The 144179-nt window shown below is 43.3% G+C and overlaps 2 protein-coding genes and 1 long non-coding RNA gene across 6 annotated transcripts in view; 1 reads left to right on the top strand and 2 right to left on the bottom strand.

Annotated features, from left to right (window-relative positions):
* Positions 1-12423: 12423 nt before the first annotated feature.
* Positions 12424-19073, bottom strand: LOC135982592 (myb/SANT-like DNA-binding domain-containing protein 2). The gene is made up of 3 exons (XM_065589965.1): positions 18164-19073; positions 17086-17344; positions 12424-12574 (listed from the first exon to the last, which is right to left on the bottom strand). Exons 1-3 carry the CDS (start codon positions 18699-18701, stop codon positions 12424-12426), a joined length of 948 nt encoding a protein of 315 aa, XP_065446037.1. The 5' UTR covers positions 18702-19073.
* A 39470-nt stretch (positions 19074-58543) lies between these two features.
* On the top strand, positions 58544-119660 carry MAP3K7 (mitogen-activated protein kinase kinase kinase 7). 4 transcript variants are annotated; one of them, XM_005299734.5, is made up of 17 exons: positions 58544-58807; positions 70919-71029; positions 72981-73046; positions 74223-74268; positions 74852-74990; positions 75867-75991; positions 79412-79540; positions 80843-80973; positions 82474-82555; positions 83897-84048; positions 89426-89582; positions 93400-93480; positions 101694-101761; positions 111480-111594; positions 113636-113697; positions 114296-114411; positions 116523-119660. In XM_005299734.5, exons 1-17 carry the CDS (start codon positions 58718-58720, stop codon positions 116701-116703), a joined length of 1851 nt encoding a protein of 616 aa, XP_005299791.1. In that variant the 5' UTR covers positions 58544-58717; the 3' UTR covers positions 116704-119660. The 4 variants fall into 4 exon arrangements, with proteins under 4 accessions (XP_005299791.1, XP_005299792.1, XP_008163766.1 ...); XM_005299735.5 differs by having other exon boundaries at positions 58567-58807; positions 101697-101761; XM_008165544.4 differs by lacking the exon at positions 93400-93480 and having other exon boundaries at positions 58567-58807; positions 101697-101761.
* A 20442-nt stretch (positions 119661-140102) lies between these two features.
* Positions 140103-144179, bottom strand: part of LOC101931131 (uncharacterized) — a 9576-nt gene continuing 5499 nt past the window's right edge. Inside the window, exons 3-4 of the long non-coding RNA XR_256196.3 lie at positions 142730-142938; positions 140103-141421 (exon numbers count right to left, since the gene is read on the bottom strand). This is a non-coding gene — a long non-coding RNA (uncharacterized LOC101931131). The remainder of the gene's footprint in view (positions 141422-142729; positions 142939-144179) is intronic.

The following is a 144179-nucleotide window of genomic DNA, read 5'->3' as shown; positions in this document are numbered from 1 at the left end:
CTGCCTCAGGTGCAAGGCTAAAATAAAGTGGAACGGGCAGAGCACAGCTCTGGTCCCTCTGTTAAAGGCAAAAGGGAGCTTGCCCTCCTCTTCTGGGCTCAGTTAAATAGTGTTCTCTCCCCTTCCTCCTTGGCTGGTGTGTTCTCTCCCCCCCCCCCTCCCTCCTGTTTCAATTGACATTAACCACAGCTCAGGTGTGTATGTACAGTTACAAAGATGCTGGAGTAACGTGCTCTGAACAAAATGGCTACTGCATACCAGAGTTTCGGCTCTAGAATGACATGTAAGGTGATCCACACATGGACAGTACACTGTCTTGCCACACCTTGCCCTCTTTCCCTCATATCATGCTATAGTGCACTTGCGGTGCATAGGGAGCAGAGCAAGTATGTGCATGCCATACAGGAGGCAGACAGACATTTCCACACCTGCAGTGACTCCAGATGTGATGTGCAAAACACCTTATGCTACTGCTTCTATTCCATGTAGGGCGATGCAGGGTCTACAGAAATTATTCTATGTTGTGTTTCTTTAACTTTTTTCAAAACTGACAAAATTATTTAAAGAGACAAGACAGGTGAGGTAATATCTTTTATTGGACCAACTTCTGTTGGAACAAGAGAGACACTTTCAACTTACACAGAGCTCTTCTTCAGGTCTGGTCCAATAAAAGATATTACCCCACCCACCTTGTCTCTCCAATATCCTGGGACCAACATGGCTACAACAACCGTGCATACAAAAAATGTTAAGACATACATAAATGTACACAAATATTGGACTGTGACAATATTCTTCTACTTTTCCTCAGGGCCTCTATATCTCAGAGTTCAGATCTGGTAATGTATAACACAATGCAGGTCTTGTGTTTCTTATGAAATACCAAAAAGAATAAACAAGTACATGTTACCCCTTTGTAACTCAATGACATGAGAATTATTGCTGTGTCTGGGGTGTTACAACATATTCTCTCTCTTTGCAGATAACATTTCAAAGCATTTAGAGCTAGAAATGCTTCCCCTTTTTGCTGTTTAAGTACTCTATTATCTGCAAGTAAGAAGCCAAGAATTAGCCACTTTGGAGTATAAGGGATGGAGAGTAATGAAATTGCAACAGTTTCACACAATAAACTGCATTCCATAGCCTGATGAAACTAAAATTCCCCCACAATAAGAAGATCATTGTGATATGAATTTATTCTTTGAAGATGGGGCTAATTTAAGACTTTTCCAGTAGAATTTGTAGAGTAAAATGGATTTCCTGGCATCTTGTTAAACTTAAATATGAATACTATTCATATCTAATCAGCCTAAATCATAATTAATGCAATTCAGTCTTTGATTACTCTAAGAGTGTGTACACATCTCATATTTTCATCCTAAATAGAAGCTTATCACGTTTACTATTGTTTGCTGCTAGGAGACAAAGATATGACTGAAACACAAAAATAAAGCAGCAGCTTTCAGTGATAAAACCAATATTACAGTCAATATTTCACCCTCTGTCAAAAATGTTGATTGATTATAGAAAGATATCTTATCAGAGTGGAAAGCATAGGCATCTTGAACTACAGTGCCACAGGAGACAAACCAGTGCCAAAGCCATTCCTGGTGTAACTTCAGTTAACTTCAGTGGCGTTACACCAGGGCTGAGATTACAGCCCACTGACTGTAGACTTAAATATGAATCACACTATAATAGCTTGGTTGTTCAAATGATCTTTTAAAATAAAGTCCCTGCAGAGAAGAAGAAATTGTGCAAGCAATAGTCATAGAAAAATAATTGTTACATTTATGATTCTTTCAATTATGGGGACTATTGCTCAGCAACCTCTTCCCTTTCAAGAAGCATGATATGTTTTATAATAGGCTTTTGGATAAAACAACCATTATCAATAGTGCCAGCAATTTAATTGGATACCTTTGAAACTAAGGGGGCACTTTTATTTTGCTACCTTTGATTCACAGCTGTAGTTATGGAAAATAAGCCTTCTATTTGTCCAGATTGTTTAATCCTCATTTACATTGCAGGGTTCAGTGGACCTGAAAGAAAAGCTTCTGCTAACACTGGTCTTTTCTATTTACACTCCTTCATTACAGTATTATTAAAAAGGGGGAAATCTTTTTAAAAGATGCTTAGCTTTTAACAAAAAAGGAAAACAGATTGTATATGTTCTGTACAGGCCAAACTACATTCACTGTAAGAGCTGGGGTGGGCTTTAAGCCATTTTTGCAGCACCCCAAAGCTGGAGCCAATGAGTACTGACCCAGTCTCAAATGCAAACTATCTTACACTGGCTTGCCAAGACAACCAAGGAGCCATTCCAGCAGCCAGGGAACACTGAGGAGCAGGATCTTAACACCAGATCTCACCTTCTTCTCCTAGGGTACAGAGAGGTCTTGCTTGCAGTGAAAGTGCTGGTCTTTGCTGTGTAGGAAGAGCAATATTTTGGACTTCTTCATAGGCATTTCATAAACTTTGCATGAAGTGGAGTTCTGAACTGCAGCGGCTAGGGAAATGCTACCTAAATGGAGCTACTATCAGGTGGGTGCATAACTAGTTGGAAAACCGTTCCCAGAGAGTAGTTATCAGTGGTTCACAGTCATGCTGGAAGGGCATAACAAGTGGGGTCCCACAGGGATCAGTTCTGGGTCCAGTTCTGTTCAATATCTTCACCAATTATTTAGATAATGGTGAAGATATTTCACCATTCACTTATAGAGAGTTCACTTATAAAGTTTGCGGATGATACCAATCTGGGAGTCCTTGCAAGCGCTTTGGAGAATAGGATTAAAATTCAAAATGATCTGGACAAACCAGAGAAATGGTCTGAAGTAAATATGATGAAATTCAACAAGGACAAATGCAAAGTACTCCACTTAGGAAGGAACAATCAGTTGCACACATACAAAATGGGAAATGACTGCTGAGGAAGGAGTACTGCGGAAAGGGATCTCCACAAGCTAAATATGAGTCAACAGTGTAACACGGTTGCAAAAAAAAGCAAACATCATTCTGGGATGTATTAACAGGAGTATTGTAAGCAAGACACAAGAAGTAATTCTTCCGCTGTACTCCGAGCTGATTAGGCCTCAACTGGAGTATTGTGTCCAGTTCTGGGCACCACATGTCAAGAAAGCTGTGAACAAATTGAAGAGAGTCCAGAGAAGAGCAACAAAAGAGATTAAAGGTCTAGAAAACATGACCTATGAGGGAAGATTGAAAAAATTGGGTTTGTTTAGTCTGGAAAAGAAAAGAATGAGAGGGGCCATGATAACAGTTTTCAAGTACATAAAAGGTTGTTACAAGGAGGAAGGAGAAAATTTGTTCTTTTTAACCTCTGAGGATAGGACAAGAAGCAATGGGCTTAAATTGCAGCAAGGGAAGTTTAGGTTGGACATTAGGAAAAACTTCTTGTCAGGGTGGTTAAGCACTGGAATAAATTGCCTAGGGAGGTTGTAGAATCTCCATCATTGGAGACTTTTAAGAGCAGATTAGACAAACATCTGTCAGAAATGGTCTAGATAATACTTGGTCCTGCCATGAGTGCAGAGGACTGGACTAGATGACCTCTCGAGGTCCCTTCCAGTCCTATGATTCTATGATAATAAAACAAATAATCAAACCCACAAGAAAATAAGAAACCCATAAGAAAGATATGTAGGCAAGAAGCAGGCTAGCCCTATAGGCTACAGAACTGTTCAGAAAGCTGCAAGCAGGGACATTCTTTCCCAACCACCAGATTACCATAGGTGATGTTGAAATGCCAATAGAGACTCTGGGGTACCCAGCCTATCCCTTGCTCCCCTGGCTCATGAAATCATACATTGGCCACCCTGACACTACCAAGGAAAGCTTCATCTACCAGTTAAGCAGGTGCAGAATGACAGCTGAATGTGCTTTTGGTAGATTGAAGGGACGCCAGGGCTCTCTTAGAGTTGCTGGAGCCCGGGTCAAAGCCCAAGCCTGAGGGCTTCAGCCCTGGGCAGCAGGACTCAGGTTACAGGCCCCCTGCTTGAGGATGAAGCTCTTGGGCTTCAGCTTTGGACCCCCGGCCTGGGGAGGTGGGGCTTGAGTGGGCTCAGGCTAGGGTTGCCAACTTTATACTCACACAAAACTGAACACCCTTGATTTGCCTCTGCCCCGCCCCTACTCTGAGGCCCTGCCCCTCCTCCAAGGCCCCGCCCCCCGCTCACTCCATCCCTCATCTCTCTGTTCCTTGCTCTCCCCACCCTCATTCACTTGCTCATTTTCACCAGGCTGGCTCACGGGGTTGGGATGTGAGAGGGGGTGCGGGCTCCAGGGTGGGGACGGGGATGAGGGGTTTGGGGTGTAGGAGTGTGCTCTGGGCTGGGACTCAGGGGTTCGGAGTGCAGGAGGGGGATCAGGGCTGGGGCAGAGGGTTGGGGCATGGGAGAGGATGCAGTCTCCAGGCAGTGCTTACCTCAAGCAGCTCCCGGAAGCAGCGGCAATGGGATCTGCGGAGCTGGTGCTTGGGGTGGGGGCAGCGTACAGAGCCCTTAGCTGCCCCTATGCATAGGAGCCAGAGGGGGGACATGCCGCTGTTTCTGGGAGCCTCATGGACCCAAGGCAGGCAAGGAGCCTGCCTTAGCCCCACTGCACCACTGACTGTACTTTTAATGGCCTGGTCAGCAGTGCTGATTGGAGCCGCCAGGGTCCCTTTTCGACGGGGCGTTCCGGTCAAAAAACGGACACCTGGCAACCCTAACTCAGGCTTCGGTCCCTCCTCCTGAGGTCCTGTAGTAATTTTTGTTGTCAGAAGGGGGTCACTGTGCAATGAAGTTTGAGAACCCGTGGTCTAGATAATATTTAGTCCTGCCATGAGTGCAGGGGATTGGACTAGAAGACCTCTCAAGGTCCCTTCCAGTCCTATGATTCTATGAATTACACAGTGTGCCAGTGTCCCCCTACCCAGCTTTGTAAATTGTGCAGTCTGTTAGCACAATCTTAAAGGCTGGGTTCAGGACAGCTAAAAAATTGAGCCACAATGTACAGCCTACCCAGATGAAGTTACACATTGATTCATAGATTTTAAGGCCTCAAAGATATGATCATCAAGTCTGACCTTTTTCATAACAGGCTATAGAATTTCACAAAGTGATTCCTGCATCAAGCTCATGACTTCTGATAGTTATTTTATGTATATTTTAAAAAGATATACAGTCTTTATTTATAGACTTCAAGGGATAGAGAAGCTACCACATGCCTAGGTAAATTGTTCCAATGGTAAATTAGTCTCAGTATTAAGAATTTGCTCCTTACTTCTAGTCTAGATTTTGTCTAGCTTCAGCTTCCAACCATTGGCTCTAGTTATGCATTTTTCTGCTAGATTAAAGAGCTGTCTACCATCAAAAATTTCCTCCCCATGTAGGTACATGTAGACCATGATCAAGTCACCTCTTAAAGTTTTCTTGGATAAATGAAATAAATTGAGCTTAAGTCTCTCACTATAAGGCATGATTTTAAGGCCTAAAATCATTCTAGGAGCTCTTTTCTGTATTCTTTCCAATTTTTCAATATCCTTTTTGAACTATGAACACCAGAAATGAACACAATATTCCAGTAATGATCTGACACCATATTCAGAGATAATACCACCTACTTGATATTCCTTTGCTAAAACACCCAGGATTGCATTAGCCCTCTGACCTACAGCATGACACTGGGAACTCATGTTCAATTGCTTATCTCCTGTAACCCCTAAATCTTTTTCAGTATTACTGCATTGCAATATACCATCTTCCATCATAATGATCACTACTGGCTCAATTTTGTGACCCTTGTTCATACTGAGCAACCCATTGGTGCACAAAAAGTTCTATAATACAGTACTACAGAATGAGAGAGGCAGTGTTTCTAAATGGATAGAGCAACAGACAGGGACATAGAAGACCTGAGTTCTGTTCCCAGCTCTGGCCTGCTAGGTGACCTTAGGCAAGTCACTTCACCCCTCTGTGCCTCAGTTTCTCCATCTGTAAAATGGAGATAATGGTACTGACCTCCTTTGTAAAGCACTTTGAGATCTAGTGATGAAAAGTGTTATATAAGAGCTAGGTATTACTATTCAATGGGGCAGATTATCAGCTGGTGTAAATGGGCATATCTCTGTTCAAATTAATGGAGCTACACCAGTTTACACAAGCTGAGAATCTGGCCCAGTGTGAGGGAGGGTGGCAAAAATAGGCCTTTTATACCCCTATGTAAAAATAATGTTCTTGATTCTCCTCTTCCTACGTCATCCTGCTGTCACATAACACAATCCTTTCTATCAGACAATGGAGAAGGGTGGGCAAGGGTACAAGGGGATGTCTTGAAACCATACTAGAAATGTAAGTGTAGGTGGGAGTTCCCATCCTATAGTTAAATTATGCCCTGTATGTGTAGATAAAGGGAAAGGAGAGAGAAATGGGAGCCTATTCCCCACAGTGTACTCAAGTTGTAGCAGAGCAGGATACTCAGCACTGCTCAAGACAGCAGTAAGCAGGACCTACCTACTAAGCTGTCCCTGTGGGATTTAGTCTGCCAGTTCAAAGGTGCAACCAGCTGCTGAGATAAGTAGCACATATTACACAGATATGATGTGGTGTGCAAACCCCACCTGGCAAGGGAAGGGTTAATGCACTTCTGTGGGTTCAATCAGTGTAATATGGAATTCAAACCAGTGAGAGGCTGGGTCACTGTTTGTCCATAACCCCGGGTGCCTTAAAATGCTCTGCTGCTGTAGCTCCCTGTCTGGACGCTCCGACCCAGTAAACCATAGCCACACTCTGGTCTCCACCAACCTTGGTTACTACTAACCAAGTGACCCCAACACACTTCCAGTCCCGAATTTCCCCAAAACCATTTGCACTGAAATGCCCAGCTCTCTCCTGGAAAGAGGAGTAATACGGTTTGTTGCTCTTTTAAAGAGACAAAAGCATAGCCTGTTACTTTAACTGGAGTTAACAAACACTTCAATTCACACATCATGCTGGGTTAGTTTAGATTAAAAGTAAAATAAGTTTATTAACAAAAAGAGAGGTTTTAAGTGAGTTCAAGTACAAGGGATAAGGTCAGAAATGGTTACCGACAAATAAAAGTGAAAAGCACTAAAACTTAACAAAACTACAGTCTTGGTTCCAGGTAAGATTATCACACCTCCTTCCAGCAAAATGGCTGATCACCCTCTTGGTTAGGATCTCCCACAAAGTACAAAGTGCTTGGTTCCTTTGTTGCCTTATATGAACGATAACTTGGGGTTCTCTGTCCCTCTGTTTTATAATCAGTGAACTTGTAAAATGTATCTTTGCCAAAGTTCAGTGCCCCCTGCTGTGGGGAAAGGTGCTATGGAGGCTGTGGGGAAAGGTTCCATGCTGGTTTCTTCCCCACTGGTGCTTTCTACAATGCTAATTGATCTGTCCGTTGACTGTTATTGACAATTGTCTGTGATTGCACCTGGACGAAGATGTCGACCTTTCCTTTGTCTGCAAAAAAACTGTTTACCAAATACTCAGGTTTATCTGGTTCAAACACATTTTAGTAACATCATCCAGAGAGAATTCATAAAGTCACATATAACTTTAGTATGAGTGTAAAATGCAATAATAATAACCAGCATTTTATTAGATTTCATATGATGATACCTCAAGGTATATTTTGTACAAATATTATTGCAGTAGTCTGTAGGGTGTGAATACAGGGGTGACTAGAGTCCTGCTCTGCTTCACCTGCAAGAGCTGTCAGACTTGGAAGGGTCAGTTAACAGGAGAGAGCCAGACAGCTCAGTTGAAAAGAGACTTGGAGGGACGGCAGATCTCTTGTGCTAGCTCCCTGAAGGAAGGCCTGGTTGAGGCCAGAACCAACCCAGAAACTGCTAGATGCCAGAGCCTCCCTCAGGGAAGGTAGGTTTGACATGTTACTGTTAGGTTAATTTTGTTACCCAAGACTATTTTGATCGGGGGATTGTGTTTCCTGTTCTACCCAGGGCCTATTTATGGTCTGATTGGGATAACAGCAGTTGATGTCCCCACTCCTCCCACCCCACCCAGAGGGGATGACTGCCTTAATAAATCTCTGGTGGTTTTCCCCTCCTGGGGCCCATGCAGTGATATGACATGAGCTCCGAAGTAACACAGTCTCAAGAAGGGATGCTTTTTTGTGGAGTAGCAGTAGGGTTCATTCCACCAAATGCTCTTTTCCCACCATCATGGCAGCAGTGCTCAAAAATAATTATCTACCTTATAAAATACATTTTATAATTTACATTTTCATGTAGCTCAGCTGAACACACTGCTTTTGTGCCTCCTTGTAGTTTCCTTGAGTTCCTACAAAGAAACATTTTTGTAAAGCTAACTTTTAACTGTTACTTTATAATCTGAGGTGGTTATCTGCTCTCAGTTCTTGTGCTTAATCGGGGTCATTAGCAGAATAAGGAGCAACTAAGAGGTGGTTTGATGCAAAACCAGAGACATCCCTGAAAAGCAGGGACACCTGAGAGGTCTGCCAGTGCCAAGCCATAGAAAATAATGGACTCACCTTTAAAAGTTATGGTCCTTTTAAAGCATGAAGATATTGCACTGAAGGCGTTAAAATAGCTAATTAAACACGCAGCTCTACTCCTGAAAAAATACGGGGCATTTATGTGGAAAAATTACTATCGACAAGAATGTGCCATAACTACTAGAAATCAAAATAAATAAATACCTTTAATTGGAAAAGGAATACTTCAGACCACAGTGCACAGTTTTGTGGGCAACATGAAACCATTAGCCAATCTTTTAGTAAGCCTACATTGTGCTGAATTCAGTGTAGCTTTGCTGTGAGCATGGACATACCTATTAAGAATTTAATATGCTTCTGGCAGAGCCAGAATGCTGTAAAGAAAATATAAGCAAAGACAAAACCAAAAAAAAATGTTTTATTTTTGCAGCTAGGTTGCAAATTAATGGAAAAAACCTCTATCACCACCATGCTAAGTCTGAAAACATCAAACACAGAGAATTCAAGCCAGGTTCCCAGAGCAATGCTAACTTTGCTATACTGCACAACACATCTGACATGTTTCATTTTGGATTATTCTTGATGTTAAAGACACATATGCAGCCTGGTTAAATGCATTGCAACTTCAGAATTTTTTTACTTTTGTGCATCTACTTTAAATTTTTTTATAATGATGTTAAAAAAATAAAAGGAAAGAGGTTGGTACAATTATTTAAGCGATTGAATGTTGTGAGTATGTGGGCTATTGGTCGCATGTGATAGATCATCATTGAAGCTGGGGTGGAGGGAGATCTTTGCATTGTCTAGTCCATCCCTGTGTCAATGCAGGTGATAGTCTCCAATTAGTCCAGATTTTCCACTAAGTGTAGGCTATGGATTCCAGGGTACTTAGGATAGAACTTTCTATGGATTCCATGGTACGTAGGGTAAAACTTTCAAAAGTGCCTACATGACTTAGGAGCACAAGTGCCATTTTCAAAAGTTACTTTTACACACAAAAAGAACAGGAGTACTTGTGGCACCTTAGAGACTAACAAATGTATTACAGCATAAGCTTTCGTGGACTACAGCCCACTTCTTCGGATGCATATAGAGTGGAATAAATATTGAGGAGATATATATACACACATACAGAGAGCATAAACAGGTGGGAGTTGTCTTACCAACTCTGAGAGGCCAATTAAGTAAGAGAAAAAAAACTTTTTTACTGAGTTAGGCTTCCCCATGTCTGGCCTTTATTGACAATGACCGTGATGTGGTAAAGGGGATCATAGCATATTTGCTCCCTATGAACCTAGCCCTAAGGTACTTAGTTTGATTTTACTCAGTGATACAATGAGAGTTTGCCTGAGTAAATAACTGAGTAAGAAGCTTGATTATTTACTTTTATTCTTATTCATAGCATGATAGTGCCCACAGAGCTCTATCCAGTTCTGCTATAAAAATACCTTATTAAGAGACAGTGCATGGCCCCAAAGAGTTTACAGTCTAGGTAAATAATGTAAAATGTGCCCAATTACTCCAGTAATGAACTCTATATAAATTTATATCATAATAATAAATAGTAAAAATTGCAAGTGCTTTGCCAGACATATAAACCACACTCCCCTCTTCAGTTTCTCTCTCATTTAATTATGTGTTGATAGTTTCCCTGATTTCAGATGCTTTTAATACAAGACTGGCTATTGGAATTTGGAATTTGGAATGTCTTATTGCCTCGCTCTCTTTTTCCTTCCCTCAAGATCCCCTAAAATCACCTCGTTTTCTTTTCCCCCCTCCTCTGTTTTTCAGCCTAAGATTAGAGACAGCTAGTAGAGATCCAGTGTGCTCAGATGGCAGTAGACTTTGCAGTTCTACATTACATTTGACACACTTGTCCAAAATTGTAAGTTTTGTAGATACCAATAGACAGCTCTGGACATAGGCAGAGCTCCACCTCTGGTAGAGGCAGTGCTTACTGGAGGGATTTGGGGATCACCGCTGAGGTTGTTCTTGGAGTTAATCCCATTCTGTCAGCTCTCATTCTATCCCTTCCACAAATCTCCCAAGCCTCCTCTCCATGTATGTGCAACAAACAGAGGAATGCCACCAAATAGGCTTCACCAGGTGAGAACAGGGCCGGCTCCAGGCACCAGCGCAGCAAGCAGGTGCTTGGGGTGGCCAACGGAAAGAGGCGGCACATCCGGCTCTTCGGCGGCAATTCGGCAGCGAGTCCCTCAGTCCCTCTCGGAGGGAAGGACCTGCCTCTGAACAGGGCCACCCAGAGGATTCAGGGGGTCTGGGGCAAAGCAATTTCGGGAGCCCCTTCCATAAAAAGAAGTTGCAATACTATAGAATACTATATTCTCGTGGGGGCCCCCATAGGGCCCGGGGCCTGGGGCAAATTGCCCCACTTGCCCCCCCGGGCGGCCCTGCCGCTGAATAGCCGCCGAAGAACAAAGCGGCGCGGTGGAGCTGCCGCCATAGAGCCGCCTATCGCTTTACCACATTATATCCAAATTCGTGTTATATTGGGTCACGTTATATCAAGGTAGCGGTGTAGTAGATATTTATCTTATGGTAGTACCAAAGGCTCCATTATTCTATATACATGTAGAAAAGAGATGATCCCGACTGTGACACTTTATTCCTCAGGGAGCGCCTTTTAACCTCCACATTCCTCATTTATATATAATTGTGATCTTGCATATAAAGCATGCCATGTAAGGTATCAGGGGAAAGGTGAAAGTCACTGTTCTATCTCAATATGTATATCATCAGTGCATATGAAGTTATGAGATTGTGTTGTATGCATGTCAGTAAAACATGCTGTAAGTTGGGGAATTGGCCAGATATTAGCTCCCCACAGACAACAACAAGGAAAGTAACCAATGCAGGGCAGGTGTCAAACAACCTATCAATAGCCATTGTCCAGCAAGGGAGCTAAAATCCAATGACTCATCTGCACAAGGCCACACCAGCGGAATTGCTCAACCTTGCCTGTGGACTCAGCAATGCCCACCAGATACGCCTGGACTTGTGGTCTCCCAAGCACATGGACTAAGCATATGAAACAGAACACAGGGGCCCCATACTTGGCCTTTTCTCCTTCCCCACCTATGCTGCAAGAAACAAAGACACTCAGAAGACTGAAGACTCCAACAGAGGAGACTGGACCAGGTTTCAAGGGTGAAACCTGTGTACTATGAACTGCAATATCCAGTGGGGTGAGAAAATCTGCTTAATCTAGATGTTGCCCTGTCTAATAGGGAGCTGAGAGTTTAGACTGTGTGCTTGTATTTTATTTCATTTTGGTAACCACTCTGACTTTTTGCCTAACACTTATAATCACTTAAAATCTATCTTTTGTAGTCAATAAACTTGTTTTATTATTTATCTTTACCAGTGAGTTTGCCTGGAGTGTTTGGCAAATCTGCTCAAAGTTTTACAAAGGCTGGTGTAGATCCACTTTCCATTGATGAAGTGGGTAACCAATTAATAAACTTGCACTGCTCATCTTGAGCAGTTTGGTTAATGCCTTTCTCTGTGGGATTCATGAGTGGATCTGGGAGCATTATTGCAATGTAGCTGCATGTGGGGCTCCACATGTGGTTGTGCTGAGTGATAACAGCACCTGGAGGGGGTTGCAGTTTGTCACTAGCAAAGCACTGTGAGAGACAGCCCAGGCTGGGGAGTTAAGGGGCACAGCAATCCCACAGTCCCAGGCTGCACCCTGGGGATCCTATCACACTGATCTTAAAGCATTTCAAACCCTAGCCCTGTTTGGGCCTCAAACCCACACCCTATGAACACCTCCCTCAGTCAGCTCTACCTCTGATACAACCAGTACACTCAGTATTAATATTTGAGTCCTGTGACTTACTCCACCAAGTTTCTCTAATGTCAACGTGTCATCTATGTTTTACTCCCCCCGGTGCTATCACATCATAATCCTCTTATTTGTTTCTCATGAACATTTGTATATGGAGTAAGATGTTTGAATCCTTCTCTGATAGCATAATGTTCCTTCTTTTGCTGCTCTTCATTCTTTACTTTTATATTTTGGACCAGCACAATCTTTACCCAATTTGTCTGCCTGAAATTTGATGGTCTGATTATTAAAAGCAATTAAAATCTTTTCTTCCTCACACATCTAGCCTAGTTTAAATAGCCATGTCCCTCCATAAAATGAAAACAAAAGTCGTAAAAGCAGCTCTTCCCCAATCTTTGCCACTCACCATATTAGATAAAAGCAATAACTCCAATCTAAACAATAAAAAGCTTTCATTGTTTTTTAAAGACACATATATGATGCTCCAGTCCCTGGGACGGAGGCGGGAGGGGAGGGGTGCAGGGATGGACGGGCTAGCACTATCAGGGTCTAGTCAAGCTTAGAACACAACATGCTTTCCACAAACAGAAGGAGAAAGACAGTAAAACACATTTCTGTCAAGTGTCTCTAAACAACTTTGGCCAGATATTGTCATTTTTAACAATGGCTGGTACTGGAGAGGATGCAGAGGTTGTGGGCTGCAGTGAGAAGTAACCAGGAGAATATCTGGCTACTGGGATCCCCAAGAAGCACATGATACAGCAGCAGCTCTGCCATCCCTTCAATGGATGCACTGCATGCTCCCCTCTACACCATGACACTTTTCTCACTGTCCCGCCCTGCCTTCTTTCAGGTCACTGGCATCTGTGGGAGCACAAGCATGGAGTAAAGTCTGCACTCCACAGTATATTGTGACTTGAGCCTGTTCAGGGATGCAAAGAGTATAAAAGACTCCATGCACCCTCTCCATCACCCTTTGAGCAATTTATTAGTAGTAATATTTTATTATTATTTGTATTATGACAGTGCCTAGCAGCCCCAGTTGTAGACCAGGACCCCTGTGCTGTGCACAGAACAAAAGGATGGCCCCTGTCCCAAAGAATCTACAATCTAATGGGTTGTCTACAAAGCTAATTAGTTAATGGCAAGCTGGGGGGTGAATGTACAATATACTAGCCTGCTGTGCACGAACTGGCCATGTAGACCCTGCTGCCATGCACTGAAAGTTCCATGATGCACTTTGACCTACTGCTGTTTGAAATGGAAATAGGTCAAAGCACACTACAGAACTTTTAGTGCATGGTAGCAAGGTCCACACAACCTGCAAGCAGACTAGTGCATTGTACATTCATACCCCAACTTGCCACACACTAATAGATCTTGTCTATATGGCCAAAGTATCAAGAGACAACAGATGGGTACAGCTAGGCTGACAAAGGGTGCAAAAAACAATGAGCCATTATTGGTCAGCATGAGAGGCAACCTAACCATTGCCAAGGTGCACTGACGCAGCACCACCCAAAATACAGCATTTAGGATTGGAATTACCCCAGCTGTGCTATGTGAGATAAGTGCCCTCAGCATCTCATTATGGCCTGCCTTGATTAGGCACATTTCACTGCTGAGAAGAAGCAGGTAGGTTTGGAGGAAGTTTTTGGACATGGGAGATAAAAGGAAGTTGTAAGTCTTGTTTCACTTTCACTGCTGTAAATTGTGACTTTCTCCATTGCAAGTCCATTGCGCTACACTGATGTAAAACTGGTATAAGTGAGGGTATGTCTACACTACGAAATTAGGTCGAATTAATAGAAGCCGGTTTTATAGAAATCGGTTGTATACAGCTGATTGTGTGTGTCCCCACATAAAATGCTCTAAGTGCTCTAGTCGGCGGACCGCATCCACAGTACCGAGGCTAGCGTCGACTTCCGGAGCATTGCACTATGAGTAGCTATCCCACAGTTCCCGCAGTCTCCGCCGCCCATTGGAATTCTGGGTTGAGATCCCAATGCCCGAATGATGCGAAACAGTGTCGCGGGAGGTTCTGGGCCATGTCGTCAGGCTCCTCCCCCTCCGTCAGAGCAACGGCAGACAATAGATTCGCGCCTTTTTACCTGGGTTACCTGTGCAGACAACATACCACGGCAAGCATGGAGCCCGCTCAGCTCAGCTCACCGTCACCATATGTCATCTGGGTGCCAGCAGACGTGGTACTGCATTGCTACACAGCAGCAGCAGCTAACTGCCTTTTGGCGGTAGATGGTGCAGCATGACTGGTAGCCTTCATCGGCGATCTGGGTGCTGGCAGCTGTGGGGCTGGCAACCGTAGGGCTGCATTGCACCAGTCCCTTGCCTTTTGCCTTTTGGCAATAGATGGTGTATTACGACTGGTAACTGTCCTATTACAAGTTGGATCATCGCACATTAGCAAAGTCTTCCCTGAGCAGCAGATCGTGCAATAGGCCTGAAGGCCATCGTCATCATACAGGAAAAATGTGGCTATCAGTCTTAGTACACTAACTGCCAAGCGCCCAGTATTTGCTGCCAAGCACGCAGAAGATGCCGAGGGCTATCAGTCATGCTGCACCGTCGTCTTAAGATGTAAAAAATAGATTTGTTCTGTATTCATTTACTTCCCCCTCCCTCCGTCAAATCAACGGCCTGCTAAACCCAGGGTTTTCAGTTTAATCTTTGTGGGGACCATTCTGTGTGACAGTTGTTTGTGTTTCTCCCTGATGCACAGCCACCTTTCTTGATTTTAATTCCCTGTACCTGTACGTCATGTCGTCACTCGGCCCACCCTCCCTCCTGCCCCTGGTCCGTCAGATACTAGTTTCGCACCTTTTTTCAGACCAGGCGCCATAGCTAGCACTGGGATCATGGAGCCCGCTCAGATCACAGCGGCAATTATGAGCACTATGAACACCACGCGCATTGTCCTGGAGTATATGCAGAGCCAGGACATGCCAAGGCGAAACCCGGACCAGCCGAGGAGGCGATTGCAGCGCGGTGAAGAGAGTGATGAGGAAATTGACATGGACATAGACCTCTCACAAGGCACAGGCCCCAGCAATGTGCAAATCATGGTGTTACTGGGGCAGGTTCATGCCGTGGAACGCCGATTCTGGGCCCGGGAAACAAGCACAGACTGGTGGGACCGCATCGTGCTGCAGGTGTGGGACGATTCCCAGTGGCTGCGAAACTTTCGCATGCGTAAGGGCACTTTCATGGAACTTTGTGACTTGCTTTCCCCTGCCCTGGAGCGCCAGAATACCAGGATGAGAGCAGCCCTCACAGTTGAGAAGCGAGTGGCGATAGCCCTGTGGAAGCTTGCAACGCCAGACAGCTACCAGTCAGTCGGGAATCAATTTGGAGTGGGCAAATCTACTGTGGGGGCTGCTGTGATCCAAGTTGCCAGGCCAATGAAAGACCTGGTGATATCAAGGGTAGTGACTCTGGGCAACATGCAGGCAATAGTGGATGGTTTTGCTGAAATGGGATTCCCAAACTGTGGTGGGGCCATAGACGGAACCCATATCCCTATCTTGGCACCGGAGCACCAAGCCACCGAGTACATAAACCGCAAGAGGTACTTTTCAATGCTGCTGCAAGCCCTGGTGGATCACAAGGGACGTTTCACCAACATCAACGTGAGATGGCCAGGAAAGGTACATGATGCTCGCGTCTTCAGGCACTCTGCTCTGTTTCGAAAGCTGGAGGAAGGGACTTTCTTCCCGGACCAGAAAGTAACCGTTGGGGATGTTGAAATGCCTATCGTGATCCTTGGGGACCCAGCCTGCCCCTTAATGCCATGGCTCATGAAGCTGTACACAGGCAGCCTGGACAGGAGTCAGGACCTGTTCAACTATAGGCTGAGCAAGTGCCAAATGGTGGTGGAATGTGCATTTGGACATTTAAAAGCGCGCTGGCGCAGCTTACTGACTCGCTCAGACCTCAGCGAAAAGAATATCCCCATTGTTATTGCTGCTTGCTGTGCGCTCCACAATATCTGTGAGAGTAAGGGGGAGACATTTATGGCGGGATGGGAGGTTGAGGCAACTCGCCTGGCCGCTGATTACGTGCAGCCAGACACCAGGGCGGTTAGAGGAGCACAGCAGGGCGCGGTGCGCATCAGAGAAGCTTTGAAAACGAGTTTTGTGACTGGCCAGGCTACAGTGTGAAACTTCTGTTTGTTTCTCCTTGATGAACCCTCCCCCCCACCCCCGGTTCACTCTACTTCCCTGTAAACCAACCACCCCACCCTCCCCTCCCCACTTCGAGCACCGCTTGCAGAGGCAATAAAGTCATTGTTATTTCACATTCATGCATTCTTTAGTATCAGAGGGGTAGCCGTGTTAGTCTGAATCTGTAAAAAGCAACAGAGGGTCCTGTGGCACCTTTGAGACTAACAGGACCCTCTGTTGCTTTATGCATTCTTTATTAATTCCTCACACAAGTAGGGGGATAATTGCCAAGGTGGCCTGGGATGGGTGGGGGAGGAGGGATGGAAAAGGACACACTGCATTTTAAAACTTTAACTTTTATTGAAGGCCAGCCTTCTGATGCTTGGGCAATCATCTGGGGTGGAGTGACTGGGTGGCCGGAGGCCCCCCCACCGTGTTCTTGGACGTCTGGGTGAGGAGGCTATGGAACTTGGGGAGGAGGGCTGTTGGTTACACAGGGGCTGTAGAGGCGGTCTCTGCTCCTGCTGCCTTTCCTGCAGCTCAACCATACGCTGGAGCATATCAGTTTGATGCTCCAGCAGACGGAGCATTGACTCTTGCCTTCTGTCTGCAAGCTGACACCACCTATCATCTTCAGCCCGCCACTTGCTCTTTTCATCCCGCGATTCAGCCCGCCACCTCTCCTCTCGTTCATATTGTGCTTTTCTCGTGTCTGACATTGACTGCCTCCACGCATTCTGCTGTGCTCTATCAGCGTGGGAGGACATCTGGAGCTCCGTGAACATATCGTCCCGCGTCCTCCGTTTTCTCTTTCTAATGTTCACTAGCCTCTGTGAAGGAGAAACATTTGCAGCTGGTGGAGGAGAAGGGAGAGGTGGTTAAAAAAGACACATTTTAGAGAACAATGGGTACACTCTTTCGTTACAAGGTCGCATTTTTCCTCTTATAGTGAGGGCCTGCCGGTTTGGTATGAGAGATCACTCACGCAGTGCCAGGCAACAGATTTCGGCTTGCAGGCAGCCATGGTAAGCCACAGTCTTTTGGCTTTTTTAACCTTCTTAACATGTGGGAATGGTTTCAAACAGCAGCGCCCTCATTTCCCATATCAAGGATGAATTGGGTTGGCCATTTAAAATGGGTTTTCAATGTAAAAGGAGGGGCTGCGGTTTCCGGGTTAACATGCAGCACAAACCCAACTAAACCACCCCCCCACACACACCCAATTCTCTGGGATGATCACTTCACCCCTCCCCCCACCACGTGGCTAACAGCGGGGAACATTTCTGTTCAGAAGAGCAGGAACGGGCGGGCACCTCTGAATGTCCCCTTAATAAAATCACCCCATTTCAACCAGGTGACCATGAATGATATCACTCTCCTGAGGATAACAAAGAGATTCCAGACTACGTGCTACTGGCCTGGCGTGGTAAAGTGTCCTATCATGGCGGACGGGATAAGGCAGCCCTCCCCAGAAACCTTTTGCAAAGGCTTTGGGAGTACATCAAGGAGAGCTTTCTGGAGATGTCCCTGGAGGATTTCCGCTCCATCCCCATACACGTTAACAGACTTTTCCAGTAGCTGTACTGGCCGCGATTGCCAGGGCAAATTAATCATTAATCATTAAACACGCTTGCTTTTAAACCATGTGTAATATTTACAAAAGTACACTCACCAGAGGTCCCCTGTGTGCCCTCAGGGTCTTGGGTGAGTTCGGGGGTTACTGGTTCCAGGTCCAGGGTCACAAACATATCCTGGCTGTTGGGGAAACCGGTTTCTCCGCTTCCTTGCTGCTGTGAGCTACCTACATTACCTCCATCCTCATCTTCCTCGTTCCCCGAACCCTCTTCCCTGTGTGTTTCTCCAGTGAGGGAGTCATAGCACACGGTTGGGGTAGTGGTGGCTGCACCCCCTAGAATGGCATGCAGCTCCGCGTAGAAGCGGCAAGTTTGCGGCTCTGCCCCGGACCTTCCATTTGCTTCTCTGGCTTTGTGGTAGGCTTGCCGTAGCTCCTTAATTTTCACGCGGCACTGCTGTGGGTCCCTGTTATGGCCTCGGTCCTTCATGGCCTTGGAGACCTTTTCTAATACTTTGCCATTTCTTTTACTGCTACGGAGTTCAGCTAGCACTGATTCATCTCCCCATATGGCGAGCAGATCCCGTACCTCCCGTTCGGTCCATGCTGGAGCTCTTTTGCGATCCTGGGACTCCATCACGGTTACCTGTGCTGATGAGCTCTGCGTGGTTACCTGTGCTCTCCACGCTGGGCAAACAGGAAATGAAATTCAAACGTTCGCGGGTCTTTTCCTGTCTACCTGGTCAGTGCATCTGAGTTGAGAGTGCTGTCCAGAGCGGTCACAATGAAGCACTGTGGGATAGCTCCCGGAGGCCAATAACGTCGAATTCCGTCCACACTACCCCAATTCCGACCCGCATAGGCCGATTTTATCGCTAATCCCCTCGTCGAAGGTGGTTTAAAGAAACCGGTTTAAAGGGCCCTTTAAGTCGAAAGAAAGGGCTTCGTCGTGTGAATGTGTCCAGGCTTAATTCGATTTAACACTGCTAAAGTCGACCTAAACTCGTAGTGTAGACCAGGCCTGAGAAGACCTTGGAGAAATAAGGGGCCAGGGGACAGTTATCTTGTTTGGAGATTACTATTTGTCTACACTAGGGGCTAAGTGGTGTTAGTTAACACATTTTAAAGCACCATTCATTTTCCTAATGTACAGAAACCCTAAAGGTATTGGCACTTGAAGTATAGGGACTGAGAACTAAAGAATGAGGTTGGAGATATTTGTCTGTGGTTTTGTCAGTGTCAATGCCATCACTGTTACTCCTTTTGTGCAGGGATTCATGAGCATGAGCATGATCAAGAACAAATGGTACCAAAGCAACCCTTTTCTGAGAGGTTTACAGAGGGAAATTAGGTTGCTTTGGTATGATTTGAGAGGGTTACTAAGTGAGGTGTGGTGGCTGAGTGTTAAGCACCCCTGAAGATCAGAGGCTAGAGACTTGCTTGGTCTCATGCTGAAAGGCTGCTACAAAATGGGTATTTGTCTCTGGGTACGTCTTCAATCGATTTATCCGGGATCGATATATCGCGTCTCGTTAAGACGCGATATATCGATCCCCGAACACGCTCACCGTCGACTCCAGAACTCCACCAGAGCGAGCGGTGGTAGCGCAATCGATGGGAGAGCTGCGGCCATCAATCCCGCGCTGTCTGGACCCCAGGTAATTCGATCCAAGATACTTCGACTTCAGCTACGCTATTCGCATAGCTGAAGTTGCGTATCTTGGATCGATCCCCCCTCAGTGTAGACCAGCCCTCTGTCTCTTGCTCGCTCACTTTTTCAGCTGAGAAGAGAAAGGAACCAGCCTTTAAACTTTGGGAGGGATTCTGACTTGAGAATTTGGTTTGCCCTGTTGCTGAGAACATGGGATAAGGATTTTACCTTGAACCAAGTCTAGTTTGTTAAGTTTTAGTTTACTGGAAAGTGTTTTAGCTTTATTTCTCTTGTAACCATTTCTGACTTTAGTGCCTTAGATGTGTACTCACTTAAAACATATCTCTTAGTAGTTAAATAAACTTGTTTTATTCTTTAATCAAAACTAATCCAGTGCAGCCTTTTAACTGAATTGTTTGGTAATTCCAATTAAAGTAGCAAACAGGAGAGGACTGGACAGTGCAGAACACATGGTTTTGGGGGGCAAATTGGAACTGGGGGTGTGTTGGGGTCACCCTGGAAGAGGTAAGCCAGGCTGGAGGAAGCCAGAGAGTGACTGATGCGTGGCTGGTGGGCTGAAGCTATACACAGACAGTCAGGGTGTTACCTGAATGCTGGAGGGCTGTTTGTGAGTGTCCCAAGTAGGACTTACAGCAGCAAAACATTGTGAGGCACCCAAGGTTGCAGGGCAGGTGGTGACACAATCCCTCACTAGTCTGGATGGCAACCTGGAATGTCATAGTGGGTGCACAACTGGTTGAAAGACCATAATCAAAAAGTAGTTATCAATGATTTGCTGTCAAACTGGGAGGCTGTATCCAGTGAGGTCCCACAGGGGTCTGTACTACATCCGGTACTATTTTCATGAAATGACTTTGTAACAGGGTTCACGACCCATCCCTCTTCCTGGAGCCCACTTGCTCTCCCCAATAAGGCTCAGAGAGGCTTCAGGGTTGTGCAACACCCGTGTGTTTATTTACTTAAGGTTGTTCCACCACCAGTGTCCATCTATATACAAGCTTTACAGGCAGAGTCAGCCTTCAGCTAGGAGGCCTCCGGCTCCCTCCCTGACTGACTTCTTCCCTGCTGCCTTCTGGGTCCCTCCCAGCCTTTATAGCCCTTGGCTTGTCAGGCCAGCAGGTGTTGCCAATCCTCAGGCCAGCATCAGGCCTTTTCCATCAGCTCCAATCTGCTTCCCTTGATTGGAGCTGACCAGGCAGGGGCTAATTAGGTGCTTTTGCACCAGCACCCTGCTACAGACTTGGATCATGGAGTGGACAGTATGCTTATAAATTTGCAGATGACACCAAGCTGGGAATGGTGCGAGCACTTTGAAGGACAGGATTAGAATTCTTGATAAATTGGAGAATTGGTCTGAAAGCAACAAGATGAAATTCAGTAAAGATCAGTGGAAAGTACTACACTTAGGAAGGAAAAATCAAATGTACAAATACAAAATGGGGAATAACTGGCTAGGAGGTAGTACTGCTGAAAAAGATCAGGGGTTACAGTGGATCACAACTGAATATGCACCAACAATGTGATGCAGTTGCAAAAAAGACAAATAGCATTCTGGCGAATAGCATTAACAGGAGTGTCATAGTAAGGAGTAAGTCACAGGAGGTAATTGTCCCACTCTACTTGGCACTGATGAGGCCCCAGCTGGAGTACTGTGTCCAGTTTTGGCCACCACTAGTTCTAGACAAATTAGAGATAGTCCAAGGAATGGCTACAAAAATGATAAATGGTTTAGAAAACCTGGCATATGGGGAAAGATTAAAAAAACTGGACGTATTTAGTCTTAAGAAAAGAAAACTGAAGGGAGACTTGATAACAGTCTTCAAATATATTAAGAGATGTTCCAAAGAGGTCAGTGATCAATTGTTCTCCGTATCCACTGAAAATAAGACAAACCCTAAGTAATCTGCTTAATCTGCAGCAAGTGAGATTTAGGTTTGATATTAGGAAAAAATGTCTAACTATAATGATACTTAAGAACTGGAATAGGCCTGCAAGGGAGGTTGGGGAATCCCCATCACTGGAGATTTTTAAGGACAGGTTGGACAAACACCTGTCAGGGATGGTCTAGGCATGTTTGGTCCTGCCTCAGCAAGAGGGAGCTGTACTAGATGACCTCCCAAATTCTCTTTCAGCCCTATGTTTCTGTGATAATATCATTGTCAGAGCTGGTGGATGTAGACTCAAAAGCTGACTACCACAGAATTTATTTTTTAATTTCAGAAAGAAAATTGAACTAATCTCACTGTCTTGATAAAAGGACTATTTCATTTATAGACAGTGGTCCAAATGATCTTCTCAAGATAACATGTTTCTTTCCCTCTAGCAAATGCTTTGAGAGAAATCACATTAGATTGCGTTTCCCTCCTTCCTGAATTACTGATCCTGATAATTATTAACAGCAGATACAAATGATGTACATATACTAGCAATATTGGTACCAAATATCCAGCAATGGTGTTAGCTCAAGTGTTGCCTGGATACCGACATTTTTACCACCATGTCATCAGTTTAAAAGAGATATAAATCCTCCTGTAGAATTTGCTGCTATAGAAATCTAGTGAATGATTTAAAACCTATAGAAAGCCTATTATTAAATTCTATAGGGGTTTTTAATAATTTCTATTAAGTTCTGTTATATTTTTATAGAACCTGCTTGGGTTATTCATAGATCTTTATATTTTAAGGCCATAAGGAACCATTAGATCATCTATTCCAGGGGTTCACAACAAATTTTTGGGTGGCCTAAGAGTGCGGCCACCAACTCTTGCTGGTGGCCACTCTGACTATTTTTCCTAAAATAATTAATTAATTTTAGGAAAAACAAAAAAATATGCACATAAATATGTCCAGATCACTGTAATTTATTTATGTAGGTTCTTTATTGCATACTCAGTAATAAAAATAATGTACAGTTGTCTCTATTCTTTACTGGACTTGAACAGAATAGAAACACAAATAAGGTGCTTTGCATGTTTTGCTTTTTTGGTTGCTTTTTTTTTTTTTTTTTTAGACTTGCTAACTAGTAAGACTGCTACTGTGAAAGTGATATTTGTATATTTATTAATATCACATTTCACAGCAGACTTGCTAGCTAGCTGGGAGGCTGTGGAAAGTGATATTAACAAACATACAAATATCATTTTTTCATAGCAGAATTACTCAGCCCCAGCAACCTGGGGGGCAAATTAAGCCCTGGATGAGGAGGAAGGTAGGGAGGCCGAGGGAGCAGGGGCAATGGGGAGATAAATAGGGGGCTAAAGGAGGCAGCAGGGGACAGGGTGATGGGGGGGGGATGAGACCGGGGCTGGAGCCTGGAGTCCTGCTGCACAGCTGGGGACTGGATGAGGCAGTGGGGGCCAGGGATAATGTGCGGGGGGTGAGCCCAGGGCCAGACCCCTGGGACCAGAAACCAAAGCCCTGTGGCTGGGGGACAGAGCCTGCCACCATATGGCCAGAACCTGCCATGCATTACCGCAGGGTTGAAGCCTGAAGCTTGAACCCCACTGCCCCCGGGAAGGTGGGGAACTCACACTGGCTGCCTGCTTCTACAGTGTTCGTGGCTTCAGAAGGGGGTAGGGATCAGCCCCTACTGGGGGCCCCAGGGGATACGTCTGGTTTTTCCTGGACATGTCCGGCTTTTCGGCAATCAAACCCCCGTCCGGGGGAAATTGCCAAAAAGCCGAACATGTCCGGGAAAATGCCGGCCGGGCACTTCCCCTCCTGCGGCGGCTCTGCTCCTCCCCGGACTCTTCGGCTCTGTTTAAGAGCCGAGCTGCCCGAGCGCTATGGGCTTCAGGCAGCCCCCTTGCCTCCGGACCCCAGCCGCCGGCCGGGCACTTCCCCTCCCGGGCTCCGGCGGCGCAGGGTCCGGAGGCATGGGGGCTGCCCAAAGCCGGTAGCGCTCGGGCAGCTCGGCTCTTAAACAGAGCCGAAGAGTCAGGGGAGGAGCAGAGCCTCCGGCCGCGGCGGCTCTGCTCCTCCCCGACTCTTCGGCTCTGTTTAAAAGCCGAGCGCTACGGGCTTTGGGCAGCCCCCATGCCTCCGGACCCTGCGCTGCCGGAGCCCGGGAGGGGAAGTGCCCAGCCGGGGGCGCAGGGTCCGGAGGCATAGGGGCTGCCCGAAGCCCAAGCGCTACCGGCTTCACGGTTTGCCGGGCAGCCTCCAGACCCTGCGCCCCCAGCTGGGCGCTTCCCCTCCCGGGCTCCAGCTGCGCTGGGGAAGCGCCGGCCAGGGGCGCAGGGTCTGGGGGCTGCCCGGCAAACCGTGAAGCCGGTAGCGCTCGGGCAGCCCTTTTCGCTTGGCTGGGAGTGGGAGGGAGGAGGGGGCGGGGAAGGGGCGGGGAAGGGGCGGAGTTGGGGCGGGGCTGGGGTGGGGAAATGGGCGGGGCCAGGGCCCGTGGAGGGTCCTCTTTTTTTATTTGCTAAATATGGTAACCCTACCGGGGGAGGAGCACTGTTCTCCCTCCCCACCCCCAATCACCATCCAGGAGACTGTGGCTGCAAGAAAAGTGCCTGGTGGCTGCATGAGCAAAGGTCAACTGATGGCTTCACTTAAATGGGACCTCTCAAGCAGGGGTGGCTCTAGCTTTTTTGCCGCTGGAAGCACGGCAGGCAGGCTCTGGCAGCCTCTGGCAGCCTGCCTGCGGGAGGTCCCCGGTCCCGCGGATTCGGCGGCATGCCTGCGGGAGGTCCGCCGGTCCCACGGCTTTAGCGTACTCGCCGCCGAATTGCCACCAAATCCGTGGGAACGGTGGACCTGCCGAAGGCGGCCTGCCTGCCCCTCGCAGGGACCAGCAGGGCGCCCCCCGCGACTTGCCACCCCAGGCACGTGCTTGGAGCGCTGGTGTCTGGAGCCGCCGCTGCTCTCAAGTAAAATACCTCAACAGGAAGGAATCATATCTCAATATTATTACTGAGATGGCTTTTAATGGCTTTCAAAAGAAGCGGGGAAATTCATCTAAGGGCCCTTCTTATGGAGGCTGCACTTTGTCCGGCGTTAGAGCCTTCCTGCTCCAACTCTACGCCTAGCACCTTGGCATCGGTGAAGAGCGTTCTGCCCGGCACCGCTCCCCTTTGCCGGTGTCCAAGAAGCACCTGAAAAAGCGAGGCTTCCCGGCATCAAGCAAGGAGGGACAGGGCTGTCTGCCCACTCCGGAGCCTCAAGGGGGTACCTCTCAGGCTGGAGCCCCTAGGACCCCCCCACCCAGGGATCCCACTCCTGGGAGCAGTAGGGACCCTGGCACCTGGTTGTACCTTCAACGTCTGAGGCCCTCCAGGCAGCTAGGGACCAGAGAGCCCTTCCGGCGCATTGGAGGTGGCTACGGGCAAGCCAGCTCTCAGGGCAAGCCAGCTATGAGACCACCTCAGAGGGCAGTTGAACACCGTCCCTCCCCGGAGCAGAGGCAAGGTTCCACTACTGAGTCCCCTGACTCGGCAACCTAGATCTCCGATCAGATGGCCCAGGTTGCCCTCACCGTGGTCCTGGTCTCCACCGGCGCAGAAGACCTGCAGTGAGGCATCGGTCTCTGTACACCCAGCACCAATCGTCCTTTCACTAGCCGATGTCCCGGTGCAGATCTCTGCTGGTACGGGACATCTCACCTTCCTGGCACTGGTCTCCATGCCCCCGGCACCAGTCCTTGGAGAGGGACTGATCACCTTACTTGAGGCACCAGGGAATGGTGCCTATGGTCAGCTACCAGATGCGAGCATCTACAGTCCTGCCTTGGTCACTGGAAGGGGACTCGTCTAGGTCAGAGTGAGACTTTAGCCCCTCGCCATGGCAGCAGCAAATCTTGTGGGCACCGGAGTCCATCTCTGCTCCCACAGTGCCGGCATGTTACCAGTGTCAGTGGCCAGTCCTATTGGAATGCATGGGGTACCATTCCTCCTTTGCTGCTTCAGAGAAGCAACCCCCTGCAACGACTGTACCAGACGCAGTGTGCGGTGCGGACTCCAATGCTGGGGTAGAGAAGCAGGTGCCCACTCCAAGGGAGCCATCCCCTACAGGGGATAATGCCCCAGGCCTTCCCTCAGTGGTGCAGTCATCGTCAGATGAGGCAGTAGCGTGGCCCTTGCATGTCAGTCCCCGCGAGGACTTTAAAGAGCCCAAAGCCCTGCTTAGAAGGGTGGCTTCGAACTTGGGCTTGGAAGTGGAGGAACTGGCGGAGCAGTCAGGCAACTTGTTCAAGATTCTAACAGAAGCAGCCCCATCACGGGTCATACTGCTGGTACATAAGAGGATTTTGAAGATAGCCAAGGCCCTGTGGCAAATCCCGTCTTTTATCCTGCCCACCTCCAAGTGGACAGAAAAGAAATATTGTATACCTGCTAATATGTTCAAATATTTGTATACCCATCCACCCCCAGGGACACTAATCATATCTGCGGCCAATGAAAGGGACAGGCAAGGGCAAGTGAGTTCCACATAGAAAAACAAAGATGCCTGAAGGCTGGACCTTTCCAGAAGAAAAATTTTTATTCTATGGCCAGCTTTCAGTTCAGAGTATCAAACCACCAGTCTTTGTTGGGGAGATACAATTTTAACTTGTGGGATTCCCTCAAGAAGTTCTGACTCCCTGCCTCAGGAGTTTGCTACCATCCTGGAGGAAGGTACCGCAGTGGCGAGGGGCTCTCTCCAGATGGCCTGGGTTGCGGCCAATTCCTGGCTTCAATCCTTGGGTCTGTCCTAGGAGATGCAGTCCTCCATCCAGGACCTTCCCTTCGAAGGCAATGGGCTCTTTTCAGAGCAAACGGATGCGAGGCTGCATGGACTCGAGGATTCTCGAGCCACTCTCTGTGGCGTATGCAGGCCTAGCAAACGGCGAGAAAGCAATTCCAATCACCACCTACGCCTTGGCCTCCCCGGCAAGGCTCAGAACAGAGACCGAGGGTTCAGTCATCATCTCCCCTCCACCTCCCATTCGCCCACTCAGCCTGGCCCAGGAAAACACTGGGGGGGGGGCCATAAGCACTCATTTTGAGGGTTCATTCAAGGATGACACTGCAGTTAGTTCTCAGGATCCACTTTCCTACTCCTTCCTCAACTGCCTATGTCGCTTCCAGTCAGCATCGTCGCAAGTAACTTCAGACCATTGGGTGCTCAGTATATCTCTGGGCTACACCCTGCAATTCTCCTGGTGGCAATAATGTCAGCCTGTAGGGTCTCTGAGATTAGGGTGCTTATCTCAGAATCTCCCTATGTGGTATTCTACAAGGTCCCGCTGTGGCAGCACTAAGCTATCCTGCCCAAAGTAGTTTTACAGTTTCATACCAACCAAGACATATACTTACCAGTCTTCTTTCCAAAACCTCATAAATCAGATGAGGACCATAGATTACATTCCCTGGACATCAGGAGGGCGCTAGCCTTTTACACAGAAAGGAAAAGGAAAGGTTACGGGATGGGTTGCAGAGGATTGCAAGGGTGAATAGGAATCGAGAGGACTTGCAGCCAGAGGGAACAGAGGATAGACCAGAGAATTGCACCGTCACCAGGAAAAGGTAGGTCTACGTGATTGGAGACTCCTTACTGAGAAGAATACACAGGCCTGTAACCAGAGCTGATCCAGAGAACAGAAGGGTGTGCTGTCTGCCGGGTGCTAAGATATGGGATGTGGACTCTTTGAAAACTCATGGCGATCAGGGGAGGTCCCGGATGACTGGAAAAAGGCTAATGTAGTGCCCATCTTTAAAAAAGGGAAGAAGGAAGATCCGGGAAACTACAGGCCAGTCAGCCTCACCTCAGTCCCTGGAAAAATCATGGAGCAGGTTCTCAAGAAATCAATTATGAAACACTTAGAGGAGAGAAAAGTGATCAGGAGCAGTCAGCATGGATTCACCAAGGGGAAGTCATGCCTGACTAACTTAATTGCCTTCCATGATGAGATAACTGGCTCTGTGGATGAGGGGAAAGCAGTGGATGTTATTCCTTGACTTTAGCAAACCTTTTGATACGGTCTCCCACAGTATTCTTGCCGCCAAGTTAAAGAAGTATGGGCTGGATGAATGGACTGTAAGGTGGATAGAAAGCTGGCTAGATCGTCTGGCTCAATGGGTAGTGATCAATGGCTCCATGTCTAGTTGTCAGCCGGTTTCAAGCGGAGTGCCCCAAGGGTCGGTCCTGGGGCCGGTTTTGTTTAATATCTTTATTAATGATCTGGAGGATGGTGTGGACTGCACTCTCAGCAAGTTTGCAGATGACACTAAACTGGGAGGCATGGTAGATACACTGGAGGGTAGGGATTGGATACAGACCTAGACAAATTAGAGAATTGGGCCAAAAAAAACCTGATGAGGTTCAACAAGGACAAGTGCAGAGTCCTGCACTTAGGATGGAAGAATTCTATGCACTGCTACGGACTAGGGACTGAATGGCTAGGTAGCAGTTCTGCAGAAAAGGACCTAGGGGTCACAGTGGACGAGAAGCTGGATATGAGTCAACAGTGTGCTCTTGTTGCCAAGAAGGCTAACGGCATTTTGGGCTGTATAGGTAGGGGCATTGCCAGCAGATCGAGGAACGTGATCATTCCCCTCTATTCAGCATTGGTGAGGCCTCGTCTGGAGTACTGTGTCCAGTTTTGGGCCCCAAACTACAAGAAGGATGCGGAAAAATTGGAAAGAGTCCAGCGGAGGGCAACAAACATGATAAGGGGCCTGGAGCACATGACTTATGAGGAGAGGCTGAGGGAACTGGGATTGTTCATTCTCCAGAAGAATGAGGGGGGGATTTGATAGCTGCTTTCAACTACCTGAAGGGGGGTTCCAAAGAGGATGGAGCTTGGCTGTTCTCAGTGGTGGCAGATGACCAGAACAAGGAGCAATGGTCTCAAGTTGCAGTGGGGGAAGTCTAGGTTGGATATTAGGAAACACTATTTCACTAGGAGGGTGGTGAAGCACTGGAATGCGTTACCTAGGGAGGTGGTGGAATCTCCTTCCTTGGAGGTTTTTAAGGCCTAGCTTGACAAAACCCTGGCTGGGATGATTTAGTTGGGAATTGGTCCTGCTTTGAGCAGGGGGTTGGACTAGATGACCTGCTGAGGTCCCTGCCAACCCTGATATTCTATGACCTGAGGCTGAAGGGGGTATGCAGGCAGCCTATGGACATAGTTCTATTTGGACACAAGTTGACCTAATGTAGTGTCAAAAGAAACAAAAATCAGATGGACTTTATAAAGCATATAAAGCATTTCATATAAAACCCAAAGTATCTTCAGTGGAGATACCGACGTTTTATACCATGAACATGAGATCTCAATCAGGCACAGAGATCCTGGGATAGGATGCAGAGCTGTCCTGGTTCTGTGTCCATGATATACTGCCACCACATGTAAAACCGATGGCAGAGGTCCAGGGGAAAATGCCAAAATGGCTTAACTCTTTCCTGGGATGCTCCCAGAGTAGTGGAGAAGCTGCACCTCCATCACTAGACTCCCTCACTTGTGGAGTCCCACCAGAATCAATTCTTTTCTTGTCCTATTCAATATCTACACGCAGCCACTAGATGAATAGATTAGATGACATGATCTCAAGTGCCAGCAATGTGCAGATGATACACAGCTCTACCTAGTCTTCACCATATATGACCATGTCACCACCACCAAGATGGCTCAGTGCTTGTACGAGACTGGCTCGTGGATAAAGAGCAGTTGGTCAAAGCTGAACCTGAGAAAAACTGAAGTGATGCTGGTGGGGAGAGGAAACCATTTTGAAGTTTGCAGTCTTGGCGCAGTCTCTTTTGGTTAAAGGCACACACCCGTAATTGGTCAATTCGGTCTGTAGTTTAAGAATGTTTCTGGATCCCTCACTAGTGTCAAACTCTCAAACAGCAGCATTTACGAGTAATGCTTTCTACTATCTCTGGCTGGCTAGGAGATTCCATCCCATCCTGGTGAATGATGACCTGACCTCAGTTATATATCCCTTCTTCAACTCCCATCAGAACCACAGTAATGCAATATACCTGGGCATAAAACCTTCAGCAGTTAGAAAAAATCTGGCTAGTATGGTACACAGCAGCACATCTCAGCAACTTTGGATACTGGAGCACATTAGCTCTGTCCTCCAGAAGGACTGATACCTGCCAGAGCTTTGGTTGGAGTTGGAGGGGAGGTGGGGATCTCAGGTAAGCTTATTAGCATGCATGTAGGTTCTACTCTTGTTTTTCATATGTTTTCTCTGTAACATTTTCACCTTAAGAATAAATGTGCTTGCTTAGAAAGAGCTGTGTGGTAACTTATAACTGGGGGCAATTAATCTGGTCATAGCCTTCGGAAAGAAGCAAAGCATAGACACAGTCTGGCTTGGTGGGGAATTCAGGCAGAGAACTGTGCAGCCTGAGAATACCCCGGTCAGGAGGGAGAGAGATGAGTGTCTCAACCCATGAGAGGTGACAGCTGGGGAGCTGGAAGCCTGACAGTGGGTGCCCTCGGCGGACCACAGAGGTGAGGACTGCCAGTTATATCCACTTAGAACTCATTGTCCATGAAGCCTGCTTCACAGGGAGACATGCCATGGGAATAACAAATGTTGCTGAAATGAAAAACATTGAAGTCATTAATGTCCTTGATAGCTGAGCTGTATTGCTTCCAGCAGGTTTATTAATTATTATTACATTTATTTATTTATTAAAGAGTTCTTTACATTGATAGATACATTGCCAGTCACCAAGGGTTTAGTATCTAAATTAATCAAGACAAACACAAGACAAAACAACATTTATAGCAGAGATTGTATGAGAGGATTACTAATGAGGAGAAAAAATCATTTGAAGAGGTGGGTTTTAAGTCAGTATTTGAAGGAGAATGCATAGATTTTGAGGCCAGAGGGACCATTATAACCCACACAGACCAAGCTATAATAATGTGCTCACCAGACAGTCACAGAAATAGCTCAAAGACAGGATTTGAGAACAGGATTTGTGAACCCACAGCCTTCGGATGGTACTCAGGTTCAGTGTCTATCTGTTACCCTGAGGTTCCAGCTGAGTGTTGGATGAAGAGGATGCTCAGAAAATGAGGACAGGGAGACTTTCTCAGGCACAAGGGCAGCATGACAGGAGACAAGAAGCCAAAAGGAAAGAGTAAGGCAAGAGGAAGACCTTAGAGAGCGGGAGGGCGAGTAAGGGGAATTAAGAGTGTGTAGGTGAGGGCAAGATTATGTAGGTTGCTTTATGAGGAGTTTGATGTTGAAGTAGTAAGAGATAGGTAGCCAATGCTGTGATTCAAAGAGGGCTGATGTGGGATCAGAACAGTAGAAAAAAAGAATAATTTTATCAACAAAGTATTTTGTAAAGATAGGAGGAGCTAGAGGGGAGAGGCAGTGAGGCCAATGAGGTCTATAACATAATTCCTCCACCATGAAGGAAGCCTTTCATCTGAGCCACGTGTAGCAGAGTTTTTTATATTTCCTTTGTCTGGATGGGACAGGCTTGAACTTTTAATACTTTATTAGAGAGACAAAGTGTGTGAGGTAATATCTTTTGTTGGACCAACTGCTGTTGGCTAAAGAGACAAGCTTTCAAGTACACAGAGCTCTTCTTCAGGTCTGGAAAAGGTTCTCAGAATGTCACAGTTAAATGCAAGGTGGAGCAGATTGTTAAGGATAAGGAGTTAACACAAGATGAAGTGGGTAATTAACACCTCTGCAGTCATAGAATAAAGGAGAGTAGTAGGTTACAGATTGTTGTAATGAGACATAAAACCACTGTCTCTATTGAGTTCATGATTTTCAGTGTTTAGCAAAGTTATGAATCTAAGCTCCCAGGCTTGTCTTTTACAGGTGTTGTGCAGGTTTCCTTTGAGGATGAGGACTGAGAGGTCAGATATGGAGCAATCATTTTCTGAAAAGTGAAAAACTCCTCTTGTGGCCTTCAAACAAACCCCCGACCTCACCAAACTCAACATCAGAAACAAACTCCCTACAGACCATGACACACCAACGCAAAGCAGCAACAGATCCTGCTATGACAACACCCCCTACAACACACCTTTTAAGATCGAAGGGTCCTACACATGCCTATCACAACATGTGGTGTACCTCATCCAGTGCATCAAATGCCCTAACAACAACGAAGTGGATGAAACCAGACAATCACTACGCTCTCAAATGAATTCACACAGAAAAATGATAAAAGAAAAAAATGCCATATCACCTGTGGAAAACACTTTTCACAAAATGATCACTCCATATCTGACCCCTCAGTCCTCAAAGAAAACCTACACAGCACTGTCAAAAGATGAATCTGGGAGCTTAAATTCATAACTTTGCTAGACACCAAAAATCATGGACTCAATACAGACACTAGTTTTATGTCTCATTACAACAATCTGTAACCCACTAACTCTCCTTCCTCTTATAACTGCAGAGGTGTTAATTGCCCACTTCATCTTGATTGGTCTTTTGCAACATGTGCTAACTCCTTATGCTTAACAATCCCTTACACCTTGTGTTTATCTGTGATACACTGATTACCTTTCCCAAACCTGAAGAAGAGCTCTGTGTAGCTTGAAAGCTTGTCTCTTTAACCAACAGAAGTTGATCCAATAAAAGCTATTACCTCACCCATCTTGTCTTTCTCATATCCTGGGACTAACACAACTACAATAACACTACAAACAGTCATTTATTAGCAAGCCTAGTATCTCTATTTTTCAGCTGGTGATTTGATCTTACATTTGGACTCTTCAAGGATGATCAACCAATCATCTCAAGAGGAAAACATATGCACTCCCAATCTGTGCACACGTAACCCTTCTTCACCCTTCAGCACTGTGTAAACATGTGCGGCATCAACACCTGTCAAAGAGAATAAGTGAGAATAAGAGATCATTCCTAAGAGAATTGTTCCTGATACTTTATCTCTCAAGTACATTCTAGAATTAAGAAATGTGTAACATTTTTCCTAAAGTTGGTCTTGCAGTCCCTTGAGATCAGGGGTAGGCAAACTTTTTGGCCTGAGGGCCACATCGGGGTTGTAAAACTAAATGGAGGGCCGGGTAGAGAAGGCTGTGCCTCCCCAAACAGCCTGCCCTGCCCCCATCCGCCCCTTCCCACTTCCTGTCCCCTGACTGCCCCCCTCAGAACCTCCGACCCATCCAATGCCCCCTTCTCCCTGTCCCCTGACTGCCCGGACCCCTATCCACACCCCTGCCTCCTGACAGGCCCCCCGGGACTTCCACGCCTATCCAGCCCCCCCGTTCCCCATTTCATGACTGCCCCCCCCAGAACCTCTGCCCCATCCAACCATCCCCTGCTCCCTGTCCCGACTGCCCCCCTGGGATCCCCCGCTCCCTGCCCCCATACCATGCCGGAGCCAGCCATGCTGCCGCACTGCCCGGCAGGAGTGGCAGGCCAGAGCGCTCGTGGCGCAGTGAGCTGAGGCTGTGGGGGAGATGGGACTGCAGGGGTTAGCTTCCCCAACTGGGAGCTCAGGGGCCAGGCAGGACAGTCCCACAGGCCGGATGTGGCTCGCGGGCCATAGTTTGCCCACCTCTGCTTTAGATGGCCATCTCAGATAGAAGGCCTCTAACCTTCTTTTTATGGTATCAAAGGTGTGGAAGAGTAATAGAAGAGATTCCACAAAACCCAAAATAACTTACAGACCATTGAAGCCTCTAGTCACATAAAGTTGGAATCTGTGGATGTTTCAAATAATGTTAGAGGTTCAATCAGGTTTGTGAGGTGACAAGACTATCTTAGCTGCCTTCTTATGCTTCATGAGAGGCGGTGCTTAGACGTGAATTAAAGTTGAAATGCACAGGACAGATGTTTCAAATGTCCATTAATCTCATTGATGCTTCACTGCTCTGCATTCCAAAGTGTGATAATTTGATCCCCAAACCTTTTGAAGGGTCTTCCACTCCCACTGTGAACTATGTTCTTGAGAAGACACAGGCACAGTCAGGAAAAAACCCCAAAACAGTCTACCCAAGATCTGTTGCCTTGAACTAGGATTCTTAATTTTGTTTTATTTTATAGTTTGCACCACATTTTAATAAAGACATTGTTTTGTGGAATACTTCCTCTCCCACCAGTGGTGCAAGTAGAATTCATTTCTTACTGGTACATTGCACCAGCTAAAGGGGGGGTGGGCATGTGACCCCCGCCCCGTATGTAACCCCTCATGTGACCCCTGTAACAATAGCCAGTTCACAGTCACACCTGCTTTGGGAATTGCTAGCAGAAGAGCTTCAAACCAGCTCCCTCTGACAGCAGAGAATATTTTTTCAGATATGCTGGCAACCGAGTCCCACGCTGGCAGCTCCTCTGCCACGGCTGTACTACCCCCAGCCCTTCCACACAGCTGCATCTCCTGAGTCCTGTCTGGGGAGTCTGTACAGCAGCCCTGTTGGAGGACAGGGCTGGCGGCGCGAGGCTGGGGACGGTATAGCTTCCAGTGTGGGGTTCTACTCCTTTTGCTGCTGCAGTTCCTGGGAGAGCCCTGAACCGCAGGGACAGCCCTGGACCGCAGGGCTCTCCCAGGAACCTCAGTGGCAAAAGGAGCAGAATGTGGGACCGCCTAGCGGCCCCATGCTGACAGCTCCTCCGGCGTGGCTGTACCGCCCCCAGCCCCGTCCCCAGGCCTGTCCTCTGGCAGGGCTGCTGTACAGACCCCAGACAGGAGATGCAGGCACGCAACTGCGTGGAAGGGCTGGGAGTGGTACAGCTGCACTGGAAGAGCTGCCAGTGTGGGACCATCCAGCGGCCCCATGTTCTGCTCCTCTTGTGTCTTTCTGGTACGCTGTACCAGCTATAAATAGCTTACTGGTACGGCGTACCAGATCGGACCGCCCTATTTGTGCCACTGACTCCCATTCACAACTGTGCAGACCACCTTCCTTCCCATTCTTGATAACATAGCGTCCCTGTGGCAACTACAGCAATTTCTTACATGAAAAGACAATGTTAGAAAATTATTAGATGTGTTTTTAGCCACTTTTAATAAGATACAAGTGCTCTTTGTGGTCTACTGGTAGGCCACAGATCACAATTTGAGAACTATGCCCTTTAATATATATCTTCTATCTGGCAATGCCATGATTCTTCTTAAGATAGCTGCTTGTTGTTTTGTCAGAGACTTCTTCCAAACACAACTTAAGGCTTATTGTGCTGGGACACCTACCCAGGGCACTAGTCATATTTTCCTCTGAAGAAGAAAACAATCTTAACTGCCTAAGGAAAGAAATACTGAAAACCTGAGAGGGCTTGGAAGAGGTGATATTACTGGCATGGACAGTTATAAGAAAACTTTCTAAAATGTAAACAAATATACTGAGAGCTTTAAAGGAATTCAGTGTAAAGGTGGGAGGGAAATAAGGAAAGAAGAAAAATCTTTATTAACAACAATCTGATGATGCTGATCATCCAAGAATAGAACCAAGGCTAGTGTATGCATGTTACTATTATGGCTCCCCAATAGGTGTGTATGCGCCATCTACTGGTGAGACAGTTTCTTTTGCCACATCCATTAATATCTGTGAACCTCATCCTGCAATTGGCTCTGGGAGCAAAGGGGACCTCTTTGCCTGCCTGGCTCTAGTTGCAGTATCATGACCTAACACTAAGCATTACTTCCAAAAGTGGTATACCATTTTATAGAAATTTCAAAAATATAATAGCTATATTTAGCCCTCAGATATGTTCCTTGGAAATGTGTATATCTAAATCATATTTATAGAAAAGACTAGTGAAAAACACTAGAATAGTGCAGAGGTCACTATTTCCTAAAAATGTTTTCAAAAATAGCAACTAAATTTAAATCTGAATTTGTGTAAGTGGAGTCACTTTGATCCTTTGTCCCTGCTTTCTAATAAGGGCCACACCTGGTCCATATCATGTCTTGTAAAATCAGGCCCTTTAAATTGCCACCAGAGCCCCACTGCTGGAGTCCTGGGGTAGCAGCAGCGGGGCTCTGGGGGCAATTTAAAAAGTCCGGGGCTCCCACTGCTTCTACTGCCCCGGCCCTTTAAATAGCTGCCGGAGCCCCACCACCACTATTCCAGGGCTCCAGTGGCTATTTAAAGGGCCGGGGTGGTAGAAGCAGGGGAGCCCAGACCCTTTAAATAGCCCCTAGAGCCCTGGGGTAGCAGGGAGCTCCAGGGGCTATTTAAAGGGCTGGGGCTCCAGCTGCCTCTGCTGCCCCGGTCCTTTAAATAGCCACTGGAGCCCGCCACTTCCCCCAGGACTCCGGCGGCTCTGCGAGAGGGGGGGGGGAAGTGGGGGAGAGGCCGGGGGAGCCTTGGCCTCCCCAGCTGGGAGCTCAGGCGGGCCAGACAGGACGGTCCCGCGGGCCACCTGCTGGCCCGTTTAGGAACAGGTTCTACACCGGCTTCTAAATTTAGCAACCGGTTCTTGTGAACCGGCTCCAGCTCACCACTGTATATAGGTCAATAGAAGGACTCCTACTGATTTGCATGGGGTTTGGATCAGGCCAATAGTGTTTTTGATATCATAATTGATAGGGGATCTGTTGTGGAGAGAGAAGTTTGTTTTCTGCTGGCTGTTTAATTTGATTTAATTTTTTGTTGTTTGTTTTTGGAATTAATGGCAGGTGCCCCTTTTTACTTTTGTACAAATCTAAAGCCAATGAGTTAGAGATCAGTTTCTAACTAAACTTACAGTAAATGTTGTTCATGTGCATAGTTTGGAGGGGGAAACACTTTTAAATGGTCTGACTGGACAAATAAAATGACTACCCATAAAAGGTTAAGAAATTAAAACCAATATTGGGAAGCCATTCCAACAATTCTATCTTGTAATAAAATTATTTATTTTTCTAAAGTAAAATCAAGGAGAAGCGAGCACACTGAAAAGAGACTCAATAGAGACTCAGCAGAACTTTTGAATAAGAAAGTTTGTCTTGCAACTACCTTCTTTGCTTTTAAGTGATTGAGTCTTCCATCCTAGATCGAAACCTATCCTAAAAACACTTGCAGAAGCTTTACAGAAAAAAATTTAACAGTGCAACAATGAGATTTCTATAACAGAAGTACCACAGTACCACCTTGTGGGGAAATAAAAATGTATTTATCTTTAATGCTGATTTTCTTCCCTGAACAGTTAGTTACAGAAAAGGGAGAAATAAATAAAAAATCCCAACTTAGGAAAAAAATATTTAGGCAGCAGGAACACATTAAAAGTATTATTTCTGCCAAAATCAAATGACTTTTTTTAAAAAAGCATGTTTTCATCAAAATCTTTGGTAGGTCTTCAGTAAAAGCTTTCAAAAAATAAAATATCTCCTTTTATATATGCTTGGATTCTTTTCTTAACTTCCATTCTTTGTACATTTATTTCACTTGGAATATGGAATAAAAAGAAATATCGATTAGGTAGTACAAATACACCACCACCACCAAAAATAGTTTTAAAATACTGAGGTCATGACATAATCCAACTAAGTCCAGGATTTTGAGACTGATTTTTCTTATTGTTCCTCTGGAATTGATGTAGAGATTGGAGCCAGTGGTATTTCTGAGCCCCTTTGAAGTAATATGAACATTTGTCTAGCCCCATTGGCAGAAATAACTACATCGAATTCTGCCCATCCCTAATATAATACATTTATTCAGTGAAAGAGATTTGTTTGGCTAACTGATATCTGATTGTCAAAAGGAACTGCTGTCCACTACCCAGAATTTAAGGGCTTTGTAGGGCATATTTTTTCTTAATTTGTTTTTTCTTAAATTATTGAGTGGGTTCAATGCTTCTAATCATGAGAGATAAATAGCACTGACTTATGTAAGTATAATTCATGCTGGGCAAATACCGTGCAGGCTTCTCCACAAAGCTTTATCAATGTACATGATTACTGACATAAGATACGTCTGCTTTTTCATTTCTGGGCATTTCTTTAGTGGGTACTGACCAGTGTATTAAAATGTGAAAAACTGCTGTGGATTTTTTTAATATGTGCAGAAAAGGCTTGATTCTGTTCCCATTCAAGCCAATGGGAAAACTCCCATTGATTTGTATGGTCAAGATCAAGCCCATTGGAAGTAGAATGAGACTAAAATCATTCTCACTTTTCACTGAACTACAGTTTGAACTCAGATATCTAGAGCTTAAAAACTGTATTAATAAGAGGTTGCTCCAACTCCCATTAAATTCTGTGGAAAGATTGCCAGTGATTTTAGGATGACACCCTAAATGTACTACCTATTATAGGCTTTATCCCTATCTTTGAAAACTGATAAAACAATATATAATGGAGAAATGGTCTGAAGTAAGTAGGATGACAATCAATAAGTACAAATGCAAAGTATTCCACTTAGCCCTTACCCTTGCCCCCTTCAAGTAGCCTTTTAAAAGTTATTGCCTCAGTACCTATCTTGCTAGGTTTATGTTAAAATGTAGGCCTCTGTGAAGACATTGGCTTAATACTTCTATCTTGCTGGGTTATTTGAAGACCCAGAATTCTGTAAGAGCTCTAATTTCAGCACCTCGAGCTTGCTGGCCTGGTACCCCCAGAGCTAGATTGTTTTATGTCATGGGACTAGATAGTATGATGCCAAGGGGCACTCCCCTGACATCACTGGCTCTGCACCAGAAGCTTGGTGGTCTGATGTCAAGAGGAAGTACTCTGTGATGTCATTGGCTTAACATCTCTGGCTTGCTAGTCCAATATCAATCTTCGTGCTCAATATGAGTTTACTGGTTCAAAAGCCACAACTTGCTAAGGTGATACCAAGGGTCAGGCTCTGTCACCTCTATCATATTGGGTTATGTTGAAGAGCCAAAGTAATGTCAAAAGAACAACTGTTCCTGTGAAGAGTTTCTCCACTGATTGGTCAGGAAGCATTTGACTAGGTTTCAAGAACAATGGTTAAATTTCAGAGGGTGATTTTTCAGTTCCTGTAGTGTTGTGCTCTGTGGTCCTATCTGCTACCACTGCCTTGGGAGCCAAAAATTCTAGAGCTTTGGTAGTGTCATGAATCTTATGCTTGGGAGCGGAGACCCAAGAATGAGAATCCCACAATATCATATTTTCAAACAAGTAGAATTGCAATGTAAGCATGATCATATTCGCTTTATTCTTAGTTAATGAGAATAAGAAATATAATTGTTTTTGGGGTTCATTTCCTTTCAGATATTGTTCAGAAAGATATACCATATGAATAATGAATTCTCTGTTAGCAAAATAAAAATTATAGTAATTATCACAGCATGCTACAATATGTTTATTTTCACCACTTTTGTTTGGTAAAATATGTAGATCAAATATTAACTAGAAACGGCTCAAAGAGGCACTATTCAGTTAGGGGTAAAATTTAAGTTTAGGTTAAGGTTCAGTGTCCAGGTTCAAAATAGAATCAGGGTTAGGATTTGGATTCAAGTTTAGGTTTGACATCTACAAAATCTCACAAGCTATTCTTGTGAAATTTTAGCACAAAATTGAACACAAGAACAGTTGATTATGTAAGATTCCCACTATGTTGAATGGCAGAAATCTTGCAAGATTATCTGTTCTCATGAGCTGTTGGCTGCATCTAAATTGGAATCAGAAACACTCTTCTTTCAATTCCGGATCCCAACTGGAGCTAAAACCATAGGCATGGATTTGAATGCAGGGATCTGAATCACACCTGACTCCCCATAATCTGAAAGGACCTGGTTTCAAAGTCCCAGTTTTGGCTCAATCTAATATTCACAATCAGCAAGAGAAAACAAAATTAGTCTTGTGGTCTTCCAGGACTGTTCACATTCTTAAAATTAGAACCTTATTATCATAGAATCATAGAAATGTAGGGCTGGAAGGGACCTCAAGAGGTCATCTAGTCTAGCCCCCGGTGCTGAGGCAGGACGAAGTAAAGTTCGACTATCCCTGAAAAGTGTTTGTCTAACCCAGGGGTCGGCAACCTTTCAAAAGTGGTGTGCCGAGTTTTCATTTATTCACTCTAATTTAAGGTTTCATGCGCCAGTAATACATTTTAACATTTTTAGAAGGTCTCTTTCTATAAGTCTATAATATATAGCTAAACTATTGTTGTATGTAAAGTAAATAAGGTTTTTAAAATGTTTAAGAAGCTTCATTTAAAATTAAATTAAAATGCAGAGCCCCCCGGACCAGTGGCCAGGAGCCGGGCAGTGAGTGCCACTGAAAATCAGCTTGCGTGCTGCCTTTGGCATGTGTGCCATAGATTGCCTACCCCTGGCCTAACTTGTTCTTAAAAATCTCCAATAACACGGATTCCAGAACCTCCCTTGGAAGTCTATTTCAGTGCTTAACTATCCTTATAGTTAGAACGTTTTTCTTAATACATAACCTAAATCCCCACTCCTGCAGATTAAGTCCATTACTTCTTTTTCTATCTACAGCGGACATGGAGAACAATTGATCACCACACTCTTTATAACAGCTCTTAACATATTTGAAGACTGTTATCAGTCATCTTTTCTCAAGATTAAACATGTCCAGTTGCTTTAACCTTTCTTCATAGATCAGGTTTTCTAAACATTTTTGTTCTCATTTTTGTTGCTCTTCTCTGGACTCTCTTCACTGTGTCCACATTTTTCTTAATGTGTGATGCCCAGAACTGGAAACTGTATTCCAGCTGAGGCCTCACCTATGCCAAGTAGAGCAGAACAATTATCTTTCATGTCTTACATACGATGTTTCTGTTAATACTCTCCAGAATTATAGTAGCCTTATTCTCAACTTCATGATATTGTTGACTCATAATTGATTTATGATTCACTATAACCCCCAGATCTTTTTCAGCAGTATTACAGCCTAGCCAGTTCTTCCCAATTTTGAAATTGTACATTTGATTTTTTCCTTCTGTCATGGAGTCACAGGCCCGATGCTCTGGAACTGCTCTGTATGAAGCCAGACAGGATTCTGGGCTAGCATGACTCCACTCAGGGCACAATGTCCAGAGCAAGAAGCCTTCTCGGCTATGACCTTCCTGGGTCTGACCTTGGAGCATTCAGCACCCCTGTTCTCACCATGCACTTCTCACAGCAGGTCCACCTGATGGGACCCCTGGGGAAGCCAGAAGGGCCCTGCACCCCAACTTCACAGTCAGCAGTGACTCTCAGCCAGCGTGTAAAACAGAAGGTTTATTAGTCAACAGGAACACAGCGTAGAACAGAGATTGCTAGCACAGAAATTAGGAACTTTCAGTAAAGTTCATCTTGGGGGGACCCAGGGCCTGGCGCCTCAGGACTCTCCCCTCCGAGTCCCAAACAGGAGACTGACTTGCTTCCAGCGGCCTGACCTCGGAAATGCCCATTGCCCCTCCTCCAGTCTTTGTCTTGCTTCCTGGGTGTGTCACCTGGTCGCATCTCCCTCCTGGTTCTCAGGTTACGAAGGGATTCAGCCATCGCTTATGTGCAGGCAGCTGGAGCAGCCTCACCTGCCCCCGAGGGTCGCAGCAAAAGTCACACACTCTTATTTCCACCACCTAGGCATTGATGTAATACACAGGGAAACTGAGGTACACACAATATTCATGCAAAACAGTAAGACTCACATAGGCTAACATACAACATAAAAAGGGGGGAAACCCACTTTATCACACCTTCCAAAGTAATGTACTTTGCACTTGTCTTTATTGAATTTCATCCAATTGATTTCAGACCAATTCTCCAATTTGCCAAGGTTGTTTTGAATTCTAATCGTGTCCTCCAAATTGCTCGCAACCTCTACCAGCTTTATAAAATTTGTGTATGACACAAACATACTCTCCACTCCATTATCCATGTCATTATTGAAAATATTGAATAGTACCCGACCCAGGACAGACCCCTAAGGGACCTCACTTCCACTTTATAGTCATTTCATCTAGATCACATTTCCCTAATTTTCTTATGAGACAGTCATGTACGACTACATCAAAAGCACTGGTGTTGAAACCATAGGAGTTAGGGGGCCATGCTCCCCCACTTTTTAATAAACGAAACATAAACACAGAATTAATGTCCCCCACAGATTTTTTTCCCCACCACAGAATAATAGATTCTGCTGGGGAAGCACTGCAATTACAACTTTTGCCCACCAGGGACTGCTGTGGCACCAGAGGAGAGGGCAGCTTGCTTACCACCAGAGCAGCCAGCCGAGGAGAGGGAGGAGGCACTTTGGCCTTGTCCCGACCACCCCCACACACACACTTCTACAAAGGTTCCAGCACCCTTGATCAACAGCCTTACTAAAATCAAGATATATCACATCTACTGCTTTCCTGAATCTACTAGACTAGTAACCTTGTCAAAGAAGGTAATTAGGTTGGTTTGGCACAATTTGTTCTAGACAAATCCATGTTAGCTATTACTTATAACCCCATCATCCTCTAGGTGCTTACAAATTAATAATTTATTTCAGTATCTTTCCAGGTATCAAAGTTAGACAGACTGGTCTATAATTGTCTGGGTCCTCTGTTCCCTTCTCCAGTCCTCTGAGACCTCACCCATCCTCCATGAGGTCTCAAAGATAATCACTAATGGTTCACAGAGTGTTTCAGCTAGTTCCTTAAGAACCCTGAAATGGGACCTTAAACTGGTTTACCTAGGGTGACCATATTTTCCCAAAGGCAAAACAGGATACCCCCAGTTCCAAATGGAAAACAGCACACCCCGGACCAGCCTGCCCTCTCCCCTGCACACGGGGCCATCCCAAGCCCTCCCTGAGGTCCCCCAACTTCTCCATGCGCAGGGCTGCCAAAGGTCACCCAAAGCCCCCCAGTGCTTGGGCCAGCCCGAGCCCTCCCTGCCTCCTGCCCAGGGCTGGCCTTACCATGAGGTGAACTGAGGCAGCTGCCTCAGGTTAGGGTTACCATATTTCAGCAAGCAAAAAAGAGGACGGGAGGAGCCCCGCCCTAGCCCCGCCCCTGCCCCTCCCACTTCCCGCCCCCCCAGAACCCCCAACCCTCCCCCCGTTCCTTGTCCCCTGACTGCCCCCTCCTGGGACCCCTGTCCCTAACTGCCCCCCAGGACTCCACCCCCTATCTAAGCCTCCCTGCCTCTTGTCCCCTGACTGCCCCAACCCTTATCCACACCCCCACCCCCAGACAGACCCCTGGGACTCCCACGCCCCATCCAACCACTCCCCACCCCCTGACAGCCCCCCCCCCAGAACTCCCAACCCATCTAAACCCCTCTGCTCCCTGTCCCCTGACTGCTCCGATCCCTCTCCGCACTCCTGCCCCCTGACAGCCCCCCCAGAACTCCCAACCCATCTAAACCCCTCTGCTCCCTGTCCCCTGACTGCTCCGATCCCTCTCCCCACTCCTGCCCCCTGACAGCCCCCCCCCAGAACTCCCAGCCCCCCACCCCCCCGCTCCTTGTCCCCTGACTGCCCCCTCCTGGGACCCCTGCTCCTAACTGCCCTCCAGAACCCCACCCCCTACCTAAGACTCCCTGTTCCTTGTCCCCTAACTGCCCCCTCCTAAGACCCCCCCAACTGCCCCCCAGGACCCTACCCCCTACCTGTACCCTGACTGCCCAAAACTTTCTCCACCCCCTCCCCCAGAAACTCCCCCCAGAACTCCCGACCCCCCCGTTTCTTGACTGCCCCCTCCAGAACCTCCCTGCCCCTTCTCCTGCCCCCTGGCCCCCTTACCCTGCTGCTCAGAACAGGGTGTTGGGCTCTGTGCGAGCCGGACACGTGGCTGCGCTCCCCAGCGCAACACAAAACCCGGTCCCTGGCCCTGCACAGTGCTGCCGGAGCCGGGCTGCAGGGGAGAGCTGCCGGCTCAGAATGCAGGGCGGAGCTCCTCTACAGCTGCTCCGGAGTCCAGCCCGGGACTTCCCTGCAGCCCTCCCAGCCGCTCGCTCTGCTCTGCCAGGGGAGGGGGGAAATCCCAGACATTTTGAGTGCTTTACAAATTCCCCCCGGACGCTATTTTTAGCACAAAAAGGAGGACATGTCCGGGTAAATCCGGACGAATGGTAACCCTACCTCAGGTGCCAGACTGTGAGGGGGGGGGGGCCACTAGGACCCAGAGTGTAGAAAATTGTGTCTGCTGGTGGTGCATATGTATTCTCTCTGCTCTAGATGCACAGAGATGGTGGAGTGCTGTGGTGGAGGAAGGAGGGCACGAGAGACATAACAGGCAGGCAGGAGAAAAGGTGAGAGGGAATAACGGAAAGCAGCAGGAGCTGCAGGGAGAGAGAGGAGGAGGAGGAGCCTCTTATGTATCTCTCTAGCACCCCCAGGAGCCTGGACTGATTAACACCAGCTTCTCAGGGAGCTTCCTGTTTCCTGCTGCTTCCCTGAACTCACTTGAAGAGAACAGGCAATCAACTGAAGTAGTAAGAGCTACTTAGGCCCTTAAGACACTGATATTTCCCTCACTCAGGCCCTGCTACCAGCCTGCTTATTTGTCCCCTTAAATTGAGAGCCACTATAGCTGGCACAGAACAGCAGTCATGAGTGAAAGAAGAAAACGCCCCTCTGGGGCAGCATTCAGAAAAAGAAAGCAAGCAAAGGAAGCTTTTCTATCTAAGCAGGAAGAAGCTCTCCTGAGATACATAGACACAAATGTTCATGGTGAGCCTTCTGAAGGGTTAAAATCCTTGTGCATTTGATATAACAACCTGGTATATGGATTGTGCCAGCTCTTTTCCAGACCCAAAGTCCAGAGTATGGTCAAGAGACCAGAGGCCCAGCAAACAGTGATCAGCTAAGCGAAAGCTGGAGTAAACAGAAAGCCTTGCTTGCTAAGATAGGCCCGGTCAGCAAATTGCCAGGTGTTGAAGCTAAGAACTAAATAACTGTGTCTTATTCAGAGTTACAGATTGAACAAAGAATCCCTGTTCCTATTGTGTTTGTTTCTTCTGTAGGGAAACATTCTTCCCACAGATCCAACCTTGAGTTTATGAAAAGTTGGCACATGTTAGTATAAGATATGGCATTCTTCTACCTCCCTTCCAAGGGACCAATGCCTGCCTTAAGACACACAGAAGACAATCTTTATTGCCATATACTTTCACTGTTTCTTTGCTATAACCCCTAGGAATGTACCTGTTGGACAATCAAAGAAGTTGCTCCATTCCTATGGATTCCAAATCATAATTCAACATATATATTTTATACTAATAAAATGTTATCAAAGTGTTAATTAAATGTTAACTTGCTAACTTGAGACCATGGGCGGAGACATTATGTAACCTGTTAACCATTGGCTACTGTGCTATCTTGTCCTGCTGCAAAACCTATCCTGGGGTGTGGAACTGCCTACCCCGTCACTTCCCCCGCCCATTGAAAATCTATATATTCTATTGTAATCAATTGATTGACAGTGTCTCTGAGCCTAATAAGCAAGGTGACACTCCGCCAGCGCTGTCTGTAATAAACTCCTATGCTTGACCTCTTCACGGTGTGGATTTATTTCCTTCACCTTCCATCCCCAGTGAGGATGTGAGTGGCGAGGAGATGCCTGATCTTCCAGTTAGTCAGAGTGCAGGTGACCTGGCAGACACTGCAGCATCCATATCTCCATCTCAAATGGATGTAACCATGCACATTCCTGAAGAAAAGTGTAGATCAGAGAAGAGTGTGGAGGAGGCACAAGAAACAGCTGCTGCTGAGTTTAGTTCCCTACGTCTAGATGATCCAGGACTGTGGACCCACTTGAGCAGTAGCCTGAGGGACTTCCTTGTACTGCTTGGGCCACTGCAAGTGAAATACTTCATGTTCCCCAAGGACAATGAAAATAGAAGTTTCCATCCAACACATTACTGGCGTGAAATCCCCAATGGTGACAAAGTGGAGAGGCCATGGCTTATGTACTCAAAAACCCAGAATGAGGCATACTGTTTTTGTTGCAAACTCTTCCAGTCTAATGTTCCAGCGACATTGGGTTCTACAGGAACAAAGGACTGGAAAAATCTGGCTAGAAATCTGGCATGCCTTGAGAAGGCTGCAAATCACTAGAGAGCATTTCATAGGTGGAAAGAGCTTGAGATGAAACTAAGGTTAAAGGCCACCATAGATGATTAACATCAAGAGAAGATTGCATCAGAGTCTTTTTACTGGCAAAATGTTCTGAAAAGGCTCATTGCCATTGTGAGAATGTTTGCTACCCAAAATCTAGCACTGCGTGGCACTTCAGATCATCTGTATGTGCCTGTGGCGGGGCCAGACTACCCTGCCTTAACCCGGAAGGAGTTAAGCCCCAGGGACTGGCAGCGGAAGTCCCGCCTCCCTGGGCAGACTGGGCATGCTCCAAGTGCTATAGGAGTATAAAGGGAGGGAGGCCAGCTCATTCTGGGTTGGAGCCTGTAGGAGAAGGACCTGCCGAGGGAGCTCCTGCAGCGGACCAGCCACAGCCACTGACTGCACCGGGAAAAGACGCCGTCCATGGCCTGCCTTCACCCTGGCGATTGGAGGAGACCTAGGAGATGACTGAATCTGACGAGTACCAAGGACCCGATGACTCCTGGGAGACCCCAACAGAGAGCCTGGTAGGAAGGGACCCCAGGAGGGTGACAGAGTGGTACCTTCCCCCACCTGGGGAAACTCAGCGTGTTTCGGTCGGAACCCCCTGCTGAGTTGGTGGCAAACCACTACACTTCTGTTAGGGCCCCGGGTTGGGGCCCCCTTACGGGGGCTGTCGCACCCCAATGATAGACTCTGGCAGCTAGGCCACGCTACCCTCCACCCGAGGGTTGCTTCCTGGACTCTGGCCGGTAGGCCCCACGGCCCTGTAGCCAAGGACTGTGATATAGACCCCGGCCGTCAGGCCGCGTCTCCTTGAAGTAAAGGGGATGCCATAGACTCTGGCTGCTAGGCCACGCTACCCTCCACCCAAGGGTTGCTTTATGGACTCTGGCCGATAGGCCCTACTGCCCTGTAGCCAAGGGCTGTGTTATAGACTCCTGCCATCCGGCCATGTCTCCTTGAGGAAAAGGGGACGTCATAGACTCTGGCTGCTAGGCCACACTGCCCTGGACTGAAGGGCTATTTGACGGATGGTGACGGATAGTCCACTCACACTGCCAAACAATGGAAACTTCCTTAAAATTGTGGAGCTGATGGTTGAGTTTGATGCTGTACTCCAGGAGCATCTAAGAAGAGTCACCACCCAAGAAATGTACACACACCACTACCTGGGAAAAACAATTCAAAATGAGATCATACAGTTACTGGCAACAAAAGTCAAACCGACGATTGTGGCAGATCTGAAGTCAGCAAGATATTACTCTGTTATTCTGGACTGCACACCTGACATCAGCCATATGGCACAAATGACTTTAATGGTGTGTTTTGTAACAACAACAGAACCTAGTGAAAATATCCCTGCAATGGTGACTGTCAGAGAGCATTTTCTAGAACTTATTACATTGATGATACTACAGGAGCTGGTATGACAAATGTGCTTTTTAAAAAGCTGGAAGATACAGGAATTGTGATAGCTGACATGAGAGGTCAGGGCTACAATAATGGTGCCAACATGAGAGGAAAGAACAGAGGAGTGCAGACACGGATCTGAGAGTTAAACCCTCAAGCTTTTTTTGCCCCATGCATTCATTGAACCTGGTGGTCAGTGATGCAGCATCAGCTCCTAGTGAGGCTGCTGAATTTTTTAATGTAATTCAAAGCATCTATGTATTTTCCTCTGCATCAACTCATCAATGGCAAATTTTGAAGCAACATCTGGGAACATCCTCTCTGACACTGAAACCACTGAGTGCCACGTGATGGGAAAGTCGAGTGGAGGTGATAAAGCCTATCAAACACCAAATTGGGAAGATGGATGATGCCATCGTTGCCATTATGGAGGATAATGCTATGACAGGAACTGTTCGTGGGAGAACAGTGGCAGAGGGAAATGGAATCACCAGAAACATACATAACTTCAAATTTCTGTGTGGCTTGGTGTTGTGGCATGACATACTATTTGAAATAAATGTTGTAAGCAAGAGACTCCAAGGTGTTGACCTTGATATATGTGGAGCAATGGACCAACTGGACAAAGCAAAGTCATACCTACAGTCTTACCGGTCAGATGAGGCATTTCAAAACGTTCTGAAGAGCGCACAGAAGTTGGCAGAGGAACTTCACACTGAAGCTATTTTCCCACCCATTCAAGAATACAAGAATCACCAAAGAAGAAGACATTTTCATTATGAGGCATGGGATAACCCCATAAGAGACCCCAAACAACAATTCAAAGTTGAATTCTTTAACCAGGTGCTAGATTGTGCAATACAGTCAGTTGAAGAATGTTTCATGCAGCTCAAGGAACAAAGCAGTATATTTGGGATGTTGTGTGATATTCCAAAACTCCTCAATATACCTGAAGAAGACCTACACCAGCAATGCAGTGCACTAGAGACAGTGTTGACACATGATGACATGTACGATATTGATGCAAGTGATTTCAGGTGATGAACTGAAAGCCCTTTCAAGATACATTTCAGCAGGATCAACTCCAAAGGCTGTTCTGGAATATATGTGCACAAATAAGATGACCACCCTCTTTCCAAATGCTTTTGTTGCTCTGTGCATACTTCTAACACTTCCTGTAACAGTTGCCAGTGGAGAATGCAGCTTCTCCAAGCTGAAGTTAATAAAAACATATCTACGCTCCACAATGACACAGGAGATGACTTGCAACCATCTCAATAGAGCATGAGCTGGCCCAGACTGTGGACCCTCAGGAAGCAGTTCAAATCTTCGCAACCAAGAAGGCACGGAAATCACCACTATGATTATTCAAACAGATAAAAATGCCAGTGTTTACTAAGCAGACAAGAAAAGTTACATTTGCTGTTCAGGCGTTTGAAAGTTAAGTGTTACTTAATTTTTGAACAAGGCATTTTAAGTTGTTAGTTCTTCTTTACTGGGGTAGGTAGCAGAGCAATACCATGAGAGGAGTAGAACAGGAAGGCAGAATTGAGACCTTTCAAAGTTTTGGCCCAAGCAAGGTGGCGTCATTTGAGCTCCCCGCCTCAGGTGCCAAAATGTTGTGGGCCGGCCCTACTCCCGCCCATGCAGGGACAGCCTGAGGTCTTTCTCCCCACTGGCACTCGGGGTTGGCCCAAGCTACCCTGCCGCCTGCCCGTGTGCTGGGCTGGTCCTCTGAGCCCCCCCCCCCCCCCCCGCCACTCGCTGCCCATCTGCGATCCCCCCGCGGTCCCCTTTCCCCCCAGGTGCAGGGCTGGTCTGAGCCCCCCCCCCACACACACACACACACACACACTGCACAAACACCAGCAGGGCTGGTGGTCCGAGCCCCAGCCACCCCCCACCACATGCCCACACGTGGGGCTGCTTGAGCTCTCCTCTATAACCCTCCCTCCAGCATGGGGCTGGCATTGCCACTTCCCCACCATGACATACTTCCTTGCCCCACTAGGGGTCCCACATGCAGGGGGGTTGGCAGTGAGGTGAAATGCTGCTTTCAGCCTGCTCCCCCCCCCACAGATGGCCAGCGGAGCCCCTCTGCCCGGGGGAGCAGGGGCCCCCATCCCCGCGGGCTGCCCCAAGCACCAGGCAGGGTGCACGGGCAGGTGCTCTGAGGAAGTGGGGGCACGCCCTGCCCCGGCTACTCACCCATGCAAGGTGGAAGCTAAATTATTTCCCACATGGTGAGACTTCCTGAGAACGCTACAGACAGCCTGTGAGTGATGACTGCTATGGCTCTACAAGGACAGTTGATCAGGCCACATGATGCTGGACTCCATCTTGGGATGTCAGTATTTTTCCACAGATTGGTCTGAGAACCAAGCTTTGGAACAAAGGGTTCCCACCATATGCAAAAGCTATGTAAGGGAGGGAGTGACATCATCTGTGGTTCTTCACTTCCCACACAAGAAGTCTCCTGGAAACACCCGAGGAACAAAGACTGAACTGGGGGAACTGCTGGACCCAGGCTGAAGGGATTTCTAGCCTGTGTATGAAACACCTGGGGAATCTAAGCTGTAAAGCAAGTGTAGCTTGCCCCTTAAGAATCTGCAGCCTACTTGTATCATCTTTTAGGGTGAGAATCTGCTAATTCGTATCCAATCTATCTAGTATATTAAGCTTAGTTTGCATTTTTTGTTTATTTTCTGGCTAATATGCTTTGATCTGTTTGCTATCCCTTATAATCACTTAATCTATCTTTTGTAGTTAATAAACTTGTTTTGGTTTTAATCTAAACCAGTGAGCTTTGACTGAAGTGCTTGGGGAAAATCTCAGCTTAGTTACCACAAGTGTGCATTGTTCTCTTCACATTGAGGGAGAGGCGGACTGGGTATTAAACCCATATACTGGCCAGATTTGACCAGGGCAGGACGGTACTGCTCTGGGGTCCCAGGCTGGGAAGCTGGTGGTTAGAGAGCCTATGTATAACTGAAGTTGGGTGTGTCCTTACCTGTATGAATGCTGGTCAAAGTGCAGGCTGGAGGGCTTTGCAACTTATCACAGCAGTACAGTGTGAGAGGGAGCCCAGGCTAGTGGGTCAGGGGGCTCAGTGGTACCCTAGTTCCAGGTGGCACCGCAGGAGAAACCCATCACAGTATGAACCTCTGAAAATCTCAATTTGCACATGCATGGTAGAAATGTTTTAGAATGGCTGAATTTGCCAAAGATTCCATTGGCATGGAGTCCCCGTCCAGGGCTTCAGGGACTAACCAGTACTTACCTTGAAGTAATCAGGGACCACTGTGCTGCCAGGCACTTGAACTGACAGCAGGAAGTCTGTCTCTCCAGCACTCTCAATGCTTCCACTGCTGGTACCCAGGCAGTGAGTAGCAGCAGGAAACAGCCTGACTGAAATGGAGAGGGGTGAGGAGCTAGGCCTGGGGGTGGGACAAAGGACTGCGAGATAATGGGATGAAGAACCAAGGTGGGAAAACTGGAGCAAGGAGGGGAGGCTGGACCAAGGAGATGATGGAGGAGAAGGACTGGGATGTGGAGCCATTGGGGTAGGACACTCTGATTTAGAGCTGAGTGAGAGGGAATGCAGGAGCCAAGAAGGGGCAGGAGGAGAATAGAATTCCAACAAGGAACCAAGGAGGTCTGGTGGGAGACTGGAATAAAGGAAAGCTGGAGAGGCCAGGAACCAAAGGGGCCAGACTTGGGGGAAACTGGATCAGAAGGGTCTGTAACCACTACTGTATACTCCACTCAGAACTTGGAATAGAACCCAGGATTCCTGAATGTCTATATTTCCTGCTGTAACCAAAAATCTGTGTAATCCACTAACAAAATGTGTGCCCCATCTCCCTTTAGGAGACAATGACAATCTACTACTGCTTTCAGTTACTCTAAGGGTTCCAGCCCTGCTGGTGAACCATGAGGGTGTCAATGGTTCCACATGATGGGATTTCTGTTTTTCTAGTTTCTTTTTTTAAAACCTAAGAAATTTCATACAAAATGACATTAAGGCAGCAAAGTCAAGCACTCAAAAGTTAGGAAAATCCAGAATTAAGGTTGTGTGTGCTACCTTAATTAGGCCTTATTGTGCATATACCTTATGAGACAGTCCTTAATTACATGATTGCATACTACGTTTTTGCAGGATCTACTGGCTACTTGTGGATTTCCAAAGTGTGAGAACAACAAAATCATAGAACTGGCCCCAGGATGAAGGAGCTACTAATTTGGTGTGATGCTTCCTGGGGGTGCCCAAGGTTGTGAGGCACCTTGCTACCACCTGCCCTCAAAGTGTTTCCATGGAGTGCCCAGACCCTGTTCTAATGGACATTCACAGTATTTACAGATACAATATTCCGAAAGGAACAATACACATCAGCTTACCAGTTTCACTTTAGAATCACCGCTCCACTTAACTCATGGCACTTATACTAGTTTTCACTATAAACAAATCTAAGTGTATTTAACAAATAACAGAGATCAAGTAATAGCAAGGAGGTAGAAGTATTGGAAACAATTGGTTACATCTAAAAAAATATCATGATACGTCTTCTAGAGCCTAGACTTAAATAACAAGACTTTCTCTTGTCTCATAAAAGTTAACTCACCCACAGTCTTTCTCCCAGCCAGGACAGCTGTGACCCTTTATTCATATGGCAATCACACTGGCAGCTTGTCCGCCAGATGAAGGATACTGTGTGTCTCCTTTGATTCTCCTGCTACACCAGACTAATTCTTTAATCTTCATCAAAAACACCAGCCTTTCCTGTAGTTTCTGTAATCTCTTGCAAACTTCACAATTTTCATTAGTATGCAAATAGAGATACATTGCAAGATATACAATACACAATGACCAGCCAGGGAGATAAGTGTCTACTGCCCCTGCCTGACCAGAACTTATCACCTTCTGATGACCTGTTAACTTACATACCATCAGAATATGGTTTTCAGTATAGATACATAATTTTTTAAATAATATCCTTGTATACATTTTGCACAGTGATGTTGGAACAATTTTTATAGTGGGGGTGCGGTCGGTGTTCAATAAATATTTTAAATGTCCTTTTTCAGTGCTGTACAAGCAATATTTAGTCCCTGGCAAAAGCACTCCAAACTCATCATACTTTTGCCAGTCAACATTTTTTTTAAAAAGAGTAACTTAAACATTATAACATCCTGTCTGATCTTCACTACAGTGACATTCTCTGATAATGATTATGATTTTGCTTTTGCAAACAGAGAACTCATTATTAGTGTGATACATTCTACACCAATTTCTTACTTTACAAACAACTATAATTGGAATTCATTCCTCTGTATTCTTGCTCTCATCAACAAAAATAAAGATAGCATGATCACAGAAGAAAAGCACAGCTAAAATATGAAAAGTAATAACTGTTACTTCCTTGATAAGTATCCTCAAAAGAGGCCTTTGGAACCTGACAATAAGTCTAGTCTGCAATTAATGTGACGAGTGCCTCTGTTTTTTTTAGAATATCTGGTTTTATATTTTCTGGAAAGAAATCCATACTCTAAATCTTATATAAATTGATTACCTATCCTGGTTTACTAAATCACCTGGACAGAATTCATGGGGCACCACACGCTGAAAGACTCACATCTCAGACTCAGTGTTATATATTAAAAATAATGCAAATAGCTATGCCACAGTCTGCCAGAGAAGTGAAGGGGATGTGTTTTTATAAATTTTGTTTTTGAAATGAAAGAAGGGGACTTAGGTGAGCAGCTTGACAGATGCTGGAATGGAGAATATTCTAACATAGACATTTAAATAAACAAGATATTGCAATTTATTGATAAGATCACTTTTGTCATGTGGCTGTGAGCTGTTAATCTAGGGACGCATTATTTAGATTCATAGATTCATAGTTTCTAGGACTGGAAGGGACCTCGAGAGGTCATCGAGTCCAGTCCCCTGCCCTCATGGCAGGACCAAATACTATCTAGACCATCCCTGATAGACATTTATCTAACCTACTCTTAAATATCTCCAGAGATGGAGATTCCACAACCTCCCTAGGCAATTTATTCCAGTGTTTAACCACCCTGACAGTTAGGAACTTTTTCCTAATGTCCAACCTAAACCTCCCTTGCTGCAGTTTAAGCCCATTGCTTCTTGTTCTGTCCTTAGGCTAAGATGAACAAGTTTTCTCCCTCCTCCTTTTAGATACCTGAAAACTGCTATCATGTCCCCTCTCAGTCTTCTCTTTTCCAAACTAAACAAACCCAATTCTTTCAGCTTTCCTTCAGAGGTCATGTTCTCAAGACCTTTAATCATTCTTGTTGCTCTTCTCTGGACCCTCTCCAATTTCTCCACATCTTTCTTGAAATGCGGTGCCCAGAACTGGACACAATACTCCAGTTGAGGCCTAACCAGCGCAGAGTAGAGCGGAAGAATGACTTCTCGTGTCTTGCTCACAACACACCTGTTAATGCATCCCAGAATCATGTTTGCTTTTTTTTGCAACAGCATCACACTGTTGACTCATATTTAGCTTGTGGTACACTATAACCCCAGATCCCTTTTTGCCGTACTCCTTTGTAGACAGTCTCTTCCCATTCTGTATGTGTGAAATTGACTGTTCCTGCCTAAGTGGAGCACTTTGCATTTGTCTTTATTAAACTTCATCCTGTTTACCTCAGACCATTTCTCCAATTTGTCCAGATCACTTTGAATTACGACCCTATCTTCCAAAGCAGTTGCAATCCCTCCCAGTTTGGTATCATCTGCAAACTTAATAAGTGTACTTTCTATGCCAATATCTAAGTTGTTGATGAAGATATTGAACTGAGCCGGTCCCAAAACAGACCCCTGCAGAACGCCACTTGTTATACCTTTCCAGCAGGATTGGGAACCATTAATAACTACTCTCTGAGTACTGTTATCCAGCCAGTTATGCACCCACCTTATAGTAGCCCCATCTAAGTTGTATTTGCCTAGTTTATTGATAAAAATATCATGTGTATCAAATGCCTTACTAAAGTCTAGGTATACCACATCCACCGCTTCTCCCTTATCCACAAGACTTGTTATCCTATCAAAGAAAGCTATCAGATTGGTTTGACATGATTTGTTCTTTACAAATCCATGCTGGCTATTCCCTATCACCTTACCACCTTCCAAGGGTTTTCAGATGATTTCCTTAATTACTTGCTCCATTATCTTCCCTGGCACAGAAGTTAAACTAACTGGTCTGTAGTTTCCTGGGTTGTTTTTATTTCCCTTTTTATAGATGGACACTATATTTGCCCTTTTCCAGTCTTCTGGAATCTCTCCTGTCTCCCATGATTTTCCAAATAGCTAGAGACTCAGATACCTCCTCTTTAGAGTGAATGTTAAAGAGTAATCTGTATCTGCCATTTTGTAATAACTTTGAAGAATGGAAAATATTGCCCACGTTTTTTCTATTTTGACTAAATTTCAAACTCTTCAAAATATTAAAAATCTTTATTTGTTATAAAATACAAGAGTTATTCCAATGCCATCTGTGCCAATTCAGAACAACTGGTGGATGGCACTGGGTCAAAAAAATGTGGAACCATACCGTGGGACAGTGCAAGAAAACAGCTCAAAATCTATGGCCGGAATTTCAAAAGAGCTCAGAACCTGCCATTGGGGTCAGATTCTCAAAAGAAGTCAACTTCCATTTAGGCACCAAAATAAGTGGCCAGATTTCCAAAAAGAACTCATCATGTTGGCTCTTTCGATAAGTGTCGCAATGAGAACTGCTAGGTGCTGAGCACTTGAAAGTTTGGTCTTCATTGACCTAATGGCATTGGAAATGGCACAGAGACTTGAAAGATTGGATGGGAAAATCAACAAACTGCCTCACACTGAAGGAAAAAAAACTGCTGTAGAAAATAATATATATTTTGTATATATTTCAAAGCACCATGACACATTTAAAGGGATCTGACAGAAAGTACTTTTTTCTTTTCTTTGTGACTTTTCATGAGGAGAAGTCTTTTATTAATAATTATTATCCTGTTAGTTGTGGTAGCACCCACTACTAGTTAGGTGCTTTCCAAACATTCAAAAAGAATGGTCTCTCCCTGCTCCAAACTGTCTTTCCCCCCCCCCCCCGACATCACACCATAAACTAAGGACAGACAGACAAGCAGGCAGAGAATAGGGGAAGGGGAACACATGTAAGTGTCTAGCCCTTAACATGCCAGTCCAGACTGCAGGGTGGTAATCTAAGTGTAGGGCCCCACACCTTGTGATGACACAAAGACAGGCAGCCAGTCACTGTCCTCCTTTGTTAGGGGAACTGACTGATTGATTCCCAATGTTTCTTATAAGTTATGGGCTTGGCTGTCAGGGTCTGAGAACAGACAATAAAAGGGAAATGCAGGAGGACATCTCCACTCCAACCTCACTTTCTTCTACCCTAACAACAGTGAAAAAGGATATAAGAAGTGTTACTAAAAAGGCAGAGGGCCTGATTTATTGCTGTATTATGCTAGTGTTGTGCTGGTGTATGTCCATTGATTTTGCTGGCATTAATCTGGAGTAATGTAATGATGGATCAGGCCCAAAAGAAGAGTGGCTGCAGGAAGGCAAAGCTCCCTATCCCAGCACCAACTAGAGCTGGGCAACATTTTTTAGTCAAACCTTTTTTTCACTGAAAAATGTTGATTAGGATCAACTGAAACATTTCACTACTTTGTGCCGACTTCAATATAGCTTCAGTCTAAATAAAAATGAAAAGTGTCTGCTAAAATGAAACATTTTGATTTTTTTGTGTTAGATTCACAAGGGGATTTAGGTGCTATTCACAAATTTTGAGAAGGAGGTCCCCTTATATCAACAGCCAATGCACTCATTTGGGAAACCTAACTTTGAATTCCTGTTCTGGAGCAGAGAGTTAAACCCAGGTTTTCCCATGCTAGGGAGTATCTTAACCATCTGTTTCCTTTAATAGCTCCTGATAACGCTGTTCCACTTTGTATATAATACTTCAGTACTTCTTAGGCCAAGAAGTATGACAATGACTCTAGCCGACTGGTTAGGGCACTTATCTAGAGAGATGCAGGTTGCCGATCCCTGATCTAGCCTGAAAAATTGAAACATTTCATTCTGACATTTCAGAATTTTTTTTTTCATTTTGACTGAAACTATTTGTCAAAAGTGACATGCTTTAGTTCCCTAATCTGTGTGCTATTAGGTATAAAGGCGGCACCATCACCTCCTCCTCAATTTTGTGACTCTAGACCTTCATTTCCTTTACTTTTATTTAAAAAATATCTTTTAAATGCCCAAAGTGAAAAAGTAATTTTCATAATCATGGAATCCTGGAATACAAAGGGCCCTGCAAATGGTGTTGATGTGTCCATGAGACATATGTGCTAGGAAAGTGGCTAGCACTACGTTTGGGACAGGAAGAGCCAAGATTTGTTTTTCAGGAGTCTAGGAAGGGCACAAGCATTGCTTCTGTGTGGCATTCTGTACTTAGGAGACACACACTTTCCCTGCTGCTATACATGAGGGATATGTAATTCCCATTATAATTAATGGGGTTGAGACTAAACATGTATAAAGATGCAGTCGGTGGCTTCTGATATACAGCTGTCTGACACATACCATGGAAACATCATCCCGCCACATTCAGTAACAGTCCACACCATGGGTTGTCAGCAGGATGGAACCTAGGAGTCTAAGCACTACTTGAAGTAAAAGGCGACATATACATCAGGGATCAGCAACCTTTGGCACGCGGCCCGTCAGGGAAATCTGCTGGTGGGCCGGGATGGTTTGTTTACCTGCAGCGTCTGCAGGCTCGGCTGATCACAGCTCCCACTGGCTGCAGTTTGCCGTTCCAGGCCAATGGGGGCTGCGGGAAGCAGCGCGGGCCGAGGGATGTGCTGGCCACTGCTTCCTGCAGCCCCCATTGGCCTGGAACGGCGAACCGTGCCAAGTGGGAGCTGCGATCGGCCGGTTCTCGGGGTGGGGGCAGCTCCGTGGTCCCCACGCCTAGGAGCCGGACCTGCTGGCCAGGTTGCAGCATGGAGCCAGGATAGGTAGGGACTAGCCTGCCTTAGCTCCGCAGCCCCGCCGACCAGACTTTTAACGGCCTGGTCAGCAGTGCTGACCGGAGCCACCAGAGTTCCTTTTCAACTTGGTGTTCCGGTCGAAAACCGAACACCTGGTCACCCTAGCCTTCAGCAAAAACTTGATAGATTAGATGCATATTTTCACTTTTATTTGCATGTAACTATTTCTAACATTATTGCCTATACTTGAGTTCACTTAGAAGCCTGTCTTCTTTTATTAATAAACTTGTTATTTTTTAATCTAAACCAATCCAGTGTTCTGTTTAAACCGACCTGTTTGGTAACTGCAATTAAAGTAGCAAACTGTTGAATATTAACTCTATACAAGAGAAACAAACATTCAATATCTGACCTGTCCAGGAGAGGGCTGAACAGTGCAAAACACACATTTCAGGGAAAATCCAGGACTGGGAATGTGTTGTGATAACTCTGTAAGTAGTAACCAAGGCTGGTGGAAGCCAGTGTGTGACTGCAGTGTTACTGACAGGCTACTGAGGTCAGAGCTGCTGGACCAGGATTGCAGCCAGACACTCAGGGTGTGACTTGCACGGCTAGCAGGTTCACTAGGCTGGTTGTGAAGCAAAGCATTGTGAGGCACCCATAGTCACAGGGCAAGCAGTGATGCAACCCCTCACTGGCTGAACTGCACCCTGGAATGTGACACCCTCTCTCTGTGGGGTGGATGACTGAGGTAGTGTGCGGGGGTATGGGTATAGACTGTGTGTCAGGAGATGATACTATGTTATAACCGCCTTTCTGTCTGCTGGGGGAGGGGGCGGGGGACGGTTGCTGTGTGTGTTGCAGTCCCTCCCAAGGAAGGTTGGGATGCCACTTGTAAATCAATCCCCGGGTGTATGTGGGCGGAGGGGTGTTACCACGTCTTCCCCTGCCGTTGCTGTGCTCATTACACCTCTCCCCTCCCTTACAGCCTCTCCCCCCTCTCGGGGGAGGCGGGGTGCGCTCTGCGGTGCGTGTCCCAGCCGCCTGTACGGCTCGGGGGGCGGCTCCCCCTGGCGGGCGGCCTCCGGCGGAGCGGGAAGGGAGGCGGGGCCGGAGCTGGGACGCCGCCGGCCGCGCGCGGGGGGAGGAGGAGCAGCCGCAGCCGCCAGGCCATGGCCCCGCTTCGACGGCCTTAGCAGCAGCCGGAGACTCCCCCCTCGCCCGCCCTCCCTCCGCCCGGGCAGCAGGAAGCGGCTCCTCTGGCCGTAGCGGCGGCTGGAGCTCGGCTCTGAGCGGCTCCTTCCCGTCTCGTCCTCTCTCCGCCAGGGCTGGCGGAGCCGGCGGGCCCCCGTCCCCGGGGCCGTCCCGTCTCCTCTGCTGGGGACGCGCAGCCCAGGCGAGGCCGCGGCCTAGGGCGGGCGGAGCGCGTGAGGCGCAGGATGCGGAGCGAGGCCCCCCCGGCCGGGGGCTGCGCGCGGCCCCAGTAGCCCGGGATCGCCGCGGATGCGGCCTCGCCCCGCGCGGCGGCCCAGGAGGCGCCTCCGCCAGGCCCTCGCTCCCCAGAGCCTGTGCAGCTGGGGGCCGCTGCGGCGGCCCGCCTGAGCCGCTCCTCTGCCCCGGCCCGCCTGGCCCTGCCCTCTCCTGCCGCGGTTGACAGTGAAGGGATGTCTGCTGCCACCTCCGCTGAAATGATCGAAACTCCCCCGGTCCTCAACTTCGAAGAAATTGACTACAAGGAGATTGAGGTGGAAGAGGTGAGCGAGCGAGCGAGCCCCGTGCGGAGCCGGGGATGTTCGGAGACTCCCCACCACCACTTTCCTGCACCCGGCCCATGGGGCGATCCACTAGGTGTACAGCTCCCTAGAGCTTTAGGGCAGCGTTTACTCTTTCGGACCCCAAAGCACTTTACAAACTACATAAGTATTGCAGCCCTGGCACTGGTAGGCCGGGAGGGAGGAGAGTGGCAGACAGCTGCCACAAAGGTGCCTGGGTGGGAGGAAAGATTCTGCTCATAGAGACTGAGGCAAAACCCTAATCTTATGAGAGAGGCTGTGAGACCACTAACAGGCAAGGAGAGCTGGCCCTCTCTGATCTATATAGTAAATTCTGTGCTGTTCCCCCTCTGAGAAATGCCTAAATAGTGCAATAATGGGCACAGTAAACGTATAGATAGACGAAGGGCTGTGAACCTGAGCTGCCAGGGAGTTTAGGTATTCCAAACCTGAGGAACAGATCAGCTTTTTGTAAAGTGAATTTTAGGTTAGTCTAAATTTAATCCAAACTTTGGTGGCAGTTGATAAATTTGAATTCATTTATCACAGGCAAATGGAGATTTTTTTTAACTATATTGTAATGCTTCCATTTAATGTGTCTATTTTTGTAGGTCTCTGTTTTCTCCTCCATCCATCCTATTTAATACACGTATAATACATCTATTAGTGTGGTATCTAACTGCTGATCATTATTATCCAAATTTCTTACGCATACATTATCGTGTTTAGGCATAAAAGACCCTTTTTAAAATTTATTAAACTAATTTAAGTGATGCTACAATCCAGTGGCTGTTACATTAACATCAGTACTGCATTTGTGACCCATTCTACATCTTTGGTATTGATTATACATGAAGTAAATTCAATTGTCCATTTATGTTTTACTTAGTTTGAAGAAAAATGTTTCCCACTTGAGTATTACACTGAAAGGTTGGCTATAGAAGAATTGCCTTAAATTCTTTGCAGTTGGTATGTAATTGATTAAGAAGGAGTATCTAAGAGTATTTGTGGATAAGTTTGGTTTTTCTGTGGAGGCAGAGTGGATTTTCTCAAGAGCAATCTATGTGTTTTCCAAAAAGGTTCAATGGAGATCAGGGCCTTGATGAGCAAGTTAACATATCTTGCAAGTTGTTGTTCCATACAGCTGTATCCCTCTGCTCTTGTGAAGTCCCTGTTTAAGTCAAGGTGTTGTGTGCATGGGCAGACCCCCATTTAACTCAGTAGAATTTACACACGCAGAACGACTTGCAGACTCTAGACTTAACAAACATTGGCATCATTATTACAATCTTTGTGCTTTTAACTCCTTAGCAGATTAATTACTGCTGAAAGAACAAGATCTCTTCTTCTGAACACAGTAACCGTACAGAAGTGAACATAGCCTTGTATAGCACCTTTCATATATAAGATAACCAGTAGCTCAGAGCTTTACAGAGTCATTTGCTAAATACTGATAGTTAGCCTGTATCCTACTGAATTTTGGTCCACACATAGTCTTGGCGACTATAAATTGATTTATTGAGAAGGAATGTTTTCCAAGAATACTGTGTTTGAAAGGCATCATGGTATCTTTGACTTCCACCTTGAGAGTCACCAGAAATCTGTAGAAGGTACTTTGGCTTTAATCTCTCTTCAAAAGGATTTCCTTTTCTATAAACAAGATAAGAGGTTCTCAAAGTGGAGGAGGGCCCCCTCTGGGGACGACGACCGCGGAATGTATTCTGGGGGGGCATGAGACGCTTTAGGGCAGGGATTGGCAACCTTTGGCACGCAGCCTGCCAGGGTAAGCACGCAGCCTGCCAGGGTAATTACCCTGGCGGGCCGGGCCAGTTTGTTTACCTGCCGCGTCCTCAGGTTCAGCCAATCGCGGCTCCCACTGGCTGCGGTTCGCTGCTCCAGGCCAATGGAGGCCGCGGGAAGCGGCGTGGGCCGAGGGATGTGCTGGTCGCCACTTCCCACAGCCTAAAAGTCTAGCTAGCAAGTCCCCCCTCCCCCCCCCAAAAAAAACAAAACAAAAAACCCCAAAAGGCAAAAGAAAACAACAACATGCAAAGCACCTTATTTTTGTTTCTATTCTGTCTTGGTCAAGTAAAGAATAGAGGAAACTGTACGTTGTTTTTCAGTTTACAAATAAAATCCTACACAAATAAATTACAATGATTTGGACTTATATATGGGCATATTTATTTTTTTCCTAAAGTTAAGTATTTTAGGAAAAATTGTCAGAGTGGCCACTAGCAAGAGTTGGTGGCCACGCTCTGAGGCCACCAAAAAAAATTATTGTGAGAACCCCCGGGACTAGATAGTCCTGCCTCAGTGCAGGGGACTGGACTAGATGACTTATTGAGGTCCCTTCCGGTTCTGTTTCTGTGACTCTATGAAATGTCTTGTGTCAGAATTACACATACCTCTTCCTTTTAAACATTTAATTCCATCATTTCCAAACAATGTTTCTGTATTAAGGAATTGGAAGTACTTTTGTATTTGAAGAAGACTCTGAAATTTGTATATTTGCCTATGTTCAGTAATCAAACAATTAAGTGTCTTTTGAGATATTGCTTGTAGCTAGCCCTTACACCCATGGAAAAAGTTAAGGTTGTGGTAATTTTAGAGATCATAAACAGGTGCCCACTGATGACCCATAAAAGTGAGTATCACATAGCAAATATAATATGTTGTACTTAGCACTTTGAACAAGTAAAATACTATACAAATGTTTAATCCTCACAACACCTGAGGACAGTAAGGATTGCCACCTCATTTTACAGATGGGGAAATTCAGGGCCACACAATGTCTAACTGGGAGGTAGAACTCTGAGGCTTGATATACAAATCTTGGGGTCCTCTTACAGATGTACCTCTGTATGCATGCTGACACCTGCAGGCAGGATTTGGTGCACCAAAAATGTGTGCCTAGATTGAGGCCTCAGCAAGAATTAAACTATAGGAGTCTTGAGTCCTAATTAGTTTACTATATCACACTGTCATCCTGAGACTTGCCTCTCAATCTGAGGAAAAAATGAAGGTGATCCATTTGTTTTTAGACCAAGGGAAGGGGACTTTTGTCAAAGGGTAGGGAGAAATTTTTGTAACAGTTATTTTAGCATTTTGAGTTAAGTGTATGTGATCTACCAGCAGTTCTTGATAGGCCACTGGATACCACAGTTCTGAGAGTAGTAAAAATGCCTAGAGGATAAACTCGTATTGCAGTGGAAGCAACAAAAACTGCTTTGCAATGGAACAGGTGAACTAGAAACAGAACTTGTCCACTATGATTAAATTCCAAGATGTATGAACCCCTTCCTTGTCACCCCTTTCTTTTTGTGCCTTCATTGATTTCACAATTGCTAGTGACTATATGCTGTAACTAACGACATAGCATTGTGCACTAGAAGAAAACTGTTAATACTTCATTTTAGAATTCTTGCTCTCTAGGTGTAATCACCCTTTACAAGGAATTAAAATGGTTGTTTTATTATAGTATGTGGACATCAGTTAGATGTCCCAAGATGAACATCAGCAAATCTAAACTGAAAAACGCAAAAGAATTCTTGTATAATCCCAGCTTTGCTCTTGTATTATCAAGGTTGTCTGGTCAGCAGATAGCACTGCCACTGGTTTATTAATAGATTTAAGTTCTGGAATAGTTACAGGCCCCAAGTCCTAGCTAATAAACATAAGATCTGTGCTTGTGCTTTCAGTTTGGTTTGGCCAAGTTTTACTGGATAACACATGAATATACTGTATTTTGTTCCTCTGCATGGCTATAATTTAGGAGGTGAGAGGCATACACAAGCCAAACATATATCCAACTTCCAGGTGGCATTTTGTTGTTTAAAGTCCTCAAGTTGGGGTAAGATGGGTACGTAATTATCATGGTGAATAAAAGTCAACCCAGAATTAATGTGCCATGAAAGAATATTCAAAGCAAGAATGAAAAACAACCTAAAAGTCAGGTTCAGCAGCAACCTTCCTTTCCTTTACCCCTGGGAAACTTCTGATTGCTTCTGTGATTGTCTTATTTTTAACTCAAGTACCAAATAGTCTGAAAAAGCATTAATAATTAGGGAACAAAGCTACAGACCTTACCCTAGATTTCAAGCAGCACAGAAAAGTGCTAATTTTTCTAAATGTTGTGTTCTGCTCATCTGTTTTATGATGCTAGCTAAATTAGAGATCTTATTTTAATATTTTAGGAGTTGCTTGGAAAATGTGGCTTTAAATTTGCTTGAAAAATTGTGGATAAATAAGCCTTTAAAGGAATATGTTATGCCTTATGCTACATTTTAGAAAAATCCAGAAGGATTTATAAAACAGTATATAATTCTGAAAGTTTGGAAATGAACTGAAAATTTTTGTCTTGAAAGTAGTGATGATACCAGTGCAGATTCATTCAGTTGTTGAATGGAGGCCCATCTGATTAAATAATTAGTAATAAATGGTATCTCTCTATTTGCAAAGTTCAGTTAACAGATGCTTTGCAATACAGTGTGTGGGTTTTTATTTTTATTTAAACCTGATCTTAAGGGTACGTGTATAGGAAAAGGTAAACTTAACAAATAAAATAATTAAAAGTCAATAAAATAACTTCCCTTCCTTTTTTGATACTTTGTTTCTGGAGTATTGTCCTCATGGCTCTATTCCATTCTTTTCCATAGTTAATTTGCTTCTGCCACCACACATCCACTGTAACTAAATAGAACCTGTCTGATTTGTGCACCTTTTGGTTGTTGTCTGTTGTTGGTTTGAATAGTGCAGAATGTACACAGCTCCCTTTTATGTTATATGAGCCTTGGCACCCAAATCCTACAATGCTGACCACTCCACTATGGAAAATCTAAACCCAGTACTGGGAGTGGTGTGTGTGTGTGTGTGTGTGTGTGTGTGTGTATATGTATATGTGTGTGTATGCAATATTATATATTTTTCTTCTTTAAAGTGACTTCCAAACAACTTTAAACCATATACTATTTGAAAGCTTCTGTTATCCTCAACTACAGTAATCTGTGAGCTGCAGGGTGCTGGTGGCATCTCCAACAAGTATTACATGCAATTTGTTGTAGAAGTGCCAGTTCTCCAACACAGTACCAGATCTATTGTTACTCTCCCTAGCCTTGTAGAATCCCTAGCAAAGTTCCTTTACTTTCCCATAGTACTACTGATGATCCCTGTCGGACCCTTTTGCCTGCACCTCCCCCATGCAATCTACTTGTAGTTGTCCGTGTTTCTGTGTCTGGTTCATAGCTGTGCTTCCATAGCCTCTTCTCCTCACTGGCTCAAAAGATCCAATACTTCCTGTCTGCTCCAGGCAGGAGCATGTCTTGTACCTCTCTGTGTGCACGGAGCTGGCATGGTCTATTGGGCAGCTGCACACAACAAAGCTGATCTGCTAGGTCTGCTTGCCAAGTTGGGCAATCAGAAAAATTTCAAAGGTACGGAAGGTTTTAAGGAGTGTGGCTTCCGGTCTCTCTGACCCCTGGTCAGTGGAGTTTAAAATTGTGATCAGAGTGGTCTCTCTTGCAGGGAATGGGGCTTTGTGGGACAGTGACTAGAGGACTGTTAAAGTCAACACATATCATGCAGTGTCTTCACTCATATTGCATCGACTTAAGTAGGTCAACTATGGCATTTTGGTGGAGGGGCAGGGGTACTATGTTAATGTAATGAGGCACTTATGCTGGCTAGAGACGAATTTGATGTAGACACAACGTAACTGTAGTGTAGCTGAAACCTTAGTTTCAACAGTCCACTTGAACAATGGTAGTTAATAACTAGAGTATTTTGAGGGAATCCTCTTACAAAGAGGAACTGATAAGCTTTCTAAATATATATTTAAGAATAACTATTTAAGTTTTCACACCACTAAGAGGACATATTTGTAATGTGTACACCTACACATAATACATTTTTGGAAACAGCTGAATATGATTTTATCTGCTCACTGGGGTCTGAATTTAGGGTTCTTTGTCTTCAACAGCTGGTCAGGAAATGGTTTTCTAGTCCCATGAAATTTAGAATATTTTTCTTGTCCTGATTCAGGACAGGAAAAATAATCTCAAATTTTTGTGAACCAATAATCCAAAAACATTTCAGATCAGGTTAATTGAAACACTTCATTTTGATTTCACTTTTTAAATTCTTTTTAGTATAAATTAACTAACATTTCCAATGGAAGTTATTTAGAAACAAAACTTTTCATTTAGAAAATGTCAAAACATCCTATTTTAACAATTTTGAATTTTTTTTCCAGTAAGTTTTAGAATCAGGATATTCATCAAAGCTGATCCTTTTTCCTGCTAACAATTTTGGTTTTGACAAATTGTCATTTTCTGATTATAAAAAAAATGGTCTGAAAATTCCTGACCAACTCTGTTTTCCTCGCAACCGTTGATGGCCTGGAGTCTTAACTGTGGTCCAAAGCCTTGATCCTGTAATCATAGGACTGGAAGAGAGCTCAAGAGGTCATCTAGTCCAGTCCCTTGCACTCATGGCAGGTCTAAGTATTATCTAGACCATCTCTGACAGGTGTTTCTCTAACCCACTCTTAAAAATCTCCAATGACGGAGATTCCACAATCTCCCTAGACCATTTATTCCAGTGCTTAACTACCCTGACAGGAAATTTCTCGCACCCTACGTTTACATCACAGTGGCAGCTCCTGTCCCACAGGGCTGGGTTTGGCTCCCTACTCCGGGCATTGCGGCCTAATGCACGGAGTTACAGTGCCACTGAAGTTTGGCACATCCGTCCTGCCATAAATGGACACAGAGGAGTGGAGGGCTATATTGCAACACCACTTAGTTTGGGGGGCATTTTACTCTAAGGACATTTCACAGATTTTATTCAAATTCATCGTTTCCATGATTACTGTGGCAAAATCATATCCCTATTCATGTTAGATAACAAGGGAACGTGATCTCGCAGTGCTGTGGCTAAAAGAACTAATGTAGTTCCTTGTGTAACCAGGAATATTGAGCAGGAGAATGGAGGTGATGTTAAGTTAGTATATAGCATTGCTGAGACAACTGCTGGAATATTGTAGCCACACTCTTTAAAAATATATTGAAAATTTGGAAAATCATTCAGAAAAGATACAAAAATTATGTGAGGTCTGGAAAACCTGACTTATAACACATGGGAACTGACTTTCTGTGTGCCCAGTTTGAGACAATCAGATCCTGATTTTGAGGAGCGCGGTGTACTCCAGTTGAAGTCAATGATAACTGTAGGTGCTCAGCATCTCTGAAATATTAAGCTCTTGATGTTTTAAGTTGGGCAGCACAAAACAGTAGACACTTGAAATATTTGGTTTTTATTTCTGTGGCCTTGATTAAATTCAGACATTTCACCGGTTTAACTTAAAATCAGTTTTTAAACCCATTAAGTTAAACTGTTGGGAGTTTGTGTGTAGACACTTTGGGGGGAGGGATAGCTTAGTGGTTTGAGCTTTGGCCTGCTAAACCCAGGGTTGTGAGTTCAATCCTTGAGGGGGCTTCTTAGGGATCTGGGGCAAAATCAGTACTTGGTCCTGCTAGTGAAGGCAGGGGGCTGGACTTGATGACCTTTCAAGGTCCCTTCCAGTTCTAGGAGATAGGACATCTCAATTTATTTATTTATTTAATCAGGTTTTTTTAAAAAAAGCTTCAACTGAAATAAACAACTATTGAACCAAAATCGTATTGGCATGGCTCCCACCTGAGGTGCCTTCTTGCAGCAGGCCACGCCACGATAGGCAAACCTGCCTCAGCTTCCTTCCTTTGGAGGCCCCAGTAACTCCATGACAGCTCCCTTGCATAATAATACACTTCCTTGGGCCAGTTTATTATAAAAATGTAGTGCAAAATGGTCCATAACAAGTCCGTAAATATAGTTCATTTATCACTGTCTGCGTATGTGCATGGCAGGTAGTCTTTAAAATCCAACACCTTCGAGTCCATCCACAAGTGCGTATCATTCTCCTGTGTCTTTCTACCACACCCAAGCTCTTTGATCCCGTCCTGTCCTTTTACCAGGACAGCCACCCCAGCCCTTCCAGATTGAGTGCAACCCTTCTCTTCCCAGCAGGAACCCCCACAGCTTCCCTGCTGGGAGTTCATCCTCACTAAGGAAGCATCCCTAACTGCCCCGACTCTCTCATTGTTCCCCTAGATGCAGCTCTCCAGTTTGGAGACTTGAGCAGGTAAGCCCCTGTGCTGTTCCCCTGTCTTTCCAGCCCTCAGTGTTGGCGTTTAGCCTTAGAAGTTGGCAAGCAATTCCCTTGTGCTGTTCTGCTACCTTCAGCCCTCTGGCTCCTCTTCTCCTGACTGACTCAGGCAGCTCTTAGCTGACCCATTTCCTCACTGGGCCTTCTGTCTCAGTCTGTAGCCATTTATATGGCTCAGGTGCCTTTTCCTAAAACCCAATTAGCAGTCAGCTGACAATCACAATTGCACTGGCCTCTACCCTCTTAAAGGACCAGTGTCATCTTGCGAGGAAGCATCTATACACAAGCTTGCACCAGTTTAACTAATCTGATTTAAAAACTTAGTTATGAGTATAATTTTTTTTGTGTGAAGTTCCCTATTCTGTAAAATGTGGATAAAACCTCTCTCTCTCTCTCTCTCTCTCTCTCTCTCTCTCTCTCTCTCTGTTAGGGTGCTAGAAAGTTGAATTCAACAATGAACATGGGGCGCTCAGTATTATGGTGATGAATGCAAGACAAGTGTTTATGAGGAAATAATAAATTCTGGGTTCAGTGCAGTGAATGATGAGAGGATAAAAGAAAATCCTGAACAAATGCCTTATTCTCTGAGCACTGTCCATCTTATGCACTGTATGTGCACAGGGTCCTGTGGAAAAAAAATATGTGATTGGGGCCTTTGGGCATCACTGAAATAATAGTAATAACAATAAAGTGCACCCTTTTATAAAATTCAGGAGGTGTATACATAATTTACACACATACAAACAACCTCACCTCTGTTGTAATAGAGACATTCCCTTACCAAAAAAAAATCCCCCTTCTTCCTACCCAACTGCCCTCTGAGAAATGCCTGCAAAATGAAATGGATCGTGCAGTGGGCATTGAAGGCCTGTAATGCTGGGCTCTGTCAGACCAACAAGAGGACCGACTTTCAGAGTTGAGTCCTCTGTCAACAATGCCTAGGCATCAGCCTTTAATGTTTAAATCTAGGGCCTGTTAGTTTGAGCACCTCAGATATTATGACAGAGGATAATGATCCATTCCAATATATGGAAAACAAATTTTACCCCAATATATTTAAATTACTACTGGGTATAGTGAGTTTAATCCTTAAAACAGATTACTATTCAAAAAAGGCTGGGTAAAACTTCATTAAAAAGACACTTACAAAATAACTTATCTGAAACTTAAAACTTAATGTACATATAAAATGTACTGGGGTCTAAAATAACCCTTTGCTGATAAATTGGTACCTTAGTCTGGAATACAAACACTTCCTGGAATGAGTAAACTATCTAAATGCTAATAATCTCTTCAAAAAGAATTGAGTTTAGACTAAGCAGGGAAATATCTGTTTTAGGAATACTCCACAGAATGTTTAGATGTTAATTGCGTATTCACTAGACTCTTTGATGTGAGCAAGTAAGCCTTAGTATACAATTACTCTTTGAAAAGGAAACTCCATGGGAAAGTATGGATTTGTGTGTTCTTAAACCCCCACTCAGTCCTCAAGTTCATAATTAAGTTGATGTCTTGTGGGTTTTCTTTTGTAGACACTGCAGTTAATAAAGGATGAAGGGTTTGGGGTGCAGGAGGGTGCTCTGGGGCTACGTCGGGGAGAGAGGACTCCCCCCAGTACTCTCTCCCCACAGCAGCACCTGGGCTGTGGGGGAGAGGCACCTCTCCCCTCCGTGGGAGCTCTGGGGCTGCAGGATAGGTGCCCTTCCCCCAGCCCCAGCAGGTCTGGGCTGGGGGAGGGCCGCTGTGACCGCCGCGCCTGGGTCAGGCTGCGCCGTGCCTGGGGCCGGGCCACTCCAGGGTCGGGCTGCTCTGGCCGTGCCGCAGGCTGAGTTGGGGGCCAGGGGAGGGGCGCCCCTCCCACGGTCGGTTGGGGGCTAGGGAAGGGGTGCTCCTCCCCTGGCCGCGGCAGGTCCCTGGGCGGGTTCCCTGAGCGCCTGTGCAGTGCTAAATAGGCTGCTTCACAGCCACGCAGCTTACAGGGAACTTAGGTTACAATAATTATAGGGGTCACTTGTAACTATACTGTCTACATTTTCAGACAATGATTTTTTTTTTCGAGTTGGTGTCCATCAAATGTGTAAATTAGCATTAAAGCAACAAAAAAGAGAAGTGGAAGAGGATAAAGAGAGGAGAAATCTTTTAAAAGGCCTTTTTCCAAGACATGCTCACCAAGTAAAATACTAGAGATGGTTAAGTCTTTGAACATGTCTTATTACTGCTGGTATATACTTATACCCAATGTATGCAGCGTAGAAAGACTGAGAAATCAGGAATTTCCAAAAGTTGTTTCCACTGAATCATTAAACTCTTTACATAGTAATTTGTGTATTTTATGTAACATTAATAGTAATAAGGCCTTGCATTTAATAAGGATATGAGAAATAGAAATTATTGCCTTTATGCAATGTAGTAGAAGTAACTTTTCTGTAGAAAACTTACTTTGAATTTCAAAAATTTTTTGTAGTGTTTGATTTCTTTGCAACTTACAAATAAAAATGAATGTTAATTTCTTTTTTAAGGCAAATGGTGAGATCAGATTCTATTGTATGTAATTGTAATAACCCCAGTCATGCATAGCATTTGAAGCCTTGGCCTTCATCATTGCAGCACAAATTGCTACCACTTGAACTACAGGATTAACTGTGTTAGCTGGCATCAGCAGAAAGCTGTGATCCAGGAGGCTGGGATAGACGGCTGGGCCAGGTGTTAAGTTTGAGTGGTGGTTGCCCAGCCCATTTCTTTGTCTCTCTGCACCCCACATCACATGTATGGGAGGAGCTGCTGCCCCATGTGGGAGAGATGGCCCTTCGTGTGCCATCCCCACACACACAGCTACCTTGGCACCTCCCATCCTCTCCTTTGGTGACAGCACAGGCTTGGCCATAAATCAGAGCATTCATGTTTGGTTATTATTTTGGCATGCTTCCGGGATTTTCCTGAGGAATGCGAGCAAGAAAAGGGAAATTGAACTTTTCAACAGTTTATATCTCCGCCAAACCTGAATAGAATTGGATGGGTCCCAGAAAAGACATTTCTATTCCTAGTGGGGCCCCCCTGCTGAATTTCAAGGGCCTGCTCCAAAAAATGGAGATGTTCGAGCTTCTCCCAAAAAAAGACTCAAGAATCTCTTATAATGGGAAGTATTTTGAAATCTAAATGTAGGGATCTCTGTCTAACCCCCTTTAGTGAAGTCAAAGTGCAGGATTATATCATCTACCCACTCTTACGGAAATAATAGTAAAAGTTAAAATTCAGTATTATGGCTTCATTAGAGGGTTAATTGGAGGCAAACAACTGAAATGGAGAGAACTTGTTTTAGTTCACATTTTGCTCATGAAGGAGAGTGTTAAAGGAAATGACTGTATAAATTCTCATTAATCTGACAATCTCAGTATTGAAAGTATGGGGGTGGAGGGAAGAGACGTATCCCTTACTCTGTCTTCTACTACACTTCAGCATAGTGTTAGAATACATGCAACTTTGCATTGGAAGGATGAAGAAAAGAATAAGGGGGAAGCAACTATTCTTCCTTTTTCCTAGGTTCTTTTTGAGTAGCTCTTGTGTGAAGTAAGTAACTTTACAAATTTGTATGCAATATAAATATTTCGTGAAAAATTTAATGTATGTAGTTTACTGTTTTTCCCTGTAGGTGATCTATGGGAGAACCCTTATGCCATTTATGACAATAGCCCTAGAATTTGTTGCTGTTCTTTATGACTGCATAAAATTAAAGTTCCGTTATAAACTTGGACTTCACTTCATATGTCTGATTTCTTTACACTAAATTTTTAATTTTTGATGCTGTGTAACGTGTTTAAATATTTGTGAAGTGCTACGGGCAAGCTGAAATTGTTTCCTTAACTACAGTATTCCTTGCTATCTTGATCTAGGTTGTTGGAAGAGGAGCCTTTGGTGTGGTCTGCAAGGCAAAATGGCGAGGAAAAGATGTAGCCATTAAACAAATAGAAAGTGAATCTGAAAGAAAGGCCTTCATTGTGGAGGTACAGTAAGCTTGCTTGAAAAGAAGTTATGGGATTTCTTCTCGGCTCTCTGTGAGCTAAGATCAAGCATAGTACCTGTTCTCCCCCCCCCCCCCCCCCCAGTAATGTGGTATGGCTTTTCTACTGACATACCCCGCCACCAGCCACGCGTTCTCCACCAGAACTTGTAAGAGGGTCCTCGGAGAATGGCCTGTGGCTGTCTTCCCCAGTTCCTGCAGTGAAGGAATTCTTCCCAGTCAGATCTGGGGTATTTAGAGCTTCTTTATGCCACTCCAGCCCTTTTAATCCGTGTAGAGAGACAAAGAGGGAGTGAGAATCTCATTCAGTGTTAGTTAACATTGGGGGAGGGGTCATGCTATGAAAAAGTTTGGTTTATGTTTCCATTAATGTAGTAGTTTTTAATTAAAATTGTAAAAATCTAGAAAATACATGTAACTTATTTATTTGAGAACAAATCCCTTATTTTCTTCATTCCACCTCCTTTTTTTTTTTTTTTTTTTAAGATCTAGACATTTAGCCTCACACATAATTCGTACTTTTCCTAAAGGAGAGACAACATTCTAGGATTGAATGTTGATACTACGTAACTTCAATGAACTTCATTATGCCATTGTTCTGTTTGTTTGCATTTAAAACACAGTAGATGAAAATCTAGGATGCCCAGGATATATGGAGTAAAATAAGAATAAATCCCTAACGTGTTACAGTTCCTTTAACCATACTATTTTGTGACTAAAAATGTATTTATAATACATCTCTCTGTTAAAAGAATATTTATACTGTGCTCATTGCCATGTTATGTGAGTGCAGAATAACATTCACATAAATCTAAACATGGTTGAATGGTAATTCGTCTTGGTTGGGCTTTATGTGAGAGAGAATCTAAGAAAGAAAATCCTCAGAAATTATTTTGAATTGGTTTCAAGATATTACATTTTGAGTTCTTGCACTGTGTAGATTCAGTTCTGTTCTAATATCACTTCAGACTATATATAAAGAATTTCTAGGAAGATAGGGTCATGTGCCCTATCGATTGAATAGTGAAATTCAGAGGGTACTATTAAAAACTCCCTCAAAAGTCTGCGAAAGCCAAAACTTCCCACTTGGTTTGATTTTCTGCCAACTTGCAAAATAAAAAATGGTTCTTAATTTCTTCAGTGGGTGTATCCACATATGCCTACTATCAATTACTACAAGCAATTTTTTCTCATAACTGGATGGCATAAATGTTAACTTGTAGAATTTATTTTATAGTTCATTTTTGTGGACATTAGTTCTCTTTAACGCAAAAGGGAGTATTTTTCCCATAAGATTTTCTGTAGTGATTCAGACCATTTGTCTCTGAAGTCAGGTATCCTTGCTTCCAATTGTGGCCAATAAACAATGCTACAGAAGTATTGCAAAATCCTCAGAACGCCATATTTAGTTGTGCAATGCTGCACTTGGAAAGTGGATGATCTGCTTGTTCATCAGCTTACACTCTGGCCTTGAAGCATGTGACTTAATTATGTTCTTAACATGCATAATTAAAAATTTGATTTGAGTCATAACATTTTCTGACCCATTTTAATAGGTCTGCCTGGCTAATATAATCTGTTACGAGACAGGGGAGTGCTATTGTCTCCATTTTACAGATGGGGACCTTAGGCACAGGAAAACTGTGATTTGTCTTTCCAAGGTCATGCACGAAGTCTGTAGCAGAGCCAGGGTCCCAGGTTCTAGGCTAGTGCCCTAAGCATTGGATTTTTATAGGCTGGTCCAATTTTAAAATTCAGGCACAGTATGTGAAATTAAATTAGGTTGTAAACTAAGACATCAACTTTTTTACCCTATCTAACCAGGCTATGTAAATAATTTTGTGTTCATTTAATTGTTAACTCTGTATATGAAACTAAATGGTAACTAGAAGTATTTTGTGGTTGAAAAAAAGTGGTGAACTTTTGTGTTGCAGCTTCGACAGTTGTCACGTGTGAACCATCCTAATATTGTCAAGTTATATGGAGCCTGTCTGAATCCAGTAAGTTGTAATCCTCCAGCTTTTGTCACCCCAATAACGCTCACTATAATCGAGCAATAATGCAAGAAATACATTCAGCCAATATACCCACCTTAGTATTGTGTCTCTAAAATGGTTGCTGGTTTTCTTATTAATGGGTTGATTTTTCTAAACATTAATTTTTTACTTGAAGCAAAGTGTAGCCTCCAAAAACCTATTCACACTTCATCTTGTCCATTTGCTCTCCCTATACTGATTTTTTTTTTGATTGCAAAGAAATTAGTGTGGTATATATCAGGGCCGCCCAGAGAATTCAGGGGGCCTGGGGCAAAGCAGGGGAGCTGCGGCGTTTGTACTCCTCCAGTGACGGTCTGGATCTTCGGTGGCATTTCGGCAGCGGGGGGCCCTTCAGTCGCTCCGCATCTTCGACAGCACTGAATGGCCCCCCACTGCTGAAGTCCTGGAGCGACTGAAGGGGACCCCCCACCGCTGAAATGCTGTTGAAGACCCGGACCACCGCCGGGCGAGGGCTCGTGGGACATTTTGGCGGCGGGGGGCCCTTCAGTCGCTCCGCGTCTTCGGCAGCACTGAAGGGCCCCCAGCTGCCGAACACCCAGACCGCCACCAGGCCAGGGATTGCACTTCTCTCCTCCCTCTCTCTCTCTCTTCCCCCCCCCCCCCCCCACGGGTGGCCCTGGGGTGTATGTATATATACCTTACCTGCCAAGGTCAGGATTCTGTTTTTGCCCTGCAACAGCTGATAACTCTACAAATGCCTCAGGTGATGCAGCGAGTACTGTAGCAGGACAAATATGAAAGCTTGAACTCACAACATGGTAGGCTAATGTAGACCTATATTATTAGTGGCCTGGGATATTAAATTGGTTAAAATAATAATTTATTCTGGTTTAATAAAAATTGGCAATTTTAGTTAATCTCTTCTAATCCACTCTTATAGTAAATCCATTATAACTGTAATCTGAAGCCTTAAGGGGGTATACAGTGATGCATTCTCCTCTTTGCTACCCTTTAATAGGATCTAAGCATCAATTTAATTCTGCATCTGATAGATCAATGTATCAATTATGGACACTTTGCCGTTCCTCTCAAAGAACTTTCTTTTCAAATTACAAAACCTATTATCTGCCCCTACACTGCACTTTAAAACATCCCTATTTTTTGTCCCCTCCCCCAAAGGTGTGTCTTGTTATGGAGTATGCTGAAGGAGGTTCTCTGTACAATGGTGAGTATCATTTAAACATGATGTCTCCCTGCAGTGTTAGTGTTAGGAGAACCTTTTCTTAAAAATATAAAATGGGCTTAATGTTTGTTTTAAAGAGCATTTTACAACCAGAATAGTTTAAAAACACTTTTTAATCATGTAATTTTTTGATAGCAAATAAATGGTTTAAATTTTGTGACTCCTTTCATTTTTCCCTGTAAAAATCTCTGACTTTAAGTGACCACCTCCAGCTTCTTGTCAATTTCTTGAGTGATCATTTAATACCGACCACACCAGATACAGCTGAAAATGAGTGACTTTATTTTATAACTAGCAATGAAGTGGCAGAATTTGTGTGTATAAATATTTGCTAATGAACTAAGTACCATTTTAAAAACTTCGGAAATCACTATTCAGGTAACTTCCATTAATAGTGATATATAAAGTTCAACAATATAAAAAGAGATGTCAACAGCAACGCTAAAGAATGTGTGTAAATAACTAGTTGAATGTCATAGAGCTTGTTACTGGTATGTTGTTAACTCCATTGTTTCTATGGTAATATGCAATAAAGTTCTTTTTAGTTTGTGCCTTTGTTTTGCAGTGCTGCATGGTGCTGAGCCTCTGCCTTATTATACTGCTGCACATGCAATGAGTTGGTGTTTACAATGTTCCCAAGGAGTGGCATATCTCCACAGCATGAAACCAAAGGCTCTAATTCACAGGGACCTGAAACCGCCAAAGTAGGTTTCCAGTCAGAGTTAAACCTTTTTTTCTTAAAATTGCAACTTGGGATTTCTCTTTATCCTGTTACTTCCAGTGGATTTGGAGGAAAACTTTAATTGATACCTTTTATTTATTAGATATAAAGTAATTGCGCTATGTGGGTTTTAAATTTGTTATAAAATCAAGACACGCTGATTGTTTTGTGTACCACGAATCGTGTTTTCAGTACTGCATGTTATGCAGACATAGAGCCTGTTCTTGCCCCATATCATGGAAGTGGGTTTTTAGTAGGGACTTGGTTACCTGAATGGGGAAATTAAAAAGGCGTTGAGGTCTACTTCAAGTGGCCTGCATTGTTTTGCAGGAGAACCTGCATTTGATGCTCCAGTGCCTTTTTCCTTCCCCAACGCTCATCCATAGGTAATCCTTCCATTTGAAGAAAAAGCAGCATTGGCTGGCCCTAATGGGAGTCCTGATCATTCCCCTTCTGGCAAGATAGCAGCCATGATGGCTGGCCTCCTGTCTGCAGAGCCTATATAAAATGTTTGTAAATCGGCATATAAATGGCTAATTTTGTCTCCATTGGGTGCTTAGTGGATTGAAATAATTATTCCAAAGAAACTTTCTATTTAAACATATTTCAAATAGAGCTATAAAGATTAAAAATTAAAATTCTGCAGTTTATCATAATTAGCAAGTCACAGCCTACTGATTTACTATAGTAATTTTTAAGAATATATTTATACTTAGATGAACAAGTTTTGCCATGTTACTATACTGTACTGTGAAGCAAGGCCTCAAGTGAAAGTTGTTGGAATAAAATAGTAATGTTTTATTATTGTACCAAGACAACTGAATTCTATAAAAAAAATGTTTTGGGATTTTCTTGACAGCTTGCTGTTGGTAGCTGGGGGGACAGTTCTAAAAATCTGTGACTTTGGTACAGCCTGTGATATTCAAACACACATGACCAACAATAAGGGAAGTGCTGCCTGGATGGCACCTGAAGTTTTTGAAGGTAACAAAATAATGTACAGTTTGACATGTATTCCTCTACTTAAGGACATTATTTTGAATTATTGATATAAGAAATCAGTTGTGAGAGCATCATTTACATGCATAGTTTCTGTTAAATTGCATTATAAAATATAGAAATAAATTTTAAAGATTAAAAATAACTTGGGGGGGGGGTATTTAATTTACATTTAAAAACTAGGGACAAAGACTGCTGTACAAGTATCTTCAGGAAAGGAATTCACACAAATGGGGAAAAGCTTGATACTTGGGAGTTCACAAATGGCAAAACCAAATAGACTGTAACAGTAAATTATGCATCTTGTTTGGAGTTACCATCCTGGGATATTGTTGTTTCTGAGATTACAAAATAATCCCAAATTCTTATTACACTGAAATATGTTGTCATTCCTTTCACCCCATATTCTGATTCGCTGTGGTCTTCAGAATTCGCCACGTATATTGTCAAACAAGCATAGCCACCTCCATTTTTGATCCCTCCCTACCTTGTAACTCCACCTATCCCCATTTTTCTCTATATCTTCCTTCTCTTCCTTATCCCTTGAAGTTTAGTTCACCTCTTCTTCTCCTCTCACCCTATAAATAATTAATTTTAAAAAAATAATTTGTATTTAATATTTAAGTGGGGAGACGAATCAAAAGCGATTTGTTGGCATATGGTGGGGAAGCCCAATGATGGTATACAATAAAATCACAAGGATTTGTGTAATTACTGTGTGGTTAAAAGGGGAATAGCTCGATCATTATGCACATCAGACCACATTCAGACCAGTGATTAACTGGTGCTGATTTTGCCCCCCGGTGAGTGAGTAAAAGTTTCATTAAAAGTTTAATTGTGGATGGTTAGAGCAGGTTTTTTGTGTATGTTTTGTTTTTTCCCTAGAGGTCTTAATAGTGAATTAAGTTTTCCAGAAAAGTATCAAATTGATAATACTGTAAAAAGAAAGTCTGGGTAGCCACCTGAAAAAAGCACAGACAACCACCTGCCTTTAAAGCTTCTCCACAACAATATCCATAGACTCTGGTCAGATGTTCTGGACTTCTGAGCATGAACATTTTAGAGTATGTCTATGCTACTGAGACTAATGTGGCATACTGACATCACCATAGCTATGCCAGCATAACCCTGAAGTGTAGGCATAACCTACACTGATGGAAAGGGGTGTTTCCATTGGCGCAGAAGCACCACCTGCGGGTACTTATGCTGATGGAGGACTGCTTCCATTGACCCATCTGTATCTGCACTTGGGGTTAGGTCAACAAAGCTACATTGGTCCGGGATCAGTTTAACACCCCTGACCAATGTAGCTATGTCAACCTAAATTTTAAGTATAGATTAGGCCTCTAGTTAAATCACCATAGTCATTCAGTCCTTAATCTCTCTCCTAAAACTGGCAATTTTATGTCCGTTTCTGTGCTACAGGTATCAGTTTACCAGAATCTGCCCTGGGCATACCTCCTTGTTCACTTCAGATATTGGCCAAAACTTATTCTTAGCGTTCATTTACCACTAGAAGTTAGTTTCTTTTCCTTTTTTTTTTAAAAAAAAAAAGTTGAAGATCTGATTTTAAAAAAGAAAAATAACCCCAAAGAAAATCCTGATTTTTAAATTGGATTAAGGGCTACATTTAAAAGCCTTGCTGTTACTAGGAATTCCAGTGCAAATGCTAAGTCATCCACTTCTTAGTGACTCTCCAGTCCATAAATTCAACTAAGTAGGAACATGTAAAATTTCAGTTCTAAATTTCCTGCTTTTAGTACTGCAGCAAGCCTTTTATACAGCAATTTTTATATATTTTTGTTTCCCAAAATTTGTATTGGCACCATTGAAACACATTACACAAAATGATTGAATACCTTATGTCTGAAAATGGTGGAATGTAAAATTTCAAATTAATATATTGAAATACAATGGTCATTCAACTTTATTAAACCAATGTTAAAATTTTTAATTTTTAACAATTTATATGCATTAATTACTACCTCAGATATCAACAATAAAATCAGAACAAAACGTAAGCCAATCTACATCTAACTCAACAATATCTAAATTTTCTCATATCTGTTTGATAGGTCTTTGGAGAAAACTGAAGGTATTCTTATCAGAATGATAAGAGTAGAAAGAGGTTTTTATTTTGTAAATGGCAGTCTGTCAGAATTCCTTGTGAAATAATTACTTCAATGCTGCTGGGGTTTTATTGCAATATTAAATGTGTGTCCAGGCTCCTAGAGTTTTATATACCTGCCTTTTTATTATTTTGAAGAATAAATGTCATTCTAAAGTAAATGTAAATGTCTCCAGTAGTAAAATAGTTGTGCAAGCTGTAGTGCAGCATGTATATCTCACTATCCTATGTCACATGGTGTCTTCTATACAGAATTTCTTTATATAGGAATTGTCTCTTTAAATTATTAGATTGTTTTTCCATATGTTTCCTGAGAAAACAGAACAGACTCTTTATTACGTAGTTAATGTCATTCTTGTTTCAGATATTGACCAGAAAGGATAAATTCATAGTGCTGACTGTTATTTATGTACTTTATATCTTGAATTTGTTTATCATTCATGTCTATTTAAGACATTCATGGGTTTCTCTAATTAACAAAGTATTTATCCTTTTGTAGTCTCTCGTCTCCCTCTCTGAGCTTTATTATTATTCATTATTTTATATTACCCAACATCTGCTGTATGCTTCATGAGACACCTAGAAAGGCTCAATCCCAGCCCCAAAGAACTTGAAACTAAACTTTAGGCACGACAAAATGAGTGAGGATAATAAACAGGGAGGCATTGTGGTGATGAAAACAGAGATACAGTGATATCACATGGTTACTTAGTATAGGCAAGGGAACATCTTGCTGGTTCTTTTAAGGACATCTTGTTTTTAAATATAAAAATGATAGAAGATGGTGAATGATGACCAATTTACTGTGGCCATCATGGAAGAAGTGAATTTAGGAGAAAGATTTAAAGGAGGCACAGATATTATTTCATTGTCATTTTGACTGCTGAATTTGAGAGAGTGATGATCATAGTAAAATCACATTTGATATTTCAGAACAAGACTGTCCTAAGCATTATGTGTTTTATAAGTTTTATGAAGGAACTAGTTTGCAAAAAAGAGAGCTCTTAGTTAAACATATTGGCAATAATAGCAAAAGGGTTTTTAAAACCTTGACACAAATGTTTTCTATAAATGTTTTTTTCAGATTTACTCTGGGTAAATTAGAAGTTTTAAAAAAATTGGTGTCGAATGGACTTATGACTGCTGTTTTCTGTCTGTGAAAAACAAAAAGATATTCTACTCTGAAGGAAAACTGAGTCATACATAGCTAGTTCTCTAAACTTGTAGGCACATATCATGTAGGAAAGACAAATTATATTGATGATTTTTTTTTCCAGGTAGCAATTACAGTGAAAAATGTGATGTATTCAGTTGGGGTATTATTCTTTGGGAAGTGATCACCCGTAGGAAACCTTTTGATGAGATTGGTGGTCCAGCTTTCCGCATAATGTGGGCAGTTCACAATGGTGAGTTGAATTTTTTTTTTTCATTTTGGTGCATTTAAAGTTAAATTGTATATTTGACATGTAACACTATTAATTATTTCATCTTTGCAAAATTATTCATTATTCAGTAGGTGGCAGTTTGATATCTCACTGTAGATTGTGTTGTCATTAATAATTAATACTTAAGCACTCTTGTTTCTGACCAAGTTCATTTTTGGTTCTCTTTCTTGTCTGTTAGACTGTGCTTACTGACAGTGCTACATATAATTATGATGTATGAATTAATAGGGAGAACAACCATCAATTTATTTTTGTTGTGATAGTGAAGTATTCCGTTCATCCTGAGTGAGCAGTGAGTGAGATACAGATCACCTGTCTCCAAAAAATAAAACGGCCAAAATTGAAGTTGAATGTAACGCTAGCTAAGATTTTCAAACCAGAACACCCAAAGTTTGTGTCCTAAGTGCTAAATAACTGGCTTGGTTTTTCAAAAATGCTTATTTGATTACGTTACTAGGAGATCTTGTTGCTCATCACTTCTGAAAAACCAGCCATTTATCTAGGAGACATTCCCTGTAGAGATCCACTAAGCTAACTCATTTTTCTCCTTAAAACTCTGCTTTTCTGTGAGACCTATAAAAAAACCTGACAACAGCTAGACTACTGTTGTACTGAAATCACTGGCTATCATGATGACCAGTATTGTCTCATTGTTTCCCTGTATCTTCCCAACTCTCTGTATCGATCTATTGTCTCTTGTTTTAGACGAAGTTCTTTGGGTCAGGGACTATCTGTTCTGTGTTTGGACATCACCTAGCACAATGGAATCCTGGTCCATGACTTGAGACTCCTAGGTGCAACGATAATATAAATATTAGTTTGAAGATGTAAAGCACTGTTGTTAAATTTTCCACTCTGTCTGCAGGGGAAGCTAGGTGAGGAAAACACTATCTAAAGTGCTGCTGTTTCTATTTTTTCTGTTTTCCTCTTGTCGTTTAAATATATTCATAAACTGACCAGACATATAGTGCATTCGGAGCATTATTGAAAGACGACTCTCTTTACTTATGCTTACCTAGATGTAATTTTCTAATGAGTATGTAATATAAACAAATAAGAAAAAATAGAATAAATGATTGGTGACTTCTTTTTTTTATTATTATTAAATGGAGGTTGGTTTTCTCCAGACAATAGATAGTTACCATGCATCTTTAATGAGTTTGTTTAAATAGCAAAATAAGTTGTTTACAAAATTCAGGCAATGACAGAATTTTCAAGAATAGTTTGATATATAAATTAAGATTTGTTTAACTTTAATTATAGGTACTCGGCCACCGCTGATCAAAAATTTACCTAAACCTATTGAGAGTTTAATGACTCGTTGTTGGTCTAAGGATCCTTCACAACGACCTTCCATGGAAGAAATTGTCAAAATAATGACACATTTGATGCGGGTATAGCTTTTTTTTTTTTTTTTTTTTTTTTTTATTTAATCTGTAAATTATTTAAACGGGTTATGTTGTAGTATTGGCTTTTGAAGGTCTGCCTTCCATGAGCCCAGTGTTGTATCTGTTGTTCTAAGTTGTATCTCCAGTCCCTAAAGATTTTTCCTCAACGCTTATACCACACGACTTGCTGAAAAGACTCTTAAAAACTGTTACAGGCTGTAGGATCATGTGAGGTTTTTTGCAGATGTTCTGGTTTGACCTTACAAAGTTATAGTTACTCAAGTATTTTACTATTTTAGTTTCTATGCCATTTTTATGAGCATTGAGATGTTGATAATGCTCTGTAGTTTCAGGACCTTCATTGGCTCCTTTAAGGCAGTGGTCTCCAAGCGTTTTTGATCGCGCACCCCTATCAGTAAAAAATTTTTGAACATGCACCCCCTGCCGTGCCGGCTCTACCATTTTTGCTGGAAAAAAAAAAAAAAAAAGCCGCTCGGACTGCCAAAGCACCCCTTCCCCCGAAAAGTGCTCTTCCTGCCGCACCCCACTTTTAGACCACTGCTTTAAGGAAAAAATAGGCACTTGCATGGTAACTTTGCAAACTTCAGGAACAGATTCTATCTAAGGGTGTATTACCTATCTTCATCAGTATCACTGCTAATTCAACTTAATTTCCTTCAGAAATCTGATCCTGAAGAATAACAGTATTTATTTGTTTTGCTAAATTTCAGAAATACAAATCAATCAAAATACATTAGCTAAACCAAACAAAATGTTCTTCATAGAGGTAGCACATGTATTATTCAGACATGTGCCAATCTGAATATCTTTACGCTGAATGCAAGTGAACAAAAATAATTGCAAATAAAAACTATTTTAAAATTTCTATTATTATCCCCAACAGATTTGTTTGTATTAGTCATATTGGTGATCAAGTTCACAGAAATTTAGCCATTTTTTAGGTAGTGAGCACTACCAGGTGTCTAAATAAGCTAAACAAAGAGTGTTTGAATGGCTTGTGCCATTAAGCCATAGAGGGTTTATTCTCAATATGTGGTTCCATTTTCCATCCGCTCTCTTCTTAACTGCTAACTTACTTTCCCTGACAAAACTCCCTAATATCCACTAGAACAGAATGTGTATCATCCCATCCTTATGCTGAATTAAACTGTACCTTGCCTGATTTACGCTATTGTAAGTGGCTTCCATTATGCTGCATTTTTCTTAAAATACATAACAAATCTGTCTGAAGGCACTTAATAAAAATAGGTTTGTGTGCTTTGTTTTTGGGAGGTGTGAGGAAGGAGTGTTACTGAAAAAGCAAGACTTGAGTTGTTGCAGATGGTTCTGCAGTTAAACAGCATAGCATTCTCAAATTCTTTTTTTTTCCCTCTGCATTTATTCAAAGAACTAGGATCTGTTGAGGTGTATGCTACCTCTATTGCTGCTTTATGTACTTTGAAAGCATTAATTATGTTAATACATAACAATTTACTCTCTACACAGTACTTTCCAGGAGCTGATGAACCTCTGCAGTATCCTTGTCAGTATTCAGATGAAGGCCAGAGCAACTCTGCCACTAGTACAGGTATGATTGTATAAATATAAGAATAAAACCCACACTTTTTAAACAGGGTAAGCAGGGAAATGAAACAGATCCAGGAATGTATTATAAAGTGCAGCCTGAAACCCCTGCCTAAATGCCTGGTTCAATGCTGTGGTAAAGGGCCTCATAACAAATATTCAAGTCTTCCTTCCTTCAGCCTAATCCCTAGGGTTCAGCCAATCTCTGAATCCCTTTGCCCTCCTCCCACAATGGAGAATGAGGGTGGTAACATGAAGGAAAATTCAGTCTGCAAAGACTTAGGGTCTCCCTTTTTTCCTGCAGGTTATTAGGGTCCAATAGCCATCTCTCAGATCTTACTCATGTTTGCCCCTCTCAGCTGGTCCCTTTGAGCCTCTCTTCTGCACTGGACACACCCTCATCAAATTTTGATGAAATTACAGATTCCACTGATTAAATTTACAACTTTTCTTTACCTCCTATTAACCTAAAAAAGGGGCCCTCAGGGTGCCATGAGGAAGGTAAAAATACCCACCAGACATTCTACCAAACTTGTCTTGAGAGAAATTCTTTCCTGGTGCACAAAACTGGTGATCATTCAGACCCACAGCATTTTGCATGGGGGAAAAAAATGTAAATGCTCCCTTTCTGAAATTTTGCCCTGTTTTCCTCATTCCCTTGGGTTCTTGTAACTTAACAACTACAGTGGTCCATACCCGCCTTCTTCTCTCTGCCCCAAACTCTAAATTTCTCTCTTGCACACAGAATATTTTGGACATAAGGTACTTTTGAATTCACCTGTACATTTTATTGCAAAATCCCATCAACTCTGTTATATACTTGATGGTCTTCTCTAGCCAGACTACATGAAACATATTTAGCATACTTAACATACTTAAGAAAATAAAGTTTTAAATCTATTACTTGCAATTTGTAAATCAGTGTTATATTTATAGGATAAGCATACTTAAATTTTCATTATACAGTAAGTTTCATGATGGATTTTAGGAGAAAAACTACCAATCGTGTTCATAATCCAAGATTTTTGTTAATGATTTGAGATTAATAGCTAAAGCTTGACTTCAAGATCAGGGTAAACTTGCTGTTCAAGCAAGGAAAAATATTTTGTTATGAATTTTTTGCTTTTGAGCTATATTCTTAAGAGGTTGGTTTTGGTTTTGGTTTTTTAAACTGCAGTGCTGCAGTTTCCTTTATCAAATGTTTTAAAAATGTACTTTAAAATTATAAGGTTGGTATTGGGGAAATAAGAATGGGTAGCTAAAGAATTTCAGTTTGATTTAATGTTTTCAAAGAAGTGATTTAAATAGAAAAAATGTTTATTTTGGGGGGCGGGCTTTTAAATAGGCTCGTTCATGGACATGACTTCTACAAACACCAGCAACAAGAGTGATGCTAACATGGAACCAAGTGACTTTCAAGGAACTGCTACCAATGATACCATTAAACGCTTAGAATCAAAACTGGCACAGCAAATGAAAAATTCAGCGAAGCAGTCGGTAAGCAAGTGAAAAAAATCTTGTGCCTCAATGATGAAATTGCCATTAGATGGATAAAATCACTATATTAAAACCACACTGCTCTAAAATACAGGAGGTTTTTTTCATAACAATAAGCTTTTCTATTCAATAAAGGGCGGTAAGTAAGTAACCCCAAGGATAATGTAGTTCATCAGCATCTCTAAATCTATGGTCCACTCTGCACTTACTGATGGTCCATGGAGAACATATGATGCTGACTCCCCATTTACAGCTGCTTTTACAAAAAAATTCTTTAGTGGTGAGGCTTATCTGTAAAAGCAGATAGAAATAAGGAGCATGTCTAGGTGTCTCCATAGGACCTAGTGGTGCAAAGGGGAGGTAGAAAGGAATGTAAACAGTTGCCCCCTTCAGGGTTGTTGGCCACCACTGAGAGAAGAGCCAAGAGATTCCTCAAGAAGGTATACGAGTGCGGGTGGTGGGAGAGTAGAGTACAATGGCAGCCAGCCGGCTAGCTAGCATGACCATGGTAGCGGGGAAGGAGTAGAAGGAGCAGGAGCAAAGCAGCATGTGCAGGGGAGCAGAAAAAGAGAGAAGATGAGAAAGTCAAGGTGAAATTAAGAGCAAAAGGAGACTTCCTTCGGGGGGGCAAGGGGAAGACAAAATACATCATATACATAGCTAAGCATGGAGGCACACTAGTGTCTTGTCTTTTTTTTCCTTTCAGAACCAATGAGAGATTGGGATTTCTTAGTTTAGGGAGGAGAGGAATAAGGTAACATGAGAGGTATACCAAATCAGAAGTGATACTAAGAAGATAAATCAGAGAGCTCCTATTTCTTTTCTCATAGTACACATTCAGTGAAAGCTTCAGTCAGCAAATTTAAAATTGATGAAAGGAAATGCTTTATAAACAGTATGTAAGTGACATGTGGAACTCATTGCTACAAGAAGACATTGAGACCAAGGGAAGGGATTGGTATGAATCAAAAAAAAAAAAGTAGACATGTATTTGAATAATGAAAATATATCCACAGTTTATATTACAATGGAAAAATAGAGCTAAAGTACAACCTCAGAGTTACAAACACCTCGGGAATGGAGGTTGTTTGTAACTCCTGAAATGTTCATAACTGAACAAAATGTTATAGTTGCTCTTTCAAAACTTTACAACTGAACATTGAGTTAATACAGCTTGGAAAATTTACTATGCAGAACAAAAATGCTGCTTTCCCTTTTTTTTAGTAGTTTACATTTAACACAGAACTGTATTTGCATTTTTGTGTCTGCTCCTGCCTGATTGTGCATTTCCTGTTCCAAATAAAGTATCTGGTCAACTGGTCAGTTCATAACTCTGCTGTTTTGTAACTTTGAGGTTCTACTGTAAATCTTCAATCAGAAGACTTTAGTGAGTGCAGAGTTAGGCCAATGCTGAGTGCTTTTCAAAATCACAACATATATGGTGCTGTCTGTGTATACTATAATTATTGGTTATACAATTTTTGTTTAAAAATACAATTTAATTAAAAATACCACATTATAAGTATTTACTAAAATATACTGGGGATATTTCTCTTATCACTGTTGTTAACTGCTGATTTCTGAATACAGGTGTAAGCTCAGAAGTCACTTGTTAAGTCTTCTGGAGAAACACTTATTTTAAAATTAGAGCTGTCGATTAATCACAGTTAACTCACTCAAGTAACTCAAAAAATTAATCTTGATTTAAAAAAATCAATCATGATCAATTAGTTTTAATCGCACTGTTAAAAAATAGAATATTGAAATTTATTAAATAGTTTGGATGGTTTTCTGTATTTTCAAATATATTGTTTTCAGTTGCAATACAGAATATAAAGTGTACAGTGCTCACTTTATTTTTATTACAAATATTTGCACTGTAAAAATGATAAAAGAAATTGAAATTATATTTTTCAGTTTATCTCATACAAGTTCTGTAGTGCAGTCTATCGTGAAAGTGCAACTTACAAATGTAGACTTTTTTGTTACATAACTGCACTCAAAAACAAAACAATGTAAAACTTTAGACCCTATAAGTCCACTCAGTCCTACTTCAGAGCCAATCGCTAAGGGCTGGTCCACACTAAGCCCCCAGTTCCAACTAAGATACGCAACTTCAGCTACGTGAATAACGTAGCTGAAGTCGAAGTATCTTAGTTCGAACTTAAAGGTACTTACCGCGGGTCCACACGCGGCAGGCAGGCTCCCCCGTCGACTCCGCCTACTCCTCTTGCGGAGCAGGATTACCGGCATCGACGGCGAGCACTTCCGGGATCGATTTATCGCCTCTAGACAAGACGCAATAAATCGATCCCAGAAGATCAATTGCTTGCCGCCGAACCAGCAGGTAAGTATAGACGTACCCTAAGACAAACAAGTTTGTTTACATTTACGGGAGATAATGCTGCCTGCTTCTTATTAAAACAATGTCACCCGAAAGAGAGAACAGGCATTCGCATGGCACTTTTGTAACCTGGATTGCAAAGTATTTATGTGCCAGATATACTAAACAAAGGATGCTCCTTTTGCTTCAGCCACCATTCCAGAGGACATGCTTCCATGCCAATTTAAAAAATGTGGTGTTAAAATTTTTGACTGAATTCCTTGGGAGAGAATTGCATGTCTCCTGCTCTGTTTTACCTACATTCTGCCATATATTTCATATTATAGCAATTCGTTGTTTGTTCGTTTTAAGAACACTTTCACTGCAAAAGGCAAAGAAGGTACCAATGTCAGATTTCTAAAGACAGCTACAGCACTCAACCCAAGGTTTAAGAATCTGAAGGGCCTTCCAGAATCTGAGAGGGATGAGATAGGGAGCACGCTTTCAGAAGTCTTAAGAGTAACACTCCGATGCGGAAACTACAGAGCCCGAACCACCAAAAAAAAAAAAATCAAACTTCTGCTGATGGCATCTGACTCAGATGATGAAAATGAACATGTATTGGTCTGCACTGCTTTGGGTCTTTATCGAGCAGAACCCATCATCAGCATGGACGCATGTCCTCTGGTATGGTGGTTGAAGCATAAAGGGACATAGGAATCTTTAGCACATCTAGCACATAAATATCTTGCTATGCTGGCTACAACAGTGCCATACGAACGCCTGTTCTCACTTTCAGTAAACAAGAAGTGGGCACCATTATCTCCTGCGAATCATAGAATAGAATCATAGAACTGGAAGGGACCTCGAGAGGTCATCTAGTCCAGTCCTCTGCACTCATGGCAGGACCAAGTATTATTCCTGACGGGTGTTTGTCTAACCTGCTCTTAAAAATCTCCAATGACGGAGACTCCACAACCTCCCTAGGCAATTTATTCCAATGCTTAACCACCCTGACAGGAAGTTTTTCCTAATGTCCAACCTAAACCTCCCTTGCTGCAATTTAAGCCCTTTGCTTCTTGTCCTATCCTCCGAGGTTAAGAAAAACAATTTTTCTTCCTCCTCTTTGTAACAACATACTTGAAAACTGTTGTCATGTCCCTTCTCAGTCTTCTCTTTTCCAGACTAAACAAACCCAATTTTTTCAGTCTTCCCTCACAGGTCTTGTTTTCTAGACCTTTAATAATTTTTGTCGCTTTTTTCTGGAGTCTCCAATTTGTCCACATCTTTCCTGAAATATGGCGCCCAGAACTGAACACAATACTGTAGTTGAGGCCTAATCAGCGCGGAGTAGAGCAGAAGAATTACTTCTCATGTCTTTCTTACAACACTCCTTTTAGTACATCCCAGAATGATGTTTGCTTTTTTTTGCAACAGCGTTACACTGTTGACTCATTTAGCTTATGATCCACTATGACCCCCAGATCTCTTTCCACAGTACTCCTTCCTAGGCAGTTAGTTGCACACATACAAAATGGGAAATGATTGTTCCTTCCTAAATGGAGTACTTTGCATTTATCCTTATTGAATTTCATCCTATTTACTTCAGACCATTTCTACAGTTTATCCAGATCATTTTGAAATATAATCCTATTCTCCAAAGCACTTGCAACTCCTCCCAGCTTGCTATCGTCTGCAAACTTTAAGTCTGCTCTATGCCATTATCTAAATATTGAACAGAACCGGACCCAGAACTGATCCCTGCAGGACCCCCCTTGTTATACCGTTCCAGCATGACTCTGAACCACTGATAAATACTCTCTGGGAACAGTTTTCCAAACAGTTTTGCACCCACCTTATTGTAGCTCCATCTAGGTTACATTTCCCTAGTTTGTTTGAGACAATCATGCGAGACAGTATCAAAAGCTTTACTAAAGTCAAGATATACCACGTCTACCGCTTCCCTTCTATCCACAAGGCTTGTTACCCTGTCAAAGAAAGCTATCAGGTTGATTTGACATGATTTGTTTTTGACAAATCCATGCTGACTGTTACTTATCACCTTATTATCTTCTAGATGTTTGCAAATTGCTTAATTATTTGCTCCATTATCTTTCTGGGTACAGAAGTTAAGCTGACTGGTTTGTAATTCCCTGGGTTGTCCTTATTTCCCTTTTTATAGATTGGCACTATATTTGCTCTTTTCCAGTCTTCTGGAATCTCTCCCATCTTCCATGACTTTTCAAAGATAATTGCTAATGGCTCAGATATCTCCCCAGTCAACTCTTTGAGTATTCTAGGAGGCATTTCATCAGGCCCTGGTGACTTGAAGACATCTAAACTTGTTTAAGTAATTTTTAATTTGCTCTTTTCCTATTTTAGCCTCTGATCTTACCTCATTTTCACTGACATTCACTATGTTAGACATTCAATCACCACCAACCTTCTTGGTGAAAACTGAAACAAAGAAGTCATTAAGCACCTCTGCCATTTCCACATTTCCTGTTATTTTCCCCCCTCATTGATTAACGGGCCTACCTTGTCCTTGGTCTTCCTCTTGTTTCTAATGTATTTGTAGAATGTTTTCTTGTTACCCTGTATGTTTCTAGCTAGTTTGATCTTGTTTTGTGCCTTGACCTTTCTAATTTTGTCATTTTATGTAAAGAAACTTGTTTGTCTGAGCGATTGACTGAAGTAGTAGTAGGACTGAGTGGACTTGTAGGCTCTAAAGTTTTACATGGTTTTATTTTTTAATGCAGTTATTTTTTGTACCTAATTCTACATTTGTAATTTCAGCTTTCATGATAGAGATTGCACTACAGTACTAGGTGAATTGAAAAATACTATTTCTTTTATCATTTTTACAGTGCAAATATTTGTAATAAAAATAATATAAAGTGAGCACTGTATACTTTTTATTCTGTTTTATAATTGAAAATGTAGAAAACATCTAAAATATTTAAATTAAATGTATTCTATTGTTTAACAGCACGATTAACATGATTTTTTTAATCACTTGCCAGCCCTATTGAAAATGTAACACTGTTTTAACAGGGTGACCCTGGCCGTTTGAGTTTACCTCCATCTCGCGGGAGCAGCGTGGAAAGTTTATCAGATGTTCGTGGACGACAGTCAACTCTTGTTTCAGGAGAAGGCAAGAGGATGAGTGCTGACATGTCTGAAATAGAAGCAAGAATTACCGCTACCATAGGTAAAAATAAATAATAAAGTTAGGGGGCAGAGAAAGGTGAAAGGAGCTACTTTTAATAAGATGAGCCCTGCGAGATAACTCTTAACTGGGCATGGATTCTTTATTATTAACTTGTCCATTATTTTTTAAGAATTTATATGAATAGGCTTGGCAGAATTTGTGTGTGTGTGTAATTTTGACAATTGTACATTTTTTTTAAATTATTTTTTATTCTATTTTTAACTATATTTAGTTTTATAGTTGCAGGAATTTAAGGGCAGGTTGGAGTTAGGGCAGTGCTGAAAAGAGAATTGCAGGGGGCTCCCTGCATGGCCAAGGGGCCCAAGACTCTGTAGTACATGGTGCAGATGAGGCTGTGGTCCTGGCCAGGGGTCTCTGTTCCACTGGGACAGGGCTCTCAGGAAGAAGACAAAGCTGTCGGGGAGGCCACACTGGTGCTGAATAGCTCTTGCTCAGCAATGGCCCCTGTGCTCCTGGCTGGTGGGTGGGTGAGCAAGGTCATGAGGGCCGAGCTGCAGAGGACTCCCAGCACGGCTGTGGAGCCAGTGACACGCAGCTTCTGCAGGCATAAGGTGCGGGGAAGACTACAGTCCTGGTGAGCCTGAGCAGAGACCCCTTGCACTCCCAGCTGGTGAAAGAACATGGCTGTGACAGAAGGGCTGCAAAGGGCTTCCTACACTGCTGAAGGGCCGGTGACACCCAATCCCTGCAGGCCCAAGGTGCAAGGAAAGTTGTGGTCCTAGCCAGGCAAAGCAGAGAGCGCCTCATCAGGACTGTGGGAAGGAGGGTTCCCTGAGGGAGGTTACCTCGCTGCCAAATGGTTCCTACCTAAGGACAGACATTCAGCAGCAAGGTAGCTTCCTCCCTGTCCGGGGGCTTGTCCTCTTCCTCCTCCTTGCAGTCCTGGCCATGGGGGTCTCCACTCTACCCCACATGGACCACAGTCTGCAAGGATCCAGTGTCACTGGCACCACATCCTTACAGGGGAGCCCTCTGCAGTTCTACTGTCACGACCCCACTCGCTCCCTCCCATGACAGCAGGGCTGCAGCGACCTCTCTGTGCTGCTGTTGTGCCACTGAGGTCAATTCCTGCAGGCACAAAGTGTGTAGGAGAAGCTGTACTTGGTCCAACGGTTACACTAAAACTGAGGAAAATATCCATCAGTATCAGCTGTAATCGACATTTACCGACCTCTATCCATTTAAATCATCCTGCCAAGTCTAGATATGAAGAGACCAGCTCCTTTCACCTTTGTGCACTCAGATCTGAGAGGAATTTTTTTTTAAATGTGTGTAGTTTGAGATTACAGAAAAGATTACTTTTGATTGCCTTTAAAATGGCTAGATTAGATTTTCCTTGTATTACATAAATTGGTGATTCTTTGGTATGAGTCTTGTTTCGTTAATACAAGTTTCTCTTTGCTTCTGAGTGTTATTCTCCATCCATTGTCATTTTTTTTTATTTGAATTCCATTCCATTCAAAACTACAGTCAAACTATTTTAAAATGCAGGAGGTGGGTTTAAAAGCAGTATTATTTCCACCAATATATTGAAAAACAAGTTTTGACAGAAAATAGGTGCAAAGTGGTAATTTAGTTATGTTGTTGGAAAGATCAGATATAAATATAACCCTCCGATTTCTCCCCAGAGAAGCGGAACTTGGATGTCTTTGTAAAGAATTTTAGCTACACGTATTTTGCCAGGTTGCAAAAGCTGCTCATTTATTTACATGGTGGATCATTGATGTAAGATGAAGTTTAGGATACTAGCCATATTAAATGCATAATTTTATGGTGAAAGCAGAGTGAGTGCGTATTTGTTTTCCCAATAAGCAAATTAACAAAACATTATATGTGGCAGGCAAAAACTGCTTTCTAGTCCCCATTTTCACTGTTTATTAACTTGTTTCATAATTTTAAATGGTCCTTTTTATTGATCTACATCCTTAGATTTACAGAATCCAGACACAATAACTACCACTGTTAGTCAGACCTTATCTAGTTGAGCCAATATTTTTCCATCACTCTGAACATTTGTAGTAATCACTTTTTCACATATTGGAATATACTACGTGTTCTGACTCTCTTGTGCACCATGACTATTAAACTCTTTTTTTTTTTTTTTTTCCCTCTCTCTCTCTGAGTTGAATAAGAGTTTTTTTACTTTGGTAATGTCTAAAGGCCTATTGTGGGATGACATAGTCCCTGTCCTAATGAGTTTACAATCTCATTAGAACATTATAGTATCAATCCAGAATGGATTACTGTTTTGTTTTTGTTTTATTACTCTTTTTTATAACTAGTTGACTGCAATTACTTCTTGATAGCCATCGCCCCTATATTGTTCAGATATGTATTCATCAAGGGTCTAGCCACCACAAGGCAATTGTGTCCTTACCCAACAGTCTGTGGTGTTCTGATTTATTTTAATATTCTGGGCCTCATTCAAATCTCTCATTGGTACAGAACAAATGTAACTCATTTGACCACCCAGTGAGAGTTTGGAATCAGCCCAATCTACCTTCCTTAACTAGATTCTTTTAAGTATTGCCAGTAATTATATCCAAGTACGTTGTTCTGAGATTTTGCTATAGCTGTTTTTTTTATTCCTTCTTCTAACTAAAGAGAGTTGATTTGAATGGGACAAGTATAAAGGAACAGAGTTCATTTCAGGCAGTGGCAAACTAGTAGAAATCAGGCTACGTTAATCTAAGCAGGTTTTTGTGACTTAAGTTGGAAACAGCAAAAGCAATGGTGGTTTCTTAGTCTCATTAACTGTTACAGAGAACAACATACTGTGATCTAAAGAAATTTTGTTGCTATGTGAGGATAAGGCTATTGTCAAGAATAAATAAATCAAAGTATTTTAAGAATTACCTAATCCTCTTGTTCCAGCTATTATTAGACTGGCCATAGAAACAATTCAGGCAGTGCACATTTATGTCAGTCACTGAGAGTTCTTTCAGGTAAACATGCCAGAGCAGTTTTCCTTTGGGAACTGCATTCACAAATCTATTTCAAATGAAACGTAATCTTTAAACTACAGACCTTTATCTTACCACCGCTTCCTCTTACCACATGTGGCAAAATGAACTTTTGTAAGTTCGTTTTATGGTGTTTGATGTGATTTAGAATAGATACAAATTCCACTTTAACAAATATGGGGGGGAGAAGGGGGTTGGTTTTGTTTTCAATAGTTCCATGAATGGGATGCTTAATTCTGAAGTATTTACAAAACAGCAAGCATTTAATCAGAGGGCACCTCAGCAGCGCTTGAAGCAATTCTTCAAATTTTGTAATATTAAAGTGAGCTTATCTTGGACATTGATTGGATTTCACTTTACAGGAGATGTCAATTAAAGAAAATGAAAGCATCCAACATGAAAATGTAAACTTATTTATAAACAATGTTAGCCTGAGACTAGAATAAAACTATGGAGGAAGTATTATATAACTTAAAACAATTAAGGAAATACATTTATTAGTAATATGCAGGTGATCTGGAATAAGTCAATATTTGTCTTCCATTCCGATGGTTGCACTTTTCCCTTCCTCATTGCCATGCTGCTTTGTCTGTTGAGTTTTGTGTTGCTAACGACAGCTAATTGTTGTATTGACAGCTAGTTCTGTTTTGCTTTTAACAATTTCTTTACTATTTTAAGCATGAATAGAAAGCTGTGCAGTTTATTCTGTGTGACATGTTTTGCATGTACTTTAGTTTAACAATATATGAGAATTGCAGTGTTATGTATTTAATAATTTGCTGTGTTACCATTGTAGCTGTTTGCATGTGTATTGTGTATGTGTATTTTTTCAGCCTATTCCAAGCCTAAACGGGGCCATCGTAAAACTGCTTCATTTGGCAACATTCTGGATGTCCCTGCAATCATCATACCAGGTATCACAGACCATGTGAGCGGGTCTATTGACTAAGATGCTGGAATAATGATCACATTTAAAAAAAAAAAAAATACTTTTTGCTCCAGTTCAAATAGGGTGCAGATGGAGACCATCCAATAAGATTTTTCATGATGTCCTTGTTTTAAAAAAAAAAAAAAAAAAAAGCTTGGTACTAAAGACTATCTCACATATGAAGCAAAATTGCAGAGAAATCCTGTATGTGCAGTATTTTATATATACATGTACACACATATGTATAGTCATTGGAGCAGGGATTTGAACTTGTCTCCCACATCCTAGGTGAGTGCCTTACCCACCACACTGTAGAGTCATTGTCACACTCTGGCCCAATAGCTATTCAGTGTCCTCATGAATGACCACACTGCACTTTTAAGCGGGGAGTGGGGGGTGTTTTTGGCTGGCTGACCAAATGAAAGGAACAGTGTTTTAAGGATGGGGGGGGATGAAAACTACTACAAAAGGGTCAGCGTAGTCACTTACTCATCCCCTGGGAATGCAAGGTTTACAAGTGGTAGCTCTGTGCCTGAAGCCTCCCTTTTACATGGAGCAGGCTGAGGCAGGACCCATCCTCACTCCATTTTAGGTGGTTAAATTCCGGGTTTGGTCAAGACCTGCTGTGGTTATTATGCTAGCCGCCCCTTTTTTAGGGGAGTTGGGAAGGGATTTTTCCCTTCCCCCCCCCCTCCCCCCCCCCCCCCAGTGGGTTCAGGAAGGGCTCTGTTCATGCATGGCATAAAGGGCGGTAGGCTGTATCTCCCAACTCATTAAGTGTAGGGTGGATGACCAGTGCAGGTACTCCATAGGAAAGGTATACAGTGACCAGATAAATGGCTTGGAAAAGAACTTAAAAGAGGTGTTTTGTTAAAGGAACGAACAGGGGTCAGTTGGAGACTCCCATTCTTGTAGCCCACCTTAATCCTCCTATGACAAGAGGTAGATGGTATGGTCCCGGCAATGGATTTGCTGGAGGGACCCGGATGGAAAAAGAGGGGGAGCTGGTAAAAGCCCCCTGGGTAATTACAGAATAAACATGGGGTTACCTGCACTGTACACTTTTATCTGCCGGGTAGTCCCAGACATCTGATGATAAAGTTGCGGCCTGATTAAACCTATGTCAAATATCTCCCGTCCTTTTTTCGGTATAGCCAGACAATGACTGAATAGCCACTATGAATGACAATGAATAGTCATTGGGCCAGAGAGCAAGAATAACTCTAGTCCAGTGGTTAGGGCATTTACGTAGGATGTGGAAGATGCAAGTTCAAGACCCTGCTCCAACGACTGTTTTTTTTCTTTATATTTCATGGAACAGCTTCAGCAAAATAGATTGAAACCCACATCAGGATATCCCATTTCCTGATGTTCAGGGCACCTCTCTTGCAATGTGGGAGATCCATGTTCAGATCCCTTCTCCACAGCAGGCAGAGGGGTAATTGAACCTGCTGAGACCACCACCTCTGGCACTTTCATGACACCAGCCCAAAAATGTTATGGTAATGTTGAAACAAACCATTTCGTTTCAATATTACCGAACAGAACATTTCAAATTTTTGTTTCAGTTAAAACTATTTTTGACAAACTCAACACAAATTAGTTTCAAGTCACCCAAAACTGCATTTATCAGTAAATAAACTTTTCACTGAAAATTTTTCCCAGCTCTAGTTCAGACTCAGTGTTGTCATCTATAAGCAGTATATTGGGTTGCAAACTGTTACAGTGCAGCCAGGTTTTCCTCTAAAGCCCTCAAGATGGCAGCCCCAACATGCTTTTATTGTTTTTACCCCCTCACTTTCCCTTTCCAGAAAGCCTTCCCTCTCATTTAACTTCACCTTTTAAAACAATATATCAATTTTGTTTCAGACTTCCCCAGTGTTGAGATATTTACTGAGATCGTTAATAATAGACTGACATTTTGTATATACTACATATAATCATAACTTTTTATCCAAAGAGCTTTGCAAATTAGATATACAGATCTCTTCCACTGAAATACAGCCTTGTTCAGGGTAGATAACAGCAAAACTTTACTATGCTTTGGGACAAAGTGAAGACTACCCTATTTAAATAAAACTTTCAGAGGAATTTGATGTAGACCAAATGTATTTTGCCCAAACTAGAATAGGACTAACACCCCTGCTCTTCAAGTGTTATAGGATTTCAAATGACCACAAGTGGTTAAGAACTTCATTTTATATCTTATCCAAAAGATCACAAATGTGCTCCGTAAGGAACTGGGAGAGTACTGACTTAGTATAAGAGCTACCTAGTGAATCACCATTCTTATATCTGTGTTTCCTTGGAGGCCTCTCATTCATGGACTGATCAGGCTGCTTAGTTTATTTAATGTAAATATGCAACAACTCAAAGTGGTATGTTTGCAAGATAAATAGCTTTGATATATATTTTCTAAACTCCCATCCTTTCTAAACACTTTTTGAAATACCCCGCATGAGTATAATGCTTATTCATTTGAGACCCTGACATTTAAAACAGATAAAACTTGAGTTTGCCATTAGTGTGCAAAGCTTAAAAAAACCAACAAAAAAGAGTCAAATGGATTTACGAGACTCATTTCCAGTTTGGTAGCTAATCTTCAAGGGTTGTTATAGGTATGTATCCATATGAACATAGAAAAGTACACCTTTCTTATTTTTAGTTTCAGCAGATATAGCGTAGACACTGCAAACCAGCATGTTAAAAAGGAAAAAAAAGCCTGGCCCACCAAAGTATCAATAGCCAGGTGTTTTAAAGTATGTATTGAACAACAATACAAAATATAACCAAGATAACTAGGCAACCAGTTTTAAAAAGCTAGTCAGTCAGGAAGTATCTGATAAATCCTGTTTACATTACAATATTCTTGCAGTGGCAACTCCATTTATTAGACAGTTTATGCATATACCTTATGTGCTTTGGGCTGTATGTTACATCAACTAAAAATGCTGGACTACCAAAGTGAGGCTTATTGTATTTATAGTACTGTGGTCCTTAGTTTAAAATCTTGATTATCACCACTCTATTAGTGGCACTGTTTTCATACTATATTCCATATTCCAAATATAGGAGTGTCACAAATAACTGCAATAAGGCTGATTTTACCTAGACTCTGTAGTTTTAAATTTTTAATAGTGGATGCGCTACATAGTGCCATGTAAAGCATAATGTCTCAAACAACAAAGTCCCTGCCCCAAAGAAGTTAGTCAAGTCCCAAGTCAATTCAATACATAACTGCAGCACAGAATAAATACAGAGCTTTGCTGATCAGTATAGCATTGATGTTGTGTATATCACAGGTGAGACTTGGGGATGGAGATTAAGGGAGTTAGTTGATATTTTGCAGAATATCTATAGAAAAACTGTAGAAAGGCATAGAGGCTTTAGAGGCTGCTATGCCAATCAGCTGATAGCATTGTTATGTAGTCATCAATAGTACCCCCATGTTTTTTCCGTTTAAATAGCTTTAAACTTTTGGTACACCCAAAAAACAAATGTTCACAACTAAAATTACACCACTCACTGCTAAATGTGATTTGGAGATAAATTACACAGTCAACAATTAATACAAACGTAGAATATGCTTTTATGAACTTGCATTCCTTTTATTAGAATGTCCAGCTTTTTCCCCCTTCAGTACCTCTCATTTACAAATGACTTGGCTTTAACAGTTTTTCAGGTGAGGTATAACCTTCAACAAAATCTTTTGCATAGATTAGTTTTAAAAGAAATAGTTAAAACCAAAATATTAGATACCTCATTAATATTACATCAGGGCTTTTATAATAGCATGGGTAGTATTTTCTTTTCAGCTGCCTTAAAAAATGTTCATGACTATTCCCTTTTTAAAGAAGGAAATGTAAACATTCAAGCCTCCATGAATTAGATTGACATGAAAAACTTCGTGTTGGAAGCATAATTTTCTGCAGTGGGATGCATCTTAGTTGGTGCACAGGACAGGGGGAAAAATCCATTTCTGTGGATATAAGGTCCTTGAGACAGAACATGCCTTCTAAAAGCATGCAGCAGAGGAATCCTACTACCACAGATCTATGGTTTGTAGGAGAGGTACTCCTCTTCTTTGTACTTAGAAGGCATGCCAGCAAAGGTGCCACGAGGAACACCTGAATTAAAATAATTTTATATTACCGGTGTCAGGGGTGTGTGTCGGAATATTTTCAGGAGAAAGTGCCTGGCCATTGGATCTTCAAGTTCCACAAAAATCAGGTTTTTACTCCAAGTGAAGTGAGGACTTCCTCTTTATGTAAAAGTTAACCAAGTTTTGTGGCGTGGTTTCCTTTGTAGTGTAGATTAATTAATATTGGCCTTATGCAAAATATATAATCGCATTACCATTTAAACAAACCCCAAACCCTATACGTTAAAAAGGCTGTCAACGATCTGCTAACATAACCTATTGCATACAGGAAAAAACTACCTTAAAAACATTAAGGTTGCATCAGAAGTTAGGAAATGCTAGATATAAGGTTGCCTGTGCAACCTTATTTCTGCCCTCTTGTCTATATGAACTATGATAACGGGAAGTCTGTAGCAGATCCAGGAATAGAATCCAGCCTTTCCTGGATTCCAGATTCATGCCTTTAAAATTCAAAAGAACACACCATTTTTTCTCTTGTAACCCTCTGTTTCATTCACTGACCATGCTGCACTGAATGAGGAAAAATAGTGTGTGTTTGTGTAATTAAAAACCAAGCTAAAGGAGAATGAAAAGGGAGAGAACTTGGAGAAAGAAGAGAATCTTGGCAGGGGACAAAACATGAGGGAGATTCTGTGGAGGACAGAAGGAGGTGGGTGAGAGAGCCTTGGGAAGGTTAGAGAGGGAGAGTGTGTGGGCGTAGGGAGGATTTACCTGTGCAAGACAGTGGGGGAGAGGAGGCAGCACGTATGTGTGAGTTGTTGCTGTAGCAGAGAGAGAACCAGGGGAAGCTGCAGATATTAATTAGGGGCAATTGAGTTGCGTGTGTGTGGACTTTTGGGGTATGTCTGCACTGCAACTTGGAGATGGGATTCCCGGTGAAGATAGACAGATTTGAGCTAGCATTCTAAAAACTGCAGCATGGACGTCGCAGCATTGGCGGTGGCTTGGGCTAGCCAACCAAGCTCAGATCCAAGGGCTCAGGCAGGTTTGGACTTGCACGGCTAGCCCAAGACACTGCCAATACCACAACATCCACACTGCTATTTTCGAGCTAGTTCAAGTCTACACAGGGAATCACACCTCCCAGCTATAGTGTGGACATATCCTTAAAGGCTAAGAGGGACATATCCTTAGAGGCTAAGAGGGAGACTGTATAATTTTTTATTTTTTTTTAAAGAGCGTAAGATGTGTTTTGTGGATTTTGATGCGCAGGGAAAGTGTGAGAGAATTTTTTGGGCAGAGAGGCAGGAGAAAGGTAGAAATTTCTTCGTTCCATCAAGTTTTTTGTGTTTTCACTTTTTACCCTTACAGTTTATACTTTCAGTTTAATAGCAATATTGACATATATATGAAAGTACATCATACTCATTCCAGTAACCTTAACTCTGACTCACAACATCTATGTAGACTCTCTTGACACATGCGTAACTGCACAAAAATTTAGAAATGGCCCTTGCCCCAAATATCTTATTAAACTTTTTATGTTACCTCAACTACCATACCATAAATGGTATATATTGCTCCATTGGTTTAGTTACATGTTCGTATTGGCATCCCATCCTTCATAAAAAAAACAAAACAAAACAAAAAAAACCTTTTTTTCTAGTTCATGAGCAAACACACTCCAAAGAACATTTTATTTCCTCACTTGGTGATCCAGGCACCTGAAGTTTTTTTCATTACAGCTGCCTTTTTCAAACCAAATGAGTAATTGGTTGACAGTTGAATTGTAATCTTAAAATCCAGTAAATTGTTGAAATCCTGCATCACTTTCTGCCTTTAGGTATTGTACATAACTGATGTGTATTGACTTTTTGTCAATTTTCATCTCTGTAAAGAGAAAATTTTAAACCAGTTATTTTAAAAACTAGAGTAAGAGCAAGTTCAAAACAACTTCAAAAATGTACAAAGACTAGAACTAATTATTTAAAGTCAAGGAAATGTATTCCATCTTCATATTCCTAAATTGACATTAATCTTGATTCTGGAGCAACAAGTATTTGTTGATTTGCCGTCTTTGTTTCTGCTTTGTCTGAACGTTTTGCCGGATGTCTGTAGTAGTTATGCTAATTAAAATGACATTGCGTAATAGAGCTTGCTTTTGCCTCATGCTACTAACTTGGAGATCTCTCATTTAAAGGCATTCTCATTCACTATAACACAATCAGTTGGTCTCTTCCTGTCCTCAAAAAGTGTTCATTTTTACTTCCACCCCACCCTGATTATTTTAACTTTTTGGCAACCATGATCTAATGTTTCAGAAACACATGTGCTGGGTTCTTTAAATTCACAGATGTTGCTAATCTGAAATGAGAATTCCAGATATTTTTTGCAAGCTTATTTCAGGCGGGCTAATTTTAGAATGGTGCTGTTGAATGAAATGTGCACATAATTGTTGTATCAGTCATGAGTGGATCATCTATATCTTGAGTTCCAAGATGAGTTGCAGCTACTATCAACAGCGTAATTCTTCCATTTATGAATAATCCTGTTTTTAATGGCCAAGTAGTTATATTAAATGGAAGAGATTAATAATTCTCACCTGGTGCCTTACGGGATCTCTGGTCGCTTTACAAACATTCATTAAGCCTCACCACATCACTTTTACATTGGTAAGTATTTATTTCCCCAAATTACTGATGTAGAAAACTAAGTTACTGAGAGGTTATAACTCGTTTATGGTCAGACAGCAAATCCGTGTCAGAGCTGAGAATATAACCCCAGTTTCAGACAGCCTTGTCCCGTTCTCTAACCTATAAACTGTTCTCTCCCTTAGGTACTTTTAGAATTTCTTGAATTTAAATGTCAGGTGACAAACTGGAGACGATGGTACTGAGAATTTTTCACTTTCTGGTAGTGTTTCTAGAACAGACAGGACTGCTGCACAGAAATACTGGTTAAAGGACTTCATAATTTGTGATATCTTAAACTGTGTCAATGAGATTAGATAGCAGCCTTTCTAGATAGAAGTTTTAATTTCCACATCAATTAAAACAAAAACGTGAGAATGGCTAAGTCATATTGAAATGACCCAGCATAAATATCTAAAAGTTTAAAAAATGAGCCGCATGTTACAAAACATCGATCGAGTTCTGACTGTTGAATTCTATGGGAGTATGAGGCTGTAACTGTTATAGTACATGTTCTAAATGCTACCTACTGGTAGAAAAGTTACATAATGCAGGTTGAAGACCAAAAATTTTGAGCATTGTCAGCTGTTACTCGTGATGTTATGGTGTTTCCTTTTGGGCAGCTGACCTGTCATCTCAGGAGACACTATAAACAATATTAATAAAAATCAAAGTACCAAGGGAAATTGTAAAATGCAGTGGATTATGTAACATAAGACTTAGTTTCATTAACATTTCCTTAATGGACTAGCAGTGTTAAAATTTAAACTATTTTCTGTAGCTCTCAGTGATGGATAATTGCTAGTGGGTGGAAAGAGAAGAGGAAAGATTACAGCATTGCGTTCAGTAGATTGATAGCAAGATGTGACATAGCTAGAGAACAACTTCCTGCCCTGATTTTCAGAATAGGAAATATTTTTGCTCATAAAAGATGACTAAGAGCTTTATTTTGACTTAAAGTGGAATAAGTTTTCTTGTAGCTTCTTAATATACGTGAGAGGAACATAACACAGACAGAATGCTTTGCTGTGTGCTACTTCAAAGAACAACAGGTTAGAGCTGGCAGCATCTTGCTCTAGAAATGCCCATAACGTAACTCACTTGAAATAGATGTCGTCATCAGCCCCAGTCCCAAGTGCTAAGCCTGTTCAAACACATGTGACAGAAGATGGTGGAGTAGAGTGCAGAAGCTATTCATATGGTAGGAGTGGTTATTGTATTAGGATATACTTTCTCTTGACAGGCCAGCATTTTTTGAGTTAAAATTCTGCAGCTGTCTCTCTCTCTCCCTCTCTCACTTTCTCTCTGTGGATTTGTACAAATTCCAAGCTCCTGCTGCAACAGTCGCACCCTTCTTATTTTGTTTCTGAGCGGATTTTAGTGTTTTGTTTTGTCTTTTTTTCCAAGCAGGAAACGGACAACAGAGGCGGAGATCCATTCAAGACCTTAGTATTGCTGGAACAGAATCCAATCAGGTAAAATCTTTCAGCCTATGGCTTCTTTATTTGTCTTTCACGAACATTTAGATGAAATCAACTGTAAACTTGTACTGTGTAGAGCTAGTCTTTAAAACTTCATCTATGTGATTAGGGATCATTTAATTTACAAAACATAGAATCTGTTTTACCATCTAAAATAAAATCTGTGAAAGGGCAGCTTATGAAAGATGTCTAGGTGACAAGTTTCTTGATTACAACTTGCCTAAGCAGCACATGTAATATTTATTCAAAAATATATTTTGTTTGTGCATGCTGCATAATTTTGTATGTACTGGTAATGAACCTCAACATAGTATTATCGCTCGAATGTAAATCGTTAGTTATAATGTCTCTCTCTACTTTTTGGAATAAAATATAATAGTGAAATACTATAACAAGGTCTTGTTACTAAGACTTTATTACTTTTACAAGATATTTACTAGTAACTATTGCTTTTTGTATCATGATGTCTAGATACCATGGTAACAAGCACAGTGATACACTCTGAAGTATGAAATATTAAAAGTAAACAGATGTCTCAAATGACCAAAGTACAGTTAGTAGTGCTTTAGCCTTGTTTGTTCTGTGTTGTTCATTTAATTGCTAATTTGTCAATGTCAGTAATTCACAGTGGGTTTTTAATCATTAGTGTGAATTAGCAAGGTTCTACTGTAATTTTAAGATCCCTGCTGTAGTTTGAACATGGAAAAATAGGAGCTCAGTGTGTTAATCAGGTTAATCAGGTTTCCATATTAAACAGCCTACTGTAGTAATCCAAAATAGGTGGTAATTTTAGGGGTGTATACTCATCAAAGAGATTAACATTTGATCTCTTTTCAGTTTCATGCAGTGTTGTAGCAACAGAAACCTTGTCCTTCCTCCAAAATCTCATTTGTCTGGTTTATTTGGGAATATGTGCATATATCAGAAGAAAGCATCAGAATCAATTTTAAAATTTCAAAACACTTTTATTACATACCAAACATAGGGCTTTTTAAATGAAAGCATTCTACAAATATGAGCACAGTAATAAATCATTCTACATTTACTTAGTCGAGCAGTGTAATTAGAGAAAAGACTTGAAAGAAAATTGAAACAATTTTGGTTATTATTCTGTAACATGTTTAACTATTTTATGATTATGGTTTCAGTGCACTTCTATCACACCTATATGCCACTATTTTATGCAATCTTAAAATATTTTTATGTAAGTTCTTTTATTTGTAACTTTCAGTTCCTTCTATTAGCTTTAAAAATTATTAATGTTTGCAGATACTAGTAGGCTAGACATGTAGAGGTTGTATTGGATCTTTTTAACTTTTATGTATCCTGCCTTTGAAAGCTGCTGTGTGCGACTTTCTTAGCGATTTCAGCTGTGTTCCTGCCAAATAATTGCTCCTTCGACCAGGAATAATAGCAATTTTCCTTTTCTTCCCTCCTACCTGTGCCAGCCTAAGGGTTAGAAATCTGTATATCTTTTGTTTTACATTTCTGCTAGGTCTGTCAGTCTGAAATTCTATTCATATTCAATTTATATTTTGAAATTCAATTTATATTTTGCATTTTGAAGTGCCCTATTATAACTATGAATCATAGTGTAGCGTACAAGATAAGCAGAATAAAGTAATACCCCAAAAGTTATAAGTACACTGTGGATAATGTTTTGCACTATCAGTATAAATAAATCACTGGTTTTTGTGTTCTTCTTTTTGAGGTCTGTGAATGGGAAGCAATGGAAAAGTCTAAAACTAAGACTCTAGAACTTGTAATACCAAGCCAGAACTTTTCAATCACACAACACATTAGTGTAGAAAGCAAGCAAGTTTGTCTCCTAGATATGCCCACTGCAGTCTTCACAAGTGGATCTTTGTCCACTAGCTGGAAGAAAGTAGTGGTGTGCCTTCATCCGCTCTGTTACAGCAGGTTGGGAGAAGCGGAAAAGTGTACAGAGATGGACAAGAAGGGCAAGAAGTATTTGGTGCCATATCAGGAGAAGGTCACTGCATTGTCCTTCCTGCTGACCGGAAGAGTTTGTGGGAGGGCAGTGGTATTTATTGCCCATGAAGCCCTAGAGGGCTTGGGGCACCCATATTTCATAGAATGGGGAGCCAACCCCTTCCTTTTCCTAGACCCCCTTTAAGCTTGCTGAGGAGGGGGGTTTGGGCTCCTACATCTGGAAAATTGGGGAGCCAAGCCCCACCTTCCCCTCCTCCTTCCTGCACTGTACAATTCGTTGCCAGGTACTCCAGTATTTTAAGTGAATGAAGTTGTGGCCTAATAAACCACATTCATGGCCTCCTGTCTTTCTTCAGGTGTGAATGGACAGAAGGACCTGAGACTGCTCCTAAAGTTCAAGGCCTATATTTATGGATTTCCATAACTCTGACCTGAGCTCCTGCTATCCTTGAATTTTTTAATTTAAAACTTGAAAATAATGATTAGCAGCAATATAAACAACCTACTAGGTAAAGGAGAAAAAATCAGTTTATACAGAGGTTAGAAATCCACACAGCTCTGATCAGTTCACTTATGTTCTCCACATATACCATTTCAAATTATATATAAATATATTATCCTTCCCCCACCGCTTTCATTGCAAACATCCTTCTTCTCTACATCTCTGTAGTCTCTCCTTAAACCCACTTCTTTCACCTAGCCTTCATCAATGATCAGTTATGGCACTGTTTGCTTCCATTCCCACGCCCTTTAAACCCTTGTACTCCACACACTGCATTGGTTGCCAGTGAAGTGACAGGTGATTTTTAGAATGTTGGTTACAATCTATAAAGCCTTAAATGGTCTAGGCCTGCTAAATTGGAGATTGCTTCTCCCTCTCTGCTCTGTCATGCTCTCTATTTCACTATCAATTCCGAGGAAAAAATTGGTAGGAGTTTGCAGTAAGTTATTCTCCATACCTAATTGCCTGCTCTAGCATTCGTTCTTATTAGATACTCACTGGAGCCAAACATGGAAAACTTTAATAGGAGATGCAACTTTTTCTTCAGGCTGAGTGAATGTAAATGCTGGAACCAGCACCTCGTCTGTTGTTCCCAAAATAGGGCATACGACAGTCTTGTCCTGGAGGACAAATATCAGTCTTTTCTTAATGATGGGAAGATATTATATTGTTCTGTTTTGAATGTAGTTTAAATACCATAGTGATTACTCCCTTTATAAATGTATTTGTATTGTCCAATTTAGATTTGTAAGCTTCTCAAGGCAAAGAGCTCTCTAACCCACATATTTTATTAAGAATGGTGCACAACTGTGGTGCTATAATAAATAATCCAATTGGGACAAGCAGGATGAAAATGAAAGTACATATAATCCAGGCTAAGTTTAGTTTGTATACCATTTTTTTGAAAAACTATTTTTAATTTTAGTTTACTGTGTCTTCATATACATTTGTACAGTGCCTAGCACAATGGAGCCTCAATCCTGATGGGTGCCTCTGAGCACAACTGCAGTATAAATATTAAATCATGCATAGTCTTCATCTTCATTGTCCTATCGTTCCTTCACAATTCCTCATTTTACCATTCTGATAACCGAAGACCATGCACCATCTGGCCCATTTGTAGTTGTGTTTGGAAAAAACTAATGTACAAGAGGGAGATCTGTTGTTGTTTTTTCTCTCAGTCTGATCACAGCCATCAGAGATTTAGTGTCTGTATTTTGCTGATTTTGTCAAAGGAGTTCACTTCTCCTTCTTCCCCTCGCAACAACAAAATACAAATTCTGATGTTCTAGACTTGATAGTCCTCCAGCTGCAAATAGTGGAAATCACTATTATATTTTATTGTATTGCTGCTGTGATTAGAAATGTTGTCCAGCACCAATTTCTGGTATTGAATGGCATTATCAACGTGGTCAGTCTAATGCTTTGCAAATAATGATTTGCTGTTTGGTGGACTATTGCATCCAGGGCATGAACAACTGAATACACTAAGCCAGGGGCTTTCAATCTTTTCCAGTTTGTGACACCCCATGTTACAATAAAAAAAAATTGGGACATCCGTTCCCATAAAGAAAGGGTGGGTAGATCCTCTGGACTTCTTGACAACCCATGCACTGAGTCACATTTTGTTCTAATTTTCTCCAGCACAGAATCCTTCGAGTGCTTGCTCGCATAGATTCCATTCTAGGTGTGTGCGCGCCCACGTGCACAGTTGTCGGAGATTTTTCCCTTAGCTGTAGCCGTTGGGCTGGCTGTGGCACCCCCTTGAGTGGTACTGCCAGCCCTACGCCCTCTCAGTTCCTTCTTACTGCTTGTGGTGGTTGGTCAGAGCGTCTCTTTCCCTTGCTTCACAAGTGGTCAGCGTTTTTTTCCTACTCGAACCTCTGGTTCCAGCTGTAAATAGTTGGTTTATAGTAGATTCGTTAGTAAGTAGCTGTTAAGTACTGTCAGGGTCCCGGCGGGGACTTTGCCCCAGGCCGGGGCATGCCCAGTCTCTGGGTTTTAAGCCATGCTCTGACTGCAACAGGCCTTCTATGCCTGTAAGTGACCTGCATAGGGGAGTCCAACGTTCAAGAGAATGTCGCATCTGTAAGAACTTTTCTTCCCAGGATACAGAAATAATAAGACATTCGCTTGAGGACCTCCTCATGGAGGCCACTTTTCGCCCAGCCTCGGAGCCGGCCTGGACGCAACATCCAGCACTTCGGCCTCGGTATGTAGCAGGCCCCCGGCACCGGGCTCTTCCCAGCACCGATCCACTTCACCGGTGCCCAGGAAGAAGACTGAGAAGAGGGACCCACACCGAGCAAGTCGGATCAAGGGGCATTGGGCAAAGGACCCTGCTTGGGCTATCCTCCCACGCTGGAGCCGCAAGGGGGCACCCACCCACCTACCCCCACCCCCCGAGGGGACCTTCTGCCCCCTAAGGGATCCACCACCAACTCCGGGGAGTGGTAGGAGACCCAGGCTGATGGCATAGTCCATGCCCTCGCAGTGCCCAGAGAGCAACGGACTCTCCCGTCGCAGCCAGCACCACGTGTGGTGATGGACCCAGCAAAGGATCCCTATGAGGGCAAGCCAGCCGTGAAGGCCTCCCAGAAGATACGTGAGCGCTGCCGGTATCCGGAGCCAAGGCAGAGCCCTTTTTCGCCACGTCCTTGATCTCCGCATCAGCCCAGGTCATCAGGTCGCCATTACAGGTCACCGGCACCGTGCTCCCGATCTCCACCCTCATTCCGGACCTCACCCAGAGGGAGGCGCCGGTCGCCTTAGTTGGCACCGGTCATCTTTGCACCGACGGTCACCAGCACCAAGACCTCAAGGATGCTCCCCAACACGGCGTCACTCCCCATACTCCCAGCATCAGTCTAACAATTCGAGGCAGCAGTCACCCATAGCAACAGTTAGCCGCCAGACTCAAGTGTTGTTGGCCTCGCCCTGGTCACCGGAGGAAGATTTCTCTGGCACGGAGAGGGAGTTCAGCCTCTTGCTGAGACAGCACCATCGCAACTGGGCTCCGGGGGTTGCATCCGCCACAGCGATGCCAACTTGGCAGCAGGGCCAGTAGCCAGCGCAATGGCCTTATTAGAACACCTGGGGCATGCCGGTTATGCTGATGACCCGTCTCCAGTCCTTGGTCGCTGTGGTGGAGGAACAGGTGCCCACCCAGAGACCTCCTTCCCCTGCGGGGGATGATCCCCCGGACCCTCCCCCAGTGGTTCATTCATCGTCGTCCTCTCCAGACGAGGCGGTGGCATTGCCCTCCCATGCTAGCCCACCGGACAACTTTAAGGAGTACCAAGCCTTGCTCCAACGGGTGGCCACTAACTTAGGCCTTGAGGCAGAAGAGATGGCAGAGCAATCAGACCCATTGTTCAATGTACTCTCGGTGTCCACCCCCGCATGTGTCACACTCCCGGTGCACGAAGGGGTCCTGAACATTGCCAAAGCAAATTAGCAAATACTGTCTTCCATCCCACTCATTTCCAAGAGGGCCAAGGAAAAGTATTTTGTTCCTGCCAAGGGGTTTGAATAATTATATACCCATCCACCCCCGGGGTCGTTGGTCATGTCAGTGGTCAACGAAAAGGACAAGCAGGGGCCTGCTAGTTTCACCCCAAGAAATAAGGAGGCCAAGAGACTGGATCTTTTTGGAAGAAACATTTATTTCACGGCCAATCTCCAGTTCCGGGTAGCGAACCACCAGGCTCTTTGGGGGCATTATAATTTTAACCTGTGGGACTCCATGCCCCAGGAGGCGGCCCAAGAGTTAGGGGCTCTTGTGGAGGAAAGTACCGCAGCAGCTCGGTGCTCCCTCCAGATGGTCTGGGATGCGGCCAACTCAGCAGCCAGGGTGGTCACCTCGGCAGTGGTTATGAGGCGCAACTCCTGGCTTAAGACATAGAAAATCTTCTTCTGTTCGATGGAGTCGGGCTGTTTTCCGATTAGACGGACACAAGGTTGCATGGTCTGAAGGACACTCAGGCCATCCTCTGCTCCCTGGGGATGCATACGCCTGAGTCTGCGATGAAGCCATTCCGGACGCCGCCCTTCCTCCTTCCATTCACCTGTGCAGCCTGGCCCAGCGAAATACCACGGAGGCCTGAAGCAGGCGTTTTGAGGGAGAACTCAAGAGCAACACTCCAATTACCTCCCCGAATCTGCCCCATCTTTTCCTCAACCATCACCATCTCCATCCCTACTGTTCGACCTGGTTGAGACTCACCTCGGACAGTTGGGTACTAAAAATTGTGTCACTGGGCTACACCCTTCAGTTTTTGTGCCCCCCCCTTCCCCCTTTCTTCCCCGTCCTTCTTCAGGAACCCTTCTCACGAACGACTCCTCGTTCAGGAGATAAACAGCCTCCTGCAACTGAGGGCAGTGGAGGAGGCCCTCAAGAAAAGAGGGGGGAAGGTTTCTACTCCCGCTATTTCCTGATCCCGAAGGCAAAAGGGGGCCTACGTCCCATTCTGGACCTGACATGACTCAAGAAGTTGAAGTTTTGCATGATATCCCTGGCCTCCATCATTCCTTCCCTGGATCCAAGAGACTGGTACGCTGCTCTCAACTTGAAAGATGCTTCTTTCCATATCTCTCTCTTTCAAGGGCACAGACTGTTCCTCCATTTTATGGTGAGCCAGTGCCATTTCCAGTTCACGGAGCTCCCTTTTGGCCTTTCCTCGGCCCCACAGGTCTTTACAAAATGCATGGCCCCAATAGCCACTTATCTGAGGCATCGGGGAGTCCAGGTCTACCCTTATCTCCACGATTGGCTCATCAAGGGCAGATCACAGTATCAAGGGCAGAGCAGTCTCGATCTGCTGTGGTCCACATGCCGCAACCTGGGGCTGTTAGTGAACGAAAAGAAATTGACCCTCGTACCAGTGCAACGGATAGAGTTTATCGGGGCGGGCCAGGGCATTCTTTCCGGAGACCCGGTTCCGAACCATGTTAGACGTAATCTCCCATGTGAGGGACCACCCACTCACCACCACCCACACTTGCCGGAGATTGCTAAGCCACATGGATGCTTGTACTTACGTGGTCCGTCATGCCCAACTCCACCTCCAGCTGCTGCAGGTGTGGTTGGCATCAGTCTATATTCCCAACAGGCACAACCTGGACCTGGTTGTCAAGGTACATCTGGGCATCACTGGCGTGGTGGATGGACCCCACATCAGTGTTGCAGGGAGTCCCCTTGGCGGCCCTGTCCCCGTCGCTAACTCTGGTGTCGGACACCAGGCTGGGGAGCCCACCTGGGCAAGCTCAGCACACAGGGCAGTGGTCAGGGGTCGACTGCACCCTCCACATAAATGTCAGGAAGTTCAGGGCAGTTCGCTTGGCCTGCCAGGCTTTTCGGTCCCAAAGTGGTTCAAGTCGTGACTGACAACACTACCACAATGTTTTATATCAACAAGCAGGGTGGAGCCAGGTCATCAGCCCTCAGACTATGGGACTTCTGTGTGCAGCATGCCATTCATCTTGTAGCAGCGCACCTCCCCGGAACCAAGAACGTATTGGCAGATTGCCTCAGCAGAACCTTCTCGTCTCACCACCAGTGGTCTCTCCACCCGGATGTGGTCAACCATGTCTTCCAAAAGTCCTCAGGTGGACTTGTTCATGACTCACAAGAACAGGAAGTGCTACCGGTTCTGCTATTTCAGGGGGTCAACCGGCTCCCTGTCAGACATCTTTCTACTTCCTTGCTCAGGGACTCTGATGTACACTTTCCCGCCGGTACCATTGCTTCACAAAGTCCTCATGAAAATCAAGCAGGACAAGGACAAGGTTATCCTGATAGCACCAGCTTGGCCTCACCAGCCCTGGTTTGGCACGCTCGTGTATCTGTCAGTGACAACGCCGATGCCACTGCCCCTGTCAGGAGAGCGCTAGTCTTCTACATTGAGAGGACAAAGCCATTTCGCAAGTCAACGCAGTATTTCATCGGGGTGGCGGATTGGATGAAAGGTCTGGGGGTATCCACCCAGAAAATTTCATCTTGGATCACAGCCTGCATCCAATTCTGCTTTGATCAGGCAAAAGTGCCTCCACCAGCGATCATGACCACCCACTCAGCTAGAGCACAAGCCTCATCGGCAGCCTTCTTGGCCCAGGTGTCAATTTCTGATATCTGCAGGGACGCCACATAGTCATCCATACATATGTTCAAAAGTTAAGCATGTAGTGAGAGGTGAACCACTTCTAGCTGTGTGCACTTGTTTAATTTCTTATTGTGGAAACACTGGAAATGAACTGGGTTCCTTAGTTTTCTCATAAGCTGAAGCTGACATGTTCTAGTGCAGGGGTCGGCAACCTATGGCACGCAAGCTGATTTACTGTGGCATGCTGCTGCCGGCCTGGGGTCCCTGCCACCGGCCCTGCTCAGCCTGCTGCCGGCCTGGATGGATGGAACCCCGGGCCGGCAGCCAGGACCCAGCTGGTAGGAGCTGGCAGACAGAACCCCAGACGGAACTCAGCCCGCTGCCGGCCTGGGGTCCCAGCTGCCGGTCCGCTCAGCCCGCTGCCAGTCTGGGGTTCCATCCGCCAGCCCCTGTAAATGTAAAATTTATTACTGGCACGTGAAACCTTAAATTACCGCAAATAAATGAAGACTTGGCACACCACTTCTGAAAGGTTGCCGACCCCTGTTCTAGTGAATGCAGCTTCTGACTCTAGTGTGATAATTATTATGTAGAATCATAACAGGATGCTCAAAATGTTGCAACCTCCTGAGTACATTGTATAAGGCCGAGCCCAGCCGCCCAGGGAGGTGGGGCTCAGGCCTCAGCCCTAGGTGGTGGGGCTCAGGTTACAGGCCCCCGGCCCACAGATGAAGTCTTGGGCTTTGTTGTCCCCGTTTCTTTCCCCATCCCTCCCCCCCTGGGGTGGTAAGGCTCGGGTAGGCTCAGGCTTCAGTCTCCCCTCCTGTGGTTGTGTAGTAATTTTTGTTGTCAGAAGGGGGTCGCAATGCAATGAAGTTTGAGAACTGCTGTTATAATTCAAAGATAAATTTTAGATGAGGGTGAAATGATTCCTATATAATTTCTATACATGTTCGTAAAGTTTATCAAGCATTTTGAGAGCTTTCAGAATAAAAAGAACTATAGAAATGAACGCTCTTGTTTCTTTATATCCGTTAGCCAGCTCCAAAACGGTTAGTAAAACAAACTCTTGAACCAGTCTTCCCTTGTTTTGGTTTTGTCACTGTCACAGACTATAATAAGAGTCTTATTTAAAAATCTTGTTTTATTTGTGCAGGAGAGCAGAAACAGCAGTAGGTCATCTAGTCCTAGTGTGAGAATGATCACTACCCCAGGACCAACCACTGAAAAGCCAGCTCGTAGTCTTCCATGGACACCTGATGAATCTACAGGTGATGTTTGGTTTTGGTTTTGGTTTTTGTTTTTTATAATATATTTTGATTAAGATCAATGTGTGTGTAAACTTTACAAAGAAATTGAATAATAGAGCAATTGATTGGTTTTAGTTTTCTGACTCATTTAAACCATTACTGCATTTGCTCACTGGTTGTACAAATTCTTTAAGTAGACTCAGTGAAATTACATAAACTCTTAACTATAGTTCATTAAAAGCAAAATATATAATTTTCCTATGATGCTACTATAAATAGAATATTCTACTTAACAGTTTTGAACAAGAATTTTGATGCTGCATTTTTTAAAACACAAGGCATCGTTTTATTTGTATGTGTACATTATAAATACACATGTCTAGATTTCAGTGAGCCACCTTTTTGGATAAAGTACTACTCAGGATAAGTAAGGGTGGCAGTTTCAGGCCCATATCTCTGGAGAGGTGTGGGGGGAGGAAGAAGGCATGTACACACATGCTTTTGCAAGGTGTTTTACAAAAAGTTAGCATGAACTTTTATTTCAGAAGTGTGTAAAATATTTGTTTAACAGAGTATCACTCTTTTTTGTTACATTACACTCACTCAACCAACCATGTTTTATAATAGTAGAATCTAGTTAAAGAATTCTTATACTCTTAGTCCGGTGCTTACAAACCATTATAAAAGGATCAGAACTTCAACACGCTAACACCGTCGGTTCTCTGTGACATCCTAAGATCACAAGTGGGCAGGCTTTCTGACATATTTGTCTCAGAAATGATATGTAGCACTGGAAGCCCAGAGTCTCGGTTCCTTTCCAAGGACAGTCTTTAGTTCATGGTTTGCGTAAATCTGAGTAGGAAAAAAAAATACAAGATATCAGAAAAACTGTTTCAAAAAGTTCTCGTTTTAAGGTAATGTTGGTTACAGCATGACCTTGGGTAGCCCTCTCTTTTGGTACTCAGTGGAGCTATGGTAGGTAACCTTTGGGAGGCAACACCTTTTCATTTTCGCCGCCGCCACCCCACTACTTTATGGCAGATGCTTTTGGGGTATGGCTGAGCAGCCCACTTCTTTCCCACCTATCCTCTACCGTTTGCTCTCCTGATAGCAGTCCCACAGTGCTGGAACCCAGTAGTTTCTCCACTTAATCCTACTGCTGTATCTTAAGATTTAGCAATAGGCTTGTGTCCCTCAGATATTGGGCTTCTAAAGATACAAAGCATGTGAGATGCCAGAAGCATGCAATGTAGTTCGGAGGGAAAGTTCTGGGAAGGCCCATGGTGTTACTGTTTTGGAAGAGAGCAACAGCAGCGAGGCCCAGCAGAGATGTTATAGGGTTCCCCCATTACTCATCTGCTATCCCTAAGAGTATTGAAGAGAAAAAGGTGTCCTTGGGCATATTGGGTGGGAGAGGTGGTATTTGCCTAGGTTTAATTTCATGTCTTGAGTAAAGTCAGTCATGTCATGACTGAACAAAGTTTGTGTTCATTTTGTTTTTCAGAGCTGTTTTGCCCAGCCTTAATTTAAATTCAGTTAATGGGTAGTAGGGTGACCAGATAGCAAGTGTGAAAAATCAGAACAGAGGGTGGGTGGTAATAGACACCTATATTAAAAAAAAAGCCCCAAATCTCTGGACCGTCCCTATAAAATCAGGACATCTGGTCACCCTAATGGGTAGGCTAACTGGCTGATCCCTCATAAACAAGAATGGCATAGCAAATAACTTTATAAACAGACAGCCAGAATGCAAACTCTGCAAAAAACTTATGTTCAACTAAAATGGCCTCTAGAAATTTATAAAGGTGTAATATTTAATCTTTTTTTCCTTTCAGTACAATAGATCATACTCTAATAATGTTGTCATTCTCAACTAACTTTACAAAACACAAACCAAAAAAACCTGATATTTCCATATATCATTCTGCATATTGATGTTTAGTTTTGTTTAAATAATAATCCTTTTTTGCTAAGGAAGTATAGTGTCTTATGGATGTCCTACATGGAAATGTACAATTAACTCAATTGAAAATATATTATAGCTGTGGTATTGTTGTTACAGATACCAATGGGTCAGATAACTCCATCCCAATGGCATATCTTACACTAGATCACCAGTTGCAGGTAATAATTGTATATCTTATGAGCAATTGAATTTTTAATTCAGTCTAAACTAGTCTAAAATTCATCTTTTTTTTCCCCTGAATGACATAAATATGGGCTAAAAAAAATTGTTTTACGTATTCGTTGATGTTTGTTTGTGTACTGCCTAACTTTTGAACAAGGCTAAAAAAAATTATTCTGTAACCTGAGATTGGTTGACTCAGATTTAATCAAGCTATTAAAAACAAGCTCTGGGAAATATGATCCTTACAACAAATTGAAATCTTAGTTTAAAAGTATGAATAAGAAATTTGCTCGAGGTCATAGAATAAAATTGCTACGGTCTCATCCAAACTTTATTTGTTCTATGGATGATCAAATAGTGCTTTGATCATCATCCTTTGTAACAAAGAATGTGGTAGAGCAATAAATGTAGATGTTAGGTCTGATTCAGCTTTGGCAACAGTGCACGAAGATTTTTCCAGGGCATGGTTTAACACTTATTTTTAAAAGCTTACTAGTTTCTGAAAGCTGGTATAAATATATTGCAGACACATTCTAACACACTATTATTGAGATATCAGTTGATTAGATTTTAACATGTCTGATTTATTTTCAGCCTCTAGCACCATGCCCAAACTCCAAAGAATCTATGGCTGTATTTGAACAGCACTGTAAAATGGCACAAGAATATATGAAAGTTCAGACTGAAATTGCATTGCTGTTGCAGAGAAAGTAAGTAAAATGCTTGTAACGAGGAAAAAATAGATTTAGAAATATTGAGATGAGACAAGTGAAGGGTATCTTTGTGTACTGGAGTACTATATCTCTGTCTCAGTGACTTTCATTTTTATGGCTTTATTAGAAAGAAGGGTTTGAGTGACAGAGAATAGCAGTTAAGAATATTTTTTCAACGAATATTTATTAGTGTCTGAAGTAGGAGTGCTGCTTTAAACAGATTTTTCTTTTTAAGGTCCCAATCCTGCATTGAAGTCTGTAAGATTACTCCATGTGCTTAACCTTAAGCACATGTACTTACGTGCAGGATCGGGGACTAAGGGCTGGTCTCCACTACGGGGAGATCGAGGCTGCTGCAATTGATGCAGCAAGGATTGATTTAGCAGGTCTAGTAAAGACCCGCTAAATCGATGGCAGAGCGCTCTCTGGTCGACCCCGGTACTCCAGCTCTCCGAAAAGAGTAAGGGAAGTCAACTGGAGAGCATCTCCCGTTGACTCAGTGCTGTGAAGACACAGGGGTAAGTCGACTTAAGCTTTGTCGACTCCAGCTACATTATTCACGTAGCTGGAGTAGCATAACTTAGGTTGACTTAACCCCAGCCATTCGTCTGAATAAATTGTGGCAAGACATTAGGCCCCAGTTATGCAATGAGCTCTGAGCAATCAGACTCCTTCACCCTAGTGATTTAGAGTGATAATATATACGATGCAGGTCCCATTGCATGAACTTTATTGTAGGTTTGGAGCCTTTACTTAGTGAGATTTTAAAAGAATTTTACAGATTAGAATAATGTATAGAAAAGCTCTGGGTTTGCATTCAGTATTGAGTTAATGTACTGAGAAGTATAGAGAATAATGTAAAAACCAATTCGGTTGTTGTGAACTCTTAGGCCTTTCTGTTGTACTAAATATTACACCTGAGACATGATCTTCATAAACTCAGTGACAAATGAAATAAAAAGTTGAATTTGGTTAAAAATAAAAATATACTGTAGTGACTACTCGCAAAAACAAGCAGGTGTCAGTCTCAATGGGTACTGATCAACGGCTCGATGTTTAGTTGGCAGCCAGTATCACGCGGAGTGCCCCAGGGGTCGGTCCTGGGGCTGGTTTTGTTCAACATCTTTATTAATGATCTGGATGATAGGAATGATTGCACTCGCAGCAAGTTCGCAGTTGACACTAAGCTGGGGGGAGAGGTAGATACACCGGAGGGTAGGGATAGGGTCCAGAGTGACCTAGACAAACTGGAGGATTGGGCCAAAAGAAATCTGATGAGGTTCAACAAGGACAAGTGCAGAGTCCTGCACTTAGGAAGGAAGAATCCCAGGCGCCGCTACAGGCTGGGGACCAACTGGCTAAGGAGCAGTTCTGCAGAAAAGGACCTGGGGATTACAGTGGACGAGAAGCTGGATATGAGTCAGCAGTGTGCCCTTGCTGCCAAGAAGGCCAACGGCATATTGGGCTGCATTAGTACGAGCATTGCCAGCAGATCGAGGGAAGTGATTATTCCCCTCTATTTGGAATTGGTGAGGCCACACCTGGAGTATTGCATCCAGTTTTGGTCCCCCCACTACAGAAGGGATGTGGACAAATTGGAGATAGTCCAGCGGAGGGCAACAAAAATTATTAGGGGGCTTGGGCACACGACTTATGAGTAGAGGCTGAGGGAACTGGTCTTATTTAGTTTGCAGAAGAGAAGAATGAGGGGGGTTTTGATAACAGCGTTCAACTATCTGAAGTGGGGTTCCAAAGAGGATGGAACTAGACTGTTCTCAATGGTAGCAGATGACAGAACAAGGAGTAATGGTCTCAAGTTGCAGTGGGGGAGGTCTAGGTTAAATATTAGGAAACACTACTTCATTAGGAGGGTTGTGAAGCACTGGAATGGGTTACCTAGGGAGGGGATAGAATCTCCATGCTTAGAGATTTTTAAGGTCCGGCTTGACAAAGCCCTGGCTGGGATGATTTAGTTGGGGATTGGTCCTGCTTTGAGCAGGGGGTTGGACTAGATGACCTCCTGAGGTCTCTTCCAACCCTGATATTCTATGATTCTATGATTTTTATTCTCCATAACATTTTAATGTTAACATTTTTTTTATCTTTAGACAGGAGCTAATAGCAGAACTGGACCAGGATGAGAAAGACCAGCAAAACACATCCCGTCTGGTACAAGAACATAAAAAGCTTTTAGACGAAAACAAAAGTCTTTCGACTTACTACCAGCAATGCAAAAAACAGTTAGAGGTCATCAGAAATCAGCAACAGAAACGACAAGGCACATCATGATTCACTGGGACCTTTCAAATCAAAAATATGCACAGAAAAGACTTTTGTATTATCCCTTATTATGACAGCTCATGGGTGTTAGCTTCTTGATGTGTTCAGAATGCCTATATTTGTCTGCTGCACTTAGAACGTCATTTATTTTCCTTTTCTTATGGTGAACATTCAGTTCACCAGGTTTATTGAATGAGGTGGGAGAACAGTGACTTGAATTAATCACCAGCACTCAGCTTACACAAATACAGTGAACTGTGGCTGTACACGTGCTCGGTGTGTGAAGGCTAGCCTAACAAAAGCATTAAAATGGCTGCTAAATTGTAAGATCTTGTTTTAATTTCTGATGTTACCTCAATAAGAGCAAAACAAAAACTTCTGTTTTAGAATGGTTTTGTTCTTGTCTCATCTCAAACAAATTTACAGTGACAGTCATTTTCTCATGCACCATGCTGCAGAGCTGATGTTGATTGACCAGAGTAATTCATGATGCATTAGTGATACCTTTTCCCTTAGATTTAGTGCATTTTTCCACATGCAAAATGGTAGTCAGACTGATGCCAACATCACTGGTTCAGTGCTTGATAGCCCTGCATTTTGATTAATATAATTCTTGTAATCTTGCATTCATAAAATATTTGAAGCAAAAGGCTGTATTTTCTTTACTTTTTTTGGGTGAGGAGTGGGATGGCATGCAGTTTCACCTAATCATATTGGACAAAAAATTATGATGGTGATTGAGCAAAGTGGGCCTCTTGTATAAAAGGGGGAAAAATCAAAATGTGTGGAAGCATCTGTTAACCTTTAAAGCTTTTGTGCCTGTAGCATCTTTGGAAGCCAATTCAGAAAGCAAATGAATATAAAGTTCTATATAATCATTCCCTTCATATTAGTTATTGGGATCTTTTTGAACCCTTATTGAAATGCTGAAAGGAAAACATCCGTATTCACCATACATGTAAATAAGTTTGTTTTGGATAAAGAGCTGAGGACTTGAGTGATTTTTATTTATTTTTAAATACCAAAACATGATATGAAGTAGGGAATGCAGATGGACAAAGCTGGTAAGAAAATGAGAGAAATGGCTTAGTCTGCTTTGTGAATCCTAGTTATTTCAGTCGTTTGAGAAGTGTTCAAAGCAAGCCCGCCACAGAATGCCTGCTGCCTTTGTGACTGAAGAGTTGCATTTAACAAACTCAAACAAAACATGGAATGGTCAATATCTGTATTTGCCATGATTATGTGGGCAGAGATCACCGAAAATGGATTGTTTGGATTATAAACTAACTTTCAATTGAGTCACTTTTTAATAGAATCCTAAACTATTTTTAAGTTTCTCAGACTTGGGTTTTAATAACATTAATCTTTTGCAAAGAGAAAATATAAAATGAAAACTTAGACTCTTGTATCATCAAAATACCAGCGAGATGATCAAAAGTTTATTGTGATGATTTAGTTGTTGGGCTTCATTTCAGATAAATAAATTAGTGCAAGAGTTCATTAGTAGCGCTTGGTTAAAATACTTAGTGGTAAAAACCTCACTACTTTTCTCTTCTCCTCTTCTTCCTATCTGATAAATGTTGATATTATTGTGAATGTATAAGAATATCAAAGATGAAGGATAGCTTACTGAACAGTGTCATTCTAACTTTAAAATAAACCTATTATTGGCAAGCCTTTCGGGAGTTAAAACCCTTCCCTCACTTTATTTAAATAAAGGAAGGGTTATCATTCCCGAAACCTTAGCAGATAATTTGATTAGTTAGCTGAAACTGATATTGGGATCAACTTAAGGGCACACATATTTATAGCAAAATGTAATTGGCAGAGAAAATAACTGTAGTATTAGGAATAGCACAAGTGATCCAAAGCATTGCTGTTTGCATACATCTGTCCATCTACCAAAATGGACACAGTCAGTGTTCAGCAGCTTCTTAGCATGTGTTTAAGCATGAAGTAGAGTAGAATGAATACTAATGCTTGACTTCACATGCATGGTTAATAATTGCAAAATCATTTCCCAGGACAGTTATTGAGGTTCTTCTGTGTCATAATGAAACATGTTTAAATAAATTAATATTAACACTTCATATGCAAAGTCACTTTATGGCAAAGTTTGAATAATGGAAGTGAAAGCAATGCTAACTTCATTTAATGGTACATAATACAAAAGTCTAAGTTAGAACTGTTGCTTATAACCTTTTAAGTTTACATTGAAAAGGGTCTCAGATTGTAAAATAAGTAATGTACACTGTGGAATTCAGCTCCTTTCACTACTTAGATTGTGTTGCCATTCTAACGATATTTTCCAGGGGGAATATAGAGTTCATGTCCTTTTGCTTTTCAATCTTCCCTTCCCTAATTCCACCAAAAATTTGAACTATTTGCCCCCACTTTCTCAGTGAAGTCTTCTGTGTGGGCAAAATCCTTGTACATCTCCCCCAGCAAACCTAGAGGATAGCAATGGCTATTTGAGCCAAGGAGAATTAACAATTTATCTTCTTGTGACTTCAGAATTTTCAAAAGGCTTTTGTTTTTAAGTTGTTTACAAATGTGCTTTTATTTTTTCTGTTAAGCTATTTTGGGGTGTTCAGGACATATTTTTCATGTCATCTTTTACTCAGTTAAAGCTATCCCTCTAGTCATGGATGTGTAACATCTAGTTTTGTCTGGGCGCTGCCTCCTCATTCTCAAAACGGTAACAGGTTCTGCTTTTTGTCAAAGTATGTGTTGTGTAAGACATTGTGTAATGAAAGTATGCTTCTTTATACTGTGCAGTTTTACCAAAAAATGCTTTTTTAGGCTTTATTTTTGTTTTTTGATGAAAAGTTGAAGATTGTAATTCAGAACTTGTACATAAAATGGTGAATGATTTCATATGATGTGGGAATGAGCAGTGTGGCTTTCTGCTACAGGGGTGTTTTACATTACCAGGAATCAAATTAATAAAAGCTGAGAGACTTTGACAGACTTGTAATGCCCCACCACTTGCCACGGCATCTTTGATCTGTGAGGGAATCCCACGGCTCGTGGGACACAGCCATCGGTACCACCAGGAGAACACTTCTGTTCTTTGCTGTTTTCCTTGATGCATGCGGAGGGACAGCTATGGACAAAACAGTTTCCACCACAGCTGCATGTCAACACTGAATCCACCTCGGACAACCCTATCTGGAGACATTTGCCTGGTTCTGTTCCTAACACACACACATGTCTTTGTGAGAGAGGCTTCACTGGAATACAGAGGCACTCGCAATCAATCCATTGAGCATCCTGTCTCCCTGGTTAACAGTAACTTTATCGCAGTTCTGTCCCATTGTCCCCAGACTGCCTGTTCTACCAAGGGGTTCCCAGATGCCATGCTCAAACATACTTTTATTTATTTATTTATTTATTTGTTAACAGTCGGAGCAGTGTGGGAAGAGCATTCCCAACCCTTGGGAATAGGAGTTCCCCACGCTAGTGGTTGGGGAGAAAACTCCTCCTAAACCAGGTCTCACATACGTGTGATGCTGTTTAAAACAGATTAACTTTTTTAAGGACTTAAATATATTCCAGAATTGATTGTTGTGAAGTAAATTGTGTGTAGTCAACTTTAATACTTTCACTGGTTCAGGTGCATGGGATTTTTTTAAATAAGTTCCAGTCTTGTTGATTATGCTCTTTATTTAATTACTAAATCCTGATGGAATAGAGTTATATCAAAAAAAAGGTGCTGCAGTTGTTTGCACCTATCAGAGTGTGTCAGTTTATTATTTCTGAGCATTTTTAACGCCTTTAATCTGGCAGATTGAAGAATTAGGTCAGTTTAGTGTGCAACAATTCCTCCCAACTGCTCCACACAGTTGAAATGTGACATCTTTCCCTGCCTCCTGTACTGTACATGGCTGGCTGTTTTAATCAGTGTGACACAGCAGAATTGAATGTAGATTAAATGAATACAAACCTGTTACAAGGTGTAAAACCGTGAATAAGAATTTGACGTGATTTCAGTGAGGCAGTATTGTTACTAAAGTCATTATTTATGCTTTATAATTACATTCCTGGATCTCAAAAGTATTTTCAGAATTAGTTAACGGAGCCTCAGAAGGGTTTTGGTCCAATTTACATATGGGTAAATAGAGGCATGAAAATGTTAAATGACCAACATTATACATGGTCAGTGGCAGAGCTAGGAATGAAAGCAGGAAGATCTGAGTCTGTCTCCTGGTTTGTAAGAATGGACTGTTCTCCCTGTCTAGTTTCAGTACAATCGGAGGAAATCAAGTTGGGTGGGATTGTTCTTCTAGATGCACTCATGTGAAGCAGAAGGGTCAGCTACCTCCTGAGCACCAGCTTCCCCATCTGTGCCTACAATGGGTTCTGCATGGGTTTAAAGACCTGCAGTAGGATAGGACTGATGGGCTGCTTGGTTATGCCATCACCATAGAGGTTGAACTTGAGAATGTAATCTCTTTTCTTCAGAAATGCATACACCCCAGGGTGGCTGCCAGGACAGGAGGCAATTATGACAGTCATCGTCTGCCTCCTGCTTACACTAGTTCACAGATGGGGGACATACCCTGAGCCTCATAGAGCATAAATCCATTAGCACAGGAGTGCCCAGCTGGTGTGAAGTCAAAATTCTTCATATTCCTTGAGTGCTTGCTCAGGTCGATTCCATTCTAGGTGTGTGCGTGCCCATGTGCGGTCGTCTGAGTTTTTTGCCTTTGTGGTACCCGTAGGGTCGGCAGTGGTGCCCACTTGAGTGCCACGCTCATACGTGGGTATATCAGGCACCGCCGACCCTACGCCCTCTCAGTTCCTTCTTACCATCCATGAGGGTTAGTCTGAGTACCTTTCCTTGCATTGCAAGGGCTAGCAGTTTTTCATCTACTGACTTCAAGCCTTAGGGCCTTGTAAATCCTTTATTTATAGTAATTTACTCCTGGGGAAATTCAATCCAAAATTCTGCATATTTTATTTGTCAAAATGCCGGTTATGGCGATGTCCCCTTCACAAAGCTCATCAGGCAACAGCTGGTGGCACAGACTGCACCAGGCCCAGTGCATGAGGCATGCTAGGAGATCGAGGCAGAGGGAACTGCACCCACCCCTAAGCCTTCCTCCCCTGTGGGGTAACATGCCCTGGAGCCTCCCTCAGTGATGCAGTCATCATCTTCGTCCCTAGATGAGGCGGTTGTGGGACCCTCGAGGGCCAGCCTGCTGGATGATTTCTAAGAATGCCAGGCCCTGCTGTGTTGGGTGGCTCAGAACTTGGGCCTGAAGGTGGAGGAAATGGCTGAGCAGTTGGACACCCTGTTTAATGTCCTGTTAGTCTCTACCCCAACCCATGTCGCACAACCAGTGCATGATGGTGTTCTTAAGATTGACAAGGCCCTCTGGCAAACTCCTTCCTCCATTCTTCCCACCTCAAAAAGGGCTGAAAAGAAATACTCTATCCCTGCCAAAGGGTTTGAATACATCTACACCCACCCTTCCCCAGGCTCGCTGGTGGGCTCTGTGGCCAATGACAGAGACAAACGGGGGCATACTAGCTCAACCCAGAGACGCCAAACGGTTGGACCTGTTTGGAAGGAAAAATTGACGGACAGTTTGCAATTCCATTGGCAAACCATCAGATCCTCTTGGGCTGTTACGATTTTAACTTATGGGCTCCCTCCATAAGTTCAAGGAGTCCCTCCCACAGGGTTTGCCCAAGAATGTGAAACCCTGGTGGAGGAGGGCAATGCGGCCGCCAGGTGCTCCCTCCAGATGGCATGGTATGTGGCAGACTCAGCAGCCAGGGTGGTTGCATTTGCAATGGTAATGAGGCGCAGCTCCTGGCTTCAGACCATCGGACTCTCCCAGGAAATGCAGACCTCCATCCAGGACAGTGTCTTTTCGGACCAGACAGATGCTAGGCTGCATGGGCTAAAGGACACCAGGACCACCCTTCGCTTGCTGGGCATGCATACACCGCAGCTTGGGAGAAAGCAGTTCCAGCCACTCCCGCCTCCTAGGCCTTGGCAGTCTCATCCAGGGTCTGCAAGGAGAAGGGTCAGAGATGTTAGTTTCAGCCACCATCATCCTTCCTCCTCCCAGCCCAGCCTGGCAAAACCCACCAGGGGCCAGAAGCACTCATTTTGAGGGTGCAGTCGAGAGCAATGCCCCAATTACCTTCCAGGATCCACCCCACTCTTTCCTCAACCGTCTTCATCCCTTCCGTTTGGCCTGGTCTCAAGTCACCTTGGACCGTTGGGTGCTGGACATAGCATCTCAGGGTTACATCTAGAATGGAATGGACAGGAGCAACACATCTCTAAGACCAACAGCTATGAAAGGTAGGTAACAGTTTTCCCCCGCTGCTCCCACCTACACATGGGGGGAAGGGGAGACGGGAATATAACAGCTGCATGCAGATTGCTCTCTCCTGGATATTGAGTGCAGGGAGTTAGAGTGCTTTACATCTGCTTGCACACCGTATTGGCCACAATCTAGCTGCTAACAGAAATAGTGAAAAATTCTATGGTACTACATGAGACTGAGATAAATGTGACAAGGGGGTGTGCCCATTGTAGCTCCTCACTGGTTCCATCCTCCCCCAGTAGGACACTAAAGCATATTCCTTGCATACAAGGGTTTTTTTGGGTGGAGTGGAGCATGCTGTAGAGTCACTACTTTCATGTGGTTCTCCCAGTTCTTCCTCTTGCACTGCTGTCATGTCTACAAAAGTTTTGCTGATGCAAGTTACATTGACATACAGCCACCACAGTATATCACTTGTGCATGTGCATACTTGGCTCCTTGCGTCAGTGTTGCACATACTCACCAGAAGTGCTTGTGTTGATGAATAGTGCAGTGCACCATTGGTAGGTATCCTAGCATACAACCCGCCACCGTTCATTGTGCTATCTCTTAGGTAGTTTTGGCAATGCATGGTGGGACAGAAATGACTCGGACAAGGGTTGTTACCTGGGGTTTTATTATACACATGGTCAGTGTTCCCTTTTAATTTTTTATGTCCATGTGTGGAATTAATTTTATGTGTACCAATATGGAAGTGATGTGGGGGGAGGGCCGTGGGGTTCGGCGTATGGGAGGGGGCTCAGGGCTGGGGCAGAGGGTTGGGGGGTGAGGAGAATGAGGGCTCAGGTGGGGCCAGGGATGAGGAGACTGGGGTGCGGGAGGGGGCTCAGAGCTAGGGCTTGAGTGGGGCAGGGGATGATGGGTTTGGGATGAAGGAGGGGGCTGAGGCAGAGGGTTGAGTGAACAGGGTGAGGGCTCCGGCTAGAGGTGAAGGCTCTGGAGTGGGGCTGACGATGAGGGGTTTGGGATGCAGGCTGCCCTGGGGCTGCGGCGGGGAGAGAGTACAAACAGTAGTAAAAAATCTACTTTCGTCAGTAAGATATAGGGAGCACAAATGTGGAAGGAAGATGCCATTTTTCCATAGTCACTTTTCTGTGTACAAATGCACTGACAGTGGAGTGCAACAGCTGAAAGTTAATAAGCAGACTTATTGGTAAAGTCACATCAACCACAACCCCAGCTCTAAACTGGAGAAGGGTTTGGGGAAGTTTGGAGCTGTATCTAATTTTATGGTTTGGGTCCTCAAACTATGCTGCAAGATATGACTGATTAGAGCTTTTTAAAAACTAAGGGTGATGTAATGAAACATATGAAAGACCTCAATCCTATTTACTATATACCTTTCCTGAAGCTCAGGAAGTGTAACCCGTAGCACTGGCTATAAACTTAAAGCAGGGTTTGGTTCTGAAAAGCGAATTGATAAAAGTGGCGCTGGTGGGGGTTCTATGTTTGTCTCTCAATGATGCTACGTTGAATATACTTGCTTTACAGATGTGGGGAGATATCTTTAACCGAGAGCCCTGCAAACTTCACATGGGATCAGAGAGTCTGGGCATCAGAGCAATGAAGGTGCTTCAGACCAAGTTGAGCCCTCAATCTCAGTGGTATAACTCCCATTGTATTGAGATTGCATTTTCAGCGACACCTGTGCAACTCCTTTGCCCTCTGTGGCTTTGTCAGATGTAACTGCTTGGAATGTAATAAGCCATTCTGTTGATACAAGGAGTAGTCGAAGAGAGCTCACTCTCTGTAAGCTGTGTTGGCTCTGCAATGTTAACTAGCAATAGCAGTAAAAAAAAAAACTGTTTTCCTCAAACTCAGCAGCTTTGACTCTGAATACATACAAGGAACAGATCTGTTGGGCAAGGTGCCCTTTTTACATAGTCACTTTCTAGAGTAGAACTGTACTTGTAAGTGACCTTAGTCTAGTTTGAATTTTTTCCTAGAGTGGTGAAAGACCACTTGCATCCAAGAAGGCTAGGATTGTGAATCTGATACAAAAGAAATAATGTCTGAGAGCTCTAAACTTTCTTTCCTCTGCCTAAAACACAATCGCATAGCAAGAAAAAGACAGTTAACTGGTAAGAATAGCCTTTCTAGCCAAATATAAATAGCCGAGGGTCTATATCCTTTTAAACTCCATTTACAACTGTATTGGGGGGATTTCTTGTAAAAAGATTCTCTCATAGACTGACTAAAAAATAATAATAAAAGGGAACGGCAAAAGAAATCCTAGAGACTCAGAAGTTTAACCTTCATTAATTGATTTGTTTGGGGCAGCTTTTGTAATAGTAGTTTTGATCTCATGTGACCAAATTTAATGTGAAACTTCGAGACCTTTATAACATCCTCAGTAGGGATAGTATCAGAGTCTGTATACAAGATATGTTAGATTTTAAAAGTGACTTTGTATGCTACAAGTTCTAAGGCAGTAGTGCATTTCCTGTCTTCCCCTGACCAAATTATTATTTGTTACATTCTCATGATCTCTGCTAATTACAGCTGGTTGGGAAAATGGAGTATCAGTTTCACAGGGAATGTAAAAATCCTTGTCATTCAGGAATTGTAGAAATGTAGGATTGGATGAGACCTCAGTAGATCATCTAGTCCAGTCTCCTGCACTCAACACAGAACCATGTAATAATAACTAGACAAGAGGTGGGCAAACTATGTCCCACGGGCCACATCCAGCGCGCGGGACCGTCCTGCCCGGCCCCTGAGTTCCCAGCCAGGGAGGCTAGCTGGTGTTGTCCTCCCTCCCCCACAGCCTCAGCTCACTGCACCACCAGGGCTCTGGCCCACTGCTCCTGCTGGGCAGCAGGGTGGCGTGGCTGGCTCTGGCATGGTAAGGGAGCGGGGGCTGCTGGGGGGCTGTCGGGACAGGGGGCGGTTGGATTGGGTAGAGGTTCTGGGAGGGGTTGGGGAACGGGTGGCTGGATAGGCATGGGAGTCCCGGGGAGATTGTCAGGGGGCGAGGGTGTGGATAGAGGTTGGGGCAGTTAGAGGACAGGGAGCAGGGGGGTTGGATGGGTCAGGGGTTCTGGGGGGGACAGTCAGGGGACAGGGAGCAGGGGGTGGTTGGATAGGCGTGGGAGTCCCGGGGGGCCTGTCAGGAGGTGGGGGTGTGGATAGGGGTTGGGGCAGTCAGGTTACAGGGAGAGGGGGTTGGATAGGGGCTGGGGTCCTGGGAGGGGGTGGTCAGGGGACAAGGAGCAGAGGGGGTTGGATGAGTTGGAGATTCTGAGGGGGGCAGTCAGGGGACAGGAAGTGGGAGGGAGCAGATGGGGGCAGGGCAGGCTGTTTAGGGTGGCACAGCCTTCCCTACCCGGCCCTCCATATAGTTTTGCAATCCCGATGTGGCCCTCGGGCTAAAAAGTTTGCCTACCCCTGAACTAGACCATTCCTGACAGGTGTTTGTCTAACCCAGGGATGGCCAACCTGTGGCTCCAGAGCCACATACGGCTCTTCAGAAGTTTAATATGTGGCTCCTTGTATAGACACCGACTCCGGGGCTGGAGCTACAGCCACCAACTTTCCAATGTGCCAGGGAGTGCTCACTGCTCAACCCCTGGCTCTGCCACAGGCTCCGCCCCCACTCCATGCTTTCCCGCCCCTCCCCTGAGCCTGCCATGCCCTCGCTCCTCTCCCCCAGAGCCTCCTGCACGTCATGAAACAGGTGATCGGGAGGTGTGGGGAGGGAGCAGGAGGTGCTGAGCATCAGGGCTGCCAGTGGTCGGGAGGCACTGGGAGCTGGTGGGAAGCTGATTGGGTGGGGGGTTACATATTACTGTGGCTCTTTGGCAATGTACATTGGTAAATTCTGGCTCCTTCTCAGGCTCAGGTTGGCCACCCCTGGTCTAACCTGTTCTTTAAAATCTCCAATGAGAGAGATCCCACAACCTTCCTAGGCAATTTGTTTGGAATGGAACAAAACATTGAGATTTGAAAATTTCCTGTCAAACAAAAAATTCTGACTGTTTTAGAAGGAAAAATGTGGAAGTTTTCCATTAAAAAATGAATGGCAATTCTAGTCAATTTGGCATTTTGACCCAGATGCCCAAGAATGACCATTTTGAGTTTCAGTGAGCAGAGAAGGGAGGAAGACCCCAAACTGCACCAAATCAAAGCACAAATACACCGTAGTATGTAGTGGAGGTGGTGAGGAGGGGATGTGAAGGAGGTGGTAGTGGTGGTGGTGGTTGGGGGCAGCATCACCATCTCCTAAGCCCGGGGCAGCCGTGGCACTCCACTGTCTGGGAGAATTTCTCTGTGATTGCAAGGAAGTCAGATTTGGTTTCCTTGCAATCACTGCAAGGGAGTGAAGGGGTGTTTCGTCTAAGGGTTTTTAGGAACTGTTGTTGAGGGGAGATTCTATCCTTGGATCTGTAGAGTGAAAAACTAGTTAGCCTGCATTAACCCATTGCACCAGCAAACCTTATTATGCCCAAATTCTCTCAAGAGAAGTATTTGCCAGCGTCACTTTAAAAGACAATGCACAGGAAAGGGGATGTGTTAAGCAACTTGATTAGATAATTTTGTAAAACTTCATCAGCTTTCAATACTGATTTTCAGGGCAATGCAGTGCGAGAATTACCTACCAAACCCAATTACATGGCTGAGTCCTGCCTGGTGCTGAGACTCTTCTGCTGGGTACTGAAACTTTTCAATGGACACTCAGAGCCTTAAAGGATCAGGTCCATACTTACAAAAAGCTGAGAGATTTAGCCTTGGCTTAATGTCCTTCTAACTCTGGAATGAACAAACACTTGTAAATTAAAGCTAAAATATGGAAAATCTCTAGGAAAGAAGTTTACAGGCCTGGATTTAAGCCAACATAATATCATCTCTGCATGGGGAAAATATTTGTGGGATCAGCACAATGGACAAAGCCATTCTCAAATAACGTTGTTACCAACTATACTGTTTGTCCTGTTGTCCAGTCTTATTGTGTTAAGCCTGGAGGGGAAGTGGGGAGAAGCAGCTGCCTCCAAATACAAGTCAAAAATTGAATGTAACACTAAACGTTGCTGAGGTTATTTGTATGAAAGCATAGAGATACAGAATGACCAAATGAGTCATTTATAGACTATGTCTTCACTTATTAACTTGGCATAAATACAAATCCCTTAAGAGTAAGATGATGAACACTAATCACTTTGAGCTCTCGTGACCCTCTATGATCCTGTCTGGTATTTACTTAGGCTACTTTTCCCAATGGTATCTGAATAGACCTAATCATTGCTGTGTGAGTTATGATACTGCATGGCAAAATATTGCGTAATAGTGTCCCTTTTCTTGTTCTTTCACTCGGTCCAGTCACAAAACGTTAAAGTTCTCAACATGTGACAGTTTAAGAACAGGCTGTGGTTCTGTAATTCAGGCCTGGCTGTGGCTTGGAGATTCTTCATAGCAAGGATAGTGGTGGATGGAAGGAACTTCAGATGTTGCATCACCAGAAATGTGCAGTCTTAGCAGTGGGATGGATCGGAGCTATAAGAGAGAGAAATGGGGTTTCCTTTAGTGGGTATAGTATGATTTGAGACCCTGGTGTTCTATTCCCATTTCTGCCACAGTGATCTTGGGCTAGTCACTAAAACACTCCATGTGTCAGCTTACCCCACTGGCAAAATAAGAGTAATACTTATTTGAGCAGGGTGGGCTGTGTTTGCAATGCATAGAATAATCTGACAGATCAGAGAAGCAGTAGTATTCCCACTAGCTTCTAACATACAGGACAAAATTACAGATTCAGCAGGTCTGATTAGCCTTCACATTAAGAACATAAGAGAGGCCGTACCGGGTCAGACCAAAGGTCCATCTAGCCCAGTATCCTGTCTACCAACAGTGGCCAATGCCAGGTGCCCCAGAGGGAGTGAACCTAACAGGCAATGATCAAGTGATCTCTCTCCTGCCATCCATCTCCATCCTCTGACAGACAGAGGCTAGGGACAGCATTCCTTACCCGTCCTGGCTAATAGCCATTAATGGATTTAACCACCATGAATTTATCCAGTTCTCTTTTAAACTCTGTTATAGTCCTAGCATTCACAACCTTCTCAGGTAAGGAGTTCCACAAGTTGACTGTGCGCTGCGTGAAGAAGAACTTCCTTTTATTTGTTTTTAAATGTTAATAAAAACATGCAGTTAATACTTTTAAGGAAATTCTCTATTTATCCACATAACTGGTATAATACATAGAGCAGCCAATGCAGAATCTCCATTCAACCAGCATGTCTGACACCAGTGCAAGAGGGACCACGTATACAAGAGAGAGACTAGTTCAGTCACCATGCAGATGGAGTCTTTTGGCCTGGCCCTTCACAAAACCAACAAGGTTGTCAGTGGTTTTGTGATGTGACTATCTAACAACTAGACTAAAAACTCCAGTTCATTCCACACAGGCCACCAAGTAGAAAAATGAATGGTATTAGTCACTACCCAACTGGTAGTAAATAAACTAGTGACCTAGACATGAAAGGCTCCATATCCATATTGTTTTCACTAATTATATGCTGGACAAGGACAGTTTTAATTCCAAGGACAGGAATATTAACCTCAATTCACCCTTTTAATCAAGTGTAGAGATACAGGAGGCATAAGCAAGGGAACCAAGACATGGATCATCAACATTGTCATCTGCTTTTACAGGCAGCAGCATCTTGTGAAAATGTCACTGCAATCCCCAGAAGCCAAGAGTTTCCATGGCAATGTGTGGAACATGGACAAAAAGAAAACAGAACCCTAGGCTACATTTGCAAAGGTAATTTGGTGCCTAAAGATGCTGATAGGCTCCTAGCGGGGTTTTCAAAAGCACCTAAGTGCCTGTGCAGTGTTTATAGATTACCAAAGGGGATGAGAATGTGTTGCAGGGGGAGTATAATAAACAGAGAGACTTCCTGGCCAGGGAGCTCTCTAGTAACTGCTTAAGGCATGGCTTTTTGTGTTTATGTTGACACACTACAGTGCCTAATGGGAGTTAGGCCTTTGGTGCTTTTGAAAATCCCATTAGCTGCCTATGTGCATCTTTAGATGCCTAAATACTTTTAAAAATCTGGCCCGCTATGTGCTACTACGATTCAGCCATCAAATGTTGCAGTCAAACTTTTTACTGGTTCAGCAGCTCCAAAGAAATAATCTGGAGAGGTTAGACATAGTGAAGCAAAAGTAACGCTCGTGGTGTTTTGTTTTAAAAAAATGCTGATTTGTGTTTCATCTTCTAATAAGGTTACCTAGCCCCATCCACCAGAATGCAATAGTTCTGCCACTCTAACAAGTCTCAAAAATGGAAGATCATTTTGCAGTTCTTAACCAGTTTTAAACATCTTAAAATAAAAGACTTGAATTCAGTGATTAAAGCTTTCCTCCTATGCATACTAGATTGCAGAGATACATCTTTAGGTACATTGTTTAATAATGATTCCACAGCATGTTCCTGTAATAACATGCAGCCATACAGGGGGAGACCTCAAATGTATAATGCATTAATAGCTCTCTAGGAGCCCCTTATGTCAATCAGAACCTTATTTTTAATTTTTAAAATGCCTTTACAGAATTTTTAACAAGCAGCCATGTTGTTGTTGTTTTTTAACTACCCAATCTATAAAGCTTTTTAGGCCTTCCCAAAATATTGAGTCTTGAGTTATTTTATTTCATTGCCATTATTTCAGAGAGACTTTGTGGAACAAGTCTCATGACTGGAATATTGGCATAGAGGGGCATAACTTGTTCAGGAGGGACAGGTGGGATGAAAAGGGAGGAGGTGTTGCATTGTGTGTCAAGAATATATACACTTGTATCGAGGTCCAGAAGCAGACCAGTAGAAAGTCTCTGAGTAAAGATATAAGGGGTAAAAATTGGGGTGATATCATGGTAGGGGTCTACTGTAAACCACCAAATCATGAAGAGAAGATGGATGAGGCATTTCTAGAACAAATAATAGAAATATCCAAAACACAAGACCTGGTAGTAATGTGGGACTTTAACTATCAAGACATCTGCTGGAAAAGTAATACAGCAAAACTCAAAAATTTCAATAACGTATTGTAGATGACTTCTTGTTTCAGAAAATGGAGGAAGTAACTAAGAGGAAAGGCATTTGGATTTGATTCTGACCAACAGGGTAGCAAATCTGAAGGTGGAAGTCAATTAGGGTGAAAGTGAGCATGAAATGATAGATTTCATGATTCTAAGAAAAGGAAGGACAATGGACTTCAAAAAAACAGACTCAAACTTTAAGGCCAGAAGGGATCATCTAGTCTCACCTCCTGCACATCGCAGGCTACAGAACCTCATCCACCCACTCCTGAAATAGACCCCTAGCCACTGACTGAGTTACTGAAGTCCTCAAATCATGATTTACAGACTTCAAGTTACAGAGGATCCATCATTTACACTAGTTTAAGCCTGCAAGTGACCCATGCCACATGCTGCAGAAGAAGGCAAAAATCAAACAAAACCCAGGGTCTCTGCCAATCCAACCCAGGGGAAAACTTCTTTTCTGACCCCAAATATGACAATCACTTAGTCCTTGAGCATGTGGGCAAGACCCACCAGCCAGACACCTGGGAAAAAATTATCTCTAGTAAATCACAGCTCTCCCCGTCTCAAATTCAGAGAACTGGTAGGTAAGGGCCCATGAGAAGGAAATCTAACAGAAAAAAGAGTGTAGGAGACCTTGCAGTTTCTCCGGGAGACAATATTAAAGGCATAACTGCGAACAATCCCAATGTGAAGGGAAGATCGGAAGAATAGTAAGAGGCCAATTAAGCTCCATCAGGACCTCTTTGGTGGTCTGAAAATCAAAAGCAGATCCTACAAATAGTGGAAACATGGATGAATTGCTAAGAAGGAGTACAAAAGAACAGCACAAGTATGTAAGAACAAAATCAGAGAGGCAAAGGCACAAAATGAGTTATACCTAGCAAGGGACTTAAAATGCAATAAGAAGAAGTTCTTTAAATACTTTAGGAGCAAGAGAAAGAAGAACAACAATGTACATCCTCTGCTTATGGGGGAAGGCTAGCTAATAACTGATGACAACAAGAAGGCTGAGTTGTTTACTGCCTCTTTTGCTTCAGTCTTCACTAAAAGGTTAAGGGTGACAAGATACTCAACACAATTAGTATTAACAACAAAGGGGAAGGAATGCAAGCCAAAATAGGGGAAAATCCAAATATTCTTTAAACATTAAGTTAGATGTATTCAACAGGACCTAATTAATTTCATCCTAGGGTACTTAAGGAAGTAGCTGAAGCAATCTCACAACCATTATCTTTAAGAACTTGTGGAGGATGGGTTATGTCCCAGAGGATTGGAGAAAGGCAAACATAGTACTTAATCTTTAAAAGGGGGAACAATGAGGACATGGAGAATTATACACTGGTCAAACTAACTTCAATACCTTGAAAGATACTGGAACAAATTATTAAACAATCAATTTGTAAGCACCTAGAGGATAATAGGGCTATATTAGTCAGCATGGATTTGTATACAACAAATCATGCCAAACCAACCTAATTTCCTTCTTTGGCAGGGTTACTGTCCTAGTGGCTGGCGGGGAAGCTGTAGATGTAATATATCTTGATTTTTAGTAGGGTTTTTGACACAGTCACATGTGACATTCTCATTAACAAATTAGGAAAATATGATCTAGATGAAATTACTACAAGGTGGGTGCACAAATGATTGAAAGACCATACCCAATGGCTTGCTCAGGGAGAGTGTATCAAGTAGGGTCCTACAGGGGGTCAGTGAGGGATGCTGTATTATTCAATATTTTCATTAATGATGTGGATAATGGAGTGGAGAGTATGTTTATAAAATGATGACACCAAGCTGGGAAGGATTGCAAGCACTTAGGGGGAATAGGATAAGAATCCAAAATGACCTTGACAAATTGGAGAATTGGTCTGAATTCAACAAGGTGAAATTCAATAAAAATAAGTTCCAAGTACTTCACTTAGGAAGGAAAAATCAAAGGCACAAACACAAAATGGGGACGAACTGGCTAGGTGGTAGTACTTCTGAAAAGGATTTGAGGGTTATAGAGGATCACAAATTGAATATATGAGTCAACAACGTGAGGCAGTTGCAAACAAGGTTAATACCATTCTGGGTGTATTAACAAGAGTGTTGGACGTGAGATATGTGAGTCCCGCTCTATTTGGGACTACTGAAGCCTCGTCCGGAGTATTGTGTCCATTTCTGGATGCCGCACTTTAGGAAAGATGTGGAGAAATTGGAAAGAGTCCAAAGGTAGCTCAGGCCTGGCCTGACATGAGCAATTGACATATGGAAGGAGGCCTCATTTTTTGGAAGAGAGAATTAGGGAAGGAAATGAATCATCAGTTTGAAAACAGAACATTTGTGCTAAATAAGATAAGTAAATAGGTCAGTAGGCTAAGAAAACAGAATGCCTAAGCTAACTAAGATAAGCGAGAGAACATGCAGGGAAATATTTACTATGAATTAGACATAGAAAGTTAGAAATGTAGAGATGTGGTGTATGCTGCACTGGGATTGGTTCCTGCAAAGTAGCCAATCCAATCCAAAAATGTGTGATGCAAATGCAATTAGATTTGTAATGTGTATAAAGGGAAAAGGTTTCTGTGTAACTTTGTAACTGTGATGTACCCTGCATCCATTCCCCACACTGAGCGTAGCACTGCTATATGCCAAATAAAGATACCTGAATGACGAAGGCTGGAGTCAAACTGAGTTCGTGGGAAGCTGAATGGAAAGAGGTCTTGAAGGGAGTTCCAACACCAAAAGAGAGTGACAAAAATAACTAAAGTTTAGAAAATCTGACCTGGGGAAAGATTAAAAGAACTGGGCATGTCTTCTCTTAAGAAAAGAAGACTGAAGGGTGGCCTGATAACAGTTTTCAAATATGTTAAAGGCTGTTATAAACAGGAGGGCGGTCAATTGTTCTACATGTCCAATGAAGGTAGGACCAGGAATAATGGACTTGATCTTCAGCAAGGGAGATTTAGCTTACGTATTAGGGAAAACTTTCTAAACTCAGAAATAGGCTTCAAAGAATGATGGTGGAATCCCCATCATTGGTGGTTTTTAAGAACAGATTGGACAAATACCAGTCAGGGATGGTCAACGTTTACTTGGACCTGCCACAACTCAGGGGACTGGACTTGATGACTTTTCAAGGTCCCTTCCAGCCACATATTTCTGTGATTCTATTATTGTTTTTATAATTCTGAGCAAGACCAAGCTGACTTACCAGTTCCCTCATTCTGTAACAAACCTGAGACCCATGTCTTACGCTAAGGTTGTTGGTTAGCATACACGTATGCAGTTCTGGTATTAAAATGTTACAAAGAGAAGGCCCTCTCCTACCACCCAGTTCTGTGTGTGCCTAAAGTTCATCCCCTCACTTATTACTATCCTGCAGACGCAGGGTATAATACTATAGTACATATTTCATAATTGGTTGATTTAAACTAGTTTAGGTTTTTATTTGTCTATTTTGCATACTCTAGTTAAAGAAGATGGTAAAAACCTTTCTGACTATAATGGAGGCAATGTGGTCCCCTGGATAGGAATCAGACTAATTCTGCTCCCATTATCCCTTTTGTTTGTACTAGTGTAGTCCCACTGACTTCACCAATGATTTACACTAGTGTAAGTGAGAGGAGGGTGCACTGCATGGCTGGAACCTTCTCTGTCAAACATAGCTGTAGAGGTAATCTCCTTGACCAGCTACTGAATTTGTTGACTTGTATAATGAATTTTTCTTCTTTTCAGTACAGTTTGAAAAGAAGTAAATGTAAATATTTTGTTTGAATACAGTAGGTATTTTATTTAAAAAAACAGTAAAATACTGTGTGTGACAGATATGACAATATCCTGCACAAACCTTGTTTAATTAAGTTAGTGTTTTAGGAGTTGACTGTATAAAAATGCAGAAGTTTATATATATTGAAGGATTGTTTGTATTTCCAGGGGGAGGAAACTAAGGAACTAAGAACAGTAGGAGGTGATTAGGCAAATTCACTCAGGTTGTAACATCTCCAGAGACCACCACCAGAGAGAGGCTCACATATACCAGTTCAAACTGGATTCTCCGGGGACCAACAGACAAGGATGGATTTTTGGTTAAATAGCTTGAGTTTAAATTTACTCAGGGCTTCTTTTTGATCCAGCAAACGGACAGGACCTCTGGTTAGGCTGACCAGACAGCAAGTATGAAAAATCAGGACAGGGGGTACGGGGTAATAGGCGCCTATATAAGACAAAGCCCCAAATATTGGGACTGTCCCTATAAAATTGGGACATTTGGTCACCCTACCTCTGGTCCAAGTGGGGTCCCAATCCTTAGGTAAGGGTTGGAAGGTCTTTGACCTGCTGAGGCCCCATAAGACTTGGGGTTTAGTTCTCAGCAAGAGCAATTATGAACTGGTGACCACAGGAAAAGCCCTGAGTGGGGTTTGAAGGACTAATCTCCAACTAGAGCTCTCATTGGAGTAGGCAGGTGATCTCTGGTAAGCTTCTTAGCATGTGTGTAGGTTCTTTTATTGATTTTGATGTGTTTTCTCTGTAATGCTTTCACCTTAAGAATAAAAAAGTTGTTTAGCTGTGTGGTAACTTACAACTCTTGGCAATTGCACTGTCTACCATCTCTGAGGAGAGAAGTGAAGCAGGTCTGCTTAGGCAATCTGACTTTTGCTGGGGGAGGTCACAGTACAGTCAGTCAGTGAAATGGTCAGGCTGGAAATACCCCAGTTAGAAGGGAGAGACACGCATAGCTCCAGCTAAGAGAGGTGATGGCTCAGAAGCCAGAAGCCAAGAGTGGGTGCCCTTGCTGGACCACAGAGGGGGAATATAGGTGCAGTTGCCCTGAACTTTGAGACTGTAAATTAAAAATTACCAGGCCAATAGAGCTTCTTTACAGCTATATTGCAGGGGTGGCCAAACTTACTGGCCCTCCAAGCCACATGCAACAACCTTCAGAAGTTTGAGAGCCAGGGCACACCTGCTGGGGCCCAGGCCTTGGGGCTTCAGCCCCACTCCTGCTGAAGCCTCGAGCCCCAGCAGGTGGTGCCCTGCAGGGCTGAAGCCCCGAGACGCTTCCCTCTCTACTGGACAGAAGCCTCTACCCCACCACCCCAAGGCAAGGCAAAGATCTTGAGCTCCTCCACCCCAGTCTGGTAGGTGGGGAATGGGGGTGAAGCTCTGTGAGCCGCACTTTAATGGTAAAAGAGCCACATGTGGCTCACAAGCCACAGTTTGGCCATCCTTGCTATATGGAGTCCTGATCCATGACTATGGCTCTAGGTTTAATGATAATACAAATAAGTAATAACAATAATAATTTACACCAGGTAAGGATCTGGCCCACCATCTACTTTAAAATTGTATTCACTTTACATATCATATATACTATCAGAACACATGAACTGCAACTTTGAAAAAGAGAAGATGCATTTCATAACAAACTTTTTCATGCAAATGTAAATTTGAAGTGCAGCTGCAGGGCAACAACATAGTTAATTTTACTCCTGCATAAATGCTTTTGGCAGTAATAGTTTTCAGTGTTATTTTGGATATCCTCATCCACCAATGTTTCATCCTTTTAGTCTTCCAACATCAGCATATTTTGTATTGAGCTCTACAAAAAAATATTTTAACTAGCTATTATCTTTAAACTCAGCATTCTAAACATGGCTTTCTTGCAGCTCCAACGGACTGTAAATTGTTTAGTAAGCATGAAGCTTGCAACTTAGCCAACAATTATCATCTATCATATATAAAGCTTGTTGTGGTTTCCTGAAAGGACTGAAACTTGACCTTTTTCTATATGAATGACTAGTGATTGCAGTGTCAAGACTGTGATGTGTCTCATCACTAATCACAAGCCAGATTAGTTTGGAATCTTGTTCAACAGAAAATGCTAAATTATAGAGGGTTTTATAGTGGAAAGAAAATGCAACCACTGCTGTGCTCCTCTCGATGGTGTCCTTTAATACAGTGGAATACAGAAGCTTGAACCTTGCTATAGTGAAACTTGATTCATAGCAAAGTAGAAACAATATCCAAATGCCGTCATAATGAAGTGGTTCTGTGAATGTGAAACGCGTCACTACAAAAGAGTCCCCTTGAATTTTGAATGGAAAAACAGATTGTGGAACTGTTTCTATTGACTTTAGTGTTATAAATTAGTAAAAGAAATGTTCTAATTAATTGCAAGTGTTATTGCTGTTCAAAATATGTCCAGAAGGAGACACTGTACTGTAGTTTGTAGGCAGGGGGTGCCATGAATCCTGTATAGATGTTCAACGTTTTTCTGAGGCACAAAGGATGTCTATTCTATAAACCTTTTCTTTTCTTGGTGTAGATCTGGACTCCATCAAGTAAATGAGGAGGATTTGCACATCCTAGTTATCTCAACCAATTATATTGGAAAAGCTGATATGGTCCTTGTTATCCTGAGAAAAAGGTTGAGCTCTTAAAGTCACATTTCTCCTCCCTGTTACTATGTATGGCTCTGCTTCTCCAATCTGTTCCACTCAGGCAGACCCTTATGCCCATGAGGGTTCCATTGAAGTCAGTGGAACTCTACCCAGGTGCAAGGAGTCAACTATGTGGATCAGATTGCAGGATTAGGATTTACAAAAAGAAAAGGATTAGAGTGTTGGGTACTCCCTCAGCCATCCAGAGGAGGCTTCCTGGATGATCCAAGAGCCTGTGAGAGTCTGGTAATACTTTGAATAGAAAGAAGAAATGTATAACAAGATCCAGTGGCTGGAAGTTGAAGCTAGACAAATTTAGACTAGAAATAAGGCACAAATTCTTAACAGTGAGAGTAATTAACCATTGGAACAATTTACCAAGGGTTGTGGTGGATTCTTTATCGTTGGAAGCTTTTAAATCAAAATATACTCTAGTTCAAACAAGAATTAGTTCAGGGAAATACTATGGCCTGTTGATGAGGGAGGTCAGACTAAATGATTGAAATGGTCTCTTCTGGCTTTCTAATCTATTAATCTAAATCTAGAAAGGAACCAGTAAGTGCTTTTATGATGAGTAATTTTTTCTCTGTATTTGTGTATTTATTTTTATAAAGTGTGCAGTGTTTATAGTTCTACTCTTGTATTAACTGGGCACTCTGTACCTCAAAGCAGCACCCTATAGCTCCACTATATTCACCACTGTCATATAATTCGGATATATTTCATTTAAAGCATGCCATGTAAGATATCATAGAAAAGGTCATGATCTGCTGAAACCCATTGTTCTGTCAAAATATGTATATCGTTAATGTGTATGAAGTTATGAGATTTTGCTCTATGGTTGTTACTGAAATATGTTGTAAGTTTGCTAGTGACAACGAAGGAGGTGATCCACGCTCAGGAGAGCGTTAAACAACCATTAATCAACAGGGGGGTTGTAAACAAGGGATTTACAATACTGTAAAAGGCTGCACAAGCATCACACAGTGGGGGCTTGCTCAACTCTGTGACCAGTCTGGGCTAGTGTTTTCTAGGCACATGGACTGAGGATATAAAATAGGCGACAGTGGCATCATGTTTTGGCCTTTCTCCTCCCCCACCTACGCTGGAAGAAACAAGAACGTTGAGAAGATAAAGACTTCAACTGAGGAGACTGGTCCCAGGCTTAAAGGGGGAAGCCTGTGTATTAAGAACTGTAACATCCAGTGGGGTGATCAAAACTGCTTGATCTAAATACTGCCTAATATACTAAGGTTTAAGATTAACCTGTGCACTTACCTTTTATTTTCTTTGGTAACTATCTCTGACCTTTTGTGCCTACCACTTATAATCACTTAAAATCTATCTTTCTGTAGTTAATAAACCTGTTTTATGTTTTACGTAAAACAGCGTGTTGTGGTTAAAGTGCTTGGGAAATCTCAGCTCAGTTTACAAAGGCTTGTTTGTGTCCTCTCCACATTGAGGAAGGGGCAGACTGGGTCATGAATTTACACCGGTCAGGTTTCCGAGGTGCAGGGCTGGGAAGCTGGGGGGAATTGGCTGATGCCTTTCTCTGTGTGATTCTTGAGTGGCTCAGGGAGCATTCATGCAATCTAGCTGGCTGTGGGGCACCACATGCTAATGTGTTGAGTGATAACAGCGTTTGGAGGGGTTTGCTGCTTATCACTAGCAAAGCATTGTGAGAGGCAGCCCAGGCTGGAGAGTTAAGGGGCACAGCACTACCCCAGTCCCAGGTCCCAGTCCCCCGGGTATCCCCTGGCATCCCCTGCTGGTGGTCTTCCTACTTAGCTTGTAATTTAATTAAACTTTGTTTGGGCTCGAGCTGTGGGACCCTGCAAGGGTGCAAGTATGATTGTAGCTTGGGTAGGCATATCCGTACTATCTTTAATTTAGCTAGATGGATAACAGTAGCAGATAGCAACCAGAGTTCAAGCCCTCCAAGTACTCTAGGTATGTACTCTGGTTGCTAGCCCATGCTGAAGCCTGTGCCACATCGACACTGCTATTGTTACCAGTGCTAGCTAAATTAAGCACGGGTATGCCTACCCATGCAACAATTACACCTTCATTTCCAATGTAGATGTACTCTTAGGTACTTTTGAAAATTTTACCCTACCTTAAAATCTCTCAAAACTCATCAGGATTGCATAAGAGTTATGAAGCTTAGTGAACATTTTGATAAACATAGTCAATGTTTTGAGTCTGTAATAAAATCCCTGGTTGGATTTTACCTGGCTTTGGAGTTCCTTGTATGTATTTCTCCCATCATTCTTTTACCAGTAGATACAAAGAAAAAAAGGATCAGCTTCTTTATTGGGAAGCTCACTTTCTGGGACGCTTCTGAACTCTGCAGGAGTTCAGAATGAGATCTTGGATACAGTGAGGGAGAGTGGTTGCTACGTCCATCTAATCATAAAAGGAAACCTAAGTGAGAGCTTGAAAAAGCTGTCTGCTTTATTCCAATGAATCTGTATTAAAGCAGGTGGGAAACTTTAAACCTATAATCCATTTTTATAAAGATTGTTTAAACAACAAGAATGCCTGGAAGCATCTTAACTCTAGACAACTGGAAATCATTTTCTAAAGCCTCTTGTTCAAGGAGAGTCATTTAATTCTTTGAAATGTAGGCCATTTTCAAGTCATTTAGTACAACAAATGGGACCAGCTCAATCTGTTCTTCACATTTTAGTAATTTAAAAGGACATAACTGAATTTTATTTTAATGGTAATTGCAAGTTCATGCAGAAAATATAAATGCACATTTCACAATTAGCTTGCAGCATAAACCCTGGCTTCTATTAATGTATTCCAATTTGTAATTCTTTGCACAGTATGAGATTTGAAAGCTGTGATTAAAATTAATTAGGTTAAGTAAAGTTTATCCCCCCTGAGCACTGCTATTTGAAGAAAGAAATGGTAAAACACTAGCTACATCTGGCACTGCAGGAAGTTAAAGCTTCACAAGGAGCAGCAGCATTGCTTTTTCATAGAAATTGCATGCTGCTTATTTGGCACACCTAAAGAGCCCTTCCAGGAGCTAATTGAACTATTAAGCTACTCTTTGCCACATGTCAAAGCTTCGGAGGTAATAGCTACACCATCCATCTATAGCTATGGGTATCGGACAAATTAATCAATGTTTGTAACACAGCAGGTCACAAAACTTTATGTACTTGATCATTTCTATCTGTCTTAGGGTTTTATGCTGCTGCCCATCACCATGGTATCTGAGCTTTTCCCAGGTAAAATCAATAGCAAAGTCCCTAGTAGTCTTGATGGAGTCTCTGGCATTTCTCCCCTCTTGGGGTAAAAACTCTGGGGTATTTTTGCTTATTAGTTTGTTTGGTTGTCGGTTTTGGCTGGTTGATTTGTTTGTATTACAGGAGGGGTACAGAGTTTATTTCTTCATGTGATGGAAGCATTTAGGCAGATGGGGTGATGTGAACGTTATCCTTGCTATGGTGGAAAAGCTTTTTTCAAAGGTTTTGCAGTGTTTCCTAAAGATAGTCAGAGTCTGGATTTACCTCATTTGCTCTGGAAATTCAGTCCGTTGATTGGGAATGCTTTATGCCTAGCCTTTGTGATCTGCATTGTCTCAAAGGTTCATAGATTGAAATCTGGTCATTGATGTAGCTGAGCCTTGAACCAGTAACTGCTTTGAAGATTAGGACCAAGGTCTTACTGGCATCTGAAACTGACTGGAAGCCAGTGGAAGGACTTGAACATAGACCTGACCTGCACTAGACTGTGGAGGCCTAAGCCATAGAAAATGCAGGCAGCCACATTCTGTGCCCGTTGGAGCCTGTGCATCATCTTCACATTCAGCTTCAGACACACTGAATTACAGTAAGCCAGCCCAGAGGGGATGAATGCATGGAACACTGTAGTCAGGTCCTCATCTGGGGGTAAGGTTTCCTACAGAGCGGGAGGAGAAAAAAGACACTTTTAGATACCGAAGTTCCTGGCTGTCCAAGCTTAGAGAGGAGTCAAACAGGACTCTGAGGTTTCATACCCCTTTGGTGAATGGGAGCTGTTTGCCATCAGTGGAAGGTGCGAACAGTATCTCAGCTAGATCTTGAAAGTGTTTTCCCTTTTCACCCAGCATCACCTCCATCTTGCCTAGATTCAGCCTGAGCCAGCTGCTCTTCACCCAAGAGCCAGGGGCGGCAGGTTGGTAGAAATTTTGGTGGTGCCCAGAATGCCCACAGCCCCCCCCCAAACTCCACCCCCACCTGCCTAAGGTTCTGGAAGGGAGTTTGGATGGGGGGAGGAGGTCTGGAGTGCAGGCCCTGGGCTGGTGCAGGGGATTGGGGTGCAGGATCTGGGAGGGAGTTTGGGTGCAGAAGGGGTGAGAAGTTGGGCTCTGGGAGGGAGTTTGAGTCAGGGAGAGGGTCTGGGGTGCAGGCTGTGGGACGGAGTTTAGGTACTCGGTGCAGGCCCCAGGCTGGGGCAGGGGGTAGGGGTGCAGGAGGGGGTGGGGGTGAAGGCTCTGGGACAGAGTTTGGGTGCAGGCTCTGGGCTGGGGCAAGGGGTGGGGGTGCAGGGGGGGTGAAGAGTGCAGGCTCTGGGAGGGAGTTTGGGTGCAAGCTCTGGGACAGAGTTTGGGTGCTGGGTGCAGGCTCTGGGCTGGAGCAGGGGGTGGGGGTGCAAGAGGGGGTGAGGGGTACAGGCTCTGGGATGGAGTTTGGGTGCAGGCTCTGGGTTGGGGGTGGGGGTGCAGGCTCTGGGAAGGAGTTTGGGGATGGAAGGGGGTGTGGACAGAGGGGGTGCAGGCTCTGGGAGGGAGTTTGGGGGCAGGAGGGGGTGTGTGGGAAGGGAATGGGGGTGCAGGCTCTGGGAGATGGCGGGGGGGTGCCGCGCTTACCTGGCACCCCCCAGGGTGCTCGTAGGCAGGGCAGGCCGGGCGGCCTCTGTATGCTGCTTGCCGCAGGCACTGCCCTTGCAGCTTCCTATTGGCCACGGGGGCGCTTGGGGTGGGAGCAGCGTGCATAGACACAGAGACCGCTCCTCCACCCCACCCAGCAGCCGCAGGGAGGGGCCGGCAGCCTCGTGGAGCAAGCAGGCAGGAAGCCACACAGCTCCTTTGCGCTGCCGGTGTGGGTGGGGACTGGGGGGGGCAGAAGGTGGGGCCAAGGGAGAGACCTGGCCTCCAATATTGCTGGAGCCAGGCCTTGGGCCAGGAATATTCCTGGTGCCCAGGCACCATGGGTCCATAGAACTCACCACTCATTCCAAGAGCTGACTTCCTGTAGCCATTCTGATATCTTTCTAATGGTGGTGGTGGCATCAGTGGCAAATGAGCTATAGGGTTGGGTGTCATCTGCATATTGTTGACAGCTGAGCCCATGGCATCTCACTTCTTCTCCCAGTGGTTTCATTGATGAGAGGGGCAAGGATAGTATGGATCCCTGAGGGACCCTGAAGACGACAACCTTCAGAGGGAAGGAACAGTTACCCATCACCACTCTGCGTTCTATTGGAGGGGAATGATTGGAGCCAGAGTAGTGCTGAGCCATCTACTTCTGCTACGTCATGCAGATGGGTTAGCAGCAGTACCTTGTGGGCACTGTGCCAAAGGCTGCAGAGAAGTGCAGCAATATGAGCCTGGAGATCTGCCTGTGTCCATAACAAGGAAGAGGTTGTCATTTAGGGTAACTAGGGATGTCTCAATGCTGTGCCTTGCTGTATCTTGGTGGTTATTACTTTCTCTATTATTTTATCCAGGAACAGGGGACTGGCGATGGGATGGCAGGAGAGGTCTTCAGGGCACAATGTTGGCTCTTTGAGGATTGGGTGGACTATTGCTTTTTCAAGGCTTTTGGTAGGTGTGTGTCTCTAAAAGAGGCATTAACAATTTCCACAAGGCAGTTTTTTCTTTGCTAACTTTTACCAGCCAGGAAGGGTACAGAGCTGTTTCACATGTTGTTATGTTGACATTTTTCAGGGTGCTTGAGCTTTGGCCAGTGTGATGGAGCCAAACTCAGCCAGGGAGTCCAGCCTACAGGGGAGAAGGGCAGAAGGGGAACTACAATTTCCATGAGACAGCAACTCAGGCAGACACAGATTAATACCAAATTGGCCCAAAATTAAACATTTTGATTTAGTGCCACAAACCAAAATATTTCAATTTGAGTCAACCTGACCCAAATCAAAATATTTCATTTAGATTCCCCCAATGGAAAAATCAAAAAAATTCTGAAAAACTGAAATTTTCCTACTTAAAATGAGCATTTTGCTCTTGTCAGCAAAGTACATTGACAGCTTTTCTGAGCAGCGGCTGCTCAGATCCAATGGATGGGCTGTGCAGTCTGGGTTGATTAGCCAGTTATTTATGCAGAATAGTTCTTTTGTTTGTGATTCTGCTGCCTTGATTGCTGTGTAGTAGTAAAATGTATTAAGTGATTTTGTGATCTCACTTGCTGGTACACAGATTATGAATAATAAAAAGAAACCCACTACCATAATTAACATTAATTGGACCCTTGCTGACACTCTAAGGGAGTGTACTGATATGGCATCTAAAATACACTCATTCTTTGGAGAGGCTGTGTGGTCTAGGTGGTGAAGCACTGGATTAGGCCTCAGAAGACTTGGGTTTTATTCCTGGCTTTGCCATTGGCTTGCTGGCTGACAATAGACAAGTTATTTTACTACTCTCTGCCTCAGTTTCCCC

Source organism: Chrysemys picta, chromosome 3 (assembly GCF_011386835.1).
Source record: "Chrysemys picta bellii isolate R12L10 chromosome 3, ASM1138683v2, whole genome shotgun sequence".
Taxonomy (NCBI): Eukaryota; Metazoa; Chordata; order Testudines; family Emydidae; genus Chrysemys; species Chrysemys picta.
This window is presented reverse-complemented; position numbering and strand designations above follow the sequence as displayed.

Bases quoted from the DNA above. Each gene is read 5' to 3' on its own strand.
- MAP3K7 (XM_005299734.5), top strand. From the start codon at position 58,718: ATGTCTGCTGCCACCTCCGCTGAAATGATCGAAACTCCCCCGGTCCTC. The intron at 84,049-89,425 runs GTAAGCAAGTGA...CTGTTTTAACAG, and splicing joins AAAATTCAGCGAAGCAGTCG to GGTGACCCTGGCCGTTTGAG. The intron at 114,412-116,522 runs GTAAGTAAAATG...TTTTATCTTTAG, and splicing joins GCATTGCTGTTGCAGAGAAA to ACAGGAGCTAATAGCAGAAC.
- LOC135982592 (XM_065589965.1), bottom strand. From the start codon at position 18,701: ATGGAGTCCCAGGATCGCAAAAGAGCTCCAGCATGGACCGAACGGGAG. The intron at 17,345-18,163 runs GTGAGTGTACTT...CTCCTCCACCAG, and splicing joins GGGCACACAGGGGACCTCTG to CTGCAAATGTTTCTCCTTCA. The intron at 12,575-17,085 runs GTCAATGCTCCG...ATCAAATTTCAG, and splicing joins CTTGCAGACAGAAGGCAAGA to GCAGACAAATTGGGTAAAGA.